The sequence below is a fragment of the Delphinus delphis genome, chromosome 6 (genome assembly GCF_949987515.2).
Source record: "Delphinus delphis chromosome 6, mDelDel1.2, whole genome shotgun sequence".
Classification (NCBI taxonomy): Eukaryota; Metazoa; Chordata; class Mammalia; order Artiodactyla; family Delphinidae; genus Delphinus; species Delphinus delphis.
The window spans coordinates 48,433,068-48,577,246 of record NC_082688.1 but is presented as its reverse complement, the minus strand read 5'-3'; the positions used below and the strand labels follow the sequence as shown (position 1 = coordinate 48,577,246).

The window sequence follows — 144,179 nt, the reverse complement described above, 5'->3', positions numbered from 1 at the left end:
TTAAAGGGCCAGGCACTGTGCAGGGACACACACACACACACACACACACACACACACACACACACGCGCACACACACACACACACACACACCACACATATTTTCTAGATATTTGTTTCTATGGAATAGGAACTGTAGCTAGGTGAAGCTCAGTTCAAAATTTATAACCTTAAAAACAGCATCATAAGAGTAATTTTATTAGTTAAAAAAGCAAATATAGTTCTTAGATGATGAGAAAAGTGCACCTGGGAGTTTTTCTGGCCATAGTTGTTTAAAATAAGAAACAATATAACATATTAGCAGCTAAATGAAGCTAAATTTAGATGTGTGAAAAAATTACACAATTATGTACTACTCAGTGGGTCCCTGAAATTGTGAATAAAAAGGAAATTAGTGGGTTTATACCAGGTACAATGGATAATTCTAATCCCTTGAAAAGAAAGTAGGTTTTATTTTTATTCACCCTTCAGAAAAGAAAAACCTAGTTTTAACTAAATAGTAGAGTGTGTTTGAGGGAATGACACCATTAGTGGCTCTCCATAATTATGTCATCAATCTGAAAAAGCATGTAAGGCCAAGTTTACCCCATATACAGATACCATAATTCTAAGGGTCTAAGACTTGATAGAACTGTGGCAGCCCTAAAATAAACTGGGCAACAGGAAGAATTTTTTTTTCCAAAAGAAGAAATATAATGTGAATGACAAATCCTTTAGTTATTCAAGACAATATTTTATCAAGTATCTCACCATCTTTTACAAAAGGCCACCAGAAACATGACCACCATGCTACCAGGAACTAATGAGGAAGACAGCCCACAGCCACCAGCATGCCTGATGTTGCAAAGGAGGGGCAGCTCAGGAACATTTCTCCAGGTTGCTTGGTTTTTTGAGTCTATCTGTCAGGCTAGTTCAATTCCTCCAAGAATTCCCAGATGTGACAGGCAGTCACCAGCTTTGCTGGGCATGACAAGTTCCATTTCAAGGAGTTCAGTGTGTATTTTCAAGTAGACTGGCTGCTGTTATGGGCCCAGTCAACTTCAGGTTTCAATTGCTTTTCAAGCACTGCTTCACTGAGCACACTCAGCAATCACAGAACCACCCAGACCAGTGTGACAAAGGCTGGCAGAGAACTGGAAAGTCCCTTAAAGGAAAGGCATATTTTAGCAGCTTTCTAAATCAAGCACCCTAAACATACCTTTTTACAGTGACTGATCCTATACCTTCTGATATGGACAAGGAAAGGAGGCATTTCTGGAACTGGGATAAAATCCAGGGAGAAGACGTCCTCCTTGTCTTTGGTGACTTACTTATGCTGACTTGTGAGAGAATATTAGACATTCCTGCTCTCTAACTCAAATTTTTATTAGGCTTTACCTACAGTTTCTAAAATAGCCAGGTTTTAAAAATTTACAAATGTTTTTACTCGGCATCAAACAAAAGAGGTTGAAAAATGGCATCCTACATTTTACACTCACACCAAGTACACATATTAAACACACACACTCACTATGCAAATGGAATTTTCCAGAACTGTCCCTATTTCAAATGTTCTGCCCAGTTTATCGCTCACATCCAAGGCCACCCTGTCTAGATTTTAGTTCTGAAAATATGGTTTCTGGACCCATATTATCCACTATTATGACTCCAAGAGAGAAAGTCAGATTTTGAGTCAACAGATATTTTCTGAACACCTTCTTCAGATGCAAGGCTGGTGTTTTAATTCAATATCTAGTGAAATCAGAAGACTTATATTACGTGGGATATGGCATATTATTTTTTCCTGGTTTTCCTTACCAACACATAATGGACTTATTACAACCCTCTTTAGTGAAAAACAAAATGCATAGAACCTTTCAGGAAAATGGATTTTTGTAAGTTTCAACATATAATAACATTTATTATTATATAACATCATTGTATTGTGACATTTGACAGTTATATAAATAACGTTATAGACAATGTAATATAATGATATACACCCACATAATATATTAGGCCACTTAACTGGCTCTGTGGCTTCAAGCAAGTCATCTAACTTTTACAAAACAACAACACTAACAATATCATCTTCATAGGTTGTTGTGGGAAAAGTGAATTAACACGTGTAAAGCAGTCAGAAAAGAACTTGGCATATTCTTGGAGAAACTGAACTGGCTTTACAGGTGAGCTAAAAAAAACAGACCAATGAAAAGGTAAGTGCTCAGTAAATGCTGTTGCTATTATTGTTATTATTGTTATTATTTTTGTTTTATTGTTATTACTTAAAGTCCTAGTTATTAGTTATTATTTATTATTTAAAGTTATTATTTAAAGTCCTAGTCCTATTATTTATTTTTGTTTTATTGTTATTATTGTTATTATTGTTATTATTTAAAGTCCTAGTTTCCTCATCTGTAAACTGGATGGGTGGATTTAATCTTGACGATCCCTACAGTTTCTTTGTTTTGGCGACCTCTGTTAAAGTCCTTCAATTTTCTATGGAGGGACCAATATCCTAAATCAGTGGATCAGGTTAACATTTAACACAAATGAAAATTTACCCTGAGGTATTAAGAGCTCATGGCAGCAAATGGAAGCATAAGAATAACTGTTTTGTCTTGCTCCATGCAAATAACTTCTGTTTGTTTTTTTATAATGCCAGAATGATGAAATGATATTAAGCAGGTAATTTCTCCTGGGGGCTTAAAAACTTGGCCTAGCTTTGAATGCTTTGGGATCCAGGAGGAGAGAGGCCCAGCTCAGCTTTAACAGGGAGTAGAACAGCTTGTCAACTGGTTGTTTTAGCTCCCTGGAGGCTCACTTGTGCTGATACGGTAATTTTATGTTACAAATCTGGGAGAATGTTTGGACAGGCTGATGGCCAGTTGTTCCAACAACTGCTACTGTAACTCCTTCATTCCCCCAAATGGTTGCTCTCTTTCTCAAATATCTTCCTAAGCAGAATAAATGCTAGTCATGGGGGCTATAAACTGCTTACAATTAGGATTTGAGCTAGTGAGTATGTCCTCTTTTGAAAAAGAGATTTTTTACCTTACATTACCCTGGATTTAGGCTCCACCAAAATCCAAGGGCTATATTTATTGCACCCAAATGCATTAAAAAAAAGTATTAAAAAATCCTGGTGAGAGACAAAGCGGTCAGGAAGGTACAATTTTTCTAGGGAACAATAGTCCAGAGAAGAAAAAAAAAGTTGCTATTCATCAGTAGTTTGATTTCAATGGCATTTTACAAAATCAACCACTTCCGATTAGACATAGATTTACTGGAAATACCCCTTTCAAAAACAAAAGGAAAAGAAAGACAAAAAGATAAATAGAGCATATATGAGAGAAAGAATGAAAGAGGATTCTCTTTGGTGGTTCGAACTGGTTTCTAACATTGTCCCTGATACAGCTTCCATTGAACATAAAGCATATACTGCACAGTGACCCAAGACCTCTTAAATAATAGGTCACTGTTTTGTTGGTCAATAGCTGGTATGTAAGTAAGCTTGCTCGCTGTATTATACCCAGGAAACAGGAAGCTTACAATGGAACTTTTACCAGGGCCAGCATTATAGCCACATTCATGGAGAATGCAAAATCAAACAAGGTAGGACTGGCAGGGGTACATCAGTGAAAGGCTGCATTCACCACAGATGTCAAGTACAAGCTGGGTCTTCATATTTCTTTTCGTCACGCCATTTCTTGTTATGCTGTGGCTCCTTCACATGGACTGTCTATTTAGGGGACAAAGGTTCTCTAGTAGGTTATATTCCATAATGTCTAAGAATCCATGACACTCACCAAGTCTGCAAATTGCCCAATAAACTGTTTGGACATTAAGTGGATTCAAATTAATTGTATTATATAAACTTCACAAGTGAAAAGGGACAAGTAGTAAAGGTCGTCTCTACATTATCCTCTGTTCAAATGCTGGAATATTCAGTACATGATCATAAACAGCATTCATGTGCAATGTTAATGCTTAGGAAGGGCTTTGTTAAGCAGAGGTGGGGTTGGCATGTTTCTTAATCCAAAGTTTTTTCAAGTGTTCTCAGCAGGGTCATAACACTGATTAACAGGATGACCCCAAAATTTATACTTGCCAAGGCGGATCCCCTACTCAAAGTAGTTTTGAGAATCATAGTGGAGAACCATGGTAGAAGAAGCTGCTAGTAGTACTGAGTCATGTATCCTTATAACCAGACACCTATTCTTTTCTAATAGCATGGCTGGGGGACTTAAGTGCACTATCCATATCTTTTCCCAATAAAACCCAACCTAATGTTTTCAGTGGGGAAATCTCACTGTAACATAATGAATAATTTAATCCTAAAAATGTATACTTACGAATGGTATGAAAAAATGCCAATATTTTAATGTTAAATGAAAATTTTTACTTTAAAAATATATGCTTAATTACAACTGTATTTGAAACAAAATAAATCTAAAAATTTACACATAGAAAACACATAGAAGGAAACAATAAAAGTCACTGGTGCTTAAAAAAAAAAAAAAAAAAAAAAGTCACTGGTGCTTGTGGGGCTGTGGGTGATAGTTTTCCTCCTTTCATTTTTTAGTGGTCTCTAAATTTTCTATAAAAAACATATTTTCAATTAGCAGATATTACTTTCACAATGGAAGAAATAAACAAAATCAAAACTACATTAAAAATTAAGTTTAAGATGATTGTTCACTGAGAGATGTAAAATTAATTTGTAAAAAATAAAAGAATCTGAAATATGAAAGAGTCTTTCTTTGTAAATGAATCATAGAATAAAAGAAAAGCAGTGCCAGAGGGACTTAGAGATCATCTAGATTGTGTGTTCCATCTGATCAGGTCATTTTAAGGTGAGATTTTTAGGCTGGAGAGTTGAAAGTCTGTTCTTCTCACATTAGAAGAGAGAAGAAAAAACACAAGATTTTTATTCAAACAAGTCTGGATTCAAATCTTAATGCTGTTCCATAACTGTGTGCCTTGGGCAAATTACTTAACCTCTCTCAACTTCAGAGAGGGAAGGTGACAATAATGGCAACTTCTTACTGTGTTTTTCAGATTTAAATGAGAGGGAAATATATATACACACATGTATATAACTGCTTAATCATTAAAGCACCCTCAAAATGGCAGCTTTTAACATTATCATTATTATTTGACTTCTCTGATTCCTCGGTGGCCCCCAGGCCAGAAGTATTTTGATGCCATTTCTCTTGGGTTTAGAAAAGAATGAAGATAAGTACTGAAATCTCTGTCCTGTGTCTCCGGTACTGGATAGGATAAATATTTAAGGTCATGGAATATTTTTTTAATGGACAAGTTATTGTGATATCATCTTTTTTTTTTTTTTTTTTTTTTTTTGCAGTACGCGGGCGTCTCACTGTTGTGGCCTCTCCCGCTGTGGAGCGCAGGCTCCGGACGTGCAGGCTCGGTGGCCATGGCTCACAGGCCCAGCCGCTTCGCGGCACGTCGGATCCTCCCGGACCGGGGCACGAACACGCGTCCCCTGCATCAGCAGGTGGACTCTCAACCACTGCGCCACCAGGGAAGCCCTGTGATATCATCTCTTGATCTCCATTGTCCTCCAGCTTCTTCCCCACTTTTTCTTTTCCTTTATTTCAATTTCACATAGCAGTTTCTACTCACTGTCTCATTCCTTTCAGTCTCATTCTCTTTTTTTTTTTTTTTTTTTTTGCGGTAGGCGGGCCTCTCACTGTTGTGGCCTCTCCCGTTGCGGAGCACAGGCTCCGGACGCGCAGGCTCAGCGGCCACGGCTCACGGGCCCAGCCGCTCCGCGGCATGTGGGATCTTCCTGGACCAGGGCACGAACCCGTGTCCCCTGCATTGGCAGGCGGACTCCCAACCACTGCACCACCAGGGAAGCCCTCATTCTCTCTTGAATGTACCCTATTCATAGGATTTTTGCCCACAACGCCACCAAAACCATGCTCCTTAAGGCCACCAGTGTACTCCATCTTGCTAAATCTGGTGGCAGACTTTTAATACTTATAGTACTTGATGCGTTAAATGCACAAGATCATACATTTATTATAATATATATTTCCATGTATTTATTTTATTTTGTCACCAGCAAATCCCATTAACAAGTCCCCGGAAATAAAAACAATCTGGGTAATAAAGTCTAACCTTTTTTCCTTTGTGCTTAGTCTAGTGTCACTTGCTCATAGGGTGCCGCCGGCAGAGGCCTTGCGCCTGGCCCTTCGGGCCAGAGTTCCTAGCGCCGAACGTCTGTGCTGACGCCTCAACTGGGCAGGCTGTGTGCAGAGGCGCTGCGCCCGACACTGCAATTCAAGATGGCAGCAGTGGGCTGTGTGCAGAGGCGCTGCGCCCGACACTGCAATTCAAGATGGCGGCAGTGGGCTGTGTGCAGAGGCGCTGCGCCCGGCACTGCTATCTGGAGCCGGAACAGCACGGCCCCGCCAACCTACCAGAACTCCGCTCCCTCCCAGATGACACGATCCCTATAAAGGAGTTCCGCCCACAGCCTGTCAAAAGACCGTGTACTCTAGAGCGTGAGCTCACGCCTCTCCATTCTCTGATCAAAGAATAAAACTTTGCTTTGCTTCTGCACTGAACACGGTCTCGTTGTATTGGCTCAAATGACATTGGGCAGGCGGACCTTTGTTGGGGCCAGACTTGAAAGGGTCAGTACCAATTTCTTTACTATTTCTTCCCCACTGGAATGTAGACTGAAATGAGGACAGGTACTGTTGTATCCCTAGCCCCTAGAATAGTGCCTGGCATGTGGCAAGCATACAATAAAGGTGTGTGGAATGAATGACTGCAAAAGTAGTCTGTTCAGCAAAAATCTATTGCAGGTAACAACAGACTGCCTTTCCCTGAAGGAGACCCTGAGGGGAATGTGAATGTATGTTCCAAGCTGAAGTCCACCCCATGGATGCCATGGGCAGTTCCTGAGCACATTCTGGACTTCTGTTCAGTGCTTATAATTTGTTGGTATGTGTAATGATTTGGCTTTAAGAGATGCATTTCCCACTTGGATTTTTCTGCAGTGAGCTTCAGTTGCAAATGCCCTTGTTTATGTGTATATGATGTATGCTGTGCCTGACATCTGCTCTGCTTCCTGCCCCTCCGTGTGCCTGTGCCCACAGGGCATCTGGGAACTGACTGGCATGTTACAAGGGTTAGAAATTCTCTCTGAGCTCTCTGGTTTACTCTGTTGGGGATGAGAAAGCTACTAAGTATTCCTAAGCTGGCAGAGTGACAGAATCAACCCACACAAGGAGATAAAACAGCTGTAGTGGAAATGGAGAGCTTCCGAGGACCAATGAAAGAGGAAGACAAAGAGCTTATGGCTCACGGATGGCAGATGGTTGAGGTCTGGTTAGGAAATGAGTTGTTGAGAAACATTTTATCTTAGGCTGAGTTGGAACATGGGCATTTAAAGCTATGCATAGGCTAGTGACAGTCCTAGCAATCTCAAACTTTATCTATGTCAGGATTGGGGTCCTCTCCTTCAACACCCTGATCCGTTTTTTTTTGTCCACAGTAGAACTTGCAAGTTGGTTCTTGCAAGCCCTGAGTTTTGGGGATGCTGATGGGGGTGTTATCTGGGCCCTGTACCCTTTCCCCAGAGCACTCAGCCCTTCCAAGGGCATCTCTCTGAAGCTGCAGGGGCTAAGTATGGTGCGTTGAGGTCTGCTGCATTGAGGCTCTAGAAATATAGGTACTAAAAGAGGAGATTTCCATGACTGGAAAAGGAGCTTTCCATTCAAAGTGGCTTTCTGACTTCAGTGTTTCTAAAGGCACTATCTGGGACAGAGATTACTTCCCTGTGTCTCCTGCCAATGGATGTGCATGTTTTTGGCAATGTGAAATGGGGGCATGGGGGGAAGGAATGAACAAATAAAAAGAGAGGAAGAAAGATAAATGAGAAGCACTGTTGTTCAATTCTTTGGAAAGATTATTCATCCACCCCAATAATCCCTCTTTTTTCCTTAGAGATAGTGTCACAGAGTGAAAAGAGCAAAAGCTTTGGAATTAGATACATCTGTGCTTGAATCCGGACTGTTTCATTATGATGCTGCCTTAGGCAAGAAACCTAATTTCTCAAACCTTAATTTCTTAATCTGTAAAATTGGAGAAATATCTATCACATAGGATTGTTTTGAGTCTTAAATGAAATATGAGCATAGGGTTTGGAATAGAGCCCACCCTGAATAAGTTTAAAAAGTTATAAAAAAGGGTGGGGGGAGAAAATACAGCATGAGACATGGCACACGTAGGCGTTGTTTGCTAATGTATTCAGCAAACATTTAAATGGAGCATCTACGTTATATCTAAAAATGTGTGACTTGCTGGGCAAGATGGATATGCCTTCATCGAGGCTAAAGTTGCAGATAGACAAAAACACATGCAAACATAAACAAATGAGAGAACTGTCAAGTGTGATAAATGCTAATAGGAAACAAATAGCAGAATGAAAGGGGGAACTGCTTTATATAGGGTGTTCAGGGAAGGCTTCCTGGAGGAGGTGATGGTCAAGCTGAGAATGAAGAATAAGAAAGCACCAGCCACATGAAGACTGGAGGGAAAGGTTTCAGGCAAAAGGAAGGATATAAGCAAATGTCTTGAGACCAAAGAAGACACAGGGTTGTTTGACGTACTGAAAGAAGACCAGAGTGGCTGAGATGAGAGACCAGTGCTAGAGCAAGGAGAGAAAAACAGGGTGAAAATATTGGTAGTCATTCCTCCGGAAAATCTATTTTGAGAGTTGGCCACCTCCTGCCCCTAAATGCTGTGCTGTAAGAGATTTCTCCCTTTGGTTATCATTCTGTCCTCTACAAGTATGGAAACAAAACGATGCCATTTGGTGGAAGTGCAAGTTTGCCCAAATGTTTGAATCATTAGTATTTGACTGTTTCTTAGTGTCGTTAGATGAGAAGATGGTGGGTTTTTGTTAATACTCTATGCTCTGCTGTTCTCCACAACAACTGAAACTGTCCCCCCATTAGCTCAGTAACAGAATTCCTCCAGCCCATTTCCTGGGGAAGCCTGGCAAAAGGACTCATACTCCAGACTTTGCATTCATGTAGCGCCTGCTGGAACCTGCTTGGTGGAATTTGTTTTTCCCCTGACCCAGGTCCCCTTGGAGGCCAACCACTGCCAGAAAAACTCAAACTCCATTTCTTGGCTCCCAAGTCAGCCTGCCTCTACCCAGAGGGCTGAGAGCTGTAATGCTCCTCCCCCTGGGTGGAGGCTGCCCTTCCTCCCACCTGGAACTTTATTTCACTCAGATCTGGAGGCTCTGTGTTCCCTGACCTTCAAAACCAGAGCAGTAGACTTTGAACAGGTGACGACAGTAAGGTAGGAGTGGTAGGGGGAAGCCTGATCAGACCACTTGCTAGCTGAGTGACCTCTAGTCACTCCAAGCAACTTTTCTGTCTGTAAAAATAGGGATGGCATTATTTGCCTCTGCTGTAGGGAAGATAAAATTGCAAAAAGCAACTGGCAAGCTAGGGATGAATTACTCCCTTTCCTCCCTCCTCTTCCACTTCACTCCTTTCTTCCCTTCCCTCCACCAGTCGGCGACGCCTTGAGCCTCTTGTCTTTTATCACTGAATGGCTCGTCGCTGGCATGTGCAGACAGCCCATGATGTGGTGTGAGACCCCAACAGTCATTCTCACCACTGTTATTAGTCATGGCCGAGCGCATGGAGGAGGATGTGATCACAACATTTAAAATCAAGTCAGTTTGGGGCCAGTTTTACTTAATAATTTTCTCTTTCTCTGCCCAGCCCCCCACCAGGCCTGCTCTCATTGTATCAGGATACTTCATTTGCTGGTATCTTTGAAAAAGGAGGAGTTTCACATAAGGCAACTTTTAATTTATTTCACAGGGGTGGGGTCCAGACATCAGCAGTTTGTAAAACTCCCCAGGTGATTCTAATGTGCAGCCAAGGTTGAGAATCACTATTAAGTGGTTTCTTAACACCCCGAGCCTCTACACTTCTGTGAACTATGTGTCTATGCTTCTATGAATTAAAAACGAGAAGAAGTAGGGTAAGGAAACTAATGTGGCTGCCATGGGCCAATGCTAAGGCCCACAAGGACGGGGGAAGTGTTAGTCACATTGCTATGGAATGAAGATGACAGACCAGCTCCAGAACAAGGCCTGAGCACTGGCCCTACAGTTGATAGCCATGTGCTGACAACAAACAGTAGAAGTGGGCTGAGAATAAAGAAAATACAAAGGCCAAATGAGAAGGAAAAAGAAAGGAAGTATTATTTAATGTAAAGGAGGAGATTAGTGGGTAAAATATTTAAATTCCCTTTAAGGGAGAAGATGGTCAAGTAAAAACCCAAAGATAAATGATAGAGATAATAGTAGTAGGAGTGCTCTTTATGCAGTGTATGTTTGTCTTCTGATTGGGAAAAATTTTCTCAGGTCAAGGTTTGGGTTTGGGCAAGGCAGATCATGAATTGGGAGAATGATATATTGGGCAACATGTGATCAACACCAGGCTAATGGCCCTGCCTGAAACCTTGGAATTTGATGAATGTATTCATTTACTGAGCCTCACATTTAATAAGAAGCATAAATACTAATATAGAAGGAAGTGTGGCTGAATGAGATCAAATGATAGAAGGTATTTTATACACATTGATTAGCATGGAAGAGAAAGCAGAAAGTATCTGGTTTCAGAAACCTGGTTTACAAATAATCCACACATACAAATAGCCTCTCTAGCTCCTTCCCATTTATCCGCCCCCCCGCCCCCGGCAACCCTCCACTCCCCTCTTCCTCCTGCAAACACTGTGGGTCAAAACCAAAACTTACATGTTTGAGTAAAATTGTGGAATCAGAAGTAGAGGAAGTGTCTTACACTGTTGGTGGGAGTGTAAATTGGTGCAGCCACTATGGAAAACATTATGGAGGGTCTTCAAAAAACTAAAAATAGAGTTGCCATTTGATCCAGCAATCCCACTCCTGGGCATACAGCTGGACAAAACTATAGTTTGAAAAGACATACGCACCCCTATGTTCATAGCAGCACTATTTACAATAGCCAAGACATGGAAGCAACCTAAGTGTCCATCAACAGATTAATGGATAAAGAAGATGTGGTGTGTGTATATATATATATATATATATATATATATATATATATATATACACACAATAGAATATTATTCAGCCATAAAAAAGAATGAAATAATGCCATTTGAAGCAACATGGATGGACTTAAGAGATTGTCATACTGAGTGAAGTTAAGTCAGAAAAAGACACATACCATATGATATCACTTATATGTGGAATCTAAAATACGACACAAATGAACATATCTACGAAACAGATACAGACTCACAGACATAGAGAACAGACTTGTGGTTGCCAAGGGGGAGGTGGGGTGGGGAAGGGAAAGATTGGGAGTTTGGGGTTAGCAGATGCAAATTAGTATACATAAGATGGATAAACAACGAGAACCTACTGTATAGCACAGGGAACTATATGCTATATCCTGTGATAAACCATAATGAAAAAGAATATGAAAAAGTATATAAACTGAGTCACTTTGCTGTACAGCAGAAATTAACACATTGTAAATCAACTATATTTCAATAAAATTTTTAAAAAAGAGCTGTGAAAAAAAAAGAAGTGGAGAAAGGGAATAAGCTGGGAAACACCTATTTTGGAGAAGTGATTTTCAAACTTTAGTCCTATGATCTTTAGTTGAATGAACTGTTACTGGAGAAGGGTTACAGAACTAAGATGAATTTAAAACAGAGAAAGGGTGGGCTGGTGTCTGTCATATTCAGCATGTTTTTTATTCTTGCCTTTACCCATCATGAAGATGCTGTAGGAAGCAGAGTTTGGAAATGGTTTGAATATGACAGTTGACATCAGAAGATTTCCAAAAAAGACTCAACATCCTACCTCTTCATTGCCCTTCCCACCTGTATTTCCCCCTTCATTTGTTATAGTACCTTAAAGTCCCCTAATCAATAATTCCTTTGGTTCAATAAGTTTCCTCTATTGGAAGCTCAAGTATGTTATGGAGGTCAAAGAACTATCACTCCTGCTGCTGGGATTCCAGGTTCCCAGACAAGATGCTCTGCAGGGAGGACTTGGAATTGTAGGAGGTGGGAGATGGGTCACAATGGAGGAACAAGATGGGGATGTCCCAAAGAAGGCAATGACAATCTTTTCCTTCTTTCCTACTACATTTCTTGGTTTCTTGTTCTCAGACTCTTTATAGCAAACCAGAATTTTGCTAAATTATTTACATTGCTTTATGAGAAAATGGATTCTGGGTTGTAAATAGATCCTTGGATCACAGCCCATTTATAAGCTGATGACTTCCTGAGATGCATGATTGACTGTTTTGCATGGAAGAGATTACGTGTACAAACTCTTATTGAGAAATGTGGCGGTTCACACATTTAAAAATTTCTCAGAGTTTAAATATTTATCCAAATGGGATTATCTCTGAGGAACTAAAAGGAATGTGAGACAATGTTTATGGCTCCCATGATTCTAATTTGGTTGCTACCATGGAGAGGTCTCTAATGTAGTGGTTCTTAACTCTTTGGGGTTATTTGTACCTTGGGGAATCTGAGAATTGAATGCATTCTTTCCATGAAAGGCATACACACACACACAGAATCTTATGTATATTTTCAGGGGATTCGCAGAACTCCCTAGAGACTTCTAGTCGTTCTTAAACACTAGGCTAAGAATTGTTAGCCTATTGAACTCAGGGAAAACACTAGCCCATGTATTCCTATTTACAACAGAAAAATTCCTATTTGGGAATAGGCTGTAGGGTAGGGGTGAAGAATCCATCCTGGTGCTTGTAGAGCCTACTGCATTTAACATTTGAGAGAGGATTCAAGAGCTTGCACAAAATACAGAAAGATGTATAAGGCACAGTCTTTTTCCTCAAAGAAAATTAGGTATGGAGAGGCTAGAGTATAAGGGACAAGAGTAGTAGTACTGGTAGCTGTGCCTGGAAAGGAGGACTAGATCTGGATCACGGAGGATCCTGAATTCTAGGTTAAGAAGCTGCACCTTAATTCTGAAAGCCAGTATGTTCCAGCCTACAGTCATCCTTGTACAATCTTCATCTTTTGGCCATATCTATATCCCAACATGACAATTAGATCTTTTTTTCAAACTGATTCCCCTTTAAAACTTATATTTTTAAAGGCTTAATATATACTTATATTTTGCATTTTATTGTAATCATTTCAAATACATATGCAAAAAACTATATCTCCTAAAATAAAAATATGAATTTGCATTCTACCTAAAATGATCTCATGCAATCATCAGTAGGTATTCTTCACTTTGGGAAACACTAGAGAGTGCGATGGGGACTTCTGAGTGGGTGGGAGGTTATGTTATGAGAGATGCTCTGTAAAAGGAATCCTTCAGCAGTTGAGTGTCAGTTGGAATGGAGAGCTTGGCGATGGTGAGACCAAGTAGACACCAATGGTCTAGGTGAACATGGTGAGACCCTAGACCAGGGAGGCAGAGGGAAAATGCAGACTGGAGGTGAGATGGAGTCTTCCTAGAGTTGGAACTCAAACCAACTGTCATGTAAACCATTTAGTAAGTCAGCTCCTAAAGGAATAATATAATACAATAATATGTTTATTTTTGTGCATTATTTATATTTAATTATTTATATTTTAATGCTTGTTATATTTTCCCTTTGCCTTAATCTACTAATATTTAATGAATATGGTTGAAAAAAGTCAGGAGCATTAAAGTTCTATGCATTTTTATTGGTTATGAGAGAATGTGAGACCTGGATAGTGGGGTTAAAAATCAGATGGCCATTTTCTGTATACTTCTCTGGTCTTTCCCAATTTTTTAAATTTTTCTGGTTAGCTGAAAAATAGACATGATTCTTGTCCCATTGCTGTGCAGCTCAAATGACACAAGGAGTGCAACAGACCTTTGTCTATTATAAAGTGTTATTATACATCATTAAATGAAAGGTGTTATTATGATCAGCTGTCTTGGCAAGGAATTGTGTAAATGACATTTCCTTCAAATTTCTTTTTTATTTCAATGACTATTTTGTGAGAAGACATAGGAGAGTTGATCTCTAATCGGGACTTCTAGTTAGTCTGATTAAGATATTATGCTGGAAAAGAATAATTTCACTTTGCCCTTGATGCAGAAATTTCAAGTGATTTGGACACTGTACTTACATTTTCCTTGTAGGAATATAATGGCTACAGGGGCAGAGGGCATTCCAGGAATATCAACCAACAATGTATTCTTTTATTTTCCTTCCAGGACTCTAAAAATCTACTAAATATTTGTTCAGATTATTCTAGGAATGAAAGAGAAAATTGGCTCCTACTTTAAAGTCATTTTAACTTGGTCATACCTGATATTTTGAATATGGAATCAGCTGAAATATGGTGGAAAGAGCAGAGGACTTGCAGAAAGATGTTCTTGGTTCAAGTCTTGGGGTTGCCACTGACTAAGCTACATGACGTTGGGCCTGTCACTTAAGTCTTTGAGTCTTGGTTTCTCGCTGTAAAATGGAGATTCTAATACTGACCTTAGCAAGGTTGATTGTAGTATCAAATAAGATGACAAGAAAATTGTCTTCATTAAAAATAAAGTGCTATATAGACATCATCATCATTGTTACAATAAAAGTATTTATTGAATGCTTTACATATGTTAACTCATTTAATCCTTATAATTAACCCCATAACATAAATATTATTATTATCTCAACTTTCTGGAGGAGAAAACTAAAGAGATTAAATAACTTGCTAATGGCATGTATTAAATGACAGATCTGGGATTTGAAGCCAGGCAAACTGACTCCAAAGCCTTCATCATCCTTATTCCTAGAATAGTGATATTCTATCACCTAAAAGAGTTTCAGAACTTCCAAAAATTAATCAGTAACTCAGTGTGTTTTGAGAACTAATATGAAAACATTTTTAATGGAACAATATTGCTCCTCTATCCTCTTTCCATCTCATTTAAGACGTTTGGATTTAAATTGTTACGATGATAGTCAAATGAACTTAAAAGGAGCTAGGTACAATTCAGCATTGATCTCAAAGAGCATTTCTATTTCTCCCCATACACTGTGTTAGAGAGAACTGTTTTCTAAACTTGATACATGACTTTGACTTTCAGCCGTTTGGCCTAAAAAGCCTTTTTTCAGCTCTAAGAGGTTTTATTTCATTCATGACCACACGAGACCTACTGCACTTGTTTGGCCATTGGTGTTAAACAGGGAAGGCGCAGGCTCACTCCTCTCCTATCACATGGGAGTTTACATATAAATATGTTTCCTCTTTTCTGTCCTCTCTATCCGTGGTGATGAGCAAGGAAGGAAGACGGAACGTGAAGATGGATGACAAGTGACTCAAGTCAAACTGTGCCCCAGTGACAATTATAACTATCGATAGGACTAGGGAGAAAACGAGGGTAAGAGCAGGTATCTGTGCTTGTACTCTGATTAGCATCTGTAGTGACTTGTCACATAACTGTAATGATAGCTGAGGTTACTGAGTATTTCCTAGGAGCCACAAACTGTGCCAACATTCTTTGCATAGGCTGAAACACTCAACTCTCCCAGCATCCCAGGGTGGTGGAGGGGTAACTGGGATCTTCAGGAATATCTCCTACACGATGCTAAGGTATCAATGCGTCAAGGTACGCTAACTGCTCCTGTCTATGGTATTAAGAGTCTTACAAACATCTATTTTTCTAAGCAAGGAACATCTTGCACTTTGTGGTTCTCCCTCAGATATAGGATACCCATCTGCGAAAGGAGAGGAAACCTGTTTGCTTAGAAGTCATGCTTGCTTGGTTTTTATGAATCTATGAAATGACAAGTAGAGAGCTGTCTCTCAGTTTCCCAAATGTGGTTAGAGAGTTGTGATGGGACATCAGCATATGCTTTACATATGCCCTCATAAAAGTAATACATCTCCCTGCATTGGAAGGTAGCAGAGTTGGGCCTCCAAAGACTCACCTGTAAGGCACAGAAAACACCCCTCTGTTGCCTTTCCCAGTGTCTAGCGGATATTCATCAGCTCTGGAGCCTGGGACCATCAAGCAGAGGACAAGAAGCCACGTGAGTGATGTCTGGGTACTGCTTGGCCTTGGACTTGGTAGGGCATAGACACAGGGCATGTGAAATCCTCGTGCCAGTTTTAATCTTTTGGTATTGTGATATTTGTCTCATTGTGGTTAGAAAAAAAAAGAATCAAAGCATAATCTGTACCAGTAAGGAAGAAGCTCTAAATGTGGCAGATCCTGGAACACACAGGTATTATTATCACTCTCTTTTAAAGCTGAGGGCCCTGGGGCTCAATGGAAGTTAAGTCTCTTGAGCGCTGAAGCCAGAACTGGAATCCAGGTTTGTCTGCTTCTACAGCTTGCTCCTTATAACCACTGCATTGGGATACCTCCCATAGGTCCAGCAACTTAAGCAGATGGCCCTGAATCCAATCTATGTCCATAAACCATATCTATGATGCCCTAAGGAGACATGCTGCTGTGTTAATGAAATTTTTAGGGCAATTTATGGATACTGAATCTGTATCTTTCTGCCTTAATGTATATTCATCTGAATTCATTCATTCACTCACTCATCCATTAAACAAAGATTTATTGAGCATCTGCTACATATATGCTATGCTACTAAGTACAGCTAGGGATGAGTGAGAATCACGAATTGGACAGAGATTCTGCTCTTAAGAGTTTACATGGGAAGTTAGAGATACACATAAATAACTTAAGGTATAAATGATAAGTACCACAAGAGAGTTGCAAATAAAGGAGTGAGGTGTCTTCTAGGTGTGTGTGTGCATGTGTGCATGTACATGCATGTATTTGCATGTGTCTGGCAACTGGTTACGTCTAAAGAGAGGGTTCTAAACTTGAACAAATTCAGAGAAGTAGGAAATAAAAAAATGACTGCAAGATTAGTTTGGTTAGTGTAAGGGGTCCATAAAAAAGCGATGGAATGTAAGGCTGGAACTACAAGCAAAACGTTATACTTCATATTCAAATGATTGACGTGATTGGTTCTCTGCTCCAGCAAGAGTACCTGGCATTACTATATAGCAGCGGTCAGCAAACCACAGCTTGTGGGTCAAATTTGGTCCATGGCCTGTTTTTCTGTGGCCAGTAAGCTGAGAATGGTTTTTATCTTTTAAAGGTTTGTTTAAAAACAAATAAGCAAACAAACAGAAAAATTATATGACAGAACTGCATGTAGTACACAAAACCTAACATACTTACCATCTGCCTCTTTACAGAAAAGTCTGCCAACCTCTGCAGTGTATAAAATGGATTGTTGGTGGGATACTGGATTAGGGGAAACCATGTTAATAGGGAAGAGTGATAGGAAAGGAAGAAAGGGAATGTCTGAGAGCATGGACTTTGGAAATGAAGCATCCTGGAGGAAGACAAGGCTTAATATGTGTAATTTGGGAATTGTCTCAAAATGATAACTGAGGTCAGAATAAGGAATGAAAGGGGAAAGAGCCAAGAACTGATCTTTGTTTTTTTTTGCGTTACGCGGGCCTCTCACTATTGTGGCCTCTCCCGTTGCGGAGCACAGGCTCTGGACAGGCAGGCTCAGCGGCCATGGCTCACGGGCCCAGCCGCTCTGCGGCATGTGGGATCTTCCCAGACCGGGGCACGAACCCGTGTCCCCTGCTTTGGCAGGCGGACTCTCAACCATTGTGCCACCAGGGAAGCCCCAAGAACTGATCTTTGATAAACATCTTTTTATAGTGTGGGGAGGAAGAAGGGGAACTAGCAATAGAAAGATATATGAACTGTAAGAGAAATGGCAAGGAAACAGAATCTACAGAGTCTAACATCACTGACTCCTCAGGAATGTAACTTGGAAGAGGGAAGGGGAGTTAACAGCATCAAATGCTACAGAGAAGTTACTGAAAAGGACACAAACCTGATGACCTAATATCTTTGCTTCAGTTTATTCCATTAGCACATTTCTATGTCCTTGGCTTTTCCTTGCCTTAAGGTGCCCTACCCAAGTGAGAATGTGATGATATTGAGATGCTATAGGTTCAGCTGCTAGGACATAATAGTGACCTATTCCTTAAATTTAGCTTCTCAGGTTGCACGTGTCCATCATTTTCCAAAGAAAGGTAGGTAGCAGGTCCCCTCCAACTCTCCCCAAACTACCTCTTCTCTATACCTCTAGACATCGTTGGTAGATTCTTGACATCTGATGTCTTTAAAAAATCAGTTTATCTTCATTCTTGTACATCCTGAATTGACTAGAGATGAATAAAGAGATTGCCCAGTATGACTGAAGACCTAACTAAATTAGAACCAATGACTCAGCTTTGGGAGTGATGGCTTGGACTCTCAACTAGGAGCAGGACAAAGAAAACCACACTCTAAAATATGCTTCCACATGGATGATCTCAAGAATTTGATCTCAGACTAGCAAATTATGGAAAAGCTTGGCATTCAAGTTTGATATGAATAAAGTGATGGTGGTGGGGGGAGGGGAGGGTGACTGTATTTGGAGATGGGAATGGAATTTAAAGTCTTGGAATTTAAAGCGGCATCAGTCTTGAGTGGAGACATGATCCTCAGGTGTGACTGGGAAGTGGTGGCCAGACGAACAGCACTGGCCCCTAGCAGGTCCAACGGCTGGGAGAGAAGGGTAGCAAATTAGAGGAGCCATCAGTGTGTAAGTGGAAGTAGTGAACTAGGAGCCAGCGGGGTGCCATCCTCCACCATGACTTGTTTAGGGCCACACGTACCATGGGGCTTACACTGCTGAGTCTGACCAGTACCCCATCACTACGGAGTGTCACGAGCAAAGGTACTGCCCAGCCTGGCACTGGTGGGTTGGAAGTGGTGATGGGGGGAGGCTTCTGCAGGAGCTCCAAGAGGCAGGAGGTGGCACTGTCCTCTGGAACTAAAAGGCTCTGTGGTTTCTACACACGCAATCAGCCTCAGAGTATGCTATACCACTTTTCCTGTCCTGATGTTCTTTATGACCAGATTCCTCTTGAGAGGAAGGAGGTGGAAGGCCACTGATCCCTTACATTTGCCCCCAAATTACTATACTGGCTGGGGACAGTTTTTATTGCTTTACTTTAAATTTTTTCCTCAATAACAATGATGGAATTTACTTCATGGCTTGGTTTCTAGGGGGATTTATCTTCTCAGAAGGTGACAGGATTTCAGGTGTTTTGACCCAAGTTGGGAAGTAAGCAGAGGAGAAGTGAATTTCTTCAAGAACAATATGAAGTTAGTAGAAAGCACTCACAGAAAGGGCCCATCAATGCGTATTTTCCATAAGGTCACACAGCCCAGAGGCCTGGGTTTCACAAGTATCTATAGTGCAGATCTTTATGACATAGTTAATAGGATGCTGGGATGAGAAAGATGTATGATCAGCTCTAGAACCAAATCCCTAAGTTGAACTTGGCAATGAATGGTTAGGTTGACCTCAGGATATGACATCCCACTTCATTTGTAAAGGAAATCAAAAGAAACTTGAAGAGGAACCTTCCTTCACTATCGGTGGAAATGTAAACTGGTGCAGCCACTATGGAGAACAGTATGGAGGTTCCTTAAAAAACTAGAAATAGAACTACCATAGGATCCAGCAATCCCACTCCTGGGCATATATACGCGGAAAAGACAAAAACACTAATTCAAAAAGAAACATGCACCCCAATGTTCATAGCAGCATTATTTATAATAGCCAAGACATGGAAGCAACCTAAGTATACCAAAGAAGATGTGGTATATATATATATATATATATATATATATATATATATACACACACACACACACATATACATACAACGGAATATTGCTCAGCCATAAAAAAAGAAAGAAATAATGCCATTTGCAGCAACATGGACAGACCTAGAGAATAACATACTAAGTGAAGTAGGTCAGACAGAGAAAGACCAATGTCATATGCTATCACTTATACATGGAATTTAAAAAAATGTTACAAAGGAACTTATTTAAAAACAAAATAGACCCACAGACATAGAAAACAAACTTATGGTTACCAAAGAGGAAAGGGGAGGAGGGATAAATTAGCGATTTGGGACTAACAGATATACAGGACTATATATAAGATAGATAAACCAACAAGGAGCTACTGTATAGCACAGGGAACTATATTCAATATCTTGTAATAACGTATAATGGAAAAGAATCTGAAAATTCTTTATATATATATATATAACTGAATCATTTTGCTGTACACCTGAAACATTGGAAATCAACTGTACTTCAATTAAAAGAAAAGTTGCAAAGAAACTCTGTACCTAATACTTGATGGATTAAATCTCCAGTGGGGGAATAAAAACTCTAGACTACCTAACTGAGAAAAGAAAAGAAAACAAAAAGCAACTTGAAGCATGTAAAAGTGAAGAGGAGCTCCCTGTGCAATGCTGCTGTGTGTGCTAAGCCAGGCGGCCTGGACAAGGTACCGGGGCTCTGCAGCAGGACAGACCTAGTGTGGCTCTTCCTGGCTGTGCGCACATCTCCTCACCTCCCCAGCCTCAGTTCCCTCCCCTGTTTCTTTCTCTCCCTCCCTGAGAAAAATAATGCCTACCTCCTTCCACCTCCTTTCTAAAGCATCTAGTACTGTCCACACACATAGTCCTTCAATAATGGAAATTATTTAAATTACATTTATGATTTTAAAAATCCTAATTTCTGTCCAGATGTGGATGGAAATCAGGACAATTTACTGCTTGTTTAGATCACATGTCCTTAGCCTAGAGCTAGGGATACCTCACGTTTCTTAGAATAAATATCTCACATGAAAATGCAGCTGACCTTACAGCAGGGGCCATGATTAAGCAACAAGATAATTATCAGACAGAAAGAATCCCAGGGAACAGCCCTGTAAAGTACCCAGAAAAGTACATTCAGCCTCATTTGATTTTATGACTTCTAACTGGTTCCTAGAATTTTGAGCCTGACTGCCTTTCTAGGAAACTTGCAGGACTGCTGAAATGCATAGCTCTGGTAAGCTTTCACAGCCATTGGCCTTACCATTGGAAAATCCTTAATCCTCAGTTAGGAGAAAATCCCTGCTGCAAGCATGCAGAAGCTCAGTTCCATGCCCTCCTTGGGAGTGCAGGAAGCACATGGGCTGAAGTGCTGTGAGCTAACTGCCTCCGAGATGGGAGGACTCCAGTGGCACTTTCAGGATTGGCAGAGGCTCTGCTGGGACACCAGCGGTCATGACTGTGAACACAGTCTGCACGTGGGCTTCTCTCTGCAGGGCGGCCAGACTACTTAGATTGGATACTCAAGGATTAGAGGTGTTGCCCCATTCTCCTCACCTCACTCCTCTCCTCCCAAACCTAGAAGCTGCTGAAAGGCTTTTCACAAAGGCTGTGTGATGCTTTCTGGAGTTGGATCTTGTTTATTTGAATAAAATCTTTTTTTTCTAAATATTTAGTTCCTTAAACTCAGAAACTGCCTCTTTCCCTCCATCCTGGCAGCCTCAGTGAGCACCTGTGCGTGCCAGCCACCGTCACATACACAGGGACACCATCATGAGCAAGACAGTTCCAGCCCAGGCCCAGGAAGCTATAGTCTAGTGGGGAGCTCTCTCTAGTTCTTCTCCTCACCACCTACCTGCCTGTGGTTGAGCCTTTCAGGGTCTGGCCCTGGTGCCCCTCTGGAGGAGCTGTGCCCCCCTACGTCTCCGGAGATAATCACTCCAGGATGCCTACGCAGACTTTGAGATCGTCAAAGCCTGAGTGAGGCTACTTCCTTCGCCTCCCATCAGCAGGTGAGCTCACATGGCCTTTGAGAATAGTCTCCGCTCACTGAGGCCTACCTCAAGTCGACCCAGACTGGGTGATTCACTGCATTTGCTTCAATGAGACAATTTCTGAATAAAAATACTTCCCACAGAGATGAAATACCAATGATTTTTTTTTTTTTTTTTTTTTTTTTTTTTTTGCGGTACGTGGGCCTCTCACTGTTGTGGCCTCTCCCGTTGCGGAGCACAGGCTCTGGACATGCAGGCTCAGCGGCCATGGCTCACGGGCCCAGGCGCTCCGCGGCATGTGGGATCCTCCCGGACTGGGGCACGAACCCGTGTCCCCTGCATCGGCAGGCGGACTCCCAACCACTGCGCCACCAGGGAAGCCCACCAATGGTTTTTAGTCTAGTTCCTGATTTACTCATCAGGTGACTTTGGGCTTCTGTAAGGTGAGGATAATAACTGTACCTCTCACATTGGGACAGTCACCAAGATCACGTGAGCTAATACATGGAAAGATCTGGCACCCTGCCTACTCCTTCAGTGTTAGCTCAGGTTATTTCTGTGCACCGTAACAGAAGGTCTCTGTGCTGACACACTTCTAAGACATTTTCCCCAGATGTAAGAAATGTTTCAGTAGTTATTGAAGGACACTTCGGAAATTACAGAAATTCCCACCCTTCCTTGGCTACGTTTCTCCATTTTCCACCTGTACAGATGAACAGATCAGCCTGGACCCTGTGTCACTAAGATCATTGATACTAAGCACATCAGTGATTCATGACTCACAAGTCAAGTGAAACTCCAAACCTAACAGAGTATCAACTGAAGCATTTTCCAAGAGGAAAACCCATGTTCTCTCTTCACCTCATTGGGTTGAGGCAATCGGAGCATTCAGGTGAGCTTCAGTAGCAAATGATGCTAGAACCCTGCTGCCGACACTTCATTAGATCCAGGCAGAAAAGTTTCTTAGCTACTGAAGGGAGGAAGCTACAGGGGCCAGTGGAGGCTGAGGATGGTTGTGAGCTTGGCCAGAAAGGAGAAACAGTGGATGTGTGATTCAAGAAAATGGTTAAACAGACAGAGGGAATGTGGGGAGGTCTCTGCCACCCATGGACACAATGTTACCTACCAATTCCTTCTTCTTCATGCACTCCATGAGGATGATGAACAGGTGCTGAGCTTGGGTTCGAGTGTATGTGAAAGTCTTCTGGATGGTCACCAATAGCTGGTCTCTCAAAGATTCGTTTATAAGTCTGCAGTGAAAAAATGTTGAAAGCGGGTTAACTCAGCTCCTATTTAGTACATATTTCTGACAAATATAGAACACGAGAAAGCATTATGAGGATTTACTTTAGATAGGAGTTATTTCTTCCCATATTTTTTTTCTATAGCAGTTATTTTGATTGTGATAATTTTTTTTAAAGTGCGTTTAAAAATAAACCCATTTCAACATCTCAGTACCTAAATGAGTAAAGGAAGAGGATGGATTTAGTTCTTTTTTGGCTCTCCCTTTTTTCTTTCATATGGCATATGTCTAATGCCCTCTTGCTCAAGTGCTGTTATCAAAAAAATACCTTCAATTAATCCTTTGCATCTTGGTAAAAATTTACTATTAATATATTACTTATTTGAAGGAGATTTAAATTTCACCTTCATGTCTAACTGTGGAAAGAAAAATTTTGTCTCAGTAAGGGATTTCTGAGTATCAGTGAGGAGAAATAGGACTTATGTTTCCTCTAAAATCATTCTGTGAAGGTAGTAGCTGATCTGGCCCACAATTCAGGTCCTCACTATTTATGTTGAACTTTTGCTGTGTTGTGTGCCAACAAGAGTCTGACCCATAAAGAGGTATTATATTGACTACTTTATTTAAAGATAGTTTTCGTATTATAGAGGAGTGAATTAAAACAAGGAAGGTGCATCATACCAAGTTAAAGCTCAATTATCTCTTGCATGTGGACGAATCACAATTAATTTTAACTCCTTTACCACGAGCCTGCTGAGAACTGGTCTATCTCTATCAGCCATCAAATAGCAGGAAAGAAAATTCACTTTGTATTAATAGATACTATTCAAAATCAGGAAGATAAAACTTCTCTTAAGGACTAGTGACAAAATTACCATAATTTGCCTAGTACTTTACAGTTTACAAATTGTCTTCACACATGAAGCAACAACAACTCCTAGATAAAATAGTATACTATAATTATTATCTCATTTGGTGCCTACAGAAATTTGATAGACAAGAGATCTGTCCAATTCAGAAGGGAAGGATATTTTAGCCAGAAAGAGCCAGATGCTTAAGGTCACTCAGAAAACAAGTGGCACAGTCAAAACCAGAACCTAGTTCTTCTGATTCCTCGGCCGGTGCTCTTTCCACTACACCATGCTGCCTTGTATTACACCTCGCAATACACCACTGCCTCCCTTTATCACTGTGGCTACTTGAGCAGGAAATTGTAAAATTTCCTTTATCTGTTTCTTAAAAGAAAGCAAGATGAGAGGCTTGAGAATATCTTCATATCACTGACCTGCTGTGCCCCAGGATTGTGTGAAGATTCACCTAGACCCACGAGGCTGGATATTATGGTGGCCCTACTTTGAGGCAGCTGCACTCCCCATGATAGAATTATACCAAGGATCCTGGAATGTCACTCACCTTGATGGAGGATTCGGTTACCCTTTTGGCCCCCCAGGAAGATTTATATCATGAACAGATACATTCAGAAAAAGAGAATGATCCAGATAAAGTTGAAAAATGATACCAAATTCTCTCAAGATTACTGAGTTATTCTGGAGGACTCTGTACTCTTAGTTGTGAACCACTCTGAAACCATCCATTCATTCATTCATTCAACAATTGCTTAGTGATGTCTATTTAGTGCCAGACACTGTGGTGCATGCCAGGGCTACAGGGATAGATGAGACATACACACTCACAGCCTTCAATGGGCTTACACATCAGTGGAGTAGAAAGACACGATCCAGCAATTCAACTATAATTTACAGTGGTCAAGAAGCAGAGAAGCTTGTGACAGTTGAATACAATCTAATCTAAGGGGTTCGGGGCAGACTTCTTTGAGGAAGTGCTCTTTTATCTGAGACTTGAAGAATGGAGGAGTATTTAGCACTTGAAGGAGGTGGGATGGGGGTGGGGCTGGGGGCTAGGTAAGAGCATATTTGGCAAACAAAACCGCATGAATAGGACTAGTTTGGAGAAAATAAAGAAGGCCAGTATGGCTAAAGAACAGAGAGCAAAAGAAAGACTGGAACAAGATGAGGCTGCAGAAGGGGTAAGCAAGGGCAAGATCATGGGCAATTTTCAAGACTGTGTTAGAGATTTGGATTTTTATCCCCCAGGCAAGGAGAACCATTGAAGGATTTAAATTGGAGAGTAACATGATTACATTTGTGTTGCCAATTAATTTTCTGTAAGAGTCAAGACATGAGCACTCATACCTGGGCATGTGTCTACTTGACAGTCTAGAGGTTTTTGCAATATCAAGTGCACATAAATGTTGTACATGATTAACAACAGAAAAGACTCTCCTGATTAGCCACTTGATAGATCCAATCACTCATCTGCAGGTGTTTAATTTTGACAACAACTCAAAATTTGTTTTCTATTGCCAAACATCTGTAATGAAATCCCAGTTCCCTGAGGTCATTAACGGTTTGAGGGATCTGTCTGTCACTTGTACCCAGTCTGTCACTTTGTAACAATTCAGAAATGATGTACAACTCAGCTGACTGTGGGCTTCAGTGGCTAGGAGAGCTGAAAGACACTAAGCATCTTATACTTTTTAGTCCAATTTTGCAACTGACTGAAATTGTGGCTTTGGTTAAATCATTTAGCAACAAAAACCATGGATTCTACTTCTAGAAGTACAAGAATTCTCTAGGCTGGTGTTTTCCAGAGTGTAGGAAAACTGTCACTGCTGGAGCTGAGATGAACTTAGGGGGAACAAAGGTGATTTGGTCCTTTCAAAGCATTAGGTTATACTCATTAAATATTAAATAACTGTTACTCCTGGTTTACTTCTTTTTCTGCCCCTCTGATTGCATCAAGAGGACAATTTCATTTTTGATGCTTCTTTGCCTTTCACAGCTCACAAACACTTACAAATCCCCCCTTTTGACAGAGAAATGACAGGTTTTAGGTCCCACACTCTTTGCAGAGAGTTTAATAATATTGTTTTTAAAAAGATACTGTATAATGGTTTGATGTGTTCATAGTGCAGCAGGGTTTATGACACACAATGGGCTTCACAGAGATAATCTTATTTGCTCTTCATAACAATCTGTGAGAAAAGCAGGTATTAATTCCATTTTGCAGAAGAGGAGACTGTGGCCCAAAGAGGTGAAATGACGTGTGCAAAGTCACAAAGCTTGCTCATCTCAGTGCTTCAGTTGGGTCTACTGAATTCAGCCTTCCTTCCATGGTGTTGCTTTTCCTGATTGTAATCTATAAATATGCCTTTCACTTTCCTACTCATCTGCACTGGAGGTAGACATTTGCGTGTATTTGTTGTAGGAAATTGCTTTTCCTTTTAGTTACATAGAAAATATCCGAAGGAAATCAGACACGTTTGGAGAAGATAAGGGGAAACTGGTAAATGAGGACAGCGAAAAAGTGCATTTAGTGCACTGAAGATTACATTTGCTTCTAATTTTCCACAAGTATTTTCTATGCTGACCTAGATGATTTCCATTTGGCACAAATTCTTACTGTCTTCTCCACCACACCTTTCTTATTTTGTGACTATACTTATGATACTGGGAGGTCTACTTTCTTGAAATTATTACTTTCCTAGCTCTTCGCATATTTTTTTCTGCACAACACTGGAATGATTTAAAAATCTTGACTGTTATATTTAATCATGAACAAAAAATAGAAATAAGCTCATTTTAGATTTCTTTTTATGGCACTAAAATAGTGACTGAAAATTTCTTGACACCAAAACATGGTCATAGTATTATGTAAAATTTTAGTTTTAGAATTGGGTCTTTGACAAAGGGGTGCCTATTTATGGAAACTGTTAATTTGTGGTTCCATATGTACCGATGCTATTTTTGGTATACTTCAAATTAGAAGGCTTTCTGATTAGGAAGTGTAGTCATTGAAGTGAGGAAAATCTCTACACTACAGCATTTGTGTCTCCATTTAAATGCTGTACTTGTGATCTGAAGCTTTTCAGATGAGTCACAGAGTTATCTGAAATAGGTCAGTGTTCATCCAGTGCTCAGAGTAACCAAAACTTCCCACAGTTTGCTACTAATATTCTGTTCAAATGCTGGCAATTCAACCCACATGTACATATTTTTCTCAAAATGAATTTATCTGCAATGTCAGAGTTTTGTTCCTAGATTTAAAAATTGGAAAACGCATTCAGAATTCAATGGGACTCAAACAGCTAGGCTTAGGCTAATGGCTTTTGAGGAGAGGAGCCCTTCTTATGCCCCCACAGACACTCTCTCTTAACCTATTCAGATACAGTGTGAGAAAATTTTACTTGTATAAATAAAAATGACTGTTAATAATACCACTGTTTGGTACTTACAAAACATCATTTCCCATGGAATCTCTAACGGTCTAAAAAAAAGAAATTTTATCATTTGCTTCAAACCAAAGCAAAGTACTAAATACAACATTAGGGCACAGAAAGTTTACATGTCTTGTCTAAGGTCACAGAGACTGGTATTTTTCTTTTTTTCTCTTCCCTTTCTCCTTCTCTTTCTTCTTTAGTAAAAGTTATCAGTTCTTCCCAAATGGCTGAGGTCACAAGTAGCAGCATGACTCTTCCCAGAGAGGCAGGAGAGCATCATGAATAAAAGCATCATGGTCACCAGGGCCAGGATGTCTGGAGTTCAAATGTCACTTCTAGCTGTGTGATCTTGTGCAAATTACTTAGTATTTCCAAGTCATATTTTTTGTATATGTAAAATAGGAATTATAATAGTACTTACAGACTTGTGAACGTTAAATGGATTAATCTTTGCAAAATGCTTAGAAAAGTGCCTGACACACAGCAAGTCCTATGTAAACGTTTGCTATTATTAGAGCTCAGTCCTACAATGCTCCTTAGGGAAGCGTCACTGACCAGCCCTTCTTGTCAAGTAGCACAACCAGTGGCCAGGGCCTCTGTGTGTAATGCAGAGCTCTCCCCTGGGATCAACAGTGCTCTGCATACCTGGAGAGCCCAGCGGTATAAGGACACTCCAATCCTTATATCACTGGGCTCGCCAGGTGTGCAGTCAGAGAAATAACTTTCTGACTTCAGAGAGGTCAGAGATCACCATTCTTTCTTACATTTGAGACAGAGATACTTAGATCTGGAGGTTTAATTATAATGGAGCCTTGCAAACATCCCATGCAGGCAGCACCTAAACATTCGTTCACTCATTCATTCAACGAACAATATCGTGTTTACTATGTGCCAGGCACTATGCTAGAGGTACAGAGATGAACACTATTCAGTCCTAGCCTCAAGGAACTCACAGGATTGTGTGTCAACATATTCTGGTCATTTATTAATAGGTAACACACCCCAACCTTAGCAATGTAAAACAGTATTTATTTACTGTGTTGATAATCTTGTGGGCCAAGAATTCAGGCAGAGGTGACTCATGCAAATGGTACTAACAGATCACTAATTGGTTTCTTCTCTATGTCCTCTACTATATTCCCCACGGTGTTGATTGAATGGTTCTCTTACAAGGCAAGTAAGATTCTATCATATCCTTCTTAAAACCCTGCAATAGCTTCCCATCACTAGCAAGATAACACCTCAACTTGCATATGGCATTTAAGGCTTAACATGGCCTCTCTCCCAGCTAGGCTCATCCCCTGCAACTCTCTCACACATATTCTATAAAATGCTATTATCGCCCGAACACACCAGACTCTTGCATGCTTCTATGCCCTTGAACTTGCTGTACCTGCTGCTTGCAATGCTCTCTACATCTGATCCCGTCACTCAGGCTCATCATTCATAATTCAGCTCCAAGTCCACCTCCTGTGTGAAAGTCTCTGATTACCACTCTCTTGATGTTCCCATAGCACTGGATACATATTAATTACTACTATTATTATATTGTATGGGAATTATTTGTTTACATGTATGTCTCCCTCCAGTAGATTATGAACTCCTTGAAGGAGTGAATGCATCTTCACACTTCCTGTACCTAAGCTCTAGAAGAGTACATAGTTCATTGTTGGTTCTAGAAGCATATCTGTGGATTGACTGAGTGAATGTGTAGCTGCCTACTCATTAGCTACTCTGTGGCAGCTAACCAGGTGGTCTTCCCCATTCTCCTTTGCTCCTCATGCTGGGATGGACTTCAAACCTATTTGGGAGAATGAGAGAAGTGGCATAGGGTTTTGCCCCTTACCCCCCAACAATCTGATTTTCTTGATCGTTTTTTCATTCAATCAGATCCATCTCTAAGAAATATTCTAGTTTTTCTTTAAACTCAAAGGGTATTTAGAAATGAATTGGCCACCAAACTCAATAATCTATATTTGGTTCTACTTCTGGAGACTGTTTTCCCCTTTTGAATTGCTTTGTAGCTCATCAGGAGGAGATGCATATTCACTGTGTCTCCCCCATAATGCTTAGGGCAATGTCTTGCCCATAAAAGCGCTCAATAACTATTTAAAGACTTTAAGGACTTCAGTGATATCAAGATAATTCCTTCACAAAGATCTTGGTGTTTTTTATGGAAGTAACTATATCACATAAAAATCAACTCACTGTGATAAACTATAATGGAAAAGAATATGAAAAAGAATGATTATATATATATATGTATAACTAAATCACTTTGCTGTACAGTAGAAATTAAAACAAATTGTAAAGCAACTATACTACAATAAAATAAACTAAAATTAAAAAGATCAACTCAACATACATCTACATTTTTTCAACTAATTCCATGTCATACATAGAAGGGGTGAGATCAGTTTTGCAATCTTCTATAGAAGATGGAATGTTATAATTAAAGCACTATGATATGGTGCCTTTGGTTGGAATCCAGTTCTTTCATTTACTAGTTGAGGGATCTGAGGCAGGTTATTCAATCTCTTTAAGCCTCCATCTCCTTATCTGTTGAAAGAGGGTAGAATGTCTTTGTAGGTTGATGTATTTGGAAAAAGATAAGGTATAGAAAGCACCTAGCACTGTTCTTGGTACGTAGTAGGTGTTCAATAATAAGCATTTTTTTCTTATTATTAAATACCCCAGGGGCTTTCGCACCTGCAGGGAATCCCAATGATGTGCCCAGCTCAGGGCTGAAGCAAGGTATTGCATATGCAAATTAGCTGGAGGAGACCAATTCTATGGAGGGAAAAACTGCAGTATTTCTATAAAAGTTGGATGGAGCAGGTCTGTGAATGGGATGGAAAAGGCTAAAATTTTTTTAAATTAATTAATTTTATCTTATTTTATTTTTTTGGCTGCGTCGGGTCTTCGTTGCTGCACGCGGGCTTTCCCTAGGTGTGGCAAGTGGGGGCTACTCTTCGTTGCGGTGTGTGGGCTTCTCATTGTGGTGGCTTCTCTTGTTGTGGAGCATGGACTCTAGGCACGCAGGCTTCAGTAGTTGTGGCATGTGGGCTCAGTATTTGTGGCTTGCAGTTTCTAGAGCTCAGGCTCTGTAGTTGTGGCGCACAGGCTTAGTTGCTCCATGGCATGTGGGATCTTCCTGGACCAGGGCTTGAACCCGTGTCCCCTGCACTGGCAGGTGGATTCCTAACCACTGCACTACCAGGGAAGCCCAAGGCTATAATTCAAAACCACTTAGAAGGGTATCAATGAAGAGAGTTCATTAGCTCTTGTATTATGTTCATCAATGTCGTGTAAAAATAAACAAGTGATGCTAAGACACCCTAAAACCACTACTCTAGATAATATTATGTCATCTTGAAGTCAAACTGCTGTTAGTATCAGAACTGTTACTTGACTATGACCTCCTCCTGAAGCTTATATTTTGATATTTCTAGAGTCTGTGTGCTCTAGGAAAAGTGCTAATCCAAAAATTCTACTGAGGAATTTGAAGTTCAGGATAAAAGAATGATACAACTTCAGAACAACCACTTTACAGATGAAGAATCTGAAGCCTGAACAGGTAAACTGATTTGTTAAAGATTACATAGCTGAAAGCATCAGAGCTGGGCTTAGAGAACAAGAGAATAAGAAGGAATAACCTTTGACAATGAATTATACTAACCTAAATACATAGGCTCAGCTCAGTGTAGTAAAGTTAGTGATTTGTTTAAACGATTGGATACAAGAGATTTCTTCTGTTTTATCCCTGAGACAGGATGTTATATATCTTATATGTGAGAAGACTGAGTAATGTGATTTCAAGGATCCACTACTTTCTCAGAGTTACTCCCTTAACTTAGCAGATGCCCCAAGTTCCTTTTAAAATTAATTAAAAGGCAAACAACTATTTTGCTCAACAATTAGAAGGCCTAACGTGATATTTCATGTTAAACTACTTAGCTATAATTGACTGATGTTGATGTTTTTCAGGAAGCACTAGTTGGATAGAAAGTTGGGGAGGATGTGAATGGAATGTAGAAAAGTGACCAAACTACTTTGCCCAAGTTTTACTGTGGATCAGCTCCAGGTACAAATGGCCTTTATTAGCTAAGACATGTTAGAAATAGTACCTCTGATCTTGTTTGAGCATCTGGCCTAGAAAAGTTGTTCACCTGGGCTTCTCCTGAGGGTTTCCATCTAGCAATGTGAGGTAGTTAGACGTATCTTAGAGAAGCTGCTTATAATTGGGCAAGATGCACATACCTTGATGGTACAGTCTGCTCTCTGGCAAATTTCACCTACCACTAACCATAGAGTGATGTGTCTTCCATTCCTTTCTTTCTACTTACCTTCCTACCTACCTACCTATTATCTATCTACCTACCTACCTATCTAATATCTATCTACTTTTTAAAACCCACTCTATAATCCTGAGCCAGATATAGTAAAACAGAAGGCTTAGATACACATATAAAAGGAAACAGAAGGTAGGTGGTGAGGTAGGGTTGAGAGTGGTGCTGAGAGAGGCAGTTAACACCTATTACAAGACAAGCTTTGTGCTGTGCATCTTGTATTTGGCATTTCATAAAGAAAGACAGATTAATCTAAGAAAATCCTAACAAACTCTAACTCCTCGGATGCATGGACTACATGTTATATTACTTACGTACTCCTTCTCTCAGTGTTCACGGACGTGCTGTAGACAGAGGCTTTTCCTCTACCTCCTTATCTTGATTCCCCTCACCCTTCTCCTTTTCCCCATAGTATATCACCTTCTAAAATGTTCTACAGGCTTATTTATTATGTATATTACTTATTATCTATCTAACCGTGCTAAAATTTAAAATGTAAGCTCCACAACAGAAGAAATGTTTGTCTATTTGGCTCACAGGTGTGTTTTTGCCCGCACCTAGAATAGTGCCTGGAACATGGTAGGTGTCCAAAAATATTGAATGACTGAGTACATAATGTTGGTTGGATGAAAGAATGTACTTTAAAAATGAAGGGAACAATTTCTAATAACATTGGAAATCTGTCAGACTTTCAAGGGTTCCTAGTGTGGTAGAATCCCATTACAGAAATGCCAGAGCTGTGCGAGCTATTAGCCACACGTGGCAATTCAAATTTAAATTTATTACAATTAAATAAAATTTAAAATTCAATTCCTTAGTCACTCTAGCCACAATTCAAGAGCTCACTGCCTATCTGATTGGACGGCAGAGATACAGAACATATCCATCATCACAGAAAGTTCTATTGGATAGAGCTGCTCTTGAGGCAGAGGTGCCAAATCCTCAGCCTTAGTCAGGGACTAGCAGGACATTAGGTGAGAAATCCTGAACAGTGTTGGCTGCATCTCTCCAATTCCTATTCTTCTCTTTGCCTTTGGTTATGAATGTGCCCAAGAGTAGAAATTGAATTGTTGCCAGAGGATATGGGGACTGCCACATGGTCAGGTAGCTTCTCTGCTGCCAAAACTGTAAGGAAAACACATCCTCTGATTTCATTCCAAGTGAAATCCCATCAGTGAATATTGCACATAGCCAGGCAAGAGGAATAATCAAACTTTTGTTGTTTTAGGCCCTGTATGAGAGACAGAATCAGAGCTGGACTGAGATGTGTAGGCTCCTCGGGCAGGCAAAAACACTGGCACCTCTTCAACTGACATGCTTTAAACGTTGGTCCAACATTTAATTCGAAGGAGAAGTTAACCAGCATGTGAAGCAAGAAGGAGAAGATGGAAGCTGGGTGCAGCTTCCTCTGTTGCTCGGAGTAACTCAGCTCTGGGGCAAGTAAACCTCCTGCAGTGCCTGGGGCCCATTTTCCTAGGAGGCAACATGGTGCAGCTGCTACGAGCAGAGTTTCCAGCCCTAATCTTCTTAGGCAGACCACTCTCTAGCTATGCGATACTGAACTTTCCTAACCTTTCTCTACTCAATTTCCTCATTTATAAAATTGAGATAATTATCATAGCTACCTCACAGCATTTATGAAATAAAGTGTCTAGATCAGGCTCTTGCACGTAGAAGCTTTAAAAAATAGTAATTTCAACTCCTCAAGTATGCTATTGGGGGGAGGGTCAGGGGTGTGGAGGAAAAGGGAGTGGTAAATATCACTTTTCTTTCAAAGCCATTTGTCAAAGTATTCCTTCTAACCCTGTATCTTACTCTATGAGATGTTGGGGCAAATATAATTTTCTCTATTTTTGTATGTATTCTGTGATGAATTAGTTCCTAGCTTTCTGAAAAAGTTATTCTTTTTTCTAATACATTATCCATTGGCAATTGCACTTTGTCCCTCAGTCTGGCTCCAAACAGCACCACCCACAAAAAAGAGCTTCTTGTCCCTCATATCCTATGCATTATGCTTGTGTGAAAAGGCTCATATCATCAGATAACTTAAAGACTGATGTGATTCACAGTGTTGATAAAAAAACAGTATTTCTTAAGTATCTTTTAGGCAGATAAGGTTCTTATTTTTCCCCTGGTTTCATAATTCAGTGTGCTGCTTGATGCGTGCCTGGTAGCGATATACGCAGGCTAGCTAAAAGATTTTGTTTTTATTCAAGAATAAGAATAGACATCCATGGTATATTGACTATAAATTTCCTTCTTTGCATCATTGCTAATCTATCACAGTAATCTTTCCAGAGTCCAGATGTGGCCTCAGAATCACTCTCAACACATCATCCTAGGAAGCCACTACTGGTTGATTATTGTTGACACTCAAGATGAAAACTTGTCATCCCTCTACCAGAGATAATAAATCTCAAATATACTGTCAAATGGTGAAAACCAATAAGATCATAGGGTCCAAGAGCTCCAAATTTTAGGCCTGTCTCTAAGACACTGAACTGTGGTTTCCATGGAGTTAGAAGAACCGATTCTTTATTGCTTACTTAAGACCTTTAGGGGGTCCCTGGGACACTTCATTTACATTGAATAAACCCCGAAAACACAATGAACATGTATATTAACTCTAGGATGGTTGTCCAGCAATTAGGACAATAAAGGACAGGCTTTATTGAAACTGAATGGAGACTTTTCTAGTTTGTACTTTTCAGAAGTATAAACTTGAGTTAACCTTGGAGTCCTACTTTAATGCATCTTTAGTGTTTCTCTGGGTGAAGAAGCTTTTATAAGCAGGTAGTTACTGCTGTAAATAGTTTTCATAAATCCTGTGGCTCATAATCAACATCTGAGAATTGCATGGGGAATCTGAGTGAAATCCATTAAGAACATTCCAAACTATCTATTATTAATGATCACTGGGTGAGATGTTAATACACTGTATTTTTAGCAGCTGCAGATTCTAATGTCAGCCAGGTTGATTCAGAATTCATTTCCTCTAAGGTAGAGGGATTAAATACCAGGAGAGTTTATTATCTGCACCTCATCCAGATAAGTTTTAAATGTATTTGTGGGTTTTAAAGCTCTCATGAGAGAGAAACTATGCATTGGACTTCAGAAAGAAAAATTTCCTAGAAATTAAGTGGGTAAAGAAATGTACATGGACATCTCATGCTAAGGCAGAGAGGCCTATGGCAGCAAGCTGTGCTTGGAGAGCAGTGCAGGGGGACAGTTCAGCTGGGTTTCAGGTAAATGGAAGTTTCACTGAGATGGCTCTAGAGGGACGCTGGGGCCAGAATGCAAAGAGTCCTGAGTTTAAGTAAAGGAATGTGGACTTAACCTGTAGATTAATGGTCTTCAACTGGGTTCTACAAAGAAGCCCCTGGAATTTTGAGGATGAGCTCCAGAGCTGCTTCAGAACTGCTTTAGTGGGTGAGAACCAGGCAGAGAGAAGGAGGCTAAGCCAGAGGTTCTCAAAGTACAGACCCTGGGCCAACAGTACCCATATCTCCTGGGTGCTCCTTTGAAATGCAAATCACCTGGCCCCAACCAGACTTACTGAATTAGAAAATCTGTGGTGGGGCCGGGCAATTCGTTCTAAGAAGCCCTCTGGGTAGTTTTTTTAAATGCTAATGGTTTTTTAATCTTTTTTTTTTTTGGCTGCACCAGGTCTTAGTTGCAGCACCGGGGATCTTCGGATCTTCGCTGTGGCATGCTGGATCTTTTTTTAGTTGTGGCATGCAGACTCTAAGAAGCCCTCTGGGTAATTCTGATGCAAGGTAAAAGTTGAGAACCAGTGGTCTAGGTCTTCCACCCCAGCTTCAACAGAGTAAACCTGTGTCTTGTCTGTTTTATAAATGGCACTTGTACCACAGATTTCATTTGAGAAGGGGTCCAGGGGCTTTAAAGAAGTGAAAATCAATACTAGAGGCATGTGGGAAATTGGGACTCTTAAATGGTTATCCATTGCAATTGTCAAGTTAAAGGAAAGTGAGGTAATACCTTCTAATGCTGAAGTTAGCCCCAGTGACTGTCAGTGGCTTCTCAAACAGCTGAGAGCCATCATTCACAACCAACTAGCATTACTTCACTTTTAAGTACTATTGCTTTTCTCATCTGCTTTTCTTTCTCTTTTTAAATGGTTCATACCTTTTGAACTACTCAGAAAATAATTTTCAAGAGAAATAGGGAGGTGAGCTGAATAGCTTTAAGAAATCCATATAAATAAAAATACTAACAGAGAAGTCTCCCAGTCCTGTCTAAATGCATATTTTTATGCTGTATGAAGAGCTATAGCTTGCTCTTCAAGGGAAGAATTTTCAAGTCTGACAGATGTTTGGAACCAAGAACAGCTGTGATAAAGGAAGAAATGAGGAGATTCATGCTAAATACACTTTTCAAGTCAACTGGGTTCCAAAGACAAAGTTTGGCAGAGAGTACAAAGTGTTTGTGGTAACAATGCAATGACTTGTGTGAGTAGAATGCACATGAGGCATAGAAAGTGAAGAAGCTGTTTTTGGAAACACCAGAGAAATATAAAGAGAAATCTAATTTTTATAACCTTTAAAAGAGCTTCTGCAGCCTCACAGATATTGAGAACAGACTTGTGGTTGCCAAGGGGGGGGATGGGGGAGGGATGGAGTGGGAGTTTGGGATTAGCAGATGCAAATTATTATATATAGGATGGATAAACAACAAAGTCCTACTGTGTAGCACAGGGAACTATATTCAGTATCCTGTAATAAGCCATAATGGAGAAGAATATGAAAAAGAATGTATATACATATGTATAACCGAATCACTTTGCTGTACAGCAGCAATTAACACAACATTGTTACTCAACTATACTTCAATGAAATAAATTTTTAAAAAGTTTCTGAAAGTGTGGTCCATGGACCACTCTTATTGGAATCATCTGGGGTTTTGGTTTCAAATACAGTTTCCTGCACCCCAGCCCAGCTACACTGAATCGGGATGCTTAGGGGACTTTTTCTTTCACTCTCCAGGTGATTCTCAGGCATGCTGGAATGTGATAACCACATGCTTATTTTGAAAGTTTTCTATATAACAAGTGGCCGAGAGTTAGCTAAGCAAATCTCAGGGGAACACAACTGGTACCTCTGAAGTCTTCACTTGCATTGATGGGGTATCTAAAAGTTCTGGGCAGTGGTTCCCTAAAAAGGATTTCTTTACGGTAATGGATTACCCAGCTCTGTGTTTTTCTCATGTTTGCTCCTTATGTTCAAGACCACATTTTCCCAACTTGGAGTTGAGCAATTCTAAAGTAAATTTAATCAATGTAGAGAACTTATCGGCTAATTTATATCAATAAAAGTTTTCACTGGTACTTTCCTCCATGAACTATCTAGATTTTTTAAGTCAATGCTTCATTCTCCCCATGTTGGCACACATGGAGGGACCAAATAGCAAACTCTAAGGCAAAAATATTTATTTTATTTTGCACTTTCCTAAATAAATGAAGCTACTCTAGCCTTGTGGAACTTGGATACAATGACATAAGTATCCATATAACTATATCTTTATATATTCCACAGAGGGAAAAATCGCAGTAATACTCTCTTTATGAAACTTTCTGCATCTCCTCCAACCTCTGCCTCTTTCTGCCTTTTAGAATTCAGTAACGAACAACTAGTTGAAAATTATTTTCTATTATATTAGTTCAAATGAGATTATACCTCTCCAGGAAAGGCCTAAAACAAGCATTCAAATAATACCTGGTGATTGATTGATTTGAAAAGTGAGGTTATCAGTCCTACATTTAAGTTTTCACTTAAAATTTAAACACACACATACATACACATATTATTATCATTTATATATAAGTATATATACTTAATTATATAAAATTAAATTTTATAGTATTAAATTAATATATCAATTAATTTCATTACATTGAATTTGAGTATATATAAATTCAGTTTAATAATATCTATCTATACACACACACCACCACACAAAACACCATACTGTCTCATATAATTTGTCCCTTTACCAGCTTTCCTTCAATCCTACTCAGATTGATTCTTTTTTCTGTGTTGACGTGCATAAAAGAGGTTCGTATGTTAGCTTTTCCTTGATCATTCATACTGACCCTCACTTTAGTTTTTGATGGAAAAGGGGAAGAGAAGCAATAGAGTTATTACATTGCCATTTTGGGGATAATTAACAAAAATGTTTCCACTAAATAGATTCTCATGAGGAATGCCACACTCAAGTGCTCTGTGCTCTGGTAACACTTTATACATTTATCATAGCATACATGACCTTCTAGCTATCTGTACTCATGCCTGTGTTGGATATCTCCATTTAATCTCCAAAGTCCTTGACAGTGCCACGTCCTGCCCGTCCTCTAACAGTTAAATGTTAACTTGGAAAACAATTTACAAAACCAGCACTTTTTTATAAATAAAGCCACCAGTATTCTGTGCCTGTACAAGATGTTTCCAATTTTTCTTACTTCCCTTCTGAGGTCACAAAACAGAATCCAGTTTTGACATGCTTTTTATAGAAAATTCTAGAAAAGAGACAAGGCAAGATGAAGTTAACAAAAAATAAAATGGACACTTGAAGTTGGCATGCCTGCTATTGGTTTCCTTCCTTCTCACTTGACATTCCCATTATGTCTAAATCATGCTGGAATACAAACCATCGAGATCAATTACTTTCTTTCAGCAGATCTTACAGAGACAAATGATAGGCCTGTGGCATCCTTCAGCTTTAGCTGGAAATCTCTTGAGCAGCAGAAGGAAAGAGTGGCCACCACACAGAATGATATGCCCTAGGGAATACAGTCTACACCTGGGGTTCTATTTTTTTTTTTTTTTTTTTTCTGGTACACAGGCCTCTCACTGCTGTGGCCTCTCCCGTTGCAGAGCACAGGCTCCGGACGCGCAGGCTCAGCGGCCATGGCTCACGGGCCCAGCCGCTCCGCGGCATGTGGGATCTTCCCGGACCGGAGCACGAACCCGTGTCCCCTGCATTGGCAGGCGGACTCTCAACCACTGCGCCACCAGGGAAGCCCAACACCTGGGGTTCTAAAATGACTAGTTTTCTGGTGACTTTCTCCTGTCCTTGGTCATTTTGATGTGTATTTGGAGAGAAAAAAACTTGCCACATCTCTGGTAGGATACAGTTATATAATCTGAAGCCATGCAGCAAAATTTTCCTTCTTCATTTCTACTTTGTGTTCCATTTATGCCTTTATTTCAGCTAATCCAAAAATGTAGGGACCCTATTAAGCTCTGTTTAAACAGGCAAATCAGACTTTTATTTCAAATACAGTATTTATCTCCCGTATTCAAGAGCAAGGCTTTGCTCATTTATTCTTCACAATACCTGATGCAAATTCCACTGGCACATAAGGATGTGAAGTCTATTGGTGTTTGCCCCATTAATAACTTTCCAAGTGTTATGACTACTTAAAACTTTAAGGCTTTCTGTTACTGCAAGTTCTGCTTCTTGCCTAGGGTATCTAAAAATGGTAAATCCGGAAGATTATTTTTGGGACAAACTTAAAATAAACATAAGCACTGATAATACAATTTGGATGAATGGGGGCAATCATCTCAGGACTCACATTCATTCAGATGCCTTTTTCATGCTGATGTTTTTCATCTGTGGGTCATTGCTCACTAATTGATAAATGAGGGGCTAGACCACATTTCTCTGCAATCTGAGACTTGGGTTGACAATTATCAAGCAAAGTAATCTCTGACTTCAACTTCAGAAACCTACAGCTGGAAAGGTGCTCCTGACTATGGGTAATGCTGGTCATCTTGGTTAGTCAACACAGCAAAAAGGGGAATCCTAGTATTTAAAAACTGAGGTAGGGCTTCCCTGGTGGCGCAGTGGTTGAGAGTCAGCCTGCCGATGCAGGGGACACGGGAAGATCCCACATGCCGCGGAGTGGCTAGGCCCGTGAGCCATGGCCGCTGAGCCTGCGCGTTCGGAGCCTGTGCTCTGCAATGGGAGAGGCCACAACAGTGAGAGGCCCGCATAAGGCAAAAAAAAAAAAAAAAAACTGAGGTAACTGAATCTAACGCTACTTAGATAGCATCAATCTATTTATGTCTGCAGTGTTGAGTCATTTGTGATTCAGAAATAATATTTGATAATATTTCTAAAGCAATGAAATTAGGTAGGGAAAGTGACTTGTGACTCATTCTAAACTATGACAGATGAGAAATAGAAAATCCAATATGTCAATAAGGAAAAAAACAAAATTTGACCATTTCTTTCTGGTAGTATAGTTCACAGAACAGAGGTGGGGAGAAAAGATAAAAATAAGAATTTAATTGCAATTGTCTCCTAGTCTATCCAAATCCATTTGCATTGGGAGAGATACAGTCTCCTAGTCTATCCAAACCCATTTGCATTGGGAGAGATACAGTCTGACTTTTCCTGCCTCACATAATCTCATCGACAAAAGTTAATCAGTATTTCCAATGATAATTTGCTTCCAGAGCGATTCCCTTTCAAATTCATATTCTTGGAAGATAGTTAATAACAGGGAATTTAAAGTCAAAATATCAAGTTCACAAAAGTTAAACTACAGGGCTTCCCTGGTGGCGCAGTGGTTGGGAGTCCGCCTGCTGATGCAGGGGACGCAGGTTAGTGCCCCAGTCCGGGAGGATCCTGCATGCCGCGGAGCGGCTGGGCCCATGGGCCATGGCTGCTGGGCCTGCGCCTCCGGAGCCTGTGCTCTGGGACGGGAAAAAAAAGTTAAACTACAAAGTGTGTAAATTCTATTCACTCCTCTAGGATTATAAAATTGAAAAGCTTTACAGCTGAATATAAAAATTTATAGTGCTTGGGCCTATACTATTTAACAACTTATAAATGAACTTAAAATTTAAAAAATCATATTTAAATTACCAAAATAACTGAAGAATAAGTCAAATCCTGATTCATGTTTAATAAACAGGGTATGTATATTTCCTATGTTCAACAGTATATGTACAATCACACACATTTATTTATATAGATTTGTTTATATGAACATATAGTTATGCGTTTATATTTATTTGCAGTGAAACATGTCTCAACTCTGTTGGACTTTGTTGAAAATCAAAGAAGAAATCCTCATTGATGAATGAAGTCCAGGTGGGCCATTTTTTTCGGGAGCATATAATAAAGCACACTAATGATTTTTAAAATTGGCTGCACATGTGTGGCTGGACAATTTCTTACCAAGGTAAATAAACATGATTAATTCTGGCAGTTATTCAGACGGCACACAGAAACATTCTGAATGCATTTTATCATGTTAAACTTATAACTGTTTTCCTGAAGCAGAGCGTATTTTAATCATAACTTTAAAATATATACATATATATTTAGACTGGCAAATATAATGCTCTTTTTAGTCTTCTATATTCTTAATAACCATTTCTAAATGTTTCTGAAAATTACTAAACTTTTAATTTTAATAATTCCAAAGATATAAAATTATGTCTTAACTCTTTATCTTCACACTAGTTACACGCATGAAAGGGCATGGTATTTCTGACTCTTAATTTTGGAGTTGAAGTATGATGGTCTGGGTGTAAGAAAGAAAAGAATCTACATGATGTAGAGTTCATCAGCTTGGATGTTGGTTTACAACCAGCAATGCATTGCTTTTACCTTTTTTTGAATATACAGAATAATAAAAAAATTAAATTATAACAGAAAGAGGAAACTGAAGGCAGCTTAAGTATACCTATATATTTAAAAGATAGTATCACTGAAGTACTATATGAGAAACCTAGGGCACATACCACAAAACACATTTCAGTGAATTTTTATAATACACCAGAAATGGCCTGGGATCATGGGCTGTGTGGACTTGGGAAAGCACTTAATTTCTCTGTGTATCTCTCCCCTAGGTTAAATAATATATAGAGTCTTACCCAGCTCTAAAATGTATAACATTTCTCCTATATTAAAACAGAATCAGGAAAAGCAACTTATCAGAGATTTTAATATTTTTCAAGGTACCCAACCCTAGAGAATGACAAAAAACAAGCACTAGGTCCAGACTTTCATTGTATATAGACCTGGAAACCTGAAATGCTGAGGTTTCTGAAAACGAAATGTGCATTCTGAGTGCAAACTTGTATCTACTTTTTAGGGATATAGCAAAATAATTGCAAGCACTAAAAAGAAAAGAAGCAGCAAAGCTAAAAACAGTGTACATTCTCTAACCTATTTCTGAATAAAGAACCAATTGCTATATTTAAATCAATGAGAACTATGGCTAAAAGCAAAGCATAGTTGAGGATCTCGAACTCTTTTTGGTAACAGACATGCGGACACATAGGCAAATGTGACTGATATTCACTATTAAAGAAGAAGATAACAGTAACTTCATTGAATTTGCCAGTAAGCAAACTCCAACTTGGTGCGTACAAAAATTAGCTTTTTTTCTTTTAGTATCAAAAGCTTTAACAGGGCCTAAAGTCACGGTCAATGTTTGCAATGTTAAGCTGAGAGTCTTATGTCTCCAACTGTCTTCCTTTCGCATGTCTAAGTTCATGTACTAACCAGGGAAGTGTGCTGTTTTAATGGCTCACCCAGAGTGCTGGGCTGCTGGCAAAGACAAGAGGAGGACTGGGGACAGAGAGGGTATTAAGCTGCCATGCCGAGTCTATTTTAAGTCAGGCTGGGTGAGAGAGAGGTGGAGGAGGGAGTGGCCTGAGTAGGCAAGCTCACCTGTTATTATTATTATTATAATGATATGCTTGTCTACTTACAAGACTTGCTATGAACTCTTTGGGGTAGGAATAGCTTGTTATTCTTTTTCATATCTTAGTGCTTGGCACCCAGTAGACACTTACTGTATATTTATGAAAGGAATGAATAAAAGACCCCCAACTCCTTCGGGGTTTCTTTCTCCCACTACTTTCGTGTGTTAGGAGAACTGGTTAGGTTACGAAGTTCCTTATTTAAAACTTCAATTGCTCCCTTGAGTTTTCTTCCTTAAAGTCATTCACACCTTCAGATGAATTACTTTGATCTAATCATCTGCAGGAGTGCCTGCACTTCAGGATTCACTGAGGTGGATCTCAGACCTGGGGGGGAGGGCCATGAAAGGAAGTCCTCCATGGGGTTGGGTACTTTGTACTGTTGAGAGCAGCATCAGGGGGTTGCTAGACCAAGGACAGTGCGTGAGGGGCTCAAGAGCAGGTTACACAGGACAGAGTGGTTACCATTACAGAGAATCTACTTTCCAAGCCAGTCTAGAGGGATCTGATGGGACAGGCCACCAAATGCTTTTGTAAACATTTAGCATTTGTACACACATGGCAGCTTGGGGAAGGTGGTATTTGGAGGTCAAGCCTGGAAGCTGCACATCCTATAGCTTCTCTAGAGTTACTAACCTGTACTGTATGGTCCAGGTTAGCTGTGCTTCATGTGTTAAAACCCAATTCCTGTTTCTCCTCAGTGGGAGGAGGACAAGAGAGAAGGAAAATGAAGAGAATAGAAAGGAGACCACATCCTATGACCCCTCCATTCCCCTAGTTCTCTGTATCATCAGTGTGGACTAGTAGAGCTGTCATGGAATTGCCCACTTCACAGGACATGTAGAATATGTTTCCCTGCTCTTCCCCACCTCCCTCCCATGCCAAATGATCAATCAACTCACACCCTCTCTTCCACGCTTGGAACACAAGCTTAACACTCACAGGTCAACTCTGGGGCCTGGAAAATTACCTACCCGCCTTCTTCTGAATATTTATGCCCAAATGCCAGGATGTCAGATGCCCGTCCACTCCCATCACAGACAACAACTGGCACGGGAGGGGTATCTCGAAGGTATTCCAAGACAATTGAGATCACATTGGGTCCTCCTTCCACAATGAGTGCCACCACTGGAACGCCTTGACCGATTCCTGCATTAAAAAAGGAAAAGAAAAGGAAAAAAAGAGAAAAGAACACAAAGCCAGCAAACCAAAGAAACAAAAAGAGAAACAAAAAGCACAAACTAAAATTACTGAGCATGGGGGAGGGTAACAACATATGAAGGGCTAACATACGGAGCGAAAATGTACAGAAAACCCTTTAGCAGAATTTTCCCACTAGAGAGTCCATTCGACTCTGCCCTCTCCCCGCAACTCCCAGGGTGCCGGGGTTTTAAAGAGCTGATGACTATACCTCACAGGGGAGGCGTAGAGTGAGGAGGGTGGGAAAGGAATTGGTTAGTAGAAGAAGTGCTGGGCCAGCAGCCAAAAGACTGGAAGCTAAATGTGATCTTAAGCAAGTCTCATATGGATCCAAGGGTCAGTTTCCTATATGAAAAATGGGAAGTTAAAAAAATGCCACCTCCCTGAAGTCATCACAGTGCTAAGAAAATGCCTAAATGGTTCTTTTTATTAAAGACTACCAAAATCAGCTGGGGGCATATTTTAACTTGTTGAATCAACCAGTGGCAAAATTAGGGGTCTATCTATTTCTGACCATAGGTGATAAGCTTGATTATGGATTCTTAACACTAGAATAGTTATAATAAATTACTCAGGAGATATGGCAACTGCCCTCTGCCATTATTGTGTCCTTCACTACTGAGGAAGGTGCCAGGCACACGATGGGCAAACATTTTCTGAATTCAGTTGAATTAAGGGATTTCAGCTACTTATGCTGAGCCATAGACATTGCTGTTTTCAAGTAAAAACTGCCCTAACATCAACACTTACGTATGTTCAACCTAACAAAGAGAAGTATTAAAAACAAATGTCCATGAGAGACATGATGAGAAAGAAATTAAATTAGTTTTCAAGTGACATCTCAAGTATCATCGTTCATTGAATACGTTTTTTTGCTCAGTTTGGTACCACATTGTATTTTCTCACTCTATCTTCTCAGAATAGTTAGGAAATTGGGCAGTGCCATAAAAATGAAAGGGTTTTATAAGGTACACAAAGCAGTTATCTTAAAAAATAGAGTCAAGATTCTGTACCACTTCTGTAAATATGAACTGAAAAAAGCCCTTATCACCTCAGTTCTTCCTTCCTCTTCCCCCTTCTGTTATGGTTTTATCTTTTATCTAGAAGCTGCTTCCCTATGAGAAATAACAGTTTGGTGTTTGATTTCTTGCTCCATTAGTAAGAGATTTTATTAGACTTGTGTGACCTGTTTTACTTCTAAAGTATAAGTACATCAGTCTCCTAGGGCCCTATCTCTTATAAGTCAGTGTTTTTCATGGTTTGATTTTCATTTGTAAAGAATGGTCCAAAATGCCAGTTACACAAAAAAAGAGTGCTGTTTTAAATCTACATTTAAAAAATGTAAGAAAATAACAATTGTTGATTAAGGCAAGAAGCCAAATTTTTTTTTTTCCCCAGAAGGAACTGGGAGAGAGGGATGACCTGTAGCCCCATCAGAGTTTTCTGTGAATGGGGAGTTTTTGAGAATTACTCCTTCAAATCCAAGGAGAGGGAAGTAAAAGGTCATGCTGTTCTCCTTTGACCCAGAAGCTCTAATGACTCAGACAAAAGGCCACTTTAAAGCTCTGTTGGGGTGTCTATGAAAGAGACACTTTCCCACTGCTATTGTTTATGAGGATTAAGTAAGTTCCTGTTGAAAGGCACGTTAAAGATTAAGGGCTAACTTGAAATGTTAATACAGCACACTTCTTCTGGAGGAGAATTTCTGACATAAAAAATACCCACCCCTATATGGATTTATGTTCTAATGTGCCTTGGAAAAGAGACTCTTTTCCAAGGCACACTGAAAGTTATTTTATAAAGTATTTTATGTTTAAAGTTTAAACTTAAATGTTTAAAGTGATTTTATAAGGTATTTCCAAAATACTATGCTATTTAGTTTTTCCCTTTGCTTTTCTTTAGCACATGCTCTCATATTGTTTCATGTCAAGGAACAATATGCTATACCTACTGTTTTATACCAAAGGATATCATTTAGACTATTTCTAGGATCTTCTAAGAGAGGCCTTGGCCAAATTCTGATTCTTGAGCACTGATTCTATCAGTGGATCTTTACTCCTACTCACAGACCAACTGTGACCCACTCATGAAGGAAGAAGTCATAGAATGGATCTTCTAGAATGTTCCAGTGATCCAGAGTCTACCAGACAATAGGCAAGATGGCTGGAAAACTCTCCTCTCTTTGAGAGGAAACACAGGTGCAAAGGATCAATTTTCATAGGAAGATTTGAGAGCAATAAGCTGTCAGTTATATTTATCAATAAATCAAATTGTTATAACCTCTAGAAATACAGAAGCATTTAGATGGTCAGATTTCCTATATTTGGAATGAAGCTGTAATTAACTGAAATGATGAAAAGAACTACATTAATTCAGATATATATTCCAGAGCTAAAACTGGTTGGAGTAAAGTATCAAAATATCATCTATTTTTTCATAAACTGAATATATCCAATATACCTATGCCTCCAAATTCTCTCCCATTTCCTTTAGTGATAATATATGGAAATTTGTTCCATAGACAATGAAAAACCCTTATAGCCTAAAACAAAAGCATTTTTTACTTTCTTAGTTATAGGTGGTAGAGAATCAGGCCGTGCCTAAAAATATGCTTTGTGTAAATTAAACATGCCAATATATGGATATATGGTAACATTAAGCCTTTTTGTCCACACACACACACACACACACACACACACACACCCATCACACATATTACTTTTTTTCTGAGAAAAGAAAATGATATCAAATAATTAGTAATGACCTAAAGCAATGGTTCTTAGCCTATTTTTTGGAGACAAGAATCTTTGAAAACTTTTCTGAATCTGATGAAAGCTAATGATCCTTTTCCCAGAAAAATAAATGCTCATAAGGACAGTCACAAAAATGTTTCTATGCATTTCAAAAGTTCACGGATCCCTGAAGCCCATTCATAAAAATCTTGCTAATGGACCCTTACAAAGCCCTACCCTAAATTAAGAACACTGATATACAGTTGGCCCTCTGTATCTGTGGGTTCCACATCCACAAATTCAACCAGCTGCGAAGCGAAAATATTTGAAAAAAATTCCAGAAAGATCCAAAAAGCAAAACTTGAATTTGCCGGGTGCTGGCAACTATTTACATAGCATTTATGTTGTATTAAGTATTGTAAGTAATCTAGAGACGATTTAAAGTGTACAGGAGGATGTGTGTAGGCTACAATGCAAATACTGCACCATTTTATAGAAGGGACTTCAGCATCCGCAATTTTGGTATCTGTGGGGGTGGGGCTGGAACCAATCCCCCAAGGATACTGAGGGACCACTATATATGCAAAAAGCGTACAGTTTGTGTTCTTTTATGAAGCCCACTGAGGCCTCTGAGACAGGTTCTAGAATGGGTTTTCAAACAAAACTCTATGTCTAGGGAAACTATATCACATTATTACTACCCGGTTACAGTGACTGGCCAAAGTTTCCAAGGTGAAGCACTGTCTATAGGTTATTTCTCCTCCCATCCTTCATTCCTTTCTCTCTTCCTTGTTTTTCTTTATCCCTTCTGTTCACATTTTCTTTTCTAAATTACATTTTAGACGTAGGATATTAAAAAAAATCTCTAGAGAAAACCACAAATTTACAAATCTGTAGCATATGACATCATTAGTAAAGAAAAAGCATTTTAAAAAACAAGAATGGTATATTCTTTATTAGTGAAATAAACATTTTGGGAATTCACTGCAGATCCAGCTGGATTCATAAGGACCACTACAATTTTCTTTATGCCCACAAAAAAATTTAACATAAATTCCTTTGAAGAGCCTCACAAGTGTAAGCCTTGCTCAGCTGAAACTACTGACCATTCACAAAAAGTAGTTTAGATTTATAGTTTTAAAAAAATATGACTTCTATTATCACCAAAACGTTCTCATTTTATCTAGGCCCCTCAGAGATCTTTTTGGTCAATACTTGTTCTTTTGGTTTTGGGGAAAGTAGGCTAATTCCTTGATTGCAATAATTTTTCATTTTCTACTATAACCAAAAACTTCTTAGAGATTTCCATTAGAATTTAATTTTAGAGCAACGCAGAGTTGCTTACTCAGGAAGAGGCAAGATGTTTGCCACACTTTTTAGTTTTTGTAATTTTGAAACTGGAAGCATTATAGCCTACAAAAATGTGAGCTTGAGTAACGGACTTAGCAACTACATTCTAGAGGATTCCAGGTTGACCTCGGGCTTTCAAATTATAAATTGAACCCCAGTTAATGGTTCTTTGCAGAAGATAACCTCTTAGACGTTTGTCCCATTTTGTTATGACCACTATGCAGTTAAGCCTGGGCTTCCAATAATTCAAATATTGTCAAAATTGGCGTAAACAAAGATTGGGTTGGGTGGTGTAAAGAAGGAGGTGGCAGGGAGAGAAGAATGTCTTAAAATTCTGAAAGACCTTTTTCTTCTCTCTCTTTCTGCCAACATGAGACTATAATCTACGATCAGTTCAGTTACTTGTAAAAATATTTGGTGTATTGTAGTGAAATGCTTGGATAAATAGAATTTTTTTTTTTTTGCAGTACGTGGGTCTCTCACTGTTGTGGCCTCTCCTGCTGCAGAGCACAGGCTCCAGACGCGCAGGCTTAGCGGCCATGGCTCACGGGCCTAGCCGCTCCGCAGCATGTGGGATCTTCCCGGACCGGGACACGAACCCGTGTCCCCTGCAACGGCAGGCGGACTCTCAACCACTGCGCCACCAGGGAAGCCCCGGATAAATAGAATTTTGATCAAACCAAATTAATCCTTTGGTTTACTGTCAACATCACTATATAAGATCTAAAATGCCAGTGGGCCTAAGGAATAATTTTTTTGCTGTTGGAAAACGGTTTATATTTACATGGAGATGGAGCATAGAAGATTGATATTTAGCTAAATCTTAATGACCAAAGCCACAGATCATGTGATTGTTACAGTACAGGTCATTTAGAAAGGAGGCTTCAAACATTACGTGAGCGATGACTTCTTGAAGATCTTAATCACTTTGAGAATGAGTCTGTCAGTGATGGGTAGGTATTTCTGTTTACCAGCTAAAGCTGTTTAGCAATAACATGGACACCGTTAACACACTGGCCTTACCAGTGCTGGGATTATGTGATTCTTGATGATTTAGAAGTTTGTTTGGAGAATGCATATGCTTTCAAACTGTGCATACAGTGAGAATTTGTCAATATATTTTATGTTGCAAAATTTTAAATTTATATTATTAAAATGCGTATATTATTAAAAAGCACTGGGCTTCCTTGGTGGCGCAGTGGTTGAGAGTCCGCCTGCCGTTGCAGGTGACACGGGTTTGTGCCCCGGTCCGGGAGGATCCCACATGCCGTGGAGCGGCTAGGCCCATGCGCCATGGTCGCTGAGCCTGCGCATCCGAAGCCTGTGGTCCGCAACGGGAGAGGCCACAGCAGTGAGAGGCCCGCGTACTGCAAAAAAAAAAAAAGCACTGAACATGTCCCCTTTATCCCATTTCTCATTTGAATAGTCTGGTCTTTGATTCAATGGTTGACTCGACCAATAGATATACTGGTCACCATCTCCTGTATTTGGACTAGAATGGGGCCATAAAAACTTACTAACCCCTTAAGATCTTATATTTTACAAAAAGAACTTTATACAGACCTGGGGGGCATTAACAACTACTGTAGTGATGGGAGAAGAAGCAGTCAAGCTATTTGCCTCATTTTAATGGGCACCAGTTTACTCTCTACTTGAGAAATAGTGGCTGAAGTTTGCATAATACCACGGCTTTTCACAAAAGTTTGAGAATTAGGTTCTTGCTCCCCTTAATGAATCTCTTCTATGGTCTGCAAATTGTGGGATGGATTTATGAAAATTAAATAAAGCTGGTAATCAGCTATGTTTAACTGACAACACTCGATACTATTCTTATTTATTAAGTTTAAGGTGCTTCTTATAATTAGGAAGATTCCCAGAACGTGAATATTCAGGTACAACTGTAGAATATTACTGTATAGAAAGACAATATTTTAATATGCTTTATTTTGGCAAAAAGAAACGTGACTGGAAATCTTTGAGCTACTAAGGAACAGAGTGAGCCCAAGAAAATATCAAGGAATGACATAAGAAAAAAAAATCCATCTCATTTTAACTAGAATGTCTCTTCAGTCTTCAATGGAAGCAGATGTTTTAGATATTGCCTTCATGTTTTAGAGACAGAATACATTATCTATTCAAGACAACAGAACTATTACTGGAATGTGCCTGATCCCACTTGGAAATGGGTAATAAACCCATTCATTTTAGCAAATCCTGATGATGTATTCAATTGGTAAATGCCAATCCCAGTTCAAACCAATTATGTATATCCTTACTACATTTTTTTTGCCACTATAATTCTGCCCCTAAATGGATTAGAAAAGCATTTGGAAATATAAAATACTGCACAAATTATTAAGCAGTCAAAAGGAAACCACATGCAACAAGATGCTTCACTTTTAGACACTTTTGGTTCTCTAGTGGGGAAGCAATTCCTTGAAAAAGGACTGGGGTCTTTCCCTGAAGCATAAATTTCCAACCCATTGGAGGACTAGGCAGGGGTAAAGATAATGCAAATTGCTTAAATGTCTTTTCCTATCATCACCAATCCCTATGGCAACTCCCTTGTCGATATTTAACTTAACAGACCCCATCCATACACAATCTTTCCATATTTAAAGCTAGTGCCAATATTCCAGAATAAACATACATGTATATTTTATCTTGGCAGTTAAAATCTCAGTAAATTTGGCTGAAGATATGAGGTTGTCAAGACGTTGAAGATATAGAGTTTGAATTCATGGAAACATCTCTCTGAGACAATGATAAAAGACCGAAAACAGATGGTGCATAGCATTTCTTACCCTGGGGACTAAGAATGTTAAATCTACTGAATTAATATGGCCAATCCCCTTTTTTTCTGTTTGTTTCCAATGCATTTTTTCTGTTGTTGAACCAATCTATTTTTCGCATTATCAATGCTGCAGGTATTTTCTTAGGAATTCAGTACCAGCCCCCACCAGAGGACTATAATTTTGGACACTGCCTTCTTGCTTAGCGATTGAAGGCCAAAGGCCAGAACTGGGGGAGTGGATGAGTGGATTGAATGTAAAAATCTTGAAAGCCAACCAAAGAGGTCACTGTGGCATGTGTACTGGCAACTCCCATCATGTCCTCTCTATCCATACTCGCCTATCAGAGAACTGAACTGTCCGCAGCACAGAAGGGCAGCCTTACTTGGCATCTTTCAAAGCTGATTGGAATGGAGGTAGATTCCAGACCTGCAGTGGGCCAGATTTGCCTTCCTGCACTTTGAATGGAGACCTTGAACCTGAGGTGAGTAACTGGGAGGGACTGGGAGGGCATGAGTATTTGGGGAGTAAAGCCTCTATTAGTGGTGGCTCTGATGGGACCATGTCAGGGTGAATAAACAAGCAAAGTCGTCTGTGTGCAGGAAGAAAAGAAGGGAACTGAGTGCATCACAGAGGAGAGATCACGTGGCCCGAGTGAGAGGGAGGGAAAGAGTGTGTGTGTTTGGGGGTGAGAGAGAGAGAGAGAGAGAGAGCGAGAGAGCGAGAGTGGGAGAGAGAGAGGGATTTATTGCCTGGATTATTAGTGACTTTTCAGTTCAAGATACAGTCACTTGACTGTAGTTCGTACAGAGTCCCCTATAGATCAAAGGTAGAAAAGTTTTTTCTGTAAGGGGCTATATAGTAAATATTTTAGGCTTTGTAGGACAATGGGCAAAATAGAGGGCATCATGCAGGTACTTATATAACAAGAGAGAAAACAAATTATACAGAATGTTTATGGACGAATTGCAAAACACAACTGAATACATTTTTTTTGTACTACAGGTTTACTAACGAGAAAAATGGAATTTTCAGATGGAGGCTGAAATTTGAATTTGATGTAGTTATCATATGTCACAAAACTATTCTTTTATTTTCAAACATTTAAAAATGAAAAAAAAACATTCTTAGCCCATGAGCCATATGAAAACAGGGTGGGCCATAGTTTGCAAACCTTCCTCTAAACACATTTCTCTTTATCAAAAATACTCCTTTATATATTTTGAGTGAGTTTCTCTTTATTGCCACCAAACATTCCCCTCCCCAGCCTCACCTCTGCTGACTCCAAGGATGTCTTCACCTGTCCTTAACAACATGGAAAGTCCTCAGATGCTCTTTTCTCAGCCTGAGGACCCTCGCAGGAAGACAGTAGTTGAGGGCTCTTTGTAAGAGAAAAATGGAGGATAGCAGAGATTTTTTTTTTTTTTTTTTTTTGAGGTAGGGCCTTTCTTCTTTTAAATTTATTGTATTTTTGGCTGCACTGGGTCTTTGTTGTTGTGCGTGGGCTTTTCTCTAGTTGAGGTGAGCAGGAGCTACTCTTCGTTGCAGTGCACGGGCTTCTCATTGTGGTGGCTTCACTTGTTGTGGAGCACGGGCTCTAGGTGCGCAGGCTCAGTAGTTGTGGCACACGGGCTCTAGAGCGCAGGCTCAGTAGTTGTGGTGCATGGGCTTAGTTGCTCCGCAGCATGTGGGATCTTCTGGGACCAGAAGTCGAATCCGTGTCCCCTGCATTAGCCACTGCACCACCAGGGAAGCCCTGAGGTAGGGCTTTAAGAGGCAATATTCAGTTCTAAACTGGGTGTAAGCCTACCATCTACACAGTGTCAGGCAGGCCTTGATTTTGGAGCTTAACTGATGCTCATGTGGGAAACCTGGTTACCAGTCATGGTGAGCTGCTCTGCTTCTCTCAAAGAGAAGAGGACTCACTCATGTGGTCGATCAAGGAACTTCACTCAGACAGCAGAAGGGATTCAGATGGTCTTCAGAGAGCTCTAAGCCCAAGAGCAGAGAGAACAATCCATCCTCTCTGAATACCCTTGGCTCCTGGAGAGTGGCACCCTCTTCTATAAGCCAGCCAGCCTGGGACATTTGCTTGCTCCCCCACTGGCAATGTGGGCCCCAAGACTGGGGTTTTGCCTTGATTTCAGTGGACTTTTCTGGAAGCACTTCTTCATGCAACACCACGACCATCTCTGCCCTATACTCTGGAAGCCTGGACCTGTCTCACTCAGATGATGACTCGTTTCTTTAGATCATGGGCTGCCTGGCTGGAACTGGGCTGAACCTGTCCTGTCCTGATCTCTGACTCTGATTCCCAGTTCCATGACTGCCTCTACCTTCATTTGTCTGCTGCTTCCTGTTGACCCCTACTTTCTAACTCAGCATGGGTCACTCTAGTCTATTGTACCTCCTTGCTACTGTAAACTCTGACAGCATGTCTAGACATTGTACTACTAACATGGTAGCTGGAACTATGCACATCCTAGAAAGGCATAAATACATCTTGATATGACTTGATAAACCAACAATATATTTTAGAATTCTACACAGTGTCTAATACACAGAGTTGGCACACAATTCATAGCACTGTTTTGAGTAATGAGTTATTTGTCAAGTACTTAGAACAGAGTCTGGCACTTACTGAGAACTATATGGTTAAACAAATATAAAGGTTCTTATATATATTTATTAGGTTTGTAAAAGGTTTCTATTTTAACTGTATAAATGATTCATGACGACAAATGCATTTTATGGATTTAAACCAAAAGTATGCTCTGACAAATAAATAATTTGATACACACTTTTCCAAAGTTTGAATATTCTCTCATGCAGACCAGTAATATGCTTAGGAAGGCAAATTCCTTTATCTCCTATCCAAAACACTAAAACTTTCTGCTTTGGGGTAGGTGATCTTTTTGTCACTCCCCAGATGTCTTCTACCAAGGGGCCTCTCCTCAGTGCTTCAATGAGCTTAAGTCTTTTGAATTCTGTGGGTTGGACAAAGATGTAAATGCCAAATAACAAAACTCATAAGTTGACTCCAAGTATATTACATGCGAGTAAACAAACTTAGCTTTTGACTTAATCAATGGAAAACAGTTATTCCCTCATGGCCAGACAGCTCTGATTAAAATGTTCTGCTATTAACGTCCATATGTTTCTAGGACATCCAAGCAACAATCCACGTGAATCGTTTCAAAAGAAAGGGAACGGCCAATGGCATGGGCTGTAAGGCAAGTATTACTCTCATAAAAGGAAAGAGCCAGCGTTTTTTTCTTTGGGGCCATTGTTTGCAGGCTGAATGTTTTAATGTAATTGATCTAAGTCTACAAGAAAACTCGCCCAAACAAAGCTACAGTCTTCTTAGTTTCTGCTCTGTTCAAAACCCACATCAAAAGGCATCCTTGCCTTCTCAAATGTAAGGTAATCAAAGTGATTCTAACTCATTTTACTTTATAATTCCTTGCCCACACTCCCCTATAAATGTGCCAGGATCTAGGTCCACAGCTCGTACAAGATCCTTTGGCTTCTTGGCAAAATTAGTAAGCAGCAGAGCAGCCAGGGGAATTATGATTTGGAAAGACCTAGCCCACAGTGCAGGGCACGGCTGGGTAGGAGAGGTAAATGGTAAGAGAGAGGGAAATGTTGCTGGTAATGGCAAAATTGTATATTAATTTGCCCTTCCAAAATAATTAAAAAAAAAAAAATCTCTGCGTCATTTGAAGGAGACTGCAATTACTTCTCCCTGCACCAAATGTGAAAAATTCTATTCCCTCTTTAAGGCATGTTCTTTTTGACTTACTCTTTCTGGAGAACTTACATGCATCCTGCAGTTCCCAGGCTCAAAGTCTTCCTTAGGCCCCTCCCTTTCACCCCCACCAGGCAGAATTAACTATTCTCACTTCTGTGTTCTTATAGCATTTACTTTTCTTAAAAGCCCATGCCAATGAATATACTTTATAAATTTGTCAATCAACTACTATGATATCAAGGAAAAAATTCTCATAGTACCTTACATATCTCTTGAAGTTTTCTCTCATTAATTTACATGTTTGGACATCTCTTTTCTCTGTAGGTAGGTTTATCTTTGTATCCCCAGCATATCATAGAGTGTTCTACATGTAGCTCACTAAAATCTGGGGTACAGAAGGAAGGCAGGATACTGAATCACCTCAAGTATATCCTGATTGCTCATAGGTTATATGACAATGTAATTATTTCTATAGAATTTCAAATGTTTTATGACATAAGCAATTTTCCCTTAATCAACTGACCTGAGATCCAGGGCACTTAGATCTGATTTAAATTCTCCTGAAATCAGGAATGATGCCAAATGCCCAGTTTCTGTGCTCACTGGTTTTCCTGTGGACTACTGAGATTGCTTCCTAACTGATTTCTCTGCCTCTACAACAATCATCACATAACTGCTAGTTATCATCTGTAAATACAGTCTTCTCTGTAACAATATTTAGTGGGTTCCCATTGCTTATAGATAAAAGCCCAAATAATTTTGCATGACAGACAAGGCTCCCCATGTTCTGGACCCAACCTTTATTCACAGCCTCAACCCTCTCTCCAGAACTTTCTGTTCATTCTGATTCTAGTCTCATCCAGACTATCTTCCTTATCCTCCATCTAGGACTATTTTTAAATTTCCCTTTAGCCATCCTAATTTTCAGAGAGGAGTATCTTTCCCTACTTTTGGTTTCATGAGGAGGAATTTTTCCTAAGCAGATCCTTGGGTTTTCTATGCTTTTACTCCTTGGTATATTTGAGAATAATAACTGGATTTGCCCACTCAGTCTCGCTCTTCTTTCTCTTGGCATCTTCCTGCCTGCAGGAAGCCTGACATCTCCCAAATCCTCCAGGGCCCTGTCCCTGCGGGTGTATGTGGTGGGATGGGGAATGAAGGCTTACTGTGGAATTCTGCCTAATTCTGGGGAGTCAATAATCCCACTTGGTCAACAGTCTAAAAGCCATGTCTGCTAACTTGTCCCCCAACTAAAAATGATATTCTGAGTTCCATCAACTACTTCTTTTATTTCTCAAAGTGTTTAGAACTTGGATGAGGAAAAGAGGTGCTATTTATTGTAGCCCCTCAGAAACCCTAACTCAATCTGCAAAGTCCAGTTCAAATGTTACTAATTCCTGAGGCCCTTCCTAACTCCCTCAGGCAGTATTAATTATTCATTCCTTTGTAGTCCCATTATTTATTTATTTTTCTACATATCCTTTGGCAGTTTTTAAATTCTGCCTTGCTTTAATGAAAGTTTCATCCACTACATTGTAAACTCTTTGGGACAGAAACACCCACACCCCTCTCAGACAACATTCTGGTTTCCATAGTGCCTCATACTTAGAAGGTAGTTCAAATAAATGCTTGTGAAGTAAAATTAGAAGGTACAATGCCTAGGGTCTATACCTTGGGACTAGCACAGCTGAAATGACATGAATAGATGGGTTGTTATAAGGGGACTAAGTATCATACCTCAATACTACTGATGCAAACTGCTGAAAGTGGAGATGACAGCCATTTAAGTGGTCCCTGGTATCCTTTTACAGGCCTTCACTACTGGCCTTAGTGGTGGTCAGAGACCAAGAAAAGAACACGCTGAGTGACCTGGGTGGGTGCTCACACATTGCCTTGTCCATCTGGATTAAGTCTGCAAGAGTTCCTCAGATTCTGAGGAACTTGAATAGCCAATTACAGTTCAGCTGTCTTGTACTTTTAAATTGAAGCCTTATTATTTCTCAGAATTGGACCCAGCTGCAGTGACAACGTGTCCTGGACACCGGGTAGAAAGACGCGAACAAAGGTTTACACTCTTACCCTTGCTGGAAGGATGTCCGTGAAAGCTATTATTTCCTCCAGTTGAAATAAATAGGGAATTATATGACTGAAGTAGAAACCTAATTCTGTTCTCTCTGAGGTGATGGATACGTTTTAGCAGCTAACTTGCTGTAGGCCAGGAGTGACCTTCATTCATCACAAAGGTTATTAAAGTTATTAAAATAACTGACTGCCATTATCATGTATGAGACAAAGGAAGGGTACTGATTATTTGGGAGCTGGTAATGGTATTTAATCCAATTTCTGACCAGCAATTGGGAAAAGCGATATATTTTTATTTGATTATCTGGCATCTTTTCCAAAAGATAATGTGTCCAGTCTGATCAAATTTTCACTGTTACTAAATCCTCAGTGAGAAATATGGTGACAATGTCATGGGAAACCTTCTTTCCTCTGGTGTCAAGTTTCCATGTGGAGGGCTCCATTAATGTGACACATCTAGCCCCTTGTCCTTCTCTTGTCTCTCTATGTAGAATTGAGTAACCTGGTTGGTGGTGACTAATGTCCATGTTTCTTGATTGGATAGGACGAGTCTACTAAAAGTCTCTCAGTGAGGAGGATTTAGCATCCTTTTTCATTTTCCTCTATGGACCAGTGCCAGTCAGTAATATTAGTAAAACTGTTTCTGTAGACCCAAATTTCTCCTCTGGTTGGCTGTCTGAGGGCTGAGGTAAGCAGGCAAACCCATTTGGCCCTCACAATAAGTCATTATCTTCAACTACTTCATCATTAATAAAAGTGATATTTTGATCTCCATCTGCCTAACGCCAGTGTTCAACTCTTGGTCAATTTGAATCTTGTCCTGTCAAGAGTGAGTTATAATTTACTCGACTTCCTCAAGCTCCAACACCATGAATTACAGTGCAGTCACTTCTGTTTCTGGCATTCATTTTGCAGCAGCATCTAACAAACTTGAACCTCTGGTTCAAGTTTGTGAATGTGATCTTATTTTTTAGACGCAAATATGGCCTCTTCTGAAAGACAGTTTTTTTCTTAATGTCTTTATAGCTCCTTAAAAGGAAACAACAATTGCCACAGATTTAAAAAAAGCTTATTAAAAATGGAACCCAAACAAGGGGGCTTATGAATTTCTGGGTTGCAGTGAATGATTTCATGTAGTGAAATCCACTCGGCCAACTGACTGAAGACAGTTTCTTATTCCTGTAGGGGAAGTAGCGGCTACGAAGCACCCACCAGGTGCTGGGCACTCAGCCAGGCGAGTTGTATATGCTCACTTAATCTGCTCACCAACCCTATGATAGAGATATTATCATCCCCATTTTACAGTTAAGTAAATTGAGGCACTGAGAGTAAATCACATGTCTGAACAGGGTTTCAGAGACCTATTAGGAAATTCAGAGCCTGCACTCTGCACTCCACTGGCTTGTCTCTCACTAGGGTGACCAGGTGATTTATCATACAAAAACCAGGACATTCTTGCAAGTGAAGAGGTCATCATTAATAATTACTCTGGGATGACAAGGATCACTATAAACCAGAATTATTTAGTTTTGGACAAATCTGTACATATGATCACTCTAGGGTCTCAAACTCGTTTCTAGCAGATTTTTTAAAATAGACGCCAATTCTGGATATTTAGAAAGGGGCCTGAGTTTGTTCACTGTTCCTTTGTTCACCTATTCCTGGCTTAAAAAGGCTAAGACTCACTTGTTGCCCCTCTCTGATTCTTGAGATCCAGTTTCTAGCTCCATCTAAATAAATCACAGCTGTTTGTTATCAGAGATATTTCTTCTTCTAGCCACACAGAGGCATGAAGCTCCAGGGAAGGATTAGATCATTAAGCAAAGGAAAACAGCAACAACAATACAACAGCACCTGCATAAATTCTGTAGGGGGAAAAGATCAATTTAAAGTTTTTCTCATAAAGTTCTAGCATATCCTTGATGGAGTTGGATATAAATGCCTTCTACTTTTCTCTCTTATAAATAAATGTCTCATTACATTCTATCATTTAAGCACACTAGAGTGTCATGATGAAGAATCAGAGACAGTCAAGGCCCAGGGGCATGGGGGTGGTTAACCTCATTACCCTGCTCTGTTGAGTTGGTGTGAAACAGCCACTTGAGTTATTCCTACTGCTGCCACCAAGAGTCATTTGACATCAATACTCAGTGCTAATACTATCATTCTCGTAAATGGGTTATCCTAATGTTACACGGAAGAGCGTGGCACTCTAAGGACTGCTCTTAAAATCCTGATTCTAACGTGCAAAGAACTAGTTTGTGCATTGAAAATTATCACAAGGAGAGGTGTGTGGAAATGCCCATTTCCAGTTCTCAGCTCTTCTTACCAGTGTGTGCTCTAGTGGGATGGCTCTCAAGCCTAGCATCCTCCAGAATCACCTGGAGGATCAGCTAAAATACACACTGCTGGGCCCCACCCTCAGACCTTCTGATCAGTAGGTCTAGAATGGGACTTGAGAATGTGCATTTCTAACAAGTTCCCGGATGACGCTATTGTTGCTGGTCCACGGACCACACTCTGAGAACCAACACCCTAGCATAAAACTGTAGGGAGTGGAGATTTTGCACCTGTGAAAAGAAGTGAAATCTAAGATATGCCCCCTGGAATAAATTAAGATGAAAGCCCATGGAGTAGGACTGAAATGTCCCTGTTATACTTCTAATAGTCTATTGAAGTCTGACTAGGAGTCAGCAAACATTTTCTGTAAGAGGCCAGACAGTAAATATCTTCAGCTTTGCAGGCTAGATGATCTCTGCTGCAAGTTCTCAACTCTGCCACTGTAGCATGAAAGCAGCCAGAGACGGTGCATGAAAGATGGAGTGTGGACACGGCTATATTCCAATAAAGCTTTATTTACAAAGACAAATAATGCACTGGATTTGGCCCACAGGCCATAATTTGCCAACCTTTGAGTCTAACTAATGTGATAAATATGAATCATATATTGCAACATCTGTTAGTATGTTGAGCCCAAGTTGAGCCTATGATCAATGAGAAACCAACCAAGCTGGAAACCTGTGTCAGCCAAGCACTGACACCTGTTTTAGCTGCATGTGATTGGTTGACTATTGCCCACACCAGAAGATATGCACTCTTCTTGCAATTCAACACCTACAACCATTTAAAAACCAATGGCCCACCACTTCATCCTAATTCAACAGGGGTTTCACTGCACTGCTGGAAATTACGTATATTTAATTTACTCTCTACTTGGTACTTTGCCTAGAAGTCAATAATATCTTCCTGTGTAGTGGGATCATTGATTATCAGTTAATTCATATTTCATTTTAAATTTGTTTTTTCTTCCCCTTATTTCCAAAAGGCCCACTGGGCTGTCTTTTCTCACAGGAGGTTTACGCTGGTGGCCTGAAGATAAGCTCTCATGATGGATTTTGTTAAAGAACTAAGCTCGCTGATGCCCTGAAGAGGAGGAGGAAAAAGACAAGTGTATTTGATGGGGAGAGGTGGAAGCGGATGAGATGGGGAGGAAATTATCCAACTCCTGGGACAGGCAGAAAAGACTCGCAGCATCCCTGATGGGCAGTTCCTGGGTCTCTCCTTACTTGTCCTGTCAACAGCATTTGACACAGTTGGCCACTCCTTCCTCTTGGAAATAATGTTCTTTGTTTGGCTTCCAGAGAGCATTCTCCTCTGGTTTCCCTCTCACTTCACTAGCTGCTCCTTCTTTATCTCCTTTGCTGGTCTCTCCTCTGATAGAAGGACTGTCTCGAAGCTCAGTTCTTGGTTCTCTCCTGTCCTGTCCTCTCCTCACACACTACCTTGGTGATCTCATCCACTCACATGGTTTCACATACTGTCGACACACAGACAACTTCCATGTTTATAATTCAAGGCCAAATATCTCCACCGAACTTCAGTCTCACATAACCGTGCCCCTCTCGACGTCTCCATGCGTGCTCTGAGGCCTCTCAAATCTGACATGTCCAAAGCTAAGCTCCTGACATTGTCCCATCCCTGCCATCCCCATCCCCACAGTCTTCTCCAGACTGGAAAATGGAAACTCCATTCTTCTACTGATCAGCCTCCAAAATCTGGAACCATACCCCATATCCAATTTGATGGTAAATCTTGCCTGGTCTACCTTCGTATCATAGTTCAAATTTGACTACTTCTCACCTCAACTGCTACCACCCCTAGTCTAGTTACCATCAGCTTTTGCCTGGATTAGTGCCATTTTCTCTTGACTGGCAACTCTGTTTTCATTCCTGCTCCCAATGTGGACGACTCTCAACTCGGCAGGCACAGAGAGTCTATTGAAACATACAAGACCACTCATTCCTTTGCTCAGAACTCCACAAGCTCCCACCTCCCACAGAGTGAATGTGAAAGGCAGAGGCCTTACAGTCCTGCCTGGCCCTGGCCCTTGTTTCCTCTCTGGCCTCCGCACTCCTCTCCTACTCTTCCATCCACGTGGTCACACAGGCCTCCTGATGCTCCTCAAACATGCTGCCCACATTCCCACCTCAGAGCCTTTTTAATGTTGTTTCCTCTGCTGGAAATGGTCTCCTCCAAAACATCAAACAACTTGCTCCCTCATTTCCTCCAAGTCTTGACTCAGATGGCCCCTCTTCAGGGAGTCCTCCCCCTACTCTACTGAAAATTGCAGCCCCTTCCCTGCACTTGCCTTTCTGCCTTCTTTGCTTTTTCTCTCTCCCCAGCACTTATCACTATGCAATACACTATGTATTTTACTTGTTTGTTCTCTGTCTCCTTCCACTCAAATGTAAGCTCCTTAAGGGTGGGATTAGCACAGCCATCTGGTCTGAGGGGGCTGCTGTGAAGTGCCTTTGGGGTGCTGAGTCGGGGCTGCAGAGCCCTGGCCACGGGGATGCCAGCTGCAGTAAAGATACCGCTGGCTTTACTCGGCCAGGCAGCACCAGAGCCTTCCACTCTGGAGGGACCAAGCAGGCTTGGGCAGTTGTTTTTATCTGTGGTCACCTTGGCTGAGGGAGGTTAAAAGGCTCTTATTCAGTTTTCCAGGTACATCATAAGCATGAGAGAGGCGGGTAGGGAGAGAGAGAGGACAGTGGGGTGGGGAGAGAAGAGAGGAGAGGAAAGAGGGAGAGAGGTGGGAGGAGAGGAGAGGAAGGAGGGGGAGAGAGAAAGAGAGAGAGAGGAAGAGAGGGGGGAGGGAGGGAGCGAAGGAGGGAGGAGGGGAGGGGAGAGAAGGGGAGAGGACAAGGGGAGAAGAGAGAGGAATATGAGGAGAGAGGAGAGGAAGACGGAGAGAAGAAGAATGACAGAGACAGGGAGGGAGAGGGAAGGAGGGAGGGGGAGGAAGGGAGAAAGAGAGAGAGAGAGAGAGGGAGAGGGTGGGAGACACCTAATAGATAAAGATTGAATTTACCAAAACTAGATGGAAAGGGGGCTTGGAATTGGATTTATTTGAATTAAGGAAAATTGTTACTATGTGACATTTCCTACATACCTAAGTTTATGAACAATAATTCATACTCATAACAACAGTTCTTATTACTTGAATAATGGAAATAAATAAATCAATGGAACAAAACAAACCCTGCTCCACTCAAACCAAGAAAACAGGATAGAAAAATGGAAATACAGGGGGTAATGAACTTTCCACTTCTCCCCAAACTCCACCATGATTTCATAATAAATTCTGATGTTAACCAGAGTCAATATGCACTTCCTGTGTTCTCCCTTTGGGTGGACGAAATGCTGCTAATGAGGAAGGGTTCAGCTCAGATCTTTCTGATGACCAGGAAAGCTGACTCTTCAATCCTCAGTCCTCTGTTTTAGCAAAGGTGCACCTGTTTTTCCACCCTGCCTCATTCTACCAGAAATTGCCCACAGAACCCCATGTGGACCCAGAGACGTCAAGGCTCGTTAGCCAACAAGAACTGTTGATTCCTCTGCCTGGGATTTAGGACTTGAGTGTTTGCCTGCAGGGTTGCAGGCATGTGGGACTCTGCGAGGCTTGTGAAATCTGGCCTCCTTGCAGAACAGGGACAGCCTGTTCAGTAAGGGTAAGAGTGCTTGTTGCTTCAGTGATGGATGCCAAAAAAAAAAAAAAAAAAAAAGCTGCATGCTTATTTGGCCAGTATTAGGGCATAACATCTCTATTTTTCTCCTATTTCTCAGGGCTTAATGATCTTAAGCTGAGGGTTCAAGTTAAAAGATTTTTATTCTGTTAAAACTTATGACAACTTTATTACTGACATTCTGGGAGCACTACTTCTAGTCATTTTCCTAGCCTATATGAAATACAGGCTTACTTCCACTAGTTTAAATGGCTTGAAATGATCCAAACAGTATTTTCAAAGGATGGGCAAATTATTTTAAATCCTGGGAAGGGGCTTTGAAGGGCCCTATGACAATTGCCCTGGCCTGACCCATCTCCAGTGAAGTAAAATCTCAGCCTGCTTTTTTAAAAGACCCCTAGAGAATGAGATACCTTATCGTCTCCAAATATATCCTACTGTAAAATTGTTGATTATGGCAGAAAAGCTCTCAGTCAGCACAAGTTTTCCCATCTATTTTATGTTTGTCTAACTTTCTAAAGTTAGCTATGCATTTCTACTGAATGGTTGATCCTAATGTAGACTGAAAAGCAGCCATGGGCACTTTTCACTTTAGATAAGTGCAGAAAAATCAATACTTATTTCTTTTTCTGTGTAAATGGAAATAATGAAGCCATGATGGCATTGGCTGCTACAAAAATGTATATCCTAGACTCTCTAAATCCACAAGATAGAAATGATTTGACAACAAGCACAAGTGAACAGAAATGCAGTCAAATTTCCAGAATAAACGTTTTTATGCCCATGACAGTTGGAAGTATGCATGATGGTCTTTACCTGTACACGTTCCTATTTATTTACCCTCCCTAAATCTATGTATTATTGTTTTATTATGTGTCCCTTCCATATAGCTTTTAGTTTCTAAACTCTTCTATTACATTTTTACATCAGGCTGGAAACGAGAGTTAAAAATAAGGCCAGAAAACCAAGTATTGATGTTTACAATAAAAATTTATTGAGCACCTACCTACCTGCATGTGTCAGGCACTGTGCTAGATTTGCAGGATGACAAAAGTGAGTATGACTCAGGCTCTGCTCACATGGAGCTCACAATCTACAGGTGGTGAGGGAGGAGGTGCAGGCAGACAACCGCTCTACCAAAGAGGCAATGCTACAACACAGGTTTATACAGAGTGCTGTGGAAACGAGGGTTATGTGGTGAATAACTGAGCCTAAGAGGATCACGTGTGTGTGTGTGTGTGTGTGTGTGTATGGTTTCTGGTAGTATTTCAGAAAAAAGAAGATTTTCAAGCTAGACTTAAGAGTGTAGGTTTTTGCCAATAAGTAGAGTTGGGAGAGGTTGGAATTTCAGCAAATGTCAAAATGGGACAAAAACACATCGAACAGGGCATGTCCTTTAAGAGAAACTGCAAGTAGCTTGGAATGGGTGGGACATAAGGTCCACAGGCATTAGGAAGGAGAGGAAAGCTAGAAAAACAACAAATGAGAAGATATGGAAGGTCTTCCAGTTAGTGAAACAAGGAAGAGACTGAGTCCCACCAAGAAAGTTGCCACCAGAAGGACCTATTAGTTCTGACCAGCAACTGAGACCAAAATGCCAGTCAAACATTTGCAACCCAAATCTTTCTAATCTGAAAGGAGATCTCAGCATTCTTCCCTACGTGTAAAAGAACCTAAGTCTTATCAGAATGGTGGACAGTTACCTGTTTCAGACTCATTTGTTTACAGGAACTGTCCCAGTCCCTGAACAGAGAGTTCCAATGTGGAATGGGGTTCCTTCCTAAAAAAGAGACAGCTCCTAGCTTGAATTGGAAAATAAGTCAGATAAACAAGACAGGCAAATACCAAGAAACAGGTTTCATTAAATTTGTTCTACTCCTTCAATATTATTCTTTTGACTCCGTTATTTTCTTGATTGACAAGGTGACTTTTCATTAACAAGCGTGGCAAACAGTTCAGTGTCACAGCCAACTTCTGTCAAGCCACTTTATAAAATGAAGAGAGGGCAGATGTTTAAACTGTAACTGTCTTCTTCACACAACCTATCCTTTGAAGGGAAAATTCTTTAAAAGGCAGAAAAACTTCAAACAACACATTCAGTTGAGAGCATCTGGAAAATGGCAAATTATCACAGTACAAAGTTAACTGATCATGAATTTGGTATTTGTATTTTGGATGGTCTTCTACTTGATTGGTTGATTCTACCAGTAGTAAAAAGTCTGAATGATTAGGCTGAACATGTTACAGCATCCAAGGAAGACAATGAGATGTTCCTGATATACATGTAACCTGCCCAGAGGAAGTTTAACATCCTTTTCAGGTCACTTGATTTGAATCCAGGGCTGTCAGTCTCTGAGAATATAAATTCACTGTTTCTTACTTCCAGGGCTCCCTGGATGAAGCTCTGCTATGACCTTTAACTTACAGAGTTGTTATTTATCTCATGGAACAGTTATGAGCTCAATGATGGAAAACTTCATGTCATGGTTACCCCAATGCATTGGATGATGGTGCAATGATCAAAAAGATGCCAGTGATGACAATTGAACGTCCCTTTGCCTTCCCAGCCTCCTTCATATATTCTCAGGCATAGGATGACAAAGGGAAGTCCACGAGTCACATGAAGAAAGACTGTAGCCATGGGCACACGATCAGGAGCTCCTCTGTTTGTCTTCACCCCTACCGCCCATGCCACCACCCTGTCCTACTTCCTCCTCCTCTTGTTCCTGTGAATTCCTCTACCATCTTGCCACTAACCACTGTCCTCCACCCAAAGTTCTGCTGACGATTATTCCTAGCTGAACCAATACTCAACCCATGTCTGACACAGAGTTTGTGTTCAAATAGTTGTTGAATGAAATAATGACCCCCAAACCCTCCAAGGTAACAAAATTTTAGCGGAGTGTCTTTTTGAATGAAATAATGCTTCCTTATGTGGGGTGAAAAGAGCAAGGGTTTTGGAATCTTATCAGCCTAGGTTTATACCTGTCTGTACCACTAACTGGATATAAAACAAGGGCTTAACTACTCTGAGATGCCATTTCATCTACTATAAAGAAGGAAGATAATAATTCCTACTTTGAAGGGTTTTTGTGACTAGTGAAAGAGACAGTATATATGAAAATGCTAGCACAGTGCCTGGAATATACTTGGACCTCAATAAACGCTCATTTCTCTCTTCTCTGTCTTATGTGGTATTATTAAGATGAAAAATAATAGGGAGTAATTAATCTCTGGTGTAGTTGGATGTCTTAGAAGAGATAAACAGCAGTCACAGGGAGGGACAGTGTTAGGAATTTGTAAAGGAAATGATTATTTCTATGGTTAATTTTCTTGGTTGGGGTTTAAGAGGAAATTCATGTTGTCCATTAATTATACTTACCAATTGGGTCTAATTGGCAACTACCCCAAAATGAATAAAACAAGCGGGAATCAAGAGAGAAAAACGGCAGGCATCCTGTCAAAAAATAAAATCTTTGAAATTTCTACAACCCAATGGTTGGATTCACATTTTATTAAAGCAGACCAATCTCCCAATTTATAAATTTACACATGTGATGGCAACCCAGCTGCATATTCAGACCTATGCAAAGCATCAAACAGCACCCTGTACCAGCTATGCCTTGTCTCACTGCTCCCTCAGATAAACGGGTCCTTAAAATGAACATTCCCTTTGCTGGAGGACATAGCCTTCATTATTCTGTTTCAGCCGAGATAACTGTTGTAGTGGTTAAAGGGTTAAATGAGTTAATCCATGTTAAGTGCTTGTAACAATGCTTGGCACTTAGTAAATCCTCAAGAAATGTTTGTTTTTGTTATACTAATTATAACAATAATTATGTCTTCCAAGGCTGAATAAGTACTGGATTCCTCCCTCCCTCCCTTTAAAAACATTTTTTTTTCTGATTTCTAGAGATACATGTCTTATTCTCAGGTAATTAGCTACTTCTGACCTAAAAGAAGTACTTTTTCAGAGGCTAATGTACTTAACTTTTCTTTTTAAAAGGGAATTGAAACCAATGCCAATGTGTCACTCAACATAGCTCATGTTACTTGCTGAAGAGATCCCCACATTTCCCTCTCTTCTCTCATGGGCCAAGAAAATGACTAATTAGATAGATAGATAGATAGAACCATATATATCTATATCTATCTGTCACATATTATCTCTATCATATACCTCTTTCTATCTGTCTATCTATCTACCTACCTACCTACCTACCTTTCTATCTATCTTCCAAAAAAAAGTCGTCAAAGACATTTCATTATAACAGGTTTCCTACCAATTCTGGCTATTCTATCCCAAACTGGGAGAGAAATTTAATGGTAAATAATGTCTCTGGAGTTGTTAACTTACTAACAAGCTAGTTTTAGGCTAGATGACTCAGGCGGGATCTCATTTCAAATCTAGGCCTCAGGAGAATCTGCCTCTGCCCCTTTTTGCTCCTTCCCTAAAACAGCATTTCCAGAGGGGCCCAGATCCTTGAGTTAGGTCTTCGAGCCCTAGTGTCCTAGAATCAAGCCAGACTTCTAGAGCAGCCACAGCTTGGGGTGGTAGTTGTTGGTTGTTGGTTGGGCAGGGGACAGCTGGTTGGTAAGAGGCATAGTAGGGTCTCACCCCACTTTTCATAAAACATCACTTGGTAATTTCCTCAGTGCCCATAACTTGGCAGGGCTGCCTCTTCATAAGAATGTACTCATTGGGGAAAACACAAAGCAATATCACTTGAAGCACAAAATATAAGGGTTGGTTCTTCTGGATTATCAATAGTTTACAAAATAACAAGCCAAGGAGGGTCTAGGTCCTGGCGGCCGAAGAGTGTGGTAGGTAATGGTCGTCAGCACAAGGGTCATTTCATCACTGGGAAGGGACAGCCCTTGCCTGCGGTGATGGTGGCTAGCAAGATGAACAAAGATGCGCAGATGAGAGAAGCAATTAACCAAAAGTTGATAGAAACTGGAGAAAGAGAATGCCTCAAAGAGTGGCTGAGAGCTAAATTAACTGAATGTGGCTGGAAGGATCAGTTGAAGGCACACTGTAAAGAGGTAATTAAAGAAAAAGGACTAGAACACATTACTGTTGATGACTTGGTGGCTGAAATCACACCAAAAGGCAGAGCCCTGGTACCTGACAGTGTAAAGAAGGAGCTCCTACAAAGAATAAGAACATTCCTTGCTCAGCATGCCAGCCTTTAAGATTGAATTAGATTGCGTTGTTTTGTGGTTTTATTTCTGAAAGTAAAACTTGCCAGACTTCCCTGGTGGCACAGTGGTTGGGAATCTGCCTGCCAACGCAGGGGACACGGGTTCGATCCCTGGTCAGGGAAGATCCTGTATGCCGTGGTGCAGCTAGGCCCATGCGCCATAACTGCTGAGCCTGTGTGCCTAGAGCCTGTGCTCCGCAGCGGGAGAGGCCACCGCAATGAGAAGCCCGCGCATCACAATGAAGTGTAGCCCCCACTTGCCACAACTAGAGAAAGCCTGCACGCAGCAACGAAGACCCAACGCAGCGGGGGCGGGGTGGGGGGGAACTTGCCATAAATTAGGAATCGATTTCCCAAAATAAAATCCTTTTTTGTATGATGGTATACAGTTTTCAGTAATGATGCATACAATTGTATTGATTTTTTTCCCTAAATGTGTTATTTTAATAAATATCTCATGAATTAAAAAAAAAAAAGTAACAAGCCAAGAGTAACTACTGTACATTTTCCAGAAAGTTACTAATTAGCACCTTCCTGAGAACATAAATTCAGTTTGGGAGCACACACCTCCCCAGGCCACTCCACCACTTTGTGCAACAATTAGACAGCTTGTTAAATATTAGGAGCAAAACCTCAAAGAGCTGATGACACAAACCCTCCTGGAAATTTACCACAAAAGCGCTTGTTTAAGGAACCAAGCACAAAATTGGCTTAGTTGCGTCTTTCCTGCAGACTGAACAGCACACTGGTATTTTTAGTTTCTTTCTTTCCCCCCACAGTTACCAAGTCCTAATGAACAAAAGTTAAATGACATTTTAGTGCGGATCAACCAGATTTTTGCCGATTTGCTGCACGGCTAAAAATGGAAATGTCTGAACATCCAGTGTCTGTTGATTGTGATTCCAATTCTCTTGATACTTCCTTGCTTACCCTTCAAGATGCAGTGGAGAAATGGTCTCAAGGGGAAAAACTGGAGAAGAAAGGGCTAAGGATTTTGCATCAAATACGCTGATATCCTAAGTGCCCTGCTTTTATTCCTTGCTCAGGTGCCTGGAGAACCTTTTCTTATTTGAGTTCCCCTGGTGCTTTGTTAAACAGAATAAGAGAAGTACCTCCCAAACTAAGGTAATGACAATGCTGAGCAAAGAGTAGCAGTTAGGAGTTTGGAGTCGTGAGTTCAGGTAAAAGCTGTGCCAGTTAATTCACTGTATGAATTTAGGTAGGACACTTGATTGACCTTTTCCAAGTGGGCTTTCCTATCTGGAAAAAGAAGGCAATGAACTAGGTGAAATATATATATATATAAAATACCAATGATAATATATAGTTATGGATATATAGAATCCCATGAGTATGAATAGCTCTGCTTCTGCCCCATCTATATATCTATATCTATGTATACACAATAATGTTCCATTTATCATATTACACTATATTCTATTTTTACATCATTCTATTAAGGAGGGTCAATAAAAGGGAAACAATGAAACATCTATATCTTATCCTTATGATTTTGATGATCGCGTTTCCTAAAGAAACAAACTAAGCCTAGTTCGCATATAGACCTTATTTATATTTGCAGCTGAAATTTTGCTTATGAAGATAGGAAAAACAATTTAATGAAAGTAAAATAAATGTAATTAGACCACATGCTGTGCACTACCTTTCTAAACATTGAAAGCTTTCACCCGCATGGCTTGCAATCCATTGCCCACATTCCATCTGTCAAAATCTTCCTGAGAATACCTTGACTACACCGCCCCCATGAACATTCCATCCAGAAATGCTTTCTGTCTGAATTCCTGTTGTATTTCGTATCATTCAAGGGCATTTGACACTTGTTGCTGTTTAATGCAGCCCTTTGCATACTGAGAGCCCGTGGAGCACAACAGTTGAGGCATGGACACAGGCAGACTTCTTGGGTCTGCCACTTTTTAGCAGTCTGACCTTGGGGGCTATTACTTGACCTCCTTTGTGCCTCAGTTTTCTTTTTGGCCAATGGGAATAATAATGGTACTCACTTCATGGGGTCGTTGTAAGGATTGAATCAGTTATTCCTTGTAAAGTTTTAGAATAGCACTCAATAGCTAGTTATTGCTAACTTATTTGTAAAACTCTAAGTTCTTCAAGTGCACAATTATGTGTTATTTATCTTGCCACCTCTATAGTGCTTTATATATTGTAGGCACACAAGCAAATACTGGTGGAGTAACAGAAGAACTATCAAGGGGAAAATAACAGAGGGAGCGATCACTACTTATTTTAGATGACAGATATTTTGAGTTCTCGTTCTTGCCATATTTTGAAAAGCTGACGAAATTCTGACATGTATTTTGGCTCCATACAGAGCATCTAAAGAGTACAATGGAGTCAAGAATATAGTGGGAGCCATTTTTTCCAGTGTGAGCATCACAGACAATACTCAATATGAAATGGCTGTTAAATGAGCTGTGTGTGAGCCTACTCCATCATGGGGAGTAGGATCCAGGGAGAGGGGAGCTGGACTTTGGGGTGCCCAAGAGCCTAATAAAAGGAAAATGAACAATTTAGCTCTACTGAATTGTGCTCATGGTAGAGGTATAGAAGTAGGGCATTTTCAGGAGCCCCATTATACTAGGCTACCTGGTTATGGCTAAGGATTGGGAATAAATTTAGGCTATTTTGTCATTTACCAACTCCAAACAGGGAAGATAATTTTGGCTCTGATTCCAGCCACTATCAAATATAAGATTCAAACCTGTTATGTTGTCTTATTGTTTTATACACATCCTTTATATGATTTGAGAATATTATTCTCCATGGCATGTCTTTAACCAGCCTCTTCCATTAGGTCTCCTGACTTGACTCTTTCCTTTTGTCTTAGATGAAGCAAAGAATTGCCAGCAGACTCAGTGAGCAAGAGAAATCAAGGTGTGTCAAACACAGCTGTGTTGGCTCCTTACCCACAGGTCAAGAATGATAAACATACACTTGTGGGAAGAAAGTACTGGACATGGATAGGCTGACGACTTCCAAAAAGTTCTCTTCCTTCATCTATCCTTCCTCCTCTCTCCCTCTCTCCATCCCTCCTTTTCTCTCTCCCTCCCTCCTTCCCTTCCTTCCTTCCTTTTATAAAAGCTATATTTGGTCATTGTCAAAAAACAACACTGAGAGGTTTTTAAAAGGTATTTAGTGGAAAATGTCAGTTCTCATCTTACTTCCCTTACCTCAAAAGTCTCATTCTCTAGAAGCTATAATTGTTCATCTGTGTCCTTTAAGATATTTTGTAAGCACATATACACACACACACATAATTTTAAAAAACATAAATGTGATCATAAACACACAGTTCTACTGTTGTACAATAGGCTTTAACTTAAGAAAAGGACATAAAAACTACCATTGGGTATCTTTCAATAGGAGCCCAAACAGAGCTATTGCATTATCTATAATAACTTCACAGTCTTTCACTGTATGTCTACATATAATTTAATTAGTCACGTATTGGTGAATCTTTGAATTATTTCCATTTTTATTACCATAAACAATATGGCAATAAATATGCATAAAATAAATCCCTAGAAGTAAAATTACAGGGCCAAAAGGTATGTGCATTTAAAATTTAATAGGGGTAGCCAAATTATCTTCCAGATAAGGTTGCCCATACTTGCACACCCTCCAGTACAGATTTCCATACACACTTATTGACACCAGACATTTTTAAATTCTGTTTTTTGTCAATTTGATAGGTTAAAAAAATTTCATTGTTGTCTTAGCTTTCATTTCTTTAATTTTTTTTTTTTTTTTTTTTTGCGGTACGCGGGCCTCTCACTGTTGTGGCCTCTCCCGTTGCGGAGCATAGGCTCTGGATGCGCAGGCTCAGCGGCCATGACTCACGGGCCTAGCCGCTCCGCTGCATGTGGGATCTTCCCGGACGGGGGCACAAACCCGTGTCCCTTGCATTGGCAGGCGGACTCTCAACCACCGCACCACCAGGGAAGCCCCATTTCTTTAATTTTGAGTGAAGTTGAGCATTTGTATTTTCTTCCCCAAGATTTTCCTGTTGATATACTTTGCCCATTTTCTTACAGGATTCTCCTTTAGGATTTGTAGATGCCCTTTGCTTTTTATGTAAATAAGCTCTTTGTCATGGTTGCAAATATTTTCTTTGCTTTCCCAATTGTTCTTTGAATTTATTTATATTATTTTCTAATGGGGTTTCTAAACATTGAATCTATTTTCTACAGAAACTTAGTTTGTCTGAATGGAAAAGTCACAATACCTCTGAGTTTGGTACTATAAAAAGATGAGGGAAAAAGATATAGGCAAGACAGAAACAAGGCCAAGAAACTGTTCTATTCAAAGAATACCCAGAGAGGAAAGGCAAGGTTTATTTTTAAAGTGCCGGCCTGTGGTTTCATTAAATCTGTACGGCAATAGATCCTCGTAGGCTTTATTCACTTAAGATAGAAAAGAAACCCCAACTGCTTTTAGCTCTATCTTTTTGGTTTTACTGAGGTACACAAGCTAAAATCAAAAGAAAAACTAACTAGGGTTGGATCAGTAATACACATGTATCTCAGTCTCTAAAACAAGGTGACCCAGCTCACCATTTGTTAAGAGAAGTTCTACTAATTAATCTTTTTATAACTGTCAGTGTCAGGAAATACTCTTAATTATATATTTATAGGCATTCAGAAGGTTTCAAGAGCCTTTCAGCTGTATCTTGCCAAATTATTACTTATCACTTAGGGGTTATAAAATGTAGGAATGTCAAACTGGATAACTGGTATAAAACAGCTTTAAATCCCTCACAAATGCATCTGCTTTCCAGGTCTCCTCAAACGTTTCCTCAACAGAGTTGGACGATGTGCTGCTGCTTTTTTACTCTCTAAGATGGGTTTCTCGTCCTTTTTCCCCAACTGGGCCAAGGCCCAGTTACAACCTTTCCCCCTCAGGAAGGATTTGAGAGGCGAGCAATCTCCATTCTCCTGCCTGTTACCAAGAGTACAGTCCTGTGTAGGTCACATGAGAATTATTTCCTAGGATTTATCTTTGAAAAATTAATATCAAGTACAATGTCACAGAAACACGGAACTGAATCTCTTCTATTTATTTTTAATATTTAGGCATTTAAAGGTTACAAATGATGTGCAAGAAAATATGTGGCTATGGATCCATTATGGAATGTGCACAAATTATGCATAGTAGAGCCTGTGCAATTACTTTGAGGCTAGGAGGATCTGTTTGAGTTAACCTAAAAAGTTAACTAAACCAGGATGGTCTAAAGTAATGTATATAATTTTAGACAGCTAGTCTCAATCCCATTTCAAGGGGAAATTACAATTTCCAGAACCAGTGGAAGACTCTTCAGCTACATATCACTAAGAAACACACACGTGAAGAGTGAAAGGGCATGATATGAAGCATATGCTACAGGAGTCATTTATGGACAAAGCTACTCAATGAACACACTAGAACATGTAGGTGTACCTTATTTATGAATGGCAGGTATGTTTTACCTCATGTGCCAACTCCAGCCAATTCTTAATAACCATCTGTAATGCTATGCTGGAAAGGTGTGGCAAAAAGTGCTGGCTGTGCCTAATATCTATTTTCCTCCTTCATAGTGATAGAATTTTAGCTGTATGCCCAGGATAAAGACTACATTTTTGAATCCCCCTTTTGCTAGGTGTAAATATGTGACCAAATATTGGCACATAGGATGTAAGCCAAAATCCTGTATACGACTTTCTCATTGTGCCTTTAAGGGAACAGGTTATGACTTTTTCCTGATTCCTTCTGAGCAGAATGTAGATGTGACAGTGAGTTCCCGCAGACCATGAAAACAGGGATGTGCAGAGCAAAAGAAAGAAGAAATCTGAGTCCTCAACATTGTGAGGCTACCACAAAAGGCCTGGACTCATGTTCAGAGTAACACATGCATAAGGAATAAACTCCTGTCTCATTGAGGCATCCATTGTTTTGAGTCATTGTTACAGCAGCAGAATCTGTGTCTTAATGAATGCAAAATGGTCCTGAGCTGTAACAAGGCTCAGTGGGAAAAGTGTCCCGCTAGGTCTGCAATGTCAGTAGTGGGCAAGGGACCCGATGGTTCCATGCCAACTCTAACCTCTCCAACTTACTCCAAAATGGAAAACTTTCCAAGGAAACTCTGATGTGACTCATACCTTAGACTTTCCCTTTGTCATATGCCTCCCTCTCTGTGCTATTGTTGACACTCAGGCTTCGTCTCTCTGTATTTGGTATAAATACAAAGAAATGAGACTTACTTAACAGTCATAATAAGAATAAAAATAAATAATTTATGTAGTATTTATGATACAAATTATTTATTTATATATAAATGACTACAATCCTTTAAAATAGCCTCCCAGGAAGCTACCTGCTTATTTCAATAATGCTGCTGTTGCTAAAATATTTTTGGAATTTTTTGGAAATTGTAAATTCACACATTTCTTATAATAATATGACTGGGTCAAAAATCACTAAAATTTGTTTCATGCCAAATCAGCAACTCTTTATCGAGCACTTACTATGCATGACATTAACTGTAGTTTTGGTGTCAGAGAGGTTGGTAAATAGTAAGGATTTAATAGTAAGGATGTCAGTAGTATTCTTTAGATAATCTATGTCAAATTTCCAGGGTAAGTTGGCTTCATAATTTAACAAGAGAAAAATACTAATACGTATAAGGGGTCTATTACAGTCCAGGGAAATGAGAGACATATACTAGAAATGAAATGTGAATTTTTAAAAAGCACTGCTTTATGGCATTTTACATCATGAATTTATTCATTCACTCAAGATTTATATTACTGCCCTGCTCCCTTATTTCCAACATAATTCTCAGTAATACATAGATTAAAAATTAGAGGTCTCTTTGTATTCAGTTTCAAACGCTTTATTCTCCTAGAACCTTGGTTTATTAAAATATTCCCTTGGCAATGAATTCTAGGTTAGTAGGCTCTCCAGGGGCCTGCAGGTAAAGCAACCACATTTCTGGGCTTCTGTTTCTACCCCCAAATCAGCTAATAATGGTGGACTGTAGGATTTCTCTGAACATCAGGGACTCTGACAGTAGAGCCCCCAGCATTGAGCACATTTCTGGAGTCACTGAGCCTGAAACATACAAAGCAGTGGTGCTAAGAGCAGGTGCTGCCGAAATGGAAATTCTGATTTACTTCTTGAGTCAGTTCTGCCTGTTAAGCAGGTCAGTGTGTCTCTTCAAATGAAAAACAGCTTCCTTACAGCCATTATGGCAGAAAGGTCAATTCAAGTCCATTTACAGTTTTCAAATAAGCTGAGAGCTCTAACACAGATGATGACTTTGGTCCTCATCCAGAAGAGAACTGATTCAGAGCAAATGAAGTTGGATATAAGGGAGAACTTCCCAACAGCAAGGGATGTTAGGATCTGAAGGACATGTCAGGGCTGACATCCAGCCTATGATGTGGATTGAGGACACTAAAGTCTTCATAGGTTGTTCAATATTTTAAATCTCACTGCTGGCTCATGATTGCTGCTTTTTCTACGTCTTTAGACTAGGACAGAGTATCTTGGAAGTGTGTGGCCCTGCCACATCAGGTGTGGGCTATTGGAAAGATTTGGGGAAAAAAAAAAGAAAAACAAAACTCAAGGAAACATACAGGGTAGTGTTTCCTAAGGGATGGATTGGCATTTGGTCCAGGCAATTCTGCATATGAAACCGTCCTGCACAAGGTAGAATATTAACATTCCCTCCTCCTCTCTGTGTCATTTGGGAGCACCAGAAATTGTATCAACCAAACCCCTCTGATATTTTAAAATACCTCCTACGGGACGCAGTGTCACCTTAGTTGAAAACTACCACAGCCATGTTTAAGAATTATCACCAAAAAATGGTGGTAATGGAACAAGGATACAGTCATGAGTATTTTTTCTGATTATGGAAATTTCACTGAAACAAAATGCTGTAAATTGATGAGTGTCACATCACAAAGATGATCTTTTTAAAATAAAATGTCCTGGAACCCATGAGACTTCACTCTATGGATTAGTCTGTTCATGGGACTCCTATACCAAATAACTCAGTGGAAATCAGAAACATCTGCTCCCATCATAAAGCATAACTTATCAGGGATGACATTCGGTGCTACTGGGTGACATTATTATCGTTATTATTTTTTGTTAGTTTGTGTGAGTAAGCACACAGTCATATATAAATTGGTGTACTGGCTTAGGGACTGCATAACAAAACATCTGTTCTTTTTTCCCAGAGAATTCTAAATAGCAATATCCTCAAATACCAAATTTGATTGTTTCATGAATTCTGTGATCATTTCCGCTACTTGTTTGCTTAGAACTGCCAAGCAGATTTTAATCTACTGCTTTAGAGAAAGTATTCTTTGTGGCTTCATTAGATGAGGCTATGCTCAAATGTCAGTTGTTACTCTGGGGCAAAGAAAATGCAGAGTATCAAATTCTCTTTCAAGAAAACCCTGACAGTGGCAAAAGCAATGGTTACAAAAATCTAAACCTACTCAGACATCCCCATTCATTAGTACTGCAGAATGGGTGTATCTATAATGACTACCATGGGGACAGAGTCTCTTAGACTAGATTTAGTCTGACACAGATTTCACTTTATAGTATGAAGATGACAAAGTTGGAAAATTCTAGCCTCATAATGAAATTTCCTACAAAGTTAATGTTCACAAATTAATTAAGATATGTAATCCAAATAAAACTTTGCATTTAGCCAAACTTAAAATAAAATTCAAACACAACGGAGTATAACACTTTCATCAATTAGAGCCCAAAACAAACTAGATTTCTGTCCTCTTCCTCCAATCTCCTTTTTAAACAAAACAGTAAATTATAAGAAGGAAATCTGATATTGGCCCAAATCTTAACTTGACATATAAATCTTATCTTATATATTAGGGACCAATTCACATTTAGCCCAAATTCTAACACCTCCACCAAACAGAGTTCTCTGCAAACTTAACTGACATTCATAATGATTGCTCCAAGACACTAGAATAGCTTGACTCTCTAAAGAAATATGAAATTTTCTCCATTATATTCTTCACTCAAGCAAGAGGAACAACTACAGTTTAGAATATATTTTCAACAATGAAAAAACATGAGTTTTCTGTTTATTGCTGCAATGATCAAGACTTTAAATGAACTACTCTTTAAGAAGTAATGTTAATAGAGGCTTGATAATATGTTTCAGAATATAATTTTGAGTCTCATTGTTTTCTTTGGACCCTTTCTGTAACCCCAGAGATCCATGGCTTTTCCCTAACAAGCAGAGACAGGTTCGCTTTGTGGTAAAGATATTCTGACAGACATCCTAGACTCTGATGGGCTTCGAATGAAGGTCTGGATCTCAGGTTGGAATCTATGGCAGCCCATCAGGCTATATCAACACAGAACATGGTTTCCCACTAGGGGACCGCTGTGCCACCGAGAAGGCAGGAAGGGAATCAGTGTTTCTGAACTGCCACGTGCCAGAATCCTTTCATAGGTTGACTCATTTAATCACCACACTGTGAAAAATTATCATCCCTGGTTCACAGACACAGAAACAAAGTCTGAGAGAAATACAGTAATTTACCTAAGGTCACAGAGCCATGAAGATCTGAACCCCCAGGTCTCCCTGTTTCTCTCAGCTTATACCACTGGCAAGAGGCAAAACCTTCCTTTTTTCCCAAAAGTTATGTTCTTCCCTTCAAACGCTTCCAAGAAAGCCACAATTGCTGGGGATTTTTCTAATCTTCCTTTTTAAGAACTGCAAGGTAATATTTGTTTTAAATGTTTTTTGGCCAGCTTAGTGTAGAATTTGGGACAAGAGAAAATGATTATCAAAATTTTAGATAAATTTTAACATGTGATAACATAGTTCTTAATTTTTATTTTTTTGAAAGAATTGTTAAAGGATACCTGGATCAGTATTTTCCATTATGTTGCTACTAAGTTAAGGAAATACTTTAAAAATCTACCTTGCGTGTGGCCCACGCAAGTTAAAGAAATGCTTTGGTGCTGAAATAGTTATAGATGAAATGATACACTGTTTGGATTTCTTTCAAACTTACCCGGAAGAAGATGTAGGTGGTTATATACATAGAGAAAACAAGATTGGCTATAGGCTGATAAACGTAGAGTCTGGGTGATAGTTACAGGGGTTATTATAATATTCTCTAATTTTTTTGGAAATTTTTTAAAAGCAAAAATGTATGCAGAAAATATGCTTGGGATTTTATAGGTTCATCAGGCTACTTACACGTTACTTTCTGGAGCAGTCCCTTGGTATTCAGTCTTTCTGGAGCAGTCCCTTGGTATTCAGTCTTTCAGGTAACACGTGTTTATTGAACAGCTACTACGTTCCCAGCATTGTGCTAACTTGATTCAACTTATATGAATATGTAAACAACAATAAAATATGAGGAACTGCTTATTATGAACCTTTGTTTACTTAAATGGTTTGAACTTAACATATGTAATGCTTGGCAATACTAACTAAAGGTGTGGGTCACCTTTGATAATTCTCTTAATCACTTCTCTGCACCTTATTCTGATCTTTTAGATGAATGATTTTATGTTCTCGTGAATGGGCACAGATGTGGGTGGGAAAGCACTGCTTTCATCCAGACACTGACAATACTCCTGGGATATAGGTATAAAGAGTACACATAGCCTCACTCCCTTGCCTCTCTCTTCCTCTTTTCTACTTGCCTAGCAAAATCCCAACAGGCTCTCAACCCAAGTCTCTGCCTATTCTACTACTCAAGCTGAACATGCCTGGAAAAAAACACACATCCCTGATGATTCACGCCACTGCAAATTTATGACCACAAATATCAAGTGGGCAGTCTTACATTTCCCTAGTCAGCTCTCTCTCCCAGGCTCTACACTTGTTTTTTCTATTTTCTTCCTAATCTTCTACACCTCTTCCCTTTCCACACTCTTAGCCAATGACCTCCTGTATTATTTTCTTCAGATATAGAAAGCATCTATAAAGAACTACCTGATCTTCCCAGCAGAAAATGTTCCATCCCACCTACATCTGCGCACATAAACTCTGCCTTCCCTCCTGCTACCCAGGATGAAATTCTTCCTGTTCTACCTATGGCCACGTTCTTCATTTGTGCACGGAATCTCATCATCTCCCTCCTTCTCAAGGACTTTGTCTCAACTCCCCAGAGATTAGTCCTCAACTCCCTTTTCTGTAAAAACTTACTCCTTAGGGGCTCCCACTAGCCCCATTCTTTGAAGAATATACTGGTGTCTGTAAGGATGACTGTTCAGCATCCTTGATGTGTCTATTCCTCCCCCTGAATGCTCAACTCAGTAGCAAGTTCTCTTGAGTTCTACCTTCAAAATGTATCTTAGGACCAATATCGTATGATTCTACTTATGTGAGGTACCTAGAACAAATTCATAAAGACATGAAGTTGAATCATGGTTACGGGGGCTGAAGGGAGGGAATAAAAGTGTTTAATGTGTACAGAGTTTCAGTTTGGAATGATGAAAAGTTCTGGGGATGGATAGTGGTGATGATTACATAACAATGTAAACGTACTTCATAGCACTGAACGGTATACTTAAAAATGGTTAAACTGATAAATTTTATGCTATATATATTTTACCACATTAAAAGAAAGATCAGTTAAGAAAACAGATATGTATAAATTTGAATCCAACTGCTTTTTACTACTTTTATTGCTGTCACCCTAATTCAAAACACTATCATCTCTCACCTGCATTACGGCAATAGCCTACTGAAACATCTACCTGCTTTTAATCTTGCCCCCTGCGTCAGTTGGATCTCTACACAGAACAGCAGAGTGATGTTTTAAACCACAAGGGAGATCCTATAACTTGCCAGATCAAAACTCGGTCAGAATAAAATTCAACTCTTTACAAAGGTCGTACTCTTCATCAAATACCTGGGTCTTTGTTCCTGCTTTCACTCCCTCCAGAATGCTCTTTTCAGAGCTGGCTCCCTCACTTCATTCAGGTCTCTGCTCATATATTACACCATACCCAATCATCTAATCTAAACTATCCTCCCATCACACACATGTGCATGCATGCAGACATGTGTACCCATGACACATACATATATCCCTTCCTCTGCTTTATTTTTAACAGCTCTCTTACTACATATATTTGCCTATTTACTTATTTACTTACTACTCTGCCCCTCTTGACGTAAGCTCAATGAATTATCTACTGCTGCTTTTCTAGACCTTAACCATGACTGGTACATAATAGGAGTTCAAGAAATATTTGTTTGCTAAAGGCATTATGGGGATTGTTTGAGGATTTGCATGTTAAATTTGAAGTTTAGAAAATTTCAGATGGAAGAGTGTTCCTAAGTGGCTCACGTCGGAAAGGATTCTCCTTTAACAGCAAAGAAGTCCTTCAGTAACCAATGACAACACTTCAGTAAGGACTGTTAACAGCAAGAATGAGTGGAGGGAGGGGAGAGTTGAGATAATGGATGCCAGAGTGCTGAGAAAAGTCTAAGATGCTGGTGCTTATAATATTTTATTATTCATAATTGTCATGTTGATGAGAAAGGGCTTAAAGGTCTCTTGAAAATATTCTTCAGAAGATTATGCTATTTATGCAAGAAATAGACTTGTGGAAAGAATCCTATGGTACGCATGTCATCCCTAAGTGATGAAGAGGAATGGCACTTTAATGAGTAAAATGCTGAGTGTATTCAGACACCTCCAGGGTCGTGCTAAGTGTAATAGGTGGTGATAGTATTATTGTGGTATCCTGGTGGAGGGTCTAATTTCAGGAGGCTAAACTGGGGTTTCCCAAAATTGAGTTCCCCTGTTGTATTTTAGATTTCTTAGACTTTTGAAGAGGGAAATTAAGAAGTAGGTGAGATTTTTAGAATTGTTATAGAATAAAATTTTATTTTAATAAGAAGAATTACATTATCACTAATTATGATATAAAGAAAAAAATAGTGTTCAGATTAGAACAGAGAGTTACATTAAAGGTCTATGTTCTTAGTTCTGCTGTTTCTTATTTTAACCAGGTCAACTTTTCCTCCTTTTTTCTCAGTCAGTCCTATTCTGGAGACTTCCAGGTTCTCAGTGGGCACTTTGCTTTACAGCTAACTGAATGGAGATCTCAAGGTCCTGCTCTACTTCCGGAGCCTGGGTCACTCCTTAAGCTCTGAGGCCCTCGCTGCTCCTTCCCTGCTTTGTGGGGTGAATGCAGTAAAAAGAGAAGTAGAACTAATGACTCCTGAGTCTGACTTGGAGGGCGACCTGCAATCTCCATTTGCCTGTGATGGAGGTGGCCCAGGGACATGGGACTTTCAATGCTAAATCTGAGAAAGTCCCTGGGAAACTGGGACAAGTTGGTCACCCTCCCACTACTAAGTTCAAGGATAGAACTGGTAGAAGAGCTAAGGCATGGCATCATTCACTACAGCTTGTGGCAAATTCTTGGCCCTGAGCTTGTAACTTCCTGTGACCTCAGGGATCTCCCCTGGGCATCTTTAACCTTCTTCTTCTTATTTAATTATTTGCACTGAATGGGAGTCTGTGAATTCCTATTAAGCCTCAAATACAGTCCCCAAAACAAAGAGGAAAATTGTGTTTATAAATTATGACGATTGCAATGACTATTTGCCTCTCTCTGCCCCCATCCTGTTCCAGCTACTATCACTTAACCCAACCTAGGGGCTCAGCCTCTACCCCAGATCCGAGGCCTAATCCTGTTTGTGGACTCGGAACATTTTAGGAGTCTCAAGCCAGCTTCTCTGACCTGGTGCTTCAGCTTGGAACCTGGGTCTGTGTTTATCCCCTACTTTGCACCCTAGACCCTTGACTGGGATTTCACTTGGCAATGTGTTTGCATGCCACTACCTGCCCTGATGTGCTCGCAAGGATCCAGTGTCACACGAGTGGCATGAGGCATGTGCCTGGGGTCCTGGCTCCTCCAGCATCCCTGATGCCCTGACCACCAGCCTTGGCCTTCTCCTGGACTCTATGCTGCTGGGCTCTGCTCCTCACGGAGGCCCGGCCACTGTCTATGAGCCTCCCCTTCAGGGCAATCCCCACGCATAGCAACTCTGTGAGCTTTGGAGACAGGTGCTTCCCCAGGCACAAAGGTTACAAAACAATGTCCCCTCTGGGATGACTAATTAGAAAAGAGTATCCTTTCCTTGGGCACCTATAAGGCACAGGGCTTGGCAGACAGAGCCCTGACTGGGTTTTAACTCCTGCTGGCACCATCGTAGCTGGGTGTTTAAACTTACACAACCGCACACCTAGCTCTCCTCCTAACACTAACAAATACCTGGCCCAGCTGCCACCAGGACCTGGCACAATGGCATGCTTTGTGTGTCTGGACAAATTTGGTCTCACTATTGAGCACTGAACTTGACCCTGCATTTGCTCTTTGTCTACCCTGCTCCCATCTTCTTCAGCTTTCAGGCTACTCCTATTTAGGCTCATTCTTAACCTGCTGGTGTAAAACAAGTAATGCTGTAGCCTATAAAAACCTAAATGGATAATATTAATGATATGAGTTTTGTCCTTCCTGTCAAATATTATAATAAAATTCAATTTTAGTTTAACAAAACCTACCACCCATTGGCTATAGTGCTTTGTTACTTTGGATCTCTGCTGGTTTCTGGATGGATTTTCTAGTCTTTTCTACTCTTTTTTCCCTAAAAGATGTTTACCTTTGGGTAATCCTGTGTTTTCTCTTTCCAAAGATAGTTGAAGATTCTTAGAAGAGAGTTTTCTAATACAATGTTGACTTCAGGCCTACACCAAAATCTATTATTCCAGAATTCTCTGTGAAAAAGATGAAGGTATGAAACTTGACTGCTTAAACAGCAGTAGCTCCTAAAACGTGGAACCAGAAAAGAGAGTACAGGAAAGAGAAGCTGTGGTCTGATAGGTTGGACATCCTAGCTCTGGGAGGAAGGTGGCAAGAGCAAGCAAGATCCATTTGGGACAGATGCAGAGAAAAGACTGGAGATGAGAAAAGCCATTTGGACAGGCTGAATCATATTACACTGAATTTTTGAAAGTTTATCAAGCCAAAGAGAATCTTTTGTTACTTGGAATTGCAGGCTTTGAAAGTTTAATCAATTAAATCCAAGTTTCCCTGATGGAACATACAATTACCAGAAAGCTTGAGCCTGCCGCGAAGCCATGTGTTACTTTGTGAAAACAAATTGAATTTTATTTTGTGAGGAAGGTCAGTAGATTATTTTCATACCTCTACCACATTTAAATGCAAGCCACTGAGTGTGCTGGGGAGTGTTGCTGTTTTTACAATGCTACCTTCTCATAGTTAAATGGGTACACGATAAGTACTGCATAGAACACATAAGTACTTAATAGTATCATTTCAGTGTAACTATGGGCTAAGTATTACGTGGTACCCATAAATACACACATATATCTAAATATATAGGTATCTAGAGACAGTGAATGAATACATACATAAAATTAAGAGACAGAATTAGTTTCATCAACATGGTTACACATTATGCTTTAGTTTAGACAATGTCAGTTCCCTTGAAATGCCTTCGCACAGCCAGATCTATGCTAAGATCAAAACCTGTTTTTTTTTTCTTTTTTTCTTTTCTTTAGCCACCAAAAATAGCTTAATAAATAGAAAAAAACTTCTCCAGGGTGCTTTTCCTCCTTAGAGTATTGTGTAAAAGATGTAGAAAAAAGTTTGGAAGGAAAAGCTTATGTGCATTTATAAACCCCAGACAGGGTTGAATTTTTCACACATAATAAATGAGCTTGAGTCCACTAATTGTGTAAACACTTATTGCGCCTCCAATCATCCTCCTCTAGATGACTTCCTCTAATTCTAACCACTGGCCCAGTAGAAAGTGATCTGTGTTCAAAATCTGCTCAAGTTTTCTCACTTTCAGCCTATTTGAAGGCTGAGTGGGAACAGTAGCCGACTTACTTGTATTTATCTTCTGGAGTGAAATATGCTTTTCCAGTTGTCTCCTAAGTTTCACCTCTGCTCCATACTTTCCGGTGGTCCCATTGTCGGCCAGAATGAAATGAGAATGCATGCTGTTGAGAACAGTGAGCTTGCTCATGGGATTGGACATGGTCTGATATGGCCGGACAACCTGCAGAATTTCAAAAAAAGGGGCAAAGTCAGAGAAAAGAGTGAAAAATATGAAAAGGAGAACCAGACAGACAGGAATGAGAGAGAGAGAAGGGAAATCAATTCTTTGGTACAGTGAAAGGATAGTCTACATCCTCCTCCTAATACTGTTTTGGGTAGAAGCAAGATTTACAGTAAGTATTCCATTAATTTTCTGGATTCATACAGAAATGAGAGTTTGTGCTTTCACTGTACTCAAAAACTGGCAAGTGAATGTCTGTTTCATTTTGAAGTTGATTGTTTATATGCTGATGAACCAAAAATAATTTTTAAATTTAGCTATTTTGTTTCTTTCTTTCTCCTCTCCTTCATGTCCATACATCTAATAGGCAGAGAAAAGCAACCATGATTCTGGAGTACAGTGGAGGATGGGGAGTGGAGGGTGGAGAATGGGGTCAGGGGTGATCTTCTTTGTCAAGCCCATTCAGCAATCTGAAGGTCTGTTATTTAAACAGACCTTAAGACACCTTAAGGTGTCTTATTAGACACCTTAAGTGGAAATGCTGAATGTAAAATAACTGTATCATGATATAAATAAAAATCAGGTTCACAATGTTCATCTCTGTCTTAAATTTTTATTATGTTATTTTAATTTCATGGTGCATCAGACTACCTGAAACAGAACAATTCTTAGTATGGTCTTTCAGACTTTTGATCTGAAAAGAAAAACAAAACCTATTGTGCGCCAGTTGCTTTATATACATTATCTATACTCCTTGCAACAATCCTGCAAAGTAGATGTTGTTATGTTTATTTTGTAGATGAAGGAACAGAGATGGAGATTAAGTAGGTTTTACAAGAGTTTACCACGCTCAGAACCAGAAATCACAACCAGGTCTGCCTGATTCCAAAATCTATGCTTATTCATTCCCCTTTCCCAAACTGCTTAGACACAATGGAAACAAGATGACGTGTTGGAAACCTACTCCTAAAACATTTAGGCAGAAATTTCACTCAAGACTATGAAAAGGAACATTTAACCAACTCACTGTTACACGGTGTCCATACAGTTATTTCTGTACTGTATCACTGAAATTGACAAGACAGAAATAAATGCTAAGGGACTTTTATTTCTGTGCCTTTATGCAGTGTATACATTAATTATAGAGTTGAGATGCACTTGTTCATTTTAAGTATATAATAACTCATCAGGCAAAGCTGTAGTTTGCTAAAGGAATTTAGCAAAGTAGTTTGCTAAAGGAATTACAAAGTGATTCAGTAAAGACAGCATCAGTAGAAAAGATCTCATAAAAGCCATATTTTACACCTTGATGCTGATTCAAAACCCCACATTTCTGTATGCCTGGCAAACAGAATCTACTCAATGAATAGTGAATGGATTAATTCAAAAGACTTGAGACAGACATGCTTTTATTAAAAGTTGAAAAATAAAAACCCCCTCTTATCTGAATTGTTTGGGAATTGATCTAATCTAAATTTAAAATGGGTAATTCTGAGCTTTTGAAATATCTTTCAGACCTTTTAATAAATGTCCCTATTTGTTAATATACCATTAATATACCATTAATTCACAGCTTATTCTAGATGGCTCTCATTTATAAAGGAAGCCTATAAATTTGTGATTATTGTTTCCAGTAATCACATGGAGCAGTGTTCAATTACCCCTTTGTCTAGATGAGTGAATGAGAGTACCCCCTGAACTACAGAGAGAGTGGTTGGCTAACCCCATCCTGAGTTCTTTATCACTGGAAGAGTAGGTTGCTTGTGGTTAAAATTCCCATTTTGCTGTTACGCATTTTTGATCATAAAACATTCATTCTATAACAGAGTGCAAGTTAATAAATATTAATGCTTTGTTGAAAAAGGCTTAGCAGAAAGACTTTCTCCTATTCTTAAAGTACCTCTGCACTGTACTTTTGGATAAAAGAAAAAGCTTTAGTTTACTGTTTTCTCTTTCCTAACGGCAGTTCCCCAAGGCTCCATGCCAAGAAGGAGGGAACCCCAAAGCAGTTCTGTGAGGGGCATGGGACAGTGGATTTTCTAGAGGTTAAACTATTTGTGATGGAGAACTCCAGACACTTGTTCTAGATGACATACGGGGCACGTTTTCGAATTCTTGGGAGCTTAATTAAAGACCACCAGTGAAAGTGATGTTTTCAAACAAATAAAGGAGTGAAAATGATTCTGGGTCAACCTGACTTAATCACCACAATCTGAGAATAAAAGAACACAATTAAATAATCTGACTATATTCTATATATCTGTTTCCCCCACCACAGGATTCTAAGGACATTGGTGCTTCAGCCTTCTGAGTTTTGACCTTCGTTTCTTGTGAAACACGGTGCACCAGCTCTTTGGGAATACGGTACATTTGAATTAATCATGATAAGAGGATCAAGTTTACAGTGTCACTCATGAATTTTAATGTCTTCATCTTACTGCTCCCCATTTCTTTGGATCTTATGTTAAAGTAAGTTAAAGGTAGTTATATTTTGCCAGGGATTTTTTCTGCTGAATAATGGAGGATATAAATCCAAAAAATAAGTTAAATGTCCTAAATTATTTTCCAGTCATCATTGGAGGAATGTATGTTGAATCCTGGAACAATCATGAACGTTTGAGGCATGGAAATCTCTTTGAATCCCAGTTCTGTCAATGGCTGTGTGAATCTGAGTCTCACATTTTTAATCTGTAAAAGAGAAATGATAAAACCACTTACCTCATGGGGGTTAGATGAGATTATATGTGCAAAGTACCTGGCACCATGCCTGGCTCCTAGTAGGCAATCTACAAATGTGAATTTCTTCTCAAGTCCTGCTTTAGCTTAACAACTATAAACTGATTTTCCAGTTGCAAACTAGTGACCAACATGAAATGATGGGAGACAATTCAGTCACTTTTGTTTTACACAGGGATTTAAATCAATCAATATGAGTAAAGAAAACAAATTTATCAGTTGCCAAAATATGCAAAGTGGTTTTTTTTTTGCATGTCCTCCTAGGTCATTTAAGAAGGTGATATTCTGGAAATATTTGTTGATTAACTGCAAAGTTGGAAATAACTTCCCAAATACTTCAGAGGAATGCATTTTGGTCTAACTTGTCTACAAAATACACTTAATATTCTTCATAACAAACATACCAGCAGTCTATTTTTGTTCAAGTTACAATTTGCATTTCTACAAAAGATTTGCTGATCTTCCTGTTAAGTTTTTCAAATAGAAAAAAATAATGCCTTTGTATCACATGAATACAAATGAATTTTTCCTTCTGACAAAATTTTAGAGGTAATGTAAAACTTTTATTGTTAAGAGCAAACATAAAAAGGACTTTTTTGGAAATGTGTGTATGTGTGTGTGTGTCTGTGTGTGTGTGCATGTGCATGTTTGCATAGCAAGAACAATTGTGACCTGTAGGGATACAGATTACTCTAGCACGTTTCTCAGCCAGTGTTTCCTGGGAGAATCAAGCCCTAATGCTCTGCAGTATTCATTGTATGTAATGGATCACCTTCTCTCCTAAGAATATAGGATGGTCCATGTTATGAACCATCCTTGAGAGAACTGAGAAGAGAGTCATTCAAATAATTTTCTGTGTTTTGTAGCTCAAATGAGGAATCTGGGTTGGGAAAGACTGAATTGTGTCTGAAAGGACTACATATCAAGTGATCTTTCATGATCGGTAACTACATTGGTATCTATACCTAGAAGGGAAATCTGCTTAGAAATGGATTTTAGATACTTAGTATTTCACTCATTAATCTATTGTACACGCTTTGTATTGGCTGATTGGTAAAGCTCTAGTTCTAAGGCCTCTGTGTACCTTGATTTTGCAACAAAGAGGGAATGTAATAGAAGCTGTTCAAGAAGTTAATGAGGTGGAGGGCCTTTATATAAGATACTTGTAGGGCCATTATCATTGCCAGGAGAGAACCGATCTAGAGACACTGCGGAGAAACTGAACATCATTCGTGTGTTGGTGCAGCGTGCTGCGTTTATTTTACTTGGATGGGCTGAAATCGATCATTTGGGAGCTGATCTAGGACACCTGCTGGAGTTTTCCTAGCTATTTTCATGCATGTTCTGGTCTCACCCAGGAGTACTTAGTAGGCAGTCAGGAGATGGGACTTCAAGTTCTAGTTCCCCTAACTACTTTTGTGAACTTGGGCAAGTCTTCAAATTTATTCATTCATTCGTTCACACACCCATTCAGAATTTCTCTAGGAAATGTATGTGATAAGTATTGGACTGGCTTGAGGAGACATATAATCTTGCATCTTATCTCAAATAAATATTCAAAATATATTAATCAAAAGAAACTTTTTGGAGGGTGGTTTTCTCATCTGTAAGGTAGAGGATTTGACTATAAATTCTGAAGGCTTTCTACCTCTAAAATTGAGTCTGTACAGTCTGTATTAAAAAATACATTTGCCTTTTCCAAGTTAGCACAGAACAATGACCTTCTGTGTGTGCTGGCCACAAAAAAATTAGTTCGCTCATATCTTGGGGTCTCCTCCATTTTGTGGTGCTTTCCACGACGCAAGGGCAGTTTGGGTATCTGTGACTTCTTTCCTGAACAGAATTGAATTGAGTTAAATCAGGTTTCTGAGTCATCAATCACAGGCCTTCTGCAATCCCAGACGTTATTACCTGGTGAGGTGTGTGTCAACCTGCCCCAGGCAATACCAGGGTAGGGGATGTGTAGCCCACCGAGTCATTCTTTTCCTCCTAATAGCACCATGATTATAATTTAGGCAGGAAGAAAATTAGCATTCTTTGACTACTTACTGTATGCCAGGCACTGTGATAGACACTTTTACATGGATTAATCCATTTCATGCTTATTTTAAACACAAAACTATAGAGGCTCAGAGAAGTAAAGCGTCTTGACAAGATCTGCCCCACTAACCTCACTGTTTCCTATAAATCGCATGTAGACCTTAAATTCCTTTACAGGGCAGGAGACATTTAGAGGAAAGACAGAGGACCCAGCCTGATTTTAAATTTATAAAGGGTATTATGGTTGGTTTTGCTGCTGGACATTTTTGTCAGTGACTCAGCCGGGCATTAAAATCCTGCTGACAGCTGATCAGATTACTTCCAGATGAGTTCTCCAGAACTGTATAGGAGACAGAGGTCAGGAAAGGCACCAGCAGGCAGCAAAATGGGGTTTGTGCTTTGGAGAGAGAGACACAAAAGGAGTGGCAAGGTACTCTTCAGATCAGGCATGCGTTTCTGGGAGGGATGAGGGTATACTGCAGAGAAGTGGGAAACAACCTGTGTCTGAGGTAAAGAAACAAGGGGAATGAGAGAATGAAATAAAAAAAAAAAGGCACTGTGTATCCTCAAAATCATAGCAAGGCCTGACCTAGAGGGAACACTGGCTTGTTGTTTCCTATTCAGGCAGCTCAGCTGCAAGTCTAGGTATGAAGCAGGGTCATATTGAAACCCAGATGCTGACTCTCAGCTCAGCAATCCAAACAAGAAACCAGCAAACCCAGGGATCCATCTCTAAAGAATGCCCAGATACTTTAGCTGCGTGACTCCCACTCAAATCCACAGGAAAACAACTGCATCTTTTTGCAGCACTTTGAAAATGTGTTCTTCACCTCACGGGCTGTAGAGCTGCCCCGTCCACATTTCAGGCTTTCTGCTCGAATAGGCTCGCCTCCCTCTGCCCTGTCCAGAGGTGAACTGTGTACCATTCAGATACAGGGTCTACTGGTTGTGGGAAAGGCCTTGAGTTCTGAAAGGGGTTACTTGCTTTAGAAATCACCATGTATCAGTGGGGTGATTTTAAAATTTGTTCAGAAATTCTTTGAAAATCTTCCCTTAGTCTGGCTGGATTCAGTGACACACTTCTAAGCAGAATAAAACAGAAGTGATGGTGCGTGGCTTCCAAAACTAGGTCATAAGAGGGTTCCTCTTCACTCTCTCTTGGATCACCTACTCTGGGGGGAGCCAGTTGCCATGTTAATAAGGCAGCCTCCTGGAGAGATCCACATGGTGAAAACTCCTCCCAATAGCCATGTGAGTGAGTCATCTTGGAAGCGGGTACTGTAACCCCATTCAATCCTTCAGATGATGCAGCCCCAACTGACATCCTGACTGTGACCTTACGAGAGACCCCAAGCCAGAACTACCCAGTTAAGCCACTCACCAATTCCTGATCCGCAGAAACGGTGATATAATGAATGTTTAAAGTCGTTAAGTTTTGGGGTAATCTGTTACATGGTGATAGATAACTAACATAATACTGCATTATTATTATCTTCTTGGAGACTTCAAAACATATTCTCTTCCCTCTACTCTGGATTCACTGATGCATCATAATTTCATGACCTCCATTCTGCCCCATTCTGGTCCTCTAAGCTGCCTGGCATTCCATCCCTAGGCTCTGATCAGTTCTGGTTCCTATTCTACACTGGGGCTATGACTACCATCCTCCACGTTCCTCATACGTCTGACCCCAAACACTATCTCTCCTCATTTGGCAGATGATCTGACTCCTGTGTTTACACATTTGCCAGCTGGATGACCCAAGGCAGGTTATTTACCTTCTGGTCTCAGTGTCTCCATTTGTAAATGGAGATTAATAATGATTATAACTACCTCACTGGGTCATTTTTAGGATTCAATGAGATATAAAACGCATGAAATGATCCACATATGAACTCAAAAAAATGACAGTTGCTCTTATATGGAGAAGTAATATTGCATAATAGGTAAGAATATGATCTGGGGAATTGGATGGCCTAGGTTTACATCCCAGCTACATAATTTATTAGTTATGTAACATTGGGCACGTTACTTAATCTCATTGTGTTTAGTTTCACCATCAGTAAAATGGGAAGGATGATAGTGATACTAAAAATAGCAACTTCTGAGTGCCATTATGAGAATTAAATGACTATCTGTGTAAAGTGCTTAGATGGATGCCAATACTTATTAAACTCTACAATTGTGTTGATATTATCATTATTGTTATTATTATTTCAGTGATAAATGATAAACCTCCAGCTAAACTTCAAAATCCTGCCATCAACTCTCTGCCTACATATTCTTTCCTCGTCTCCTTCGGTTACAAGGGTACAGGTGGTTAATCTCCCCTTTAGCTCTGGACCCCATCACCTCAGGGCCACTCTAGGACTTATTTCATTAATTATCTCCTCTCCAACCCTAACTCCATTTCTAGCATAAACTTATAAACAAACTCAGGTCTCTCCCATCTTGAAGAAAAAAATCCCTCAAATTATGGCTCCCTTTGGCTCCTCATGTCCCTTCTCCGCATCCCAGACAAACCTCTAAAAGGTAGTTTCTACTTGCCATCTCTACTTCTTTTTTTTCCTCCTCAACCCATTGAAATATGGCTTGATCCTCCATCATGCTTCTGAAACAGCTCTGACCAGTGATACCAATGATGTCTGTCTTGATCAACTCGATGAACACTTCTAAGTCCTTCTCTTCCTTAGACTCTCAGTTGTACTTGGCATTGCCCTTCACTCAGTCCTTCTAAAACACAGTCTTCCCTTGGCTTCTAAAACACTCCCTGGTTTTGCTCCTCCCTCTTAGCCCTTCCTCTGGTCTCCTTCGCAGGCTGCTTTTCCTCTGCTCAACCGTTAAATATTGGCTATCACCAGGATCTGGGATATCATCAGGCCCTCCTTTTCATCACTCTACATACTCTGCTGTATGTAGTGATCCATCCACTGCAGTGGCTTTAATTATCATCTATATGCAGATATCTTCTGAATCTAAGCGGGTAACCGGATCTTTCTCACTATCCTGCTGGACATTTTCACATAGATATTTCAAAGGAACTTTGAAATCAACATGTCCAAATCCAAACTCAACACTGTGTTTACTGAAACTGTATTACCCATGCAACTGAATGTAGCCCTGAACCTGAGTGTGGTCCAGGTTTAGCTAGCATTGGCTCCTTCATGACTGTAAAGACTTGGGTGGGTCTCCTTGTCTCAACTTCTCCTCTCACATCCTCTGAATATATCGTATCTAACCTAGTCATAGAAGTCTAATAAACTCCATGTAATAACACTCCTGGGAGGTTTTCTGAGCTTACAGTATGAAGTCACATTTGGCTTGCATCTGAAGTAAATGAAAAATGTACTGAGTTGAAAATGACACTAGAATTATCAATTGCATTATTAAACTTGATTTTTCTTGGCTTAAAATATAAAAATGACATCAAAAGAACACTTGCCAATTAAATGTAACAACTCTTAAAGGTTATAAAATTCTGAGAATATATCTACAGCTTAGGGAAGACAGAAGATATTGAACGTCAAGATAATTTAATAACCACATAAGATGATGCTTTGGAAATCTACCTTGTGTTCTCATCCCCAGGCTAAAATGAAAAGTGCTTTTTCTTGTGATCATGCCTAGATTTTTCATTTGCCATGTGTTTCGTTAATCTAAATTTGGGAAAAGACAAATCATAAAGGCTTCATAAACTGTTCAATTATTTGAAACAATTCTGGTCAGATTGTTTTCTAAAGCAAGAATCTAAGTCTGAAATGAGTCATATAAAAAATCACAATTCATTGGAATTTCTTTCTTGACTTAACACTGGTGACACTTTCATAATCATCATTCCAGATTGAGAGTATTTAGGGACAAAGAAAAGGGCTCAGGCCACTCTCATTGAGTCTACTTTTGAGTTTATTTACAGGCATAAGATATCTGCCAGTATCTCAACTAACAATAAAAACATAATATCATTAAATATTTTCTTATGTATCACTTGGTATACTATTGGGTTGGACAAAAAGTTCATTCGGGGTTTCCCATAAGATTTTATGGGAAACCCCGAATGAACTTTTTGGCCAACCCAATACTAGTTAAGAGTATGGGCTTTGGAGACAGTGGATCTTGGCTTAGTTTTTTTTTTAATGGAATAAAACATATCTCAGCAGGCTAATATATACAATCACAGAGAGCTTCCTCAAATATGAGCTCAATAAATTGCAATTACTATTATGATTATGCTCATTGAAGTTGTATAAAATAGAGCAAATGTTTTATAGTCAACTTAGAGATGAAGAAATCAAATCTTATAAAGTTTAAGTGACATGTCAAGGCCTTATGTTCATGCAAAGTATTATGTTAGTGGTTACCATCAAACAAAGAAAACAATTTAATCCCTATTTTTGAGGAGTTTTTAATTAAGTAGGGGAAAAAGACAGTTGTGGGAGAACTACCATCAGGCATATGATATTGCGGGTGAAGTTAGGGAAGCCGTCTTGGTGGAAGGGAGCCTTGAGCTTAGTTTGACGGAAGTATAGGATTACGGGTTGCCATAGAAGAGAAGAGCAGTAGGAATAATATGGAGACATCACAGAGGTGGAGTTAACCTTAAGAGCTGAACAATATTCGTTTTCAGGTCTAATGGCAGGGCAAAAGATTGTTACTATCTCAGTATTCATAGCATTATTCTTCATCAAAGTCTGTTGTTTTTATCTATTAATTGAAAGATTTGGTTAAACAGAGTTGAAGGTATTTAAATTTAAAGAATCAAGGCTAGTTCTATCACTGAGTTGGGAGGATCATGCATCTTTCAAAGGGGTTACGGAAGAGTCTCTTCTCATTCCACATTTCTTTGTCTCCATCCCCAACGTGTAGAGGCTTCACCATCCACCTCCCAACTTGAGCTGCTACATAAGAAAATAGTTTTATATTCAGATACTTGGTTAAAAAATCCCTCAACTATAGTTACTATAGTATGATCAAGCTCTGTAATATGAGTAGAGATTAAGTTGTGGTAAAGTTGTGAACCAGATATAATTTATCATTATATTTTTTCCATAATGTTTATTTTCCCTGAAGCCTGAATTTCATCATGGCCAATCCATCTCCTCAATATTTATTGAGTACCTACTATGTGTGTGGCTCTAAGTTGAACTCAGAATCCAAAGATACATGCCTCATATCTTTAAAGTCTAGTTAAGAGATCAGACTTGAAAGGAAGTACATTTTTCAGAATATCTAGAAGCACACCCTAGGACAAATTAATCTTTCTTCTTTATTTTTAGGGCTAGTATTTGCCTTTATGGTGTCATTCCAAAGGTATATTCAAATTCTAAGATGAATAGCAACTGTGATGTCTACTACTTCTATCAATAAAATAACTCTAGTAGTACTTGAATTTTCAGCTTCTAAAAGTGCTCATCTGAGAGCCAGCCCCACAGAAATAAAATGATCTATATTTTCTATTGGTTTGGATATAAATCTACTGTAATAAAATATCTGGCATAAGATATAGAGCCTTTCTTTTATCCTTATTTTTTTATTTATTTCAAGTAAATTTCCTGGATTTCCCTTGACATTTACTTTGTGCCACTTCAATCTTATTCTGGAACATAGACATAGACTTGACCAAAAATGCAACAATCCTATTTTTTCAAATGATTGCATTTTGATAGAATTCTGAAGTGGTCAGGATTTTTAATAATATGTTGGTTGTTTTTCTCTGCTACCTGATGTCTGATCCTATAAGGTTTCCTTTTTGATGTTTATTACATGTGTGTTTGTTTATATAAAATGGAAGAAAAAGGATAGATGGTATTAAATCAAGCTAGCTATGGAAATTATTGTAACTACTTAAGAAGCTTACCAGACAACACTTCTGTTTTAATGAATTTTAGGGAGATTTTTACCAGTGACTACATATTTCACTCAAATACTTCTTTTTATGACAGCCTAACATCATATTCCTTTTAAACTATCATTTAAATTATACATTAGAATAATAAACACATATTTAAATGTCCCTCAAACTATGTCATAAATCCTGTATACCAAAAACAGCACTTTTGGGAATTCCCTGGCAGCCCGGTGGTTAGGACTCTTTGCTTTCACTGCCGAGAGCCTGGGTTCAATCCCTGGACAGAGAACTGAGATCTCACAAGCCGCGTGGTGCAGCTAAATAAATAAATAAATAAATAGAAAAGAGGAAAGAATCTATAGGAAAGAGAAAATTACGATTGGAAAGTGAATCACCTAAATAGGTCAGTACACAGATTAAAAAAATTAAATTAAATTAAAAAAACCTCACAAAAAACAGCACTTTTGCTCCAAATAATTTACAACTTGAAAAACAAACTCTTATTATATAAGAGCCTGAGAAGTCCTATGTGTATTGTGGTTTCCCAATTTTGGGGGAAAAGCATGCCAGAGTGGTTGAAATTCAACAGATCTTGGTCAAAGATTTACTAAAAAATGAAAATACGATTGTTTTTCCTGTGCTCTCTACAACCTGCCAATTTTACTTCCTCTTCTCGGTCTCTCCGCAAGTTCACTTGGATCTTTGTGAGCCATGGCTTGCCTTTATTAGACCCCTGTGAGCAGGGACAATGAATGTGCACATTTTATTGAACTTATAAGTGGCTTTTTCTGCTCCCTGAACTGGGATCAAGTCTAGTTTTGAAGTCAGACAATGTAAGTAAGTCCCGTTGGCACAGGCATATGTAAGTTCCTATTGGCATAGAACAGGTAAGAAATACAGGGAGAAAGAAAAGAAGAATGAAAAAGAGGAGCACATGAGGAGGTGAAATCAGAGAAAAAAAGGTAGAATTGGAGGAAAATGAATTAGGGGTGATTCACCCAACCCAGCAAGGCAAGTAAATACAATATAAGTATTGTCTTTCCACAATCATACAGAAATAGAAGACAAACAAAATGACACAGAAAGGCAGTAGGCCAGCATTCTCTGCAAATGATTAGGCAACTGAGGTAATTATATGGTTACTCTATCTTGAATAAAGAAATAATCAGCCTTCATTTATTCATAGTTCATCTGCATGAGAAAGTTCCAAAACGGTTTTCCCCCCACAAAATTGAATAATAACAACTCAGGTTTACAAGAGAGATGCTGAAACTATGAACATTTAAAAATGACTTCTGAATCATCACGACATTTTAAAGAGTTAATTCCTTTGTTAATAAAATGAACTATTAGATGCTCTTGGTATTAGGGGGCATTTTAGCATATTCTAATTCTTTAAGAACTGTATTTGTTCTAGTTCGCAGCTGATATATACTTAAAAGCCAACTTGGAATCTAAGGCAAATATTAACCCAAATACGTTCCATCAAAGACTAGTCCCAGATACTTTGAAAAAATTAGTATTACTTTTCCAGTCGGTTCTGCCAACATAACACTTTGGGAATTGCTGCTTGAGATATTCAATTTTTGTATGATACAAAACAGCAAGTACATTTTAGTTAAGAGAATATTACACTGATAAAACTATCTCATTCCTTATTCTACATATTCTGGATAAATTCGTGTTTCTACATGTAATTTGGAAGCATAGATATGGACATTTCTTATCACTTAAAATAAAGTTATTTATCACTTAAATAAAGTTCTGAAGGATTCAAAGAGTGTTTATTTCCATTTCATGATCTTTGATTTTTAAATTCAAAGTATTTTGCATTGCATTTTAAAAAAATGCACATACTGTGTTGCACTGAAATAAGATGGTTTCATTATACTGCAACACAATAGAAGAAGCAGTTTAGGACCAGTTACTTCTCAACCTCTTTGATTAAAGAAAAAAATTTTTTTTTGACTCTGACAGACTTCATGTTACTTAGAGAGAACTGCGAAGCACATTTATTACTCTATGGCAGGCCCTGATTGGGAATGGAGGATTGTATTGATCTGATATAGAGAAGCATTGATAAATAATTAATTGCTAAAATTATTGGGGACAAAAGAAATAAATAATGCATGGCAATCTGTGTACATAGTCTAACTCATACCAGTGGAATTTTGGAAAGTATTACATAAGGGAAAAAGTCTGGTTGTTAGTAGGAGAGAAAAACCCTAGAAGGTAGGTGGGGAATGACCTGTTTGTGGTTTTAAACAAACGAAAAAGAGACCCTGGAAATAAGACAGTGACTCAGAAAAAATAGGACCAAATTCTCTCTGGCAAAACTGTTGATTGATTGGTCAGTGTGTGGCTCCTGACATCAGAAGAGGAAAGAGAGGTTAACAACCTGCTGAGTTTGGTCAAGGGCTTCTGAGTAGCTCCAGAGCAGGAAATAAAGATCCCAACTGTGCCACTCCTCACCCAAGCATTTAGCAAAAGAAAGGCCAACCAGGGAAGCCACAAGTTTGAATGGAAAGAATCTCCCTCTGTAGCCTCCTGTCCTAGGTGAAGGGCACTCAAATAAAGAAGCTGGAGACCTGGGGTGAGGAAAGTCCTCATTTTATGTATCAGTCAATGAATTCAAGCTGTTAATTAATCTTAACATAACTGTGCCAAGAGCACTTGCAAAATTTGATGGGTGATAAAAGACCACTGCTTGATTCAAACCAAGAGGGTAGTTGATAAATCTTACTTAGGACCTTTCCTAATCCTAAGAACTGACATGGAGTTCACATAGATAGATTCTGGAAAATAAATAGTCTCCCATAACTATTCCTAACATCAGTTTCATTTTGGGAGGTGGGGACTGACAGAGTAATCCAGTATGCATAGTTTGAATTCTAATTTTATTTTACTCTTTTGATATCACCTCTATGAGAAGTCACATACAGGGAGCTCCCAGGACTTACATCTCTTCCAATCAGGTCCTCCTGGTTTTCCACAATTCCCCAAGGGGCGATACCTATGGTACATATCTTCCCTCGAGACTTAGATGCATGGTCCTTCAAGGCATCTCCAACATGACGAATAACACCTAAGAGGAAAAAGAGAAGTATTACTCTTGCCTTTTAAAGCAATTACTTTCCATTGATCTAAAGGAAATTGTGGTAACTGTTTTTCCTAAGATTAAATGCACTGAATATAAAGTTTTGACACATTTCTACACGAACTACACATGTTCAGGAGAGAACATAAACTTGCACCTCTAATGCCAGATACATTTGCTGGACTTGTATATGAACTCTAGTAATACATTTCTTATTCTATCTCATATGAAAAAAAAGATGTATACAGTATCTATAAAAAGAATAAATACAGGGACTTCCCTGGTGGTCCAGTGGTTAGGACTCTGCACTTCCACTGCAAGGGCCATGGGTTCGATCCCTGGTCAGGGAACTAAGATCCTGCAAGCCGCGTGGCCAAAATAATAATAAAACTTCATTTAAAAAAAAAGAATAAATACGATACTTTAAACTTAGAGAATCTTTTCTTGTATTATAAGTATAATGATGTGTTACTATGACTAAGTACTAATACCATGACAATATCCTCTAAAAAGCATCATAAATAATATTATATTAAATCTATACCACAGTTTGTGTATGAGTTAGGGTCAGCAAATAGAGTAATTACTTAGTTCAGATTTTGTTAATCTTGATTTCAACTTCTTATTTATGGACACATAATGTGGAGACCCGGCTTGTAAAGAAAATGTTGACATATTCTGTGGAAAATTTATGTTAAAAATACATAAATACACCTTTTTAGACATCATTCTAATTATTTTCCTCTTCTGTCATAATGGCCTTCCCATCACCATGCCTTTCCTCACCATAGTTAAGAGTGAGAAAATTCAGTTTACAAGATGGTAGGGAACTACCTTTTATCTTTTAATAAACCATTTAAATAAGATATAATTTCTAATCTTTTAACTTCTCTCTCAAGTGATCATTTTTATAGAAGATATAAAATACATTCTCTAAGAAAAGATGCTTCCATTTATACTTTAAGGAAAATTCCACCCATTCTTCAAGGAAAAACTCACACCTAGTTCCATCTCCTATATGAAAGCTGAGTTGGATTTGATTTCTTCTCCATTTGAACAGGGTTGCAGTTTGTATATTTTGAATAGTTCAATATGTCACTGAACATATTGAACTATGGTTCTTCTTTGGTTCATAATCACATGTGAGGATGTCTCTGCTCAGAGTAAACTCATTTAGGGGAAGGTTGGAGATCAGCGTCTTACTCTCTTCAGGTGCCAGCACAGAGCGAGGGCTCAGGAACTGGGCACCACTGAACTAACTAAGCACACAAAACACACCAGGCAATTTAATCACAGGAGACAACAGACATGTGTGAACAACTCAATTCTGAAATATTCACAAGATCAAACAGAAAGAGCCTCCTTTAAAAAAAAATCAAATAACAGAGTAGTGTAAATAGCCACTAATCCATGCTGAGCTGTGCTGGGAGCATTGGGAAGCATATCAATTTCACTTACTATCTCATCTATGGATCTTCTAAGAGAAAGTACTGATAAAGAAAACCAAATACAAGAGTAAAGGTGTGAATATTAGTGTTAAGTTTTTTCCTATTTATATGCAAAACTCATTTGGGGTCCAGTCCTGGACAAGAAGGTTAACTTCATGGTAGCCCCTCCCTCCATCTGCCACAATTCCGCCTTCACTTTTTACCCAAGCTGAGTGTTCAATCGAACACACTTTGAGTGTTGGATTGAACACTATGCCTGGAGAGAGGCAGAGGTGAACTCTTTGGTTTACAACATTTACGCTGTTAATTCTTCTTTTGATATTGGATGCATTTCACAAAAGAAGAAAAACAATAAACAATGTTTCAAGTTCCCCCAAACAGAAGATTGGTAAGCATTTCTTTTAGAAACCTTTGAGTTGATCTCCACAGGAGATGCAGGTTATGCCAGGAAAGCAAAAGACTGAATAATTATAGGCAAATGATGCCTGTTAAACTGTGAGTGAAAGTTGGAGCTTAAAGCCTGAACAGCCACGAAATAAAACTGTTCTGTAGATATTTGATCATTACAAAGTAAACAGTAAAGAGCCGGCTGGGCAGGTCATTCTAAGATCATGTCACTATACAGACTGAGTCAGGGTTTCACATGACAACGATGGGCGCAGCTAATATGCAGATTTCGCTGTGTAAATGAACCTATATTGTTGTGAGCTGAATGTTCACAACTTCTAGGTATGGAGGAGACTTCTGAGTGCAGGTCTCACTCAGACATCATCTAAACTACAAACAAATGAATAAACAACATTGAGATACATTTTATTTAAAACTAGTTGGTCCAGGGTTATGTTCAGCATGTCCCACTAACTTCAAAGGTGTCCACATGTGCAGACTTTCAGTCTTGAAACAAGTCTGAATTAATTTACTGCAGCATTACCTGTCTCTTCCAATTGGCACTTCTGACTCAGGCTGGGGAAATACATCAAAACATTTACAGCATCCGTTCCATTATCTACTGCACATTCATAATGTTCTGCAGATAAGCACTTAACTCTAAGTGGGTTTGTAAGAATTGATTTGACAGCTTGCCTGGATCACAATATAGAAACTCATTTGGCAGGTAGAAAAAACTGCTTGGAGTTCAGAGTGGGGTGTGTCTTCTGTTGGTGCAGAGTTGATTCAATGAAATACTTTAAATAATAAACACATGTTACTCCAGACTTTGCTGTCACCCCAGATGGAAAGGGCATTCTGCAAACTCTAAAGCTATTTGCATCAAACTTAAAATCACTTAAAGAACAGAGTCTCCAATTTAGAGCAAAAGTTATTCCTTAAAAAATTACTGGATGCCTATTTGGCAAATTGAGGTATTGAAAATATCCTGTGAAATTCCATTAGTCGTGTTTATAAATTCTGTAGAGTCGAGTATTAAATATCCCAATCTGTTTCTTAAGTATAAATAATTCTTCTTGGTTGAGAAATGACAGTACAGTTATCATTTAGGTAGAGGAAGGAGAGAGACTCAGTGAAAGGAGCAATAACCAGCAGGTGTGGACACACAGGTGTAGGGGCTGAGGTGGGGGAATGTAAATATATTTAACCTCAGGAGAAAATGACCTTAGTCACAACATTCTCGTGGCCTTATGTTGTCCTTCTCTGTCCCACTTCCAATTACCTGTGTTAACACCTCCAGTGAATATCCATGCTCCAGTTGTCATGGCTGCTTTGATGAGACCTTTCCCAAAGACTTGCTTGAGTTTTGGCTGGAGTTCAAAGTTCTGTAGGCCCCCATGAACTGAGATGAGAAGCTTGGGAAGCTCCAACTGCCATTCCTTGGTCATCAGGTGTAGGAGGAGATCAGGTTTTGTATCGAAAGATACTCGTACGTACTAGAAGAAGGACGACCATTGATTAGGGAGACAGGGCAGGGCTGACTGTGGCTGCTTATCTGATTGCAATGATATGTATAGTTACTTGAAGAAAACGTCTTATAAAAACTAGATTTTTTAAAAGGGGCAAATCAATTGCTTTAACCAAAAGAGCCTTCTAGACAAAGGGATTCACCATTTTAAAAGATTTTCTTGAAATTCTGAATGACTACAAATTTTTAAATTATTTAACTTTCTAAAATGCAGTGTAAACACAACTTTCCCTGGGATGGGTTCTTTGCTCAAAGGAAATCGTATTTATATTTTACCAACCTTAAAATTTGTGCAACAGTTCAAATGTTGCTAACATTTTCAATATAAATAATCCCTCTATACCAACTGGACCTAGATATGACTGTTTCTGTGACCCTATTATTTTGAGACGTTTTGAAAAATTCTACAATTCTACATAATGTAACAAGAATTTTAAAATATGGTAACAGCTGATTATATTTATTTAAATCTAAAAATAACTGCATACCAAATGTTTTCTTTATCTTTCAAAGAAAAGTGACAGAAGTCATTCCAATTATTTTTGTAGAATAGTTGAAAAAAATTGAAGTGCATAGTAGATATCAAGGTATTACCAGATGCAACTGGAAATAAAGTTATGATAAGTATATATAAATAAAATGCTATAAATACATATAATGATAAACATCTATATAACTATATATATATATACACACATACTCATTTAGGTCTTTAATTATATAAATATTACATTTCTAGCTGGAAACAACTGGAATATTGGGCAAATGCACCTGAAAGCCTTTTGAAATGTATTGCTGAGCTGGCATGAAAAGAGAGAATATTCAGATAGCTAAACAAAGTAGAAGCTGGAATCTCAGGAGGTAAGGAAATACCAAAGCAAGCTTTGGCCTTGAGGCTTTCTCCTGAATCCTGGAAGACCATGAGCATCTGCTTTGGTAGCTTAATGCAGTATGGGGGTGCCTAGGTGCCTAAGGAGAGACCCCACATAAAGCTGGGATACTTCAAAGGGCTCCACTCTCAAGTGTAAGGAAGAAAAATTAATAAGGCTGATGGTCAGAAGAATAGAGCAAGGAAACTTGCCTGCCTCAACCTTGATTCTCATCAGATGGGAAAAAAAAATTCTCCTCTGGTTATTTATAAACAAAAGTGGGTCCTCATACAGGTTCTGGTCCACATTCACACTCTCAGTGTGGTTTGAGAAACATCAGAGTATTTAATATAAGATGGTTCTGGTGGGGTAATGGCTCCAGATAACTCTCAGAAGTAAATGCAAATTCTCTGTGGAGGAATACATCATCAATCCAGGTCTCAAATAATTCCCATGGGAAAATAAGCATTTCATTGTAAAAAAATAAAATCACAAATTACAAAAGGAAGTAAAGCAACATGAATGTGAACCAAAAGACAATGGATAGCAGAATAAGATCCTCAAAGATACTGAAATGTTCAGAGAGAGAATATGAAATAGCTACATTTAATATGTTAAAAAACATAAATGAGAAAATTGAACATATGAATAAAGAACAAGTGATTATAAAAAATGATCACATACATTTGAAAAAGAGAACTTCTAGAAATTAAAATATAACAATTTAAATGAAAAATACAGGGGATAAATGAAACTACAGATCAGACATGTTAACTATAGATCCAGAAAAATAAGCCAGATGCAGCCTAGAAAAACAGAGGAATTGAAAACATAGAAGAAAATTTGAGAATTTTAGAAGACGTAATCAGAATTCTAGATAGAAATAAAAGAGATAATGTGGAAGAGGCAATACTTGAAGAGATATTGGTTGGGAATTTCTCAGAATTACTAAAAGATACTAATTCTCAGATTCAAGAAGCTCAATGAATCCCAAGCAAGATAAATAAAAAGAAACCCCACGCACAGATACCTCATAGAGAACACCAAAGGGTAGGGGGAAAAGCCTTCGAAAGGAGCTAGAAAAAAAGACAGATTACCTACAAAGAAACAGTCATTAGACTGATGGCTTACTTTCAACAGCAACAATGGATGCCAGAACAGTGTCTTCAATTTGCAAAGAGAAATTATCTGTCAGTGTAGAATTCAGCAAAAATATCTTTCCAAAATGAGAGCATATTATAGACATTTTTAGACTACCAAAACTGAGAATTTACTTCTAGCAGACTTCACTGAAGGAAATTTTAAGATATATGTAGCAGGCAGAAGTTACATGATCCCAGATGGATGATGTGAGATACAAGAAAGAATGGTAAACAAAGATATTAGCACATACAGGGTAAATCTTAAAAAGCACTGGTTGTAAAATATAAAATGATAATAGTGTCTAATATATGGTGGAAAGGGATAGAACTAAAGCACTGGATAATACAGCATATAAATTAGGGAGTAGTAATTAGAGTCAAAGCATTCTAAAGTCTATATATTATGTGGGAGAGAAAAGTTTTAATTTTGGAATTTGTGAAGTATTAATGTTGAAGTTGCATAACCACAAAAAGAATAGACTTGCATGTAATCATACAAACATATGCTTTTGGATGTATAAATAAAAAAGGTTATGCAGGAGATGACAATTTATTGTAATATTTTTTGGATCGGGGAGACCCCACTGTTGCAAAAACCTTAAAAATTATATGTCAATTCTTTTGTTAAAGTATATTTTAAATATATTTAGCAGAAATGTGAGGCACAAACATACAAAATATCAAAGTAGCTTGATAAATTAAGCTGCATAATCAAGAAATACAGAAGAGCTAAAGTTTCTCATATACATATACTAGAAATCCAAAGAAGTGTTAGAATCTAACAAGCTGGTTCTATATTGATTTAATCTACTCAGCAAAAATCAATTCCAGAATGGAAAGAGCATAAAGGTTGGCAATTTTAGCTAAGTACATTATATCAAAAGAATTATATCACTTATTTTACATTTGGTAGTGTATAAAATTAAGTGATATAATAGCTAATGGGAAGCAATTGCATAGCACAGGGAGATCAGCTCGGTGCTTTGTGACCACCTAGAGGGGTGGGATAGGGAGGGTGGGAGGGAGGTGCAAGAGGGAGGGGATATGGGGATATCTGTATACATACAGCTGATTCACTCTGTTATACAGCAGAAACTAAGACACCATTGTAAAGCAATTATACTCCAATAAAGATGTTAAAAAAAAGAATTATACTACTTATATCAATAGAATTTAACTAGAGTTTACAATGTGGGAAACCGCATATTTTGTACACGAACTCTCATGTAGAGGGCAAGAACTTTCAGATATCAGCAGAAATCTTCAACAACAACATGTGCTTTTTTTGGAATTTGTGAAGTATTAATGTTGAAGTTGCATAACCACAAAAAGAATAGACTTGCATGTAATCATACAAACATATGCTTTCCGATGCATAAATAAAAAAGATTATGCAGGAGATGACAATTTATTGTCCAGCCTTGGGGCTGGAGAAAGGGTACTGCAGTGGTAGAAGCAAACACAAGGGTTTCTTAAATAAAAGCTTTTAAAATCATCTATTGTTATATTTATTATCTCATTGAGTGACTGTTTATAAGAAAGCTATCTATATAATGAACGCTATAAAATAAAAGAATAAAATGTTTTCTGTGCCCCTACACTGAACTTATGCTACTTAAGTAGTTAAAATTTGGTAGCTTTACTAGATTAAATTTATACCATTTTGAATAATTCTAGAAAGGGATATTTAGTAAAATAAACTAGAACTGAGACTCACAAGGCTTCCAAACTATCCAAACCAAGAATGTTCATTGTGGAAGATGCTAAGAAACTGCTTCTCAAATTATTCAGTAACTTTATTTCAGTATCACTTTCTTATTCCTTCAAAAAACCCCAACTAAATAAGAATCCATATTCTTCTAAGGTGAGATATAGATTACACTTCTAAATATAAAAAAACATCTAAAGTATAAAAATCCTTCTAAAATTAAAAAATCCTTCTAAAATCCCCTTGCAAGCCTAGATAGTGGTTCCTAAAATTTCTGAAGAACTGTAAAGCTGTAGTCCCAATGATTAGAGAAGGCTTACATGAGAACAGTAAAATGTTTTGAAAAACAAGAAAAGTAGTGTGATTATGGCTTTTGGAACTTCAAGATGCCTCACTGAGCAATCCTACCTGCACGTTTCATTTAGCCAGGTAAATAATGTGAGATTCTGAGCCACAGGTAGTGTCTGGGAACAGACACACATACATTACTAATTAACTCAATGTGAAAAGATATGGCAATCATACTAAATCACTACAGAGATTGTGTAATAATTTAAGTATGTGTAACCTAGCTAAATAACATATTACGGTGATCTAGTGGGTAAGACTCCACGCTCCCAATGCAGGGGGCCTGGGTTTGATCCCTGGTCGGGGAACTAGATCCCACATGCATGCTGCAACTAAGAGTTCACATGCCACAACTAAGAAGCCCGCATGCCACAACTAAAGATCCCACATGCTAGCAATGAAGATATTGCACACGTCGCAACTAAGACCTGGCACAGCCAAAATAAAATTAAATAAATAAATAAATAATATTAAAAAAAATAACATATTATGGAGTTCAATTATTTATGGTAATTAGTAATAATAATTCTAATGCATTTTTAGGAATAAGTCTCACTTGGTAAATAATTCTCTTTGGGGCTTCTAAAGTTACAACTTACCAATAAGGAACCCAATTTACTGATCATGTAAGTAGTTCACTGGAAAGTGACCAACGAATCTAGTGAATATGTTAAAATTCCTTTTGAACTAGCTTCATCTTTTTCCTAGCTAGGAAACGAAGAAAAGCTTGCTGGTGATCACGAAACACTTGTTACTCAGTTAATAAGTGCTCCAGTGGGGGAATGAATGAATGACCTTAGATCACCTTGTCCCTGGTTCTCTGTCTTACAGACGAACAAACAGAGGTATTCAGTGTCTGGCCTGTGTAAGGTCATGTTGCTCATAGGCTCTCTATCCATATTTCTCTCTACTCTCAATTTCTTAACTACTGAGAAAAAACCCCAAACCTACAATCAAATCCCTTGTGTTCCAGGTACATACATACTGTGTGCTTTACATGCATCATTTCATGGACTCCTCCCAATTACGAGGTTGGTGGCATCCACATTTACGGGGGACAGGAAAGAACAGTAAGTTCAACAGCTGTTAAGTGGTGATGACAGGATTCACACCCCAGGTCTGTCTGACTCCAGGTCCTTGCTCTTGACCTCAAAAACATAAATGCCTCCTCTCTCACTTCTCCTTTTCCTTCACTTACAACCAAGCAGTCTGCGAGTCCTAACAATCCATTTCTCAAATGGTGCTCTCATCCAGCCTTTCCTTCTATTGCTTCAGTTGTTATTTTAAGAATAAATAAGAATGCTCTTTACTAGGATGTCATTTTGGGTTGTGGCAACAGTCCTACTGGTTCCTCTAACCCTGTGTTCTCAATGAGACACCAACAGGCAGATTTCTTTCCCCAATTCCTTTTTGATCATATTATTTCTCAATTCAAATAGTTACATCATACATAAACTCCCATTCTGCCTGTCATGGTCCCCACAATTTGGCCTTACCCTACTCATTTAAGAGGCGTTCCCCCGCTTCTCTCTGTATTTGGCTAATGTTATTCCCCAAGTCCTAGAAAACCCAGTCCCTCCCCTTTCATCTACATAAATCATTCTTGTCTTTCAAAGGCTCTTATTGACTGCTCCTTGGAATGCAAGCTCATGTTGACTCAATATAACTCTCAGTCAAACCCAGTCTAATATACATTTTTTTCCTGTTGTTTCTTGTTTGTGTCAGTTTTATCTCCCTATTTGCAAGATCTTTGAGTGGAGGGATCATGTTTGGTCTGACCTACGATTTTGGATAAGCCTTTCAGTACTGGCTATGATGTAGTTACAATCTTAGAAATAAAAGGGAGTTTAGAAATATCTTAGCAATCATGGGAACTAGAAATACTCTATTTCAGTTCTTCTGCTTTACAGATGACACTGAGACCCAGGGAAGGTGAGTGACTGGGAGTCAGAATTAGTTATCTAGTAATTAACCACTCACCTAACCCATTATTAAAGCTACTGTTACACTGAAAACTCTAGGTTGAGCTGTGCTTCTCAAACTTTAACATGCAAAACTCACCCAGGGGACCTCAAAAATGCGGGTTCTGATTCAGTAGGTATGAGGTGGGACTTGAGGTTTTGCATTTCTAACTAGCTCCCCAGGGACCACAGGAGTAGCAAGGATTACAACTCTTCCCCAGACCAAAGATTCTAAGTGGTGTGTCTAGCGTTTATCACTGGGCCCGAGGGAAGAAAGAACACTCAATATTTTACACAAAAATCAAACAGAAGAATGGAGGAAATAATGGAAAATTACTCAGGCCATGAGAAGTAGGAAAGTGCAGCCACTGATAAGCTACTCAATTTCAACTACCTAATTTTTTTTCACCAGGACTAATTCTTATACAAAGGAACACATGATTAATGACAGCCCACCCCTGATATCCAGAAACTGATAAATAACATAAATACTGGGTGTCCCTGTTCCTTTAATGTCGGCCATTATTTTAGATTTATTTTTTCCTTCCCTTGGAGAATAAAAGATTTTTTAAAAAAAGGAAGCATTTAAATGAATCAATTTGTTACTTTTTGTATGTTATTGTTTAGCAGCTCAAGGAAACAGTTTAGGGATAAGAGGATAATTAAAACTAAGGGATAAAATGACACTTTATGATTACCTGGAGATTTCAATTTTTAAATTATATTCTTATACCCATAAGAATCAGGTTATTCAGTAATTCTCCCAGTGCTTGTAATATAACAGTTAACTCAGGTGCTGAATCAGCAGCTTCAAGGTCATAAATGGTTGTACCCAGAGCAATTAATCAATTCCTGCTCAAAGGTCAATGTGATTTGAAATTAGGAGCTATTCTGGTTGTCAAGAGAAGCAATTTTGACTGTCCACTTGTGAGCTCATTAATTGCCAAGGGATCACCTTACAAATAACAAGAAATCTTCCTAACGTGTATATTAAATTTTGTTACCTGGGCAGTACTCTGATGTGGTGATGTGTGCTCCTATTTGCAGGTTTCCCAATCACGTGTGGCATCACACTCTAGCAACAGTTACAGTACTGGCACTCTAAGTCATTTGATCAGTTTGAGACCCTCTCTTGTAAAATAAGGGTGATCCTGACCACCACACAGAACACTAAAGATTAAATTCTGGGAAATGCCTGGAACGTTAGAAAAATCAGTATATGTAAATTGGATAAGAGTTACAAGCACTCACATTATAAATGACTTCTGCATACAACAGGATCCAGATAACTTTCCATTAGCTCTTTAATGTCCCCTTCGAAGCAGCCCTTTGTTTCTCAACTCTGAGCTATCAGAGGAGTGACTGGTGCAAGTTATAAAAAGTACCTGTCCAGAGGGAAAATGTTACCTCTGTCTGGCTACCTATCCTATCCTTCTCCCTCATGCCCTTAGCTCCTTACTTTTAATTTCTAGAAATAAATTGAGCTCAAATGAGTTACCCATGCCTGCACTGCGACCATTAGTGCCCCTGCCTGGCAGCAGAAAGCCTGTGTGATGAGCTAATGAGATTCAGAAGAGCATCTAAAGAATGTACTGTATAAAACAGAAGTTAGCTCTACTTGAAATAGTACTATTTGATCTATTCTTAGGTGCTTTGGAGGCCAATGCATACAAGCATGATTTTCACAAAAACACGTACTTTGAATTCCAAACCGCAAACTTACAAATGAAATTTTGCAAGTGAGACTATAAGAGCAAACTAGAGCTTTTCTTTTGTTCGAATGGCAGAGGGCTTTGGTAGCTAAAACTCTTGAGTTTTTGCTTCTTCCAGTTGCTAAATTTATTTTTGTTTAGGAGGTGATTTCACTGCAGTTTTTTCTAAAGCCACTCTAACCTGCCTCATCATTAGAAATGTTACTATTCACTTGTCAAAGTAGAACTCAACCTTACTATGGCCTCACTGCATTAAACTGGTAGAGAGGTGTCACAAACCAGACAGTATCCTTCCCTTTACAACACCCAGGGCGGGTGAAGGCTGGAAAGTGGAGAAGCAGCCATCACTACTTAGAATAGGCTGGGGTTGTTTAATTTAAAATAATAATAATCTTCCTTTGGTATTCTGATCTTGACTTGCTGTGGAGCAATTTGTCTCTGATAATTACTCTGTCACCTTTTCAGCCCTAAATTTTTACTCACATCATTTTGCCCAGCTTTTTAAATGAAAAGGGAAGATATTTACAGAACAATAAATCTGGTTGCACTCTAGGAAATGGTAAATGACAAATCTTTCTAACTCTCACTGTGAAGCCATCTTTAATTTGGGGAAATAACCAATTGGTATATTTCAGTAGTACTTTTTCTGAGTAATGGAACTACTATAGCTAAATTTACTTTAACAGTATTTTCAATGCCTTTCTTCTGAGCCTGTAGTGGGAATTTGCCCCATTTTCCTTTCTGTTGAGATCTGTGACAAGCATCATTTCATTTTCTAATTCTCTGTAGCCCCATTTTAAATGAGTATTTTAAATTAAAGTTGTGGCCAAGGAGAATATGTTGCATCAGACTGCTGAGACCATTTTGCTGATATCAGCTTTCCAAGTCCATGGAGCCGCTGGTTTTGCACCAAATGTTTAATGCTTATGGTGGTTTAATGTATGCAAAAGTTCCCTAGAAAGAAAATATGTGGAATGCAAATGTAAGGTGTCACTGTTATTGGATTCCTAGTTTGATGACCCACAAAACTTTGGGACTGAAAATGCCATTGTAATTTATTCTATATTGTTTTTGTGGTTCTTCAATGTTAGATAACAGGTGCTTCCAGGTGATGGATGCTGATAAGCCAAAGCTAAAGGTTTAGAAATAATACAAAACTTCACTGAGCATATGACCTAGTTGCAGGGGTACTCTATGAATTTTCTGCCAGAATTGCTTTTGTATAAAATTTTCTAGAACAAGATGAGTTTCTTGAGGAATGTCGGTTCTTCCTTCCCTATAGGTCTGTGACTGAGATCAGAAGTTGAAGTGATATTGATACATTCTAGTTTTATTCCCAGCTTCAGAAAGGCTTTCCAAAGGTACTGCCAGTCTAATAATGGTCTAGAGATTTCAAGGTGGCAACTGGAAAGCAACAGAGCAATTACAAAACCCCTCAAAAACCATACCATGCTATATAAAGCTTCTTAGTTAGCTATAGTCCAGTGATGAGCTATTTTGTTTTGTGAACTGGGATTTATTTAATGTATTTTGTGCATGTCAGTCAGTGATTCCCAGATCAAATCTGTATAATGCAAAGAAAGATAATTTTTAAAAAATCAGATTTAATCCTAAAGCATTTTAAGAGTATAAGGTTGTAGACGTCATGCAGCTGACAGCCTCCCCACCTGCCTGAGTAGCTCCTCAGTTTTACCTACTCCCTCTCACACACTCTCTGGTAATGCTCAGAGAAGAAGGCTTACATCCCGGCTGACTCAACAGTTACAGCTCTAAGTGTGAAAATGAAGCACAGGGATAATTCTCTAAATTATACAACAACTGTAATAAGGGGCTCAACCTGATCTAATAAGCTGAGTAAACAGCAAGGGAAAACCCAAAGAGAATTATGTGGGTGACTTGAGAAGTTTAAATACAAGTCCTTAATTAGGTTATACTTACCTGGTCTATAAGTCAGCTCAGCATTAACTGGAAGAGATGATTAGTAAGCAAATAAGAATCTGTCTAATTAAGTCCAGCACTGCTTACTTTTCTAAATAATTTAATAAACTCAGCCCCAGATAAAGAAGAGTCTTTGAGAAAGGACCCAACAATGTCTGCTGTTGGGCCATTTTGGTATTGCTCTCTCAGTCAGTTTTAAAAGTTACCTGGAGCCCAGTCTAGTAAGAAAATGCCTAAACCAGAGCTTTAGTGTCTTAGTACCTTCTTCCTTGGTCCTCATGTTCTGGTTTTTATAAGGCATCTGCATGAACTGCCAGGTTGTTTAACAGCCCAGGAATGGATTTGGGGGGCATGAATTTTTTGGTAAGATGTGGCTTGGTATAGAGAAGAGAGAGGAAAGAGAATCCTTCACTCACTGTCAGCTCTGAATGTCTCTGTTCTGTGTCACAACTTCTTTCTCCGTAAAGTGTGAGAGACGCTGGTTTCACTGCTATCTCACTGGGGTTTGTCAAGTCTGAGAACTGAGGACAGAATACCACAGAGTCCTGGGAAGGGCTCAGAAAATTGCTCCATTAACCTAGGATATAATTTTACAGAGAGCTCTTCCTGCTCACAGCTTTTGAGTGTAATTAACCTCATCAAATACTAGTGATTTTATAATTCTATTAGAAAGTTTTCGAAACCCTTATAAAGAGTTAGAAACATAATAGTAATTAGCTTCCTTTCAAAACATCTATTATAAGCTGCACCAGGAATACGTGACAGAGAAGAAACAGAACTGATGGAGAGTGCTAAGGATCCTGAGTTTGAGAACTATCTTTGTCAAATAATTGGGTGACTCTCAGAAAATAATTTAACCTCTCTGGGCTCGAGTTGCCTCATCTATAAAATAGGTAGAGAGATTGGGATTATTCAGTATTTTTTAAGCCTGGCTGAACGGTAGATTAACCGGGCTAACTTTTAAAACACTTTGGGGACTTCCCTGGTGGTGCAGTGCTTAAGTATCTGCCTGCCAATGCAGGGGACACGGGTTCCAGCCCTGGTCTGGGAAGATCCCACATGCCACGGAGCAACTAAGCCTGTGCACCACAACTACTGAGCCTGTGCTCTAGGGCCTGTGAGCTACAACTACTGAGGCCGCAGGCCACAACTACTGAAGCCTGTGCACCTAGAGCCTGTGCTCTGCAACAAGAGAAGCCACCGCAATGAGAAGCCCGCGCACCGCAAAGAACAGTAGCCCCTGTTCACTGCAACTAGAGAAAACCTGCACACAACAACAAAGACCCAATGCAGTCAAAAATAAATAAATAAAATAAATAAATAAAACACTTTGGATGTCCAGGTTCTATATCAGACCAATGAAGACGACTCTCTGGGAATGACTCCTGGGCATGGGCATTGGCAGTAGCCTCACAGGTTACTGTGAGCCTCCAAGTAGAGAACCACTGCATTGATCCCTCAAGGGTCGTTGGTGATCAAAGTCCTGTGACATCATGCTGTACTGTCTATGTGGTAACAGAGATACATATGTGAGATATGGTTCTCACATAGCCCACCACATTTTAATAATGAGTCCCTTTTCTCCATCTGTATCTTCTACCAAACTATGGCAGATTCTGCCTCAAATTGTGTCCAGATCACATCGGCATTTTGAAGACCTAAGTGCTTTATTTTGGGCTGTCTTGAGGGGAAAAGTTAATGTTATATCTTATTTTTTAAAAAATTAATGAAGGTCAAAGTTAATCTGCCCTCTAGAATTTTTTGACCACTTTGTTAAAAATCATTTCAACTTTCAAATATTCTTGTCAGGAGAAGGGGACCAAAGACATATTAAGTTAGTTGACCTGTTTCACTTCAGTCTTGGTGAATATTTAACCATGGCTTCCCCATCTAAAGACTGGCACTCTTTAACAGACAGTAGTTGCTGATTTTTCCCTTTGATGAACTGCATGTAGGTTTGCTGGAGAGAACAAGAGGTAAAGAAGGCACAGGTTGGCACAAAATGACTGTCCTGCCTGATAAAACAAGTCATCTGTCCTATGGATAACTCCACCCCTTTGTCTAGACAGGAGAATCGGAATAATTCAAGGCCAAGTATCCAAAGTGGACAAAATGCTCATTGTGCCTAGATGAACAGTGGGGACTCCCACTTGTTAAATATTGGGTTGTAATAAAAAAGAAAAAGTGGTCCTCATTTGGCAGGTTAAGACTCAGAAACAAAGGTTTCCCCTTGAAGTGACTGCTCTGAGACCACCTAGGGCAGGCGAGACCTAGCCTCAGTGCCAGCTTCATGGTCGTGCCACCAGCCCAGTCACACTGCTCAGAAGGGCAGTGTTCAGGGTTTAATGTTCTGCACTTGCTGTCTTGAAATTCCTGACAAATTTACCCTTGAATCCGTGTTTTGTAAGTGAAGGCTGATGGGACAGTGGGGCATGTGCAGAGGGCCTGGAGCTTCGGCTCACACGTCATTCACAGTCGCACGTCCTACCTCCTGCTGCCTCGCCAGAATGGGATTTCATTCATACCCGGCTCCTGCCTTTAGTATCCCTGCCAGCCTAGCCTCCCCTCCCCAGCCCTGCCTGGGGCAGCTGACAGGGCCGTGTTCCATCATTACCCTCCATCTCTGGCTGGGACCTGGGTGCAGGCAAGGGCAAGGGCAGGGGCAGGGTCGGGCATGTGGCCTGTAGCACTGGAGGGCAGGGTAAGGATGTCCTTGCCTTGGCCTGGCAGTGCCGCAGTGGGTGTTGTGGACAACTTTGTGGGGAGTCTCCCCCACTGGATACTGAGCACCCCCAGTGTGGAGATGGCAATCCATTGACAGGTTGGGGCTGCAGTCATGGGAAAGGGGCATGGATTTCCCTACCCCTGCTGAGGGCCTACATTTTCATTTTATACTGGGCTCCACAAATCATGTAGTTGACCTTGCCTAACCTGACTGCCAACAGACAGCTCTGGGCTGGACAGAGCTATGTGGGGCCTGGGGAGGGCTGTCAAGGTTCAATGTCCTAATGTGTTCACTCTTCTGGAACAGAGTGAAAGATCTAGCTGTCTCTTCAAGTTTTTCCTCTACTGTTAGATACCATAATATACACATATCATATAGTAGCTGTGTGACATAGAGAAAATTACTTAACTTTTCTGTACCTTAGTATGTTATTCTGTCATGCAGGAATAATAATGCTAGTGTCATAAACATGAAATATACAAACACAGATAAGTACTTGGCACAGTGCTGGGCACATAGTAGATGTTTAATAAGTTTTAGTTGCCATTATTATTGCGACTGTCATTATTATTTGCTACAGACCCTGAAAACAGTTGCAAAAGTATCTTGATTGATACTTTGAAGGACACATGTTCTAGTAAATTTATTTGGAGATTCAATCTCCAGGGTTCTTAAAAATTTCAAATTCACTAGAAATTTTTAGGAGGGGAAAAATTTCAGGTAGAAGAAAATTGTATAATGAGAAGGAATCTTGGCTTTGTCCATCATAAAAGGCACAAATGCCACACCTACAGTAGCTGTCTAATTTTTGAAGTCTACAGTGAGTAAAGTAGAGAGGATACCAGGTAACAGCTCATTTTCCGTTTTGCTAGAATAAGTGGATACAGGAGGTTGACTCAATGCAGAAGTCAAAGTGTATAATGTGGTGGTTTACAAGCCACATGTCTCCAGTCACTGATGAACTGGTGTCCACAGTGGTAGCCTCCAATTAGTGACTGTCACTAACACCAGTGTATGCAGCCTGGTACTCCTGTGGAAATATGTTAACATATCTTTGGATTCCTAGGAAGTAAACAAAGCTGCTTCACTGTGCCATTACTATGATTTTCATAAATATATTGAGCACTAGCTGTATACCAGTGATTTTATATTCTCTCTAATCCTTGTAACCATCTCATAAGGAAAACATGCCCACTTTATAAATAAGAAATCTTGAGGCTCAGCTAAGTTAATTGGTTTAGCCAAGACTTTTTTTTTGCGGTACACGGGTCTCTCATTGTTGTGGCCTCTCCCGTTGCGGAGCACAGGCTTCGGACACGCAGGCTCAGCAGCCATGGCTCACGGGCCCAGCTGCTCCGTGGCATGTGGGATCTTCCCAGACCGGGGCACAAACCCGTGTCCCCTGCATTGGCAGGCGGACTCTCAACCACTGCGCCACTGGGGAAGCCCTAACCAAGACTTTTTAACTGGCGGAGAGAGTGAGTGTTTAGACACAGTTCTATATGACTTCAAGATTATGCATTTTATTTTAATTGATTGCAAAGCCTCTCCTGTAACTATAGTAAGTGAACACTTAGTGGAAGTGATAACATAGCAAACATTAATTTAGCTTTAACACCAGGTACTCTTCTAAGCACTTAATATATATTGACTCACTTAATCCTTGCTACAGCCCTATAAAGCAGGAATTACTATCCTCATTTTGCAGATGAGTAAACTAAGGCACTGGGAAGTTAAATAAACTGGGCCAGATTTTAAACCAGTAAGTGACAGGCCAGACTATAAACAAAGCAATGTGGCTTCAGATTCGGGGCTTAAGAACTAGGTGAAGAAATCAGAACTTCTTGAATTATTATTATTATTTTTTTTAAAATTTTTTTAAGGAATTCCTTTATTTTTATTATTTATTTATTTATTTTTGGCTGTGTTGGGTCTTTGTTTCTGTGCAAGGTCTTTCTCTAGTTGCGGCAAGCGGGGGCCACTCTTCATCGTGCTGCGTGGGCCTCTCACTATCGTGGCCTCTCTTGTTGTGGAGCACAGGCTCCAGACGCGCAGGCTCAGTAGTTGTGGCTCACGGGCCTAGTTGCTCCGTGGCATGTGGGATCTTCCCAGACCAGGGCTCGAACCCGTGTCCCCTGCATTGGCAGGCAGATTCTCAACCACTGCGCCACCAGGGAAGCCCCTCTTGAATTATTTCAAATGGTTAACTGAAAAATTATGACTTGACTTTCTAAAATAATATACCAAGATATGCACCCAAATGTATGTCCTTCAGAGTATTAATCAAAATATTTTTAAAAATTTTCAAAGCCTGAAGCAAACAATAATGATGATAGTAGTACAAATAGCAGTTAAAATTAATTTTACATCTATTATGTGTCCTGGCACTGTGTCAGATGACTTACATATGCTATCTATTTAACATTTATAATGGTAGTATTATTATTCCTAGATAACAATAAATTACTGAGGCCCAGAGAATTTAATTGATGTTTCTCATGTCACACAGCAAATATATGATGGTTCTGGGATAATCTTAGACTGTCTGCATCCAAAACCCACATTCTTCACTTCCAAACTAGTACTTCATTCTTTCAGAATTTTTAGTGGTGGAAAACTTTATCTTCTGAGAACAGACCTGATTTTTAAAAACTAGCAGAAGCCGTTTGTGACAAAGCCCTAAGTTTTTTGAATTTTAGGTACTCGGGATTAACTTCTGATCAAAAACATCATTTGAAGAAAATACAGAGTGCTTTTCTCTCATGATCTATAAATTGTCTGAAAGCAGTCCCCAAAACTTGTTCTGTGCACTCGTGCATCACGGTAATTAGAATCTCCCTAGGTGATGACTTTGGAGGAATGCTCTACTTAAGACCAAATTTATGCTCTATATTTGACAGACACTGCATATTAATGAAGGAAATATGGCTAAAATGGGCTTGTGGCACCATGCTTACAGGCATCATTTAAGCACCCTATGAAGTCACTGGGTATACTACTCTATAATGATTATTGACCGCTAAACTACTTCTTCATCTGCAGCACTTTTCTTATAGGGAGAACTTTCGTGACTTTTAATTAATGCACGGTTCCAGAGGATCCACACTGCATATGGTTCAATCTCATACTGTGAATGGGGACTGTATTGAATTGGGAACCCTTAAGGATCTTGTGTGGGCATATCCAACTCTTAAGTGGATGAGGAAGTTACCAAATCTTCATTTCCCTTGGTTCTGTCCAGGTCAAGACTACCTAACCCTTTCTTTGTTTTCCCCAGGCCTTTCTGCGGGTTGCACATAGCATCCTCCTTTTCAGTACATTGCTCAGAATTAATTTTCTTAGGGAAGAACTGTGAGAATAGCTTGGTCAGCTATTCTTGGTGAAGAAAATACTGCAGTGGGAAGGGGGGGATGGGGGAAAGGGGAGAGAAGAGGAAAGAGACAAGAGAGGTGGCTTTATTGCACATTTTTAGACTGTAACTGGTGTGAAGTGACTTCCCCTGCATTTTGCAGTATGCTTCTCTAAGAAAAATTTCCTCTCCAAACTCAGAAAGCTCCATGGCATGCCTGAGAACAGTCATCTCCAACTGCTCCACCCTCAACTAACTCTCTCTCTCTCAAAAGTTAGAAGCAAGCTTGTTGGAATACAGCATTTCTAGAATTTCCAAAAACACATGGTAGACTTTTCTCCTGGCAAAATCTGTCAGCCAAGTAGGGAGAGGTCCATGATGAAAGCTAAAATTTAGAAGCAACAGGGCTTCCCTGGTGGCACAGTGGTTGAGAGTCCACCTGCCAATGCAGGGGACACAGGTTTGTGCCCCGGTCCGGGAAGATCCCACATGCCACGGAGCGGCTGGGCCCGTGAGCCATGGCCGCTGAGCCTGCGCGTCCGGAGCCTGTGCTCCGCAGTGGGAGAGGCCACAGCAGTGAGAGGCCTGCGTACCGCAAAAAAAAAAAAAAAAAAATTTAGAAGCAACAACTCTTAGAAGTAAAATTTGTATACTTCCTAATGTCTCCTTTCCAAAAAAAAAAAAATGCTTTTCATATGGAGCTGTTCTATTGAGAACATTATTGAACGCAGCTGCTTGAAGAAAAAGCACTCAATTTGGATGACAAGATCTCTGTTAGAACAGGGAAGGAAATAGTCTGGGATGATAATTTCTACCTTGAATTGAGAGAAATGCTAGTTACGAACAGAATGAAACAGAGACCTAAAGTTAAGATATTTTTTACCAAAGGAGTTAGAAAAACATGTCTCAATGGATGAGACCCAGAAAATAAAATAATGAACAGTGGATAACTGTAGATAGCTACTTGTTATTATTATTAAAAACAAGAGTCACTGTGTCTGATCTCATACTAATCATTTCAAAAATCCTGAGAGGAAGGTTTGCCCCATTTGACAGTGGAAGAGCAGAGAGGCACAGGAGCAATGCAGTTAGAGCAGGTCACCCAGCCAGGGACTGGCAAAGCTGGGATTCGGCCCAAAGACTAAATCTCCAGCTCTTCACCATTCCTTTGCAGGACCTGAGATAGAATTTGAGAAGTGACTGAATGGTTTCTGATTACCATGGCTTTGTTGGAATGGCCGCCTCCTTGGAACTCAATGGTCCCAAAAGCATCTGTGGGGCTGAGTTGAGTGTGCTTGCTGATGGACCACTTCTCAGACTGGATGTCATTTCGGGAGAGGCGACTTTCATTTTTCTCATTCTGAAGAACTGAGATACTGGGAGTGAGGCCGACATGCTGGCCTATTAAACGCCCGCAGCAACACCTATAACATAAGAGGTCAAAGTGAACCCCTTGTATTAGTGACAACTGTAATACACACTGAAGGCAACCTGCTGGAGAAACCTACAAACCGTAGCAAGCCAGCGAGTCAGTTTTCAGGTGGAAACCATAATGTGGCCATACCTGGCAAATGGTGAACTCGGGATTTACTTGACATACATTTCTTTTCTTTTCTGGCCCCTCCACATTTTCCTCTAGCTGTATAGGCTGTAACATGCCTCCCATCCTTCTGCACCTACCACCTTTCACACCTGCCACATTGTTCAGGATTGGAACGAAAAGAACGAATGCCATGTAGATTTTTCTACTTCTCACTCCTCCCATCTATCAAATCTTGCACGAAGGACACTGAACAGCTTTGAGGGAAGAATTTCAACAGGTACATTTAAATAAGGACTCTCAATCATATGTGAGTCACAACCTAACTTGTCTTTTCCCAATTGACACTCTCTGTCATATATCCAATTCTGAGAATGAAGATCTGCAGCTGAAGTGTTGTTGAAGAAACAATGAAAAAATTATTCACAAGGTATTTGAAAACAAAATTCACCCCTCATATCATGAAAATGTCCTTCATACTTTACTACTAGCACTGTTATGACTATTAGCAATAATACTGATACAGAGCTATCATTTATTAAATACTAACAATGTGACATTCATTTTATGAGTAAAATATTATAGTTTTGAAGGTTAGGTAATTTGTTCAAGGTTATACAGCTGGTCTATAGATTCCAGAGTCTATATTTTAAACTACTCCATTTTACTGCCTTTTCATAAGGGCATTTCCAGACATTCATATGTTACTTTATCCCAAATGCTTTCCACCTTATATACTGTTGATCTTCAGGAAGGTAAGTAGAATATTGGATAGAAATCTATCCAGTGATTGGATAGAAATCTGAAGGTCTGCAGTCTAATTAGTAATCTGCTAGGAGTATTTCCTTTAAAAGTCTCTTTTTCACTGTAGCAGAACATTTTGGTAAAAAGTAAGCATTTTGATGAAATGCTGGAAAGGGAAAACCAGTAACCACACTAAATATATATATATATGTATATGCGTATATCTATATATCCCATTCATATATTTTATATATATATACATATATATATATATATATGTATATATATATATCCCATTCCTATAGACAGTGATGAATTCCCTTCCCTATGGTGTAGCTTTTATTTTGTACAGGCTCTCAGACAATTAACTGCAGGCATGGCATATTACATGGTGTGTATATATGAGATTGCTTCAAAGATGTCCAGCAACAATTAAAAAATGATCTTTTAACATCTGTTCTCTTGCAATGGATAGTGACTGCTATCATATTTTTGTTCCCATAATTGCTACTTCAAGTTCTTGCTACATTATAGAGACAGCAAGATTACCTATGGGGGTCTTTGGTGCTGGGTATGATGTGAACACATTCTCTTTTATAAAACGCTCTTTCTATCCAGGACTTCTGAGCCTGAAAAAAAACAACAAAAAAAGAAGAAGAAAGGTGAACACAACCTTTAAGCATTTTTGACTAGAAAGCAAAATTTCATAATCACTTAAGAGACTAGTGTATCATAAACTGAATTGAAATTGTGGTTACTTCACACGTAAACACTGCATATAACAAAATCAATTATTACCAGAATCTGCTGGTTAGGTTATTTAACATTATAATATGAGAGTTAAAGGAAATGACCATAATAAAAAATGTTAGTAATGAAACTATATACAAGTTCATAGTGACTTTTGAAGAACAGAAAAATAATGCTATTTACAGAGAAAATGAAAGCCACAGAGCAGGATGTTTATAACCCTTTAGTTAACAAGTATTCAGTGGTAGGAAGAAATATATCTAAAGAAGCATATGGTTTTCATGGCTAACACTTCCATTATATTTTCCTTATAGAAAGAGAGAAAAACGGTGAGGAAATTACATAATTCGAGCCCTAATCCATCACCATGTTTTTACTAAAATCCAAATTAGCAATGCTTGAATATGGAGGGGAAGAAAGGAAATGGAAACATAGGAAGATAAATGTCTTCATCACAGTCCAAAATTTCACAGGTAATGCCTTTGGAAGGAAGATACCACATTTTTTGGCAACTGACATGCCTTTCAGCATAGCAAACATGGCTTCTTAGAATGAACACTGTTGGGACTGTCCACCCAGAAGCCTGGCCACTGAGATTGGGCTCCCAGAAGGATAAAGGAAGTTTCAACAAACTGTACCATCTTTGTTCCAAAGCAGTGTCCATCCTTCATCCCTTAACCCCTTTTTTTAGCAGGATTTGAAACAGTAAAGGAGCCTCCTACGAAATCCAGTAAGCTACTCAGAAGATTCCTTCTCTAAGCGCGTGTTTAAGACAGAAGTTGCTAGAGTAACATGTAATGTTATATCTACAAGGTATCGTCTTCTCTCTAACCCAGCATCAGGACCAAATTCCTACTTTTAAAATATACAGGACCAAAGTGCAACTAAGCTGTTTACCTGGCCTGTCCCAGTGACCAGTGTTAACTGTTACAAGCCCCTGCTTGTTGGCTGTAATTGATATTGACTCTGCCAGGGACCCAAATGTCTGTATAAGTTGTGCTAAGGTCTGGTTTGCCCTCAACCCCTTAATATTGCACCTGCCTCCTCTCTCACAGTGGAGTCTATGCAAGCATGTAGCACAGAAGGAAGTAGTTGTCTTATATTCATGACAAAGCACATTTTAAAAGTAGCAACGCGGGGGATGCTTGAGGGATACAAAGGACCTGCATCCTGTTTCAGTCATGGTTACAATCAGGTTGCATAATTTCTGAGTGTATAAACATTGTCCAAGTGAAAAGGAGCACCCACCCTGCCACAGAGATCCCTGGGTCCAGGTGGCCCTCTGCACCCTCACACCACAAAACTAACATTTGCAGTCATTTGTCATCTGGGCATGGAAAAAGCCCCAGTGTCTATTCTTAAAGATTTTTCTTCTCAAATACATAGGAAAAACTAGTGGGTTCATCTTTGCAGCAGAAATGAGCTTAGCAGCATAGATAACCAGTCTTTATCTTCATAAAAAGCCTGTAAGTTAAACTAGTCATAGGCTGTGATTTTTCCTAGAAACTGAATACTTTCTTTGATAACATCTCTTGGCAGATAGATGGTAAAAATATTCCTCACTGGACATCTAAAACCAACTTTTCCTTCACCTTGGGGAGCAGAAAAGGGAGAGCATACTTTCCCTTTTTTTGTGGCCCAAGATCTGGGAATTTCAGGGAGTGCTGCTCAATACTCATTGAGAGAAAGCAGGAATGGCAGTATCATGTGTAGACAATGACGTTTGCAGTTAGAAAATGTTGTCGTGAATGGGATTCTGCAGCTCGGACAAAGTCGTATAATTTCTCTGATCCTTGGTTTTCCTCATCTATAAAATGGGCACAAACATAATGCCTGACACAGAGTTGTTATCATTATTTAGGTACCAAGTTTTCACCTCAAGAACAGGGACCAGTCCTAGGTTGGTCTGGTACTACAAGTTCAGATAAAGGGTTAGATGATATTCCTATGAAACTGCTGTAGCAGATCTGACCTAAATTGATTTCACTTTGCACTGGAGATGATATGCTCCCAGAAGGCCTGGCTGGCCACAAACAAGGTATACAGAAAAGTTATTTAACTTTCCTGAGCTTTTTCTATAACATGAGGGTACCACAGCTACTTTGGAGAGTTGTTGTATTAATCAAAGCAAATGATTCAGAGAAAGCACCTGGCACATAGTAGGCACTCAGTAGTTAATAACAATGCTTAACCTTTATTACGGGTTCATCATGTACCTGGAATTGCGCTGTATACGTATTATCTCCATGGAGCCACACAAGAAGCCCATGAGGGAAGTACTACTATTATGTCCATTTTACCAATGAAAAAATTGAGTCAGAGATGCAGCAGATTAGAAGACAGAGTTTGAACGTGAGCAGTCTGACTCCAGAGTTCACACTCTTACCCACTCTACTCAACTGCCTCTCCAAATTAGGTGTTATTGGTATTAAATACCCTAGATCTGGGCAGTGCCATCTGGGCTTGCCTGGGAGTGCCTTCTAGAGGCATGTCTGGGAACCAGTTCATACCTGCACCTTTCCCCTCCTTATTTCCCCCTTCCAGTCCCCACAAGTGGAGTAATGAACACTCTGCTCTCTGTTCCTCTCTCCTTGGGGCCAAGGATAGAGGTGGGACATTAGGCAGACATCAGAATATAAGAAAGACATAAAAGAAGGGGGGGTATCATTATAACGGCTACCCCAAAGAAGTGTAATCACACAGGACTCCCAACTTGAGAATCTGGGGGCCGCAACAAATAGATTAGACTTTTCAAGGGCACCTTCATTATTTCTCTCACTCATGGATCCTGGTTTCAACTTGGAAGGCCCTGGAAGGTGTGTAATAAGAATGACTGCATATGGATTGCCAACTTGTTTGTTAGTCTTTAAGTAATCTGACTTATGTGCAGTTTAGCAACTTAATTACCTTCTCAAAGGTGAAAAGCTACCTCACTGTCAGCAAAGGGATTGAGGATCAGTTTTTATTTCTTATTATTAGCAAACTAACAGTTTCTCTTGCAAAAGCATAGAAAATTTGAGGGGGGAAAAAGTAAAAAAATCTTTCCATCATTCATAATTGAGTTGGATTCTCTTTTTGAGAAGAAAAGCATAATATATAACAGGAAGAGTGCACATATAGCACATGAATTAGGAATTCTACCAAATATCATGCACAATTTACTATGATTTATTGTGGGCTTTGCTTTATTGTGCTTTTATTCAGTCTTCAGTGTGGATGGATATTAGATTTTTAAAATCATTTTCTTGGAGAAGGCATATTTGATGTATAATCATGATTTAACTTGTTCCCTAAACTAATTCCCTTTTCTTTTGTTCAAAGGCTTTGAACTACTCTGTGTGAAGCTTTATACTTGGTTGCAACATCCAGCTAAGTTAGCACAGAATGGCTAACCTTATTGTTAGAAAGAATAAAGCAGTTTTGACATGCCATATTTCTAGCTGACCCTTTAATTCTCTTCTAATGCAAAACTTCAGCAGCATGCCTTAAAATCTCTTCTTTCTAAACATGCTTTGGAGGGCTCATGTACTCTTAGAAAAGGTGGCTTCTATCAGCTCTTAGAAAATCACTTTTCTAAAGGTAGAACAGTCACATCACCATGACTGAGTTTGTGAAGGGCTATTTTCTTTCTTGTCTTTCTGCATTATCAGTCATGTGTGATGTGTAATAGGGAACTGTTTTTCAAAGGCTAATAATTAAAGGACATCTTATTCAAAACAAAAATGAGGACATTCACATTTCAAGAAAAGTATAATAATAACTCTCAAAGAATAAAGTACGTATGAATTTTGAAAGTCAAATATACAGTCAATAAAGCATCAAAATAATTGGAACTGAAAAAAGAAAAAAATATTGTTTCATTTAACCAGGTTTCAACTCTTTTTCACAAAGACTCTGCTACAAACGTTAGTCTCTCAAACTTCTTTGACTCTTCTTACCACCCACTCCCCATTAGCTACAGAATTAAGACCTTCTCCGCGCAACAATGATTTACAAGTACTTACACAGAGTATGTATTAAATCTGTCTACAGAAAGTCTCAGAAACTGCTACTGCAATCTACCCTTTAGCAGGGCAACTTAACAGGACACCAATCCAGTCCAGTAATTGCAAAATTAGAAAAAAAGGAGTCCACTAACTTTATAGGAACAAATAAAGCAAAACTTTACTACATCCCTCATTTTGAGACTCTCAGGTTTAAAAGGTACACTCTGCCCTAATCAGAACAAAACACCAAAGACCCCAAGGTACTGAATGCCTGTGTTCATTTTTACCTTTTGCTTTCCCTCAACATCTCCCTGGCATTCCCTGGGTCTTCCTCTAGATCCCCAGATCCAGTATTGGGAAGTTGAACAAGAAGAAAATGAGCTGAAATCATTTTACCTGAGCATTGACTCTGGGTGGTGGCAAAGGCAGTCCCACGAGCGGCTCTTGTTGCTTTCATTTTGCTGTGTCTGGGGCTGGTCATCCCGTTAATAATGCTCTTATGACCGCCCACTGGAAAAAAAGTCACTTGCCCGGCTCTTCCCCCAAGAGACGTTTCAAGTAAGCAATGAATTTGGGCAGATTAGCCCCTTGGAATGTGCTGCTTTGGGATTAGCCTCACTAAGAATCCCATGGACATTCCCTCGCAGCCCTCAAACACTGCTTGATTTGAACATCTAATCTGACGCCAGAAGAAAAACAAATCCCCGGAGAGATCGGATTTAACTGGCACAAGTCCTGACAGGCTCTCCCCCCTTTTCTTTTTCCATTTTCAGAGAGAAGGCTTGTGAAAGTGTGATAAGGTGTTCTGAGTTCTGAAAAGTTCAACTTTGGAAAGCAAATCCTTCTAAAGAAACAGTATATTAATGCTCCGAGTGGTTTGAACACACAAGCGGCATTGTTCATTCCTTCCCAAAGGATGGAATGATAGCATTTCTTTAAAGAGGAACTGCTAAAAACTCTGAATGTTTCAAAAGGATAGCTGGGTCCCTGAATGTGAGCCCAAGGAGAATAAAGTTGGGGTCTGTCAGTAACCTTCCACAACTTCTGAGATGTCAATAAATAATAATAATAAAACTGATCACACTTCTTATCCTGCAGCCCCTCCCCCACTACTGTAAATGTGTGACTAGAAACCTACACTCCCCTGTTCCCCTATTAAAAAAAGATGAGCTGGGACTATTACAGCACATGGATGCAGGCTGAAAGCAGTGGCATTGTGATGTGTTTATCTGGGGCGGGTGGAGGGCAACTTAGAGGTTTTGGCTCACACAACACAAAAGGGCTCTTTCAAATATCTTCCAAGAATAAGTTTTTTAGATAATAGTAGTTCTTAGCTAGATAAGTGAACGAACTGGGGAAGAAGAGAGCTCAACTTTCAACAAAAGGCAAAAATATTTTTAAAGAAGTGACTATGTGAACACTTCATCTCCAAAAGACTTTTCTTGCAGATGGAAGTCAGAGCTGAGAGGTGTGTTCATCATCAACTCTGTGGGCTGTGAACCTCTGAGGGCAGTGTCATTTTGAGCTTCATTTTCCCACAATCTCCTGTCAAAGCACCTAGTATGTGTTATGTGGGCACTCCCTGAGAGTCACAGTGGGAACTGGGTGACTTATTTCTAGCTTGGATCAGATCCATAGCCTTCTCCCTGCCTCTCTGCTGTTTCCAGGATGGATCTCTTTCAAACTCCCCCATCTTCTGGCCTCTCACTTACCAAGGTTTCCCCGGAGACAAGGGGCAACAAACTACTTAGTGACTTTCAAGTGAGGAAACATTACAATAAGCAAAATGCAAATGAATCATCATCAGACTGAGTGTTAGCATTAAACATGAGATGGAGAAGTCCCTTTGACAGTCTTCAGAAGTTGGCTGCAGAATAATACGTAGTGATGGCCTTAATAATGAGGATACCCATCCTTCTATGCAGCTGTAACACTCCTATGCATTTATTCTTAGGGAATCAACAGAGATGTGAGCACACAAAGATGTTCACCGCAGCATTATTTATAATTCAGAAAAACTGGAAAAAAAAGAAAATTAATGGGAGGCTAATTAAACTATGGTTCATGCTGTTTGATGACCACAATCAGGTTTCAGAAGACTATTTAATTACAAAGAGAAATATACATTTTCACATTGTTATGTGAGAAAAGCAGGACCAAATTGTAAGTAGAGAACAATTACAAATTTTAAATAGATACAGAGATAACTGGGAATATACTAAAGTGGAAACTGTAGCTAATTTTTATTTTCTTCCTCTTGCTTTTTTATATTTTCCAAAGTTTTCTTCTGTAACCATATATTTATACTCATGAAACTATATTCTATGTGGTCAGAAGGTTTCCAGATTTTTTTTCCAGCTGTTAAGCTCGACCTTATGATAATGGGAAGTCACTAGGAAAGAGTAGTTCAGGAAGTGACTTACGAAGAGCTCAGTTAAAAGAGAGGGCCCAGTGGGTAATATTTGGAAAGGGACGTTCTATAATGTACAGGGTGAGTTTCCTAGGGTATAAAGGCAGGAGAGAGTGAGCGAGCGGAGCAGGGAAGGGAACAGAGAAGAGGAGGAGGAGACGGAAGAAGACCGGGATGGGGGTGGGGGGGCTGGCTGACAGGCAGGCATCTCAGAGATACTGACCTAGTAGTTTAAGAAATATTTGAAAAATCCAGCTTTCTCACTTCCTTCTTCACTTCAGTTCCTCATCTGATTTACTTTAAATCTTGAGTTCAATCAGATCCATACTGAGTCTTTTAAATATTGCCCATGATTTTTTTTAGCCTTATTCTCGCTAGTCTTACTCATTTTTTGTTGCTGTTTTTCTTTTTGCTTATTTTTCCTTCCCAGAGAGAAATATTTGATAGGGAAAAGAATATGAGGCACCTTCTATGAACTTTACACCAAAGACAAAAATACTGTCACCAGAACCACGAGCATTCTATGCCTATGTGAACAAGGAAGCCTGAGGTAAAATCAGCACAGCATCTCTTTCATATGAGGTCACAGATGATCTTCAGGACTCTTTGATTTAAGAAGGTAATTAGTTCCAAAGAGACTTGTAGCTCTGGGCCACACTGTCCACACAGATCTTTTAAACTCCTATGCATTACCCAACAATGCAACTCCAACTCCTGACAGGATATATCATCATCTTGTTTCAGATGTAGTTTAGAAAGAATATACTTTGAATACTAACAAGAGGAAACCACAGTGTAATGCGAACTGTGGTTATTCTTCACTCCTATCTTCATGTAATGGCAGATTACCTTATTCTTTTTTTTTTTTTTTTTTTTTTTTGCGGTACGCGCGCCTCTCACTGTTGTGGCCTCTCCCGTTGTGGAGCACAGGCTCCGGATGCGCAGGCCCAGTGGCCATGGCTCACGGGCCCAGCCGCTCCGCGGCATGTGGGATCTTCCCAGACCGGGGCACGAACCCGTGTCCCCTGCATCGGCAGGCGGACTCTCAACCACTGCGCCACCAGGGAAGCCCAGATTACCTTATTCTTCCAATTCATCGTTAAGAAAAAAAGATCACACTTGAATAGAATATACTAAAAAGTTCCCACTAGTACACAACTCAATTTTAAAAAATGAAATCAGATTTTCTACAAGTAGAAACTAGACTTTGACATGGATGATTTGTATTCATTTTTATAAAGATGTCCAAAGCATTCCTTTCTGTGATGTCCACATTTAATAACAACAATGACAACAAGAGCATGATATAGAGGAGGGGTCAGTGAACATTTTCTGTAAAGTGCCAGATGGTAAATAATTTAGGCTCTCTGTGGGTCACATGGCCTCCATCACAACATTCAACTCTGCTGTTGCAGCACAAAAGCGCTCATAGGCCAGATATAAACAAATGAGCATTGCTGCATTCCGATAAAACAGGCAGTGGGCTGGAACTGGTGTGTACTGGTCAGCCCTTGCTGTAGAGAAAGGGGGTATGTCTGATGGGGCAGCAGGGTCGGGGGGTGATGGTCCTAAAAACCAGGTTTCCATGGCACCACCACTAGCTTGTCTTGGCTCTTCCTTAAGCATGTCAGGCAAGTTCTCAGGTACTTTTGCTTCTGTTGTTCCCTCTACCTGGACAGCTCCATCCTCAGATTGCCCACAACTTGCTCCATCAGCATATTAGGAACACTGACAGGCCCAGACACCCCATCTGAAGGCAAGCCTGTGTCATCATTCTCTACTCTGTAACTTCCCTCTCTTTTCCTCACAGCTCTTCACATTACCTAGTATTATGCCACGTGTTCACGTATTTATTTTTTGTCTATTTCCCCCACTAGAATGTAAGCTCCTGAGGGCAGTGATTTTATTTTGTTACTGCTGTCACCCCAGCACCTAGAACTGTGTTTGGGATGTGGTCAGCATACACAGGTGACTTAGGGACAACATTTGATTTACTTGTACATCAATTCCTCACCTGTAAGATGATGACATCAGATGGACCTGTGTTCCCTAAAGGTGGTACCCAGATGCATTTTTCTTTTAACAGTTGGATTTATAATAATATATAATATTTAAGCAATGGCTAAACCTGTAATTTAATAAATATTATTGCTTGGTGACATACATTTTCTTTTGTGGAGTTATGAAAAAATGAATCCATCAAAAAATTTAATAAATTAGATTAAAAATGATTTGTAGATAATGATGGTACCACGTAAGCAAATGAAGTTTGGGAAACACAGGACCAATTCCTCTTAAATGTCCCTTTGGCTCCTTGTTTTTATTCTAATGCATGAAAGTAGATGTATTGTGTTCTCTAATATTCAGAATTGCCCTTGACCTATAAAGTAAAACAATGCCAGAGGAACATGACAAAGCCAGCTGCCTCTGGAGCATAATATCACCAACATGGTTTTCCTAAAACAGTCAATCAGGACACTCCCGGTCAATACCCTTCTTTGGCTCCCCAACCCCAACAAGATCAGATCAGTTCAGTATTTAAAACCTTTCAGGATCTGCCTCTGAAACTATCTGTTCAAATCTCTCAATCTCCCTCTAAATCTTTAAACACATTATGCTCCAGTACACTAGATTATTGATTCTTTCCCTAATGCACCATGCTGTGCCATACTCCTCAACCTTTGAATATGCTGTCCCATTTGCCTGGAATGCTAGGTTCCTCCTTCTGTACTTAGTAAACACCTGTTTGTTCTTCCTAACTCTGCACAAAATATTGTATTCTTTGACAAGCTCGGCTGGCCACTGCCAGACAAAATGAATCACCACAACTACCGATCCACTTCCATACCTTGCTCACACTTCCATTAGGAGAAAAATCATATAATTTTATAATTATTTGTTTTCATTTCAAGATTTATAATCACCCACTGCCAATTTCTGCTGCAAACACACAGTACTCTGGGTCTATCATGGCGTAACTAGAGTTTCATAGCCTTGCCTAGGACACTCTCCTTTTCTATTTTTAACATTGTTTCTGCAGAAATATCAATTTCTCATTCCTAGTTAGTCATCTTTGGGGAATAATTCTTTGTGGGTTATTTATACTAAATTATTTTAATTACTATAATTAGTATATAAATTATTATACAAATTATTTGTACTAAAATCCTTATAGCCCCTAAACTTAAATCATATACACCTTAACATAAAGTTAAATTAGATTATATTTTTATCACTAGATTTGCAAAAAATTCAATAAACTATGCTTTATAATTATAACTGAAACATCTTTTTTCAGTAGGTCATACTGTGTAAATTACACTTGAATACAGGCAGAATTTTATATAGATGTACTATGAATATATACGAATGTTAACCTCATAGAATATTTGTAAACAATTTAAAAATATATTTCATGTTTCTTTGGAAAATTGTTTCTTCATTATGAATCAGTTAATTATTTCTTGGCAATAATATATTACATTTATAAAGTATTCTACAGTTCACAAATGCTTCCAAACATAGTATTTTATGCAATACTCACAATAACTCTGTAAGGTAGGTATTATAAAATTCCATTACGCAAATTAAAAACTGGGGTCTACAGAGGTTTAGTCTCATTCCTAAGTTGTACATCAGCTATTGGCTTAGCCTGATAGAGTCAAAGCCCTTGTGCTTCCATAGGGTACAGTGGGTACAGAGAACCCTGCATCCTCTATATTCTATGACTAACCTTAGGAATGCTGAGTCATCTTTTTCTTCTTTGTGGTGGGATAGGTGCATTTTAATCATTATGATCTTAATAAAGATATACACACTTCATCAAGCCTAAAAGACTGCTGAAAAATTGAAATGAGGACATAGGCTTCTATTTCAAAAGTATCGTAATTATGATCAAGGATTAGACATCTGTTTGAATATAATAGCTATTTCCATACACGGTGACATAAAAACTTAAAAGCTCCACACATACTTTTAGCGACTTCACTGCCTTCATTGACCAAAAAACATACCTACATTGGAGCCAGCTCTATAAAACCGGTGTACATCTTAAGAAGATAATAATAGGATAAACTTCACCCAGAGAAGGAGGAAATGAAAGACAAAATTATGACTAACAAAATTATAAGACTGAGATTTGACATATTCAAGAGCTAGAAAGTTTAAAATGATGGATCATTTGTTAGAAAGCAGCAACAGTGTGACAATGCCAGCATAGAGCAAGTCACCAGGAGGGCTTTTTATATTCCTGGAGGCCGCATACATGGGAAATACAACCTTCTTTTCTGTCAAGTAATTGTGGAGCTGGGGCAATGTAATGTCATCCTTTAAGTCCTTAATTCTGTTTAGCTTTCACAATTCATTCCCGCATCATTCTGATTTTGTCAGGGACCAAAGAAATGTGCTGAGTCATGAAATTGGAACATTCTATGTTATGTTGAAACGTGGAGTTTATGTGACAAATGATATCATAGATTCAGAGGCTGATTTTTATTTTGTTTGCCTCTTTTGCCCTGGAAGGATGAAGATGCTAAGAAGAAGGGGACAATGGATAAGTAGCTGTACTTTTATTTGTAATAGAGTTCTCATATGAGGATTAACTACTTAGGAAATCAATGTCTCTCTCTCTCTCTCATTTTTATTATTTTTAGTTTCTTTATCATCAGTCCTAATTACCTTAAAGTATTTTGGGTACAGAAACAGACTCATCTTAATCAATGAGTGATTAGTTCAGTTCAAACTCTTTATCCTCACAAAGTATAGGCTTAAATTTGGTGCAGGATTTTATTTCTGAAATCCTGATTTTCTTTATCCATTCAAAGGCAGAGCCTAGTGGAAGCATGACTGATTAGGGGGTCCCAAAATATGCATCCTAGCCATGTCTTGTTGACACCTAGTCGTGTAAACTTGGGGGAGGACTTAATCTTGGTGATCTCATGGTCAACCCCAGCTCTCAGAGCTGAGGATTCTGGGAATCAGAACCTGACAGCTTTGTCATTAGCTCCTCATTAATGTGTACAAAATAGATGTAGAGGTTTTTTTTTTTTTTTTTTTTTTTTTTTTAAATAAGAGGGTAGGGGCTTCTCTGGTGGCGCAGTGGTTGAGAATCTGCCTGCTAATGCAGGGGACACGAGTTCGAGCCCTGGTCTGGGAGGATCCCACATGCCGCAGAACAACTAAGCCCGTGAGCCACAACTACTGAGCCTGTGCATCTGGAGCCTGTGCTCCGCAACAAGAGAGGCCGCGATAGTGAGAGGCCCGCGCACCGTGATGAAGAGTGGCCCCCACTTGCCACAACTGGAGAAAGTCCTCGCACAGAAACGAAGACCCAGCACAGCCAAAATAAATTAAAAAAATAATAATAATTAAAAAAAAAGTTTAAATAAATTAAAAAAATAATAAAAAATAAGAGGGTATTTTAATTTTTACAAATTCGTGAAACCACTATTCTTTTGACAACAAATGAAAATGTAGCAGAGCACACAGTTTTGTGCTTACTGAGCACAAAGCACATAAGGAGATTTGAATTAATAAGTAATCCCTGAAAGAATTCTCCCCAACCATTCTTTTTTTTTGCGCGGTACGCGGGCTTCTCACTGCTGTGGCCTCTCCCGCTGCAGAGCACAGGCTCCGGACGCGCAGGCCCAGCGGCCACGGCTCACGGGCCCAGCCGCTCTGCGGCATGTGGGATCCTCCCGGACTGGGGCACAAACCCGTATCCCCTGCATCGGCAGGTGGACTCCCAACCACTGCGCCACCAGGGAAGCCCCCAACCATTCTTAAGAATGCCCCTGGTTTAGCAATCTGGCACACGTGTCAAGTCCTAATTCTGTTTCAATAAGACTTCAAGTATTATTAAGACATTACTGCAATTAATTAATAACTTGACATTTCTATTTCTGCTATCGAGAGAGTTTTCAAGACCAGAACTTGGTGTTCTCTTGCCCTGATTCCCAACCAAATGATAAATCAAATCTTGATGGTCATTCTGGTCAGAATATGCAGAGTCTGCCCATGATTTGTAATTTTTTTTTAACCTAACAATCAAGAATTACTTAACTGGAGAAACTGAGGCCAAATCAATACCATTTTTATCATCAGAAGTAAGTTATAAGCAGATAGGTCCAGCGATGTAACTGTAAAGCTATTCCTCTCTCTCTCTGGAAATGAAAAATTATTAGGTATTAAGGTAATGCAGCATAAATGTATTTCTGTCTGATAGTCATCTTTCTCTGTCAAATTACTAGATTTTTAGGTAGAAAATAAAGCCATCCACATAAATTCAGCCTCTGGTTATGTTGTACTAATGTGACAGTTTTAAAGTGGTTCAAGGTTATTAGCTTCCATATATATTGTGTATGCCTTTCCTTACATACTCCCTACCAAAGCCTATATCTTTTTGATTTATTCTTACCTTAGTATGTTAATACAAAAAATTTCTCTGAAAGATTTCAGGTCCTGGAAGATACTAATACATTTATTAGCTTTCTTTAAATATATTAATTTAAATTTGATGCACATAGAAATGAACAAAAATTCAGAAGTAGGTGTAAAAAATGTTAGTAGGTAGTGCAAAAATATAGATTTAGTTTTCAAGTTGTATTCCATTGGATGGCAACATGATATTTTCCTCCTGTTTTCTTACCACCTCACCCTTACTCTGATGTAAAGAATTCCATTCTTTGGATATTTGATGCCAAAATGATATTCTGATAGCAAAATTCTTCTGAAGGAAGCTATATTAATAAAGCTATTTTTAAAAATGGACTGTGCTGGCTTTCTAATTGGTCCCTTTAATTCATTCTCCACCCAGCAACAAGAGTGATCATTTTTTTCTTAATTAATAGACTTTATTTCTCAGAGAAGTTTTAGGTTTAAAGAAAAATTAACCAGAAGTACAAAGAGTTCTCAAATATCCCCTCCCTCCACTTATCCCCATGGTTTCCCATATTATTTAACTCCTTGCACTGCTGTGCTACATCTATTCCAAATGACGACCCGATACTGATATATTTCCATTAACTAAAATCCACAGTTTACATCAGGGTTCACTCTCTGTGTTGTACAGTTCTATGGTTTTGCCAAATGCATAATATCATGTATCCATCATAGCAGTATCATATAGAATAGTTTTACTGATGATCATTTAAAATGATGTATTAGCTCGTGGCATTCCATCTCCCTTACTCTAAATCACTCAGTGACTCCCAGAATAAAATCGAGATTCCTTAGCAGGCCTCAGAGGCCTTGCACAGTCACAACCCAACTCACTACCTCCAGCCATACCAGCCTTCTTTCAGATCTGCAACTTCTCCACATAAAAGAGATGGAAGAGTAAAAATGTCACGATAGAATTTACTCTTTAATTTGAATACTACTTTTTGAGGGGATACAAATAACACTCATGACCTGGGTGGAGGGGGTTGTGGATCATCTGATGTCCTCATTTCGAATGTAAGTTTTCGTAACACAGATTTGTTTAATTTGATAATGTAGTTTATTTTAAGATTCTTGTTTGGCACATGAGAGATAAGTAGATAATGATTTTGGAAGTCATTAGTAAAGATGTTAATCACTGGAAAATCATGGAGCAGAGACCAAGTATCCTGATTCATCTATTAACTTAAACTTCAAACCCTAAGTTTGCTAGAGATCTTAGGTCCTCTCTCCAATATTTAGTAGAAAACTAAGTAAGTTCTTCTGGTGAATGACACCTTGTTTCTAGCTGGTGAGATAACTGAAAAGGAAAATCATAAATACACACACTCACATGAAATTCCTGACTCTGGGATGCGATCCCTTTCATTAGAATACTGTCTGTAACCAGTCATTAAAACTGCCACTACAGGTAAAGTCATAAAATATACTGTAATACTGACTTTCACTCATACACACACAAAATAATAATATATTTCTTTTGTTCAAACAGGTATTTCTTTTCCCTTTTACTTTTTTCTTTGACATACTGATATGTATACTACTGTTAAATACTGCTCTACCTGAGGCCATAGTAGATGAAGAACAAGGATGAAATATGAGACTCACATTAACATACGTGTGTATGTGTTCTGTCTCTCTTCAGATCCTAATGTTATTTAAAAGTCAGTTATTATGAATGTGGGCATGTATTTCTACAAATGTACAAATCTAATATTTCACAGGAGAGAACCAAGTAGAGAAAACACCTTCCTGTGCTTACAGTTCTAACACAGAAGTCTTTAAACAATCATTAAGCATAAGATGTAAACAGAAGCTTAGTCGTACAACTGCTAACTGTACTTCATTAAAGTTGATGCTACCTGGAGCTCTGACTCCAGCCATTACATGGAGAATTTGAAAATGGGCAGTCAGAGTTGTAGTCCCTTATTTTAAAATGAATTCTCACAAGCATTCAAGAATATCTGTTGAACACCAACCTTGTACAAAGTTCTTTTAGTTGATGAGGTGGTACAAAACTTTACAAAGACCTCTTATCTGTTTTTAAGTTTATGCTGTGTTCTAGAGCAAAGTTTCTCAAATGATTTGTGGTGAAGGACCATTTTAAAAACTTTTTTCGATCTGTTACAAACTCATAGTTTTGTAAAATGCCATGAATTGATTAGGCACTTGGATTTTGTGGCAGTGGCTCTAAAAGTTTCCAGATGTTTACTCTCAATTTTGCTCTTCTCTCATCATTCACAAACAGCTCGTGGGCCAGCATCAGTTTGTGTACCATAAGGCACTACTCGATGAGTCGTCCATGGACCAGCAGCATCAGGGAACCTGTCAGAAATGCAGATTCTTAGGCCCCACCCCAGACCTACCGAATCTGCATCTGCATTTTAATAAGACCCACAGGGGAAAAGCACTGTTCTGCAGGGAAATCAATCAGACAAATGAAAGATTACAATAACATTTAATAATAGCAATAACAGCAAACAGGTTTATAGCCCTTACCGGAAGTATGCATACACTGGTCTAATTATTATCATATATCATCAACTAATCTGATCCTCATAACAAACCTGTGAAGTTAAGTGCTTTTATTATGCTCATTTTGCAGGTAAGGACACCAGATAATAGAGTTTAACCATCTAGTTCAATGTCACACAGCTAGGAAGCAGAATGTAGGAATGAGAATAGCTTCAGGGACATGAGAGAAGTTGAGACTGACTGACAGGGTGCTCAGATGTGGGAAGGATCAACTTTGGACAGGACAGGTATTTGAGCTGGGTCTGGCACATATCTGGCATTCCTAGCATACAGTAGGCACTTAAATGATTTTGGTTGCATTTCGCTGAGTTACATAACTTTTGTCCTTCCCTATTTCCATAGTTTCAGGGAGGTGGTTTCAATTTAATTACCTGTTCGCATAACTCTACACTTTTTAAGATTCAGCTCAAATTTTTCTTTCTTCTCTTATTTCCCCTGTTTCCAACTCTATAGTGAAAGTGTTTGTTTCCTTCCTTGAGCTTCCCTATACTTTGTTCTTTCCTGGCCCATTAACACCTTCTGTCCTGATTAACAATGTGCAGCTAGCCTATGTCCTCAGGCTCACGTAGGGAAGGGACCACATCTATTTACGTTTTTACCTTCCTTCTTTCTTCTTTCCTTTCTTTTCTTTCTTCCTTCCTTCCTTTCTTTTTAACATCTTTATTGGAGTATAATTGCTTTACAATGGTGTTAATTTCTGCTTTATAACAAAGTGAATCAGTTATACATATACATATGTTCCCATATCTCTTCCCTCTTGTGTCTCCCTCCCTCCCACCCCTCTAGGTGGTCACAAAGCACCGAGCTGATCTCCCTGTGCTATGCAGCTGCTTCCCACTAGCTAGCTATTTTACATTTGGTAGTGTATATATGTCCATGTCACTCTCTCACTTTGTCACAGCTTACCCTTCTCCCTCCCCATATCCTCAAGTCCATTCTCTAGTAGGTCTGTGTCTTTATTCCCGTCTTAACCCTAGGTTCTTCATGACCTTTTTTTTTTTTTTTTCTTAGATTCCATATATACGTGTTAGCATACGGTATTTGTTTTTCTCTTTCTGACCTACTTTACTCTGTATGACAGACTCTAGATCCATCCACCTCAGTACAAATAACTCAATTTCATTTCTTTTTATGGCTGAGTAATATTCCATTGTATATATATGGGCCACATCTTCTTTATCCATTCATCTGTTGATGGACACTTAGGTTGCTTCCATGTCCTGGCTATTGTAAACAGAGCTGCAATGAACATTGTGGTACATGACTCTTTTTTTTTTTTTTTTTTTGCTGTACGCGGGCCTCTCACTGCTGTGGCCTCTCCCGCTGCGGAGCACAGGCTCCGGACGCACAGGCTCATCGGCCATGGCTCACGGGCCCAGCCGCTCCGCGGCACGCGGGATCCTCCCGGACCGGGGCACGAACCCACGTCCCCTGCATCGGCAGGCGGACTCCCAACCACTGCGCCACCAGGGAAGCCCCATGACTCTTTTTGAATTATGGTTTTCTCAGGGTATATGCCCAGTAGTGGGATTCCTGGGTCGTATGGTAGTTCTGTCTGTAGTTTTTTGAGGAACCTCCATACTGTTCTCCATAGTGGCTGTATCAATTTACATTCCCACCAACAGTGCAAGAGGGTTCCCTTTTCTCCACACCCTCTCCAGCATTTATTGTTTCTAGATTTTTTGATGATGGCCATTCTGACCGGTGTGAGATGATATCTCATTGTAGTTTTGATACGCATCTCTCTTCTTCTTGAACCCCAAGTGCCTGGTACCTCAATAAACCTTTGTTAAAATAATATAAAGTTACCAAGAAAATAGATTGTTCAGCTGCAGGTGGAACATTCTTTTAGATATTCATTGCTCTCTATTTTCCTAACACGTTCTGCGCCAGAACCTTAACATGAACTGTCAAACCTTAAAATATTAGCAAAATATAACTGTCAGACTTAAAGCATTGCCACTGAGTTGACTGATTACACTGATCACATGCCCATACACACGGTGTTTGTGCACAGAAACACACACACACACTTTTTTCTGTTGGAATCTGGTAGGCACACACCAAGTTCTATTTTTACCAGTTCTATATTACAAAAACATGCTGGAAAGCACTGAAAAGGGAGAAATATATAAAAATGTAATTCATCTCCACCCTTCCTTTTGTTGGCATTATAGCTTGTTAGTGCATTTTAAGGACAATGGGTTCATAGATCACTCTTGAATGCTTGGACCTTCAAATTAATATTCTGTAGTCTAAGGATAAAAATCTTAGAAAAGTTCTGGATTGTCAAATGCTATTTTGGGGGTATGTAGTCTTTTCTTAATGTCAGTAGATGTCATTATTTAAATTCAGCCATTTGTTAAACAGTATAATTGCCCATCAATTATATTTTACCACTGAATTTAGACATGTTACATCTCCCCTCTGCTCAAAAATTTTCAAGTCTTAGAAACTACAGGCTGATGAAGATGATCTGAAAAATAATTCTAGTCAGCATAATTCAAAATAATAGAGAGGATCAGAACTTTTACTACCTAGGTAGCTTTTAAATGATAGTCCTTGCTAGATTCTGTTTTACCCAGATAGAAAATTCTGCATTTTATACCTTAAAAAAATAAAACCGTGCCAGCAGAATCCTAAATGGATAGATTTTAGTTGGCATTTGCGTGTGTGTGCCCTGGACAGGCTTACATGATTAATTAGCCCATACAATTGAGGACAAAATCCTGAAATGCTTTGTTCAGTTTATTTTATGGCTCCCTTTCCTTGTTCTTAGGTGCACAAATCCTACCCTCATCTGTACTGCACTGCTCATTATTTAACATTTAAGAACTAACTGATGAGTTCCTCACGGCATTGTTACTATCAACTTGAGCTTCTGTGCCAGACATCAATACAAATCACTTGGAGAATATCTATGTGAATCCTAAACCACTCAATTAGTGATTCTGTTCTAACAGTCCTCCCTTACCTGGACTGCTTAGAAAAAGAAAGAGGAATGAAATGGTAGCCTGCTGGTGTTCCCTTCTATGACTGGGGACAAAGCATTCCATTGCCTCCGTTTCTCCTTTTGCAAACCTAAAGAATACTTCTCTTATTACCTCGTAAGGGACTGTGGTCTGGATTGATAACATGATGACAACCTTGGATTCTTTAAGTGTCATATGAAGACTTGTTACACAGAATGCTGGCTTGCTGTATGCAGGATAGAACATTCTTTTTAAGCTTTCTTTTTATGGTATAGGTGGTTGAATTTAAGCAGTTCTAAATTACATTCTTGCTTGACTTATACCTAAATGTCAATTTTCTCTGGATTAAAAAAAGCACTATATGAATTCATGTGACAAAACACACACACACAACACACACAAACACAACCAACTATTAGGAATTTTCTAAGATTTAAGTAACATGGAATTTGATTACACAGTGCATTCTGGGGCTCAGCCACAGCAGGCTACAGATACCAGGCAGGCTGATTACGACTTAAGCATTGTTTCAATGTGATTTTGCAAAGGATTTCATTTAATGCAGATTAGTAAGTTTATTAAGCTGTTGATAATTGAAGCCTCTTAGGTTCAGTAGGTACTATCCAGCGAGGTAGATTAGTGGGGTTTAATTTGTTGCTCTCAAATAGCAAACAAAGACTTAGCAGAATAATTACATCTCCTCTGTGGACTAATAAAAGGCGACATCACATTGGTGCTTTTGGCCATTTCTGCATTTTTGCAGTTTCTTTTAGAGCACTGCCTTTGGAGTTTCCTGCATCTCTCTCAAGTGACACCAAAACCCATCACCTGTGAATTATGTTACTTAGAAATTAAGGTTAGTTACATGCAATGTAAGCCATGAATGGAAAGATTCACGTTAGAGCAAGTTGTGCTCTCTCTACCTTAAGTCAGAACTTTTCCACTATTTCCTAAAATTTTCTGTCTATCCCCTTGTCCAGATTGTAAGTACCTCAAGGGTGGGGGCCGTGTCTCTCATCTGATTCCTTAGCAATTAGTACCATATCTGGCATATCGAGGCACTCAGTCTGTTTGCCTAAAAAACAATGAATTATCTTAAATAATCCAAAGTATGCTCTAAAAATAACATTATCACCAAGTTTTCGAGTTCTAGGAAGTTAGTCTTAGCCAGAGTATAAAGTTGCTGTGTTAGCCAAAAGACTAAGAGTCAACACATGAAAGAGATTGTACGAAAGAGTAAAACGATGATTTATTACCCAATAGATTCTTGGACACACAGAGCATTCAGCCTGTTAGTCGACTAAATAAATTAACTTAGTGTCTTGACATGACCCAGTCCTCACTTTAGTTGATTTGGTTACATGCGTTTGGTGTCACCACAACATGAAGAGACAGAGGCCTCATTCCTCTGGGACTCCTAGGTCTGCCATATTTCTAACAGAGTCACAAACCAGACAGTGAAAAATGCTACACTGGGGGAAGGTGATATAAATAACATTTCTTAACAGGAAATGCCAAAGCTGTTTGGAATGGTTAGAAATAAGTTTCTAGAAATAATCTTGGTATTCTTTCTCTTCCATTCCTGGATATCAGATTATTAGCAAGACTGCAGGTGTGGAGACTCAGGCCTTAGGAATCACTGCTGGTTTCTGTTTTCTCCATTGGCTTTATAGCTACTTTATTTTTTCAGAATGACACCTGAACTTCAAAGTTAGTGAGACATTTTGAGTATTCTGGAACATAGCACCTTCCTCAAAATTAGTTTTAAACTTAATCCCACTCCTATGTCTCCCACTTCATACGAGGTCTACCTTGACTTACTGGTAAGGTTCTCCCTTGCAAGTGACTTTGCAAGGATGTTTGGCTGCAGGTCATGGCGACTGTTCCCAATGACTTCACAACATCATAAAGGGCAGAGAAGAATGAAACCTGATTCTGGTCCTTCATTTGAGTGAGCGGTGATTTTGTTTTAGACTGGGTATCGTTTAAACCATGGACCCATTCCTCAAGACAACATCCCTAGACATATATGTCCCCTATAACACTTAATATGATAGTAACAAACCTCAAAAGGATAGATATATAAGAGTGCTAAAGCATGGATTATAAAGAAGTACTCAAACCAGTGTGCTTCCTAGAGATCTCAGTTAGTGCCTGCCTGTCCATATGTAGCCATTTTTATCGTGATACCATATCCTCACCTACCCCCCCCCACCCCCGCACCATGGTCATAACTGAATAGACCAGTGGTGGTGCCTGACATCACAGCAAAAAAGTCATAGGCTGGCCACTACCTTTGACTTATGAAGGACCCCAAAGGGAAGCTGATCAATCATAGTCCTTTTCTTGGAAATCTGAACTTAGAAACTCAGAGAAAATGAAGCCAGGAACCATGGGGAACTAATGCAGAAAAGTCTTGAGGCAGAGAAAGCTCCAACTAGGTAACAACACTTAGGTATAAGTAGAAATTCAGAGAGGGAAACATGTGCATTATCAGAGTACTCCACAGTGCCTGTGCAGTTAGAAGTAGAAACGCTGTGTATGAGAGAGAAACAAGGTAGCCTATGAGACACAGAGAGATGGGGAGAGTAGTCCTGCTTCCTGATGATTTTCCCATTCCAATTCTAGTCAATTTCTAGGCTCACAATAATTTCTTCTTCCCTAACATGACTTGAGTGATTCTCATTAGAACAGCTAGGAAAGGTAACAATAAAATCTTATGAGCCAAAAGATACCAAAAAACCTTATTTTTTCATAGTTCACAGATCCAGCTCTCAAGTGCTGTATCTCATTTGCTCTACCTGAGCTCCATGTTGGGAGAAACTGACGTTCAGAGAGGGAGATATGACTTGCTCAAGGTCACACCACTAGCAACTAGCAAAGGCAGAACTAAAGCCAGCTCTTCTGATCCAGACACCTGTGCAATCCAGTCCCATCACACTACTCCCTCCACATGGAAGGCAGAGTCAGCTGGCATCTAAAACATTTTCATCTCTGAAAAGGGGCTGATTTGTAGGATAAGTAGAGAGAGGTTGACACATTCTGCTTGTATCAAGGACACAATTCTAGTTGTTATTTTGCTTTTGGAAACAGTTACAGTGTTAGCTCTGACAACCAAGAGTCTTGGATGTCCCAACATTTCCCTTAATGGGATTCAGCTAAAGGAACTTAATGGGTGGGCCAAAATGTGCCTTCGGTATTTTAAATAAAAATAAAAGACACATTTCTCATTTTCACCAAGAACTTTATTGAACAACGTATTCACCCTTTTGTTCCACTACCTTCTGCCATTTTTCAGGCAACTTCATAATTCCATCTTCCCAAAACTTTTTATCTTTTTGAGCAAAGAACTGTTCCAGGTGCCTTTTACAGTCTTCCTGGGAATTGAAATTTTTTCCATTAAGATAATTTTGTAAAGACCGAAATAAATGGAAATCCGAAGGTGCAATGTCTGGTGAATACAACGGATGAATCAGAACTTCTCAGCCAAGCTGTAACAGTTTTTGCCTGGTCATCAAAGAAACATGCAGTCTTGCGTTATCCTGATGGAAGATTATGCGTTTTCTATTGACTAATTCTGGACATTTTTCGTTGAGTGCTGCTTTCAGTTGGTCTAATTGGGAGCAGTACTTGTTCAAATTAATTGTTTGGTTTTCTGGAAGGAGCTCATAATATAGGACTCCCTTCCAATCCCACCATATACAAAACATCACCTTCTTTGGATGAAGACCGGCCTTTGGTGTGGTTGGTGGTGCTTCATTTCGCTTGCCCACAATCTCTTCCGTTCCACATTATTGTACAGTATCCACTTCTCATTGCCTGTCACAATTTGTTTTAAAAGTGGAACATTTTCATTACATGTAAGTAGAGAATTGCATGTGGAAATACAGTCAAGAGGGTTTTTGTTTTTGCTTATATGGAACCCAAACATCAAAGCGATTCACATAACCAAGCTGGTGCAAATGATTTTCAATGCTTGATTTGGACATTTTGAGTATGTCGTCTATCTCCCGCGTAGTATAACGTTGACTGAGCTCAATTAGTGTCTTAATTTGATCACTGTCAACTTCAACTGATCTACCCAACTGTGGCGGTTCATCCAGCGAGAAATTTCCAGCACGAAACTTCGCAAACCACTTTTGACGTGTTTGATCAGTCACAGCACCTTCTCCATATACTGCACAAATCTTTTTTTTGCGTTTCAGCTGCGTTTTTGCCTTTCTTGAAATAATAGAGAATAGGCCAAAAATGTTGTTTTTCTTTCATCTTCAATATTAAAATGGTTACATAAAAATTCACCAATTTTGATGTCTTTTTTTAAATGCACGCTGATATGACAGCTGTCACATACAAGCTAACAAAATTGCTTCGAATGACGTTAAAGATAACTAAGTGCTACTAAAGCCATCTTATGGAAAAAAACGAACGAACCTTTTGGCCAACCCAATAATTTTCGGCATTTGGGTAGTTGTTTTCTTGGCTATATTGAAAAACATATTTTGGGGATCTTAAGAAATCTAGGGACATGTATTTACAGTGAGATTCATCCCCTTTCAGTCTCCATCCTTTGCTGTTGTTCATAATGAAGAGCTTCCTAGGGTGTTTTCCTGTATTAGGGGTGGTTTACAATGATCACTTGCAGGGACAATGCCCACATGCAAACTCTTTAATTTGCTTTTTTACAACTTATTTTGTACATTCTTTCTGTCTTACAAAAGTTGTGCTAATTCACTGAGGGTCCTTTGGAAAACAGTTACACAAAGAGAAGAAAATAATCTTGACTCGCACCCACAGAAAATAATCTTGACTGCTCTAATCTTGACTCCCACCCACAGAGAACTCTGATAACATGTTGGCATATGTTCTTGGTGGAAAAGTATAGGATACCCCAGAAGCCTACAAGGCAAATGTCTGATTTCTCCCTGGGATACAGTGACCTGGTGAAAGCATGCAGAACTGAATTAACCATTCATCTGAGAATGTGCTGACCAGGCATGTGAGGACAGAACTAGTGATGGCCCCAGCATGGGGCAGAGTGTGCAAGTGGCACGCGGCAAAGGTGCTCCTTATTACAGGAGAGATGTGGCATTTTATACAAATACCCCAAATAGTTCCTGTATACAGAGGACATAGCTATGCCTTTGTTTTTGCAATATCCTAAATATGCCTGATTTATGCCCCTGCTTCACAGAGCTGGGGGACATGTATTTTGCTACTTTAAGTGATGAAAAAAACTAGGATAATCTTGGAGATAATTATAGCATTCTGATGTATTAGAAAACAAGTTTAAGAATCAATGAAGTGGAACTCCTGCTAAAAATTATTCCAGGAGTTTGTGAAAAATGTACATTATGGTCCCTTGTTCATAGATTATGCATCTGTAGGTGATAGTGGGTCTCCAGCATCCCAATTTTTAAATAATAACCACAGTTAATTCCGTGAACTACTGTCTGAGCAACACTAAGATTTCCTCTCGGCCACTGGTTGGAATCTGAGTTTCTTGAAGTCGGCTATTTATGTTTATTTGCAAGATGCCAAACCCACTGCCACTGCCTTGGTTAAGTCCTCTCTCTCACTCCAACATCATTACTCTAGGTTTCCTAACAGGCCTCTCTGTTCCCCACTCCCTCACCCTCTTCCATCCTTCACAGTGCCATAAGAAATATCTTCTTAAATCAGAATTCTTTAACCTCAGTACTGTTGACACATGGGGCTTAATAATTCTTTGCTGGGTGTGGGTACTGTCCTGTCCTGGTAGGATGTTTAGCAACATCTATGGGCTGTACTCACTAGAAACCAGTAACATCCCCATCCCTGGTTGTAACAACCAAAATTGTCTCCAGTCATTGCCAAATATCCCTTTGGGGAAAAACAGACCGTGGTTGAAAACCACTGCTCTTAAACCTTAGGTCTCTTCTTCTATTGTCTAAATGTTTTACCATGGCATTCAAATACCTATGTGATCTGCCTCCAAAACATGCTTCCAGCCATGCCTACTGCTAAACTACTCAATGATCCTTGCTCTCCACCAAACTAGGCCATTCTAGTTTACCCAATATCAAGAACCATTGATATTCACAACTCTGTACATTAGCTTCTGCTTTTTCTCAAGCCTTAAGCATCCTTTTCTTTTTTTGCTTGCTTTCCCAGGAAAACCTGACATCTTCAAAGCTTAGCTCAAAATCCACCTTCTCCAAAGTTTTCTTGATTTTCCTAATTATCTCCACTCCTTCCTTGTGTGTACTAGTTTTTTTTTTTTTTTTTTTTTTGCCTCTATCTAGAGCTTATTTATTCAGATTTGTCCCA

General features: G+C 39.3%; 1 protein-coding gene and 1 pseudogene across 1 annotated transcript; one reads left to right on the top strand and one right to left on the bottom strand.

Moving 5' to 3' along the window:
• Window positions 1-43,358: 43,358 nt before the first annotated feature.
• TRPM3 (transient receptor potential cation channel subfamily M member 3) lies at window positions 43,359-117,827 on the bottom strand. The gene is made up of 5 exons (XM_069540767.1): window positions 117,718-117,827; window positions 100,501-100,714; window positions 97,247-97,371; window positions 83,494-83,665; window positions 43,359-43,548 (listed from the first exon to the last, which is right to left on the bottom strand). Exons 1-5 carry the CDS (start codon window positions 117,718-117,720, stop codon window positions 43,370-43,372), a joined length of 693 nt encoding a protein of 230 aa, XP_069396868.1. The 5' UTR covers window positions 117,721-117,827; the 3' UTR covers window positions 43,359-43,369.
• Window positions 67,223-67,578, top strand: LOC132426628 (transcription and mRNA export factor ENY2 pseudogene; annotated as a pseudogene).
• Window positions 117,828-144,179: the final 26,352 nt, after the last annotated feature.

Excerpts from the sequence above, each read along its gene's own strand:
- TRPM3 (XM_069540767.1), bottom strand. Across the intron at positions 97,372-100,500 it reads CACTGGAGGTGTTAACACAG|GTGTTATTCGTCATGTTGGA; the intron begins GTAATTGGAAGT and ends TTTTCCTCTTAG. Across the intron at positions 83,666-97,246 it reads AGGACCTGATTGGAAGAGAT|GTTGTCCGGCCATATCAGAC; the intron begins GTAAGTCCTGGG and ends GAAATTCTGCAG.